Below are 144179 nucleotides of genomic sequence, written 5' to 3' on the forward strand. Positions count from 1 at the left end.
ATGAAGGACAAACGACAATATCTAAGAGCCAGGTGTCCTGGTGCAAACCTCTAATTCCTGCTCTGTGGGAAAGCTGAGGCTGTTGGATTACTTGGGCTCAGGAACTCTGAGTCGCAGTAAGGGTTAAAGTTCATTGGGTATCCATACTAAATCTGGAACCAATATGGTGAGTCCTCAGGGGTAGAAGGCCACTAGGCTGCTTAAGAATGGGCAAACCAGGCCTGGTTTAAAAAAAAACACCAAAAAATAGAGCGAGGCAAAGCTTCTATGACAATGAGTACAGCTTACTTTTGTTCTTTAGTCCTTTCTCAGTCATGTCTGACTCTTTGTGACCCATTTGTGGTTTTCTTGGCAAAGATACTGGAGTGGTTTGCCATTTCCTTCTCCAGCTCAATTTACAGATGAGGAAACTGAGGCAAACAGGGTTAAGAGACTTGGTCAGGGTCACACAGCTAACAAGTGTCTGAGGTCAGATTTGAACTCAGGATGAGTTCAAACTAACTCCAGGCCCAGTGCTCTATCCACTACGCCAAATTAACACATTGGGCATGTCTGAAAATGTGGTTTATTTGGTATCCAGGGACAAAAAGGAAAAGAAAGGGAATAAGTATTTATTAAGTACCTATGTGACAGACACTATGCTAAATGCTTTATAAATATTATCTCATTCGATCCTCTAGAAGCATCTTGAGATAACCACAACTCTGCCTACTGGAGGGTGGCATGCTTCACACAGAATTCACTGAAGTCATGATTAGTATTGATTAAGTCCTGAGGTCCTTCAGTGGTATTTTTTTTTTACGGTATTGTGGCTATCATGTCAATTTTTCTGAATCTGCTCACTTGGGAGGGACTTTAGAGAACGTATATTCTAGCTAACATGTGAACAAGAATCAACACATACAACAAGACACCCTTCAAGGGGAACTCATTACCTCCTAAGGTGCCAGGCAGGATCATTTCACTTTTGGATAGTTCCAATTGTTAAGAAAATTTTCTTATGTCAAACTTAAATTTCCCTCTTTTCAGTTCTCCAACTTTACTCATAGTTCTGTTAGTAGGTCTCCCAATTCACAACAGAAACATCCTACACCTATTTCCTTCAGGTCCTCTTCCCCTCCCCCATTATCTCTACCCATTTCACTCGAGTTTCACCTGTCAATCATGAAAATAGGATTTCTAACTCATCCCTTTAAAGCTGATCTTTTTTATTTTTAACTTATAGAGAAAGGACTGATCATAGGGTATATAATAGAAACTGAAGAAAGTATGATTGTTTATTTACTAAGTTTATTTCACAATCTGGGCAAAAAATTAAAATGGCAGAGTAAAATTCTCTCTTTTAATTAATAACCTAGCCTATATATTTTTCCCTCAAAGAAATTTCTGGAAAGAGGTAATTAATTAAGTGATAATAGCTGAAATGCCTAGTTTGACTGTTCATGTACCATCATGAAGGGGAAAGATCAGAATTTGGAAAACTAAGAATGACAAATATGATGGGAACCCAACAGACTTAAATCCAACTCCTGTGAGGCACCCATATTGTCCCTGGAGCACCCATGTCACATCCTAGTGTTTGTTTCTTCCTCCATAAGTTATGGGTAATTATCTACTATATGATGACGGAGAAAGATTTAAAGATCTCTCCTCGAAATATCACCATGTTTTCTTAGAATATTTCAACTCACAAATTTGATGTAATTTATTTAATGTTTTCCTTTTAATGCAATGCTCTGATGATCTTTACCCAAAAGAGCCTATGATATGAATGCCAGTTGCCTTCTATCCATAAGCAAGATGGAATATGTTTATGCATGTAAATATGGAATATCATTTACTTATTCTTTTTTAATATCAATATTTACAGAAATGTAAATAATACCAAATTAATCTGTTCTGCTTGTTTGTATGCAATCATGGGAATAATTCTTGATTTCTAGATAATTTTCTAAAGTATATCTTTATCTATCTCTACATATACACATATATGTGTTTATGCACATACACACCCACATAGGATATACATCTGTGTATGTACATATAAACGAATATATGTATGCCCATATGTGTGTACACATTCGCCCACTTATATATGTATATTCATGTGTGAGTGTGTATATATATATATTCATGTGTGTGTGTGTGTATATATATGTATACATTTTGATGGAAACTTTTTGGTTTATACTGATGGATCAACTTTAGTTTCTCTATTCAACTGCATAACATATTCTGAAAAACAAGCATTTTTATCCACTTACTTTTTTGCTAACTGGATAGCTAAGCTGAATTCCTTTGAGTAACTGTGGATCTTAATTAGGTACCACTGAAATGTTCCAGGGCTTGTTCCAGGGCATTTAACAAAATGTCATTTACAAACTCCGGTGGATCTTCCCATTCTTAAAGAATCCCTTTTCTTCTTGGACTCTCCACTGGGCATTCTTTGTGACAATACATAGGTACTGGACAGACATTGTGGATGGATAATGAATTGAGCCCAAATTTCATAGCAGAACGAGAATGAGTTGGATTAACTTTGATTGTAGTACCTTGAATTTTTGTAGTGTCCTTCCCTCTAAGGCTCACATATCATTTAAATATATACTGTCTTTGGTCAACTTGTGAGGCCTGCTGGGTTCTTTTCCTCTCTTCTAAAACCTGATTACTTTTCCAATTGCTCAGCCATTTAAGAACTCTTCTTCTTGCCTCATTAAAATATTATAAAATAAACAAGTCTAACTACATGTCTTTTCCCTGGGCTATTTATAGTGAATTAATAACCTATTAATAATGTGTAATGGGAATTAGTGTGGAAATAAAAAGCCCCACATTAGGTTGACAAATTACCCTTCAGACTGATAAGGCTTAACTAATTATCTTCCTACAACAAATAGCAATCTGATAAGTAAGCATATGCTTTCCTGATAAGTCTTCAATACTATTTGTTGTTGACTCAAGTCCCACTTTTTGTGACCCTACTTGGGGTTTTCTTGGCAAAGATACTAGAACGGTTTATTTCCTTCTCTTTTACAGATGAGGACACTGAGGCAAAGAGGGTTAAGTGACTCACCCTGAGTAACACAGCTAGTAAGTGTCTGAGGCCAGATCTGAACTCAGATGAGTCTTTTTGACTCTAGGCCTGGCACTCTATCCATTTACCACCTTAGCTGCCCCCGTGGTACTACTAAAGATCCCTAATTTCATCATGGTGGCTATTCCTTCCACCTGTAGCTCTAAGGCCCTACATGCTCTTGAAGCCAGTTTTATCAGTTACCTCAAATGAAAAAAAATTGTCATTTGGTGGCCAATCTTTTGGTAATGTGCCTCTCCTACATTAAATAAACTGATCATCTTCCTAGGGAGATATACATCTGGGCTACAATTAAAGCCTTTGAAACTTAATTTTTTAAACTTCACTCTCACTTCCCTAGACTTGCTCCCTTCCTCTAATAGCTTGCCCCATTTTTACAAAGAAGAGTTAATCAAAGTAATATAACTTCTTGTCCATGTCTGACAATGTATGCCTCATTCTATACCCTACCAAGAAGAATGAGGTATATTTCACCATCAGTCCTCTGGAATCAATATTGGCCTTTTCTTTGATCAGAATCCTAATTTCTTTGAATGTTGTTCTCCTTTAAAGAATTATGGTTATTGTGTACATTGCTTTTGAATCTACTTATTTCACTCTGTAAATTTCCCTCAATTCTTCATATTTGACATTTATCACAGTGCCATAAATATCCTTTTGCATGCAATGGAGTCAGTAGTAAATGAGGGGGCAGCTGGAAGGCTCAGTTGCAAAGATACTTGAGCGATTTGCCATTTTCCACTCCAGAGTGTCCCCATTTTACAAATGAGGAACTGAGGCAAATAAGGGCCAGGTGACTTGTCTAGGGTCACACAGCCAGCAAGTATCTGAGGCTGGACCTTAACTCAGATTCTCCTGACTCCAGCATCTACCGTACCACCAAGCTGCCCTTATCTAGATATATTTATCCTGGTCTTAGTGATGGTGCTTACTTATGTCTGATGAAAATGAACATTCCTAAATCAAAGTTACCTGATATATTAATCTTATAGCACAAATTGACAACTTCTACAAAAAGTTTTATTTGACCAAAAATAATTTTTTATGCCAAGTTCATTTTCTTCTGAGACAATACTAGCATGCATGAAATATTCAGAGCCTCGTGGAATTGATTTGGATTTATTCGAGCTTAGGATAACAGAATTGGAAAGGACCTAAGGTTTGTCCTCCATTGTGACCCCCTCATTTTAAAGGTGATCAGTCTAAAAGCCAAAGAAGTGACACACTTCCTAAGGTTACATAGGCAGCGAAAGGGTCAGGACTAGAACCGAAATCTCCTGCCTCTGATTGTTGTAGTTCTTGAAGAGGACCAATGACAACAGGAAGTGTTGTCTTGACTTGCAAGTGAACTGGATTTAAGTGAGGCAGAATTGTGCAAAGACATCAGCCTCACTCTTTTCTCCAGAGTCATTGGAGTCCAAAGGCAAAACACAGGTCAAGACGACTGGCAATGGCCCTGGATGTAGTGGGAGACCTTGGCCTTTCTAAGCTAATGAGGCAACACCCATTCGGTAATGAAAGGTTAGGTAAGAATTGAGGCAAAACATGGCCTGAAGACTCTCAGAGTTAAAACAATTGCTACTTACACTCAATCAAAACTCAATGAGCAACTGAGGCTTGGGCTGGAATCTATTTTTGGCCAATCAGTGAGAGCCAGAGTGATTTGGGTTTAAAGACTTGATTAAGTAGCTCCATTTGAATCCCAGTGGGCTTTATCAAAGCCTGATTTTTCAAAGCTAGATTTCAAGAAATTATAAATGAAAACTACATGGGACAAAAGAATTAATTGTCCCAGTTTTTTTTTTTGTAAGGAAAAAAAAACACTGGTAGAATAAACAAGTAGGGGAAAAAATCTAGCTCCCAAAACTCACGATACCTTGCAAAGTATAAGTGATCAAAGTTTATATTCCTTTTGGACAGAGCTCCCACATGTAAGGGTATGACTCCTCACATGGACAGACACAAACGATAATATAAAAACAAGGAGAGGTGATGTAGTATATTGGATATAGCACTGGCCTCAGAGTCAGGAAGACCTGAGTTCAAAGTCTATTTCTGACACATACTGGCTGTCAGACCCTGGCAGATCATTGGACCCCCTCTTGTCCCCAAAACAAATTTCTAGGACAGGAGTCCTTTAACTGGAATAAGAATTGCTTTCCATTTTCCTCATCACTGTTGCCCCTATCAGGACAGCTAGCAAAGAGCTGACATCTGGATGGTATGGTGAGTAGAACTCTGGACCTGGAGTCAGGAAGACATGAACTCATATCTAGCTTCAGACATTTCTTAGCTGTGTGACCTTGGGAAAGTCACTTAACCTCTGCCTCAGCTTCCTCATCTGTAAAAAAGGTGAAAATAATAGCACCTATCTCCCAGGGTTGTTGCGAGGATCGAATGAGATAATATTTATAAAGTGCTTTGCAAATCTTAAAGCGCTATAAAAATGGTACTATTATTATATAATGTTCTTACTACCAAGAGGTCATTATTTTTTAAACTTCAATGAATTAGAGACCTCCAGGAATGTTTTACTCTTTACAATCCTTTTAGTTTCTAGCAGGGTGCCTCCTCACACACATTAGGTGTTCAATGAATGAATGAATTGGACTGAAATAACATATTTGCAATTATCTTTGTTAGGAAGGAAGGATTTTATTGGCTGAGAATATTTAGAGGATTCCTCTAGGGAGGACCCCTATCAAGATCTCTGTAATCCTTCTGTATAAGCTCTTTATGGTGAAAAAAAGATACCGTGACTCTCTAGCCATGCATTTCAGTCTCCCTGCACACAGAGAGGGCTCCTAGTTCTTATCACAAAGGTAATAATCATTCTCCTTAAACATTTGAACAAACCAAGGTAGAAAATTACTGAATCCTTCCAAGTGCCTCTCCAAGCCCACAGGCTTGAGAATATGAATCAGATGCACCGATCTAAATTTTGAATCTTTAATATTTCCTACCAAAGAAATGCCCTGAGGTAACTCTTAGCATACTGACATCCATTTGTGTAGTGAATTAATCATCATCATTGTCCTTAACATGGAACATTAAGGTAGAATTTGTACTGAATAGCATCAAATAAGGAAGCCCTTTTGCTAATGGGAATGGGTTCACTTAGGACATTAGACTTTTACTGTATTTTTGAATCTCTGCAGACTAAAATCTAAAATACAGCCCCAGGCTCCAGCCTCATAACCTGTCATGAAGGGGGGAAAAAGTTAAAAAGGGTTGCCAAGAGAATTTCTAGGAATTTTGCTTCATATTTCATTTACCTATCCTTTGTACTAAAGTTCTTCTGATGAGAAACTCATCTGAAGCTGTAATAACAATAATAATAACAAGAACAAGAACAATAACAATAATAATAATAGTTTCTAGGTGGTGCTGCGGATAGTGCCGGGGCTAGAGTCAGGAAGAGTCATCTTCCTGAGTTCAAAACCAGCCTCAGACACTTACTAGTTTTGTGACCCTGGGCAAGTCACTTAACCCTGTTTGCCTCAGTTTCCTTCTCTGTAAAATGAGCTGGAGAAGGAAATGGCAAACCATTCCAGTATTTTTTCCAAGAAAACCCCAAAAGGGAGTTATGAAGAGTCAAACACAACTGAACAACAACAAAATGATAATGATAATAACAACAACAATAAAAATGGCTCATATTCATATAGCACTTCACAGTTTCCAGCAACCCCTTGAGGTAGACAGTATAAGTATTATCACCCCCATTTCACAGATGAGAAAATTGAGGCTCAGCCAGTCACTTAGCTCAAAAGCAGGAACTTCAATTAGTTCTTCTACTAAGCTATGATTTGTGCATATCCTGAAGGACTTTTTTTTTTTTTTATCAACATAGGTCATCAGGAATGGGTTGAGGGCAGAGGGGTGTTGAAGCTAGATGGAAGCGAGATGGAAGAACTGACTTAAATTTTCAGTGTGAACATAATTTATACCTTGGAAATTGGCAAACAATACAAATCAGGGTTGGATTTATTATTTCACTGATTGTCTAGACTTAACAAAGTGATGGAGAAAATGTTAAAAAAGTACAGATTAAACTTAAAAATGTGTCTGTCCTGTGTATTTTTTTTTCGGAGAGCCTATTGGTTAACACTTACCAGCACACCCCTGGTTGAAGGTGTTTGTTTTGGTCAATGAAGAGCCATTTGAAGTTACATTGATATTTTGTGATATATATTCTGCTTAAATTGGTAATACTGAACAAATCTGGAGAAGAGAAATACCAATGGCCCTAGTGATGAGTTTAAATGCCCAGGGTCCCATTAGTCATCGTATCACATTTTTTAGGGATTTTAAACTCATCTGATGATTGGACTACATGGAATTGATTTCTCCTTGGACATTATAGTTTATTTCACGAGAAAATTACAGGAATAGTCACTTTTTCCAAGAGTCATAGGATTTGAGTTAGAAGGGGTCTCAGAGATCATCTAATCCAACACTTTCATTTTATGGATGAGACTGAGGCCCACAAAGATTAAATGTCTCGGTCACAGAACAAGAAAATGGCAGGCCTTAGGCTTGAGGCCAGGTTTTCTGACTCCAATACCAGTGTTCTTTTTATGATTACATACTGCCATCCCCATCCCCCAAATCCCTTTTACGCCTTCACAATCTGATAGGGCAATAAGGAATATATTCAAAGGACAGTCTTGCATTTTGGAGTTAAAAGGGGGAAGTGCATACACCTGAAGTCAGTATTCCTTCCCATCACTGAGAAAGTCCTCTCCTGTATGAAGCTGGTCCTGCCAGGAAATTTTCAATGCTTATCTCAGCCATTTGGAGGGCAGATACCCTTCCTGAAGTAATGGCCAGTTGTTGTTGCTGGGTTTTGTGGTTACGAAAAACTAGAATCAAAGTAGATTGCAGTGACTGTGTAATGGCTAGACAAATTGTGGTACCTGAATGTAGTAGAATATTACAGCACTTTTTGAATGAAAGGCTGAATGTGAAAAATTCAGAGAAGCATGGTAACACTTAGAGGAATTGATGAAGTAAGCAGAATCAGGAATATATATATATATATATATACATATATACATATGTATTTATTATATATATAGTCTATGTAGTCTAGGAAATGCATATATGTAGTCTATATATATATGTGTGTGTGTGTATGTGTATAATATATACTACAATAATGTAAATGGAAAGACCAAGAATGAAAATGAAGCTGAACCCTTTGTAATTATAATGACCAAGAAATTAATCCTGAGGAACAGATGGGAAAATGGACCTTCATTCCTTCTTTGCAGAGGTATGGAATTTAGCATATGTCTCAGTTGATGTACTAACTGGTTTTGTTAAACTGCTTTTTTTCCTTTTTCTTAACTTTTTCTTACACTGACTAGGGAATAGGGGAAGGATATATTCAGAAATGAAGGTGATATAAAAACAAAAGATAGCAATAAAAATAAAATAAAAACTTATATGCTGCTTCAACTAAAACACTGCAAAACACCTAATACCTCTGTTGTAAGGAAAATATTTTTCAAAAAGGCAAAAATGGACATGTTGGCCAATTAAATAGTTTATTCCAGGCCATAGAAGTCAGCTTAACATATTTTCATGTCTTACTCTCCATGCATTTCAGGGCCTGGACACAATTTCTTTTTTGAACAGAGCACTGCTTATCAACAGCCTAAAGCTAAGGTAATGCTATCAAGCTAGCACAAGGTGACATATAATCAAAGGCTTTTTCTGTTAATTTTGCTACCTTAAATGATGAACACATTGGTGCTGGCCCATCACTATTTCCTCCTCCATCTATATTTTTATCATCTATATATGTATCTATGTCAATATCCACATTATCCATATATCCATCTATCTATCTATCTCATCTATCTGAATATCTGTATACCCATTTATCTATCTATCTGAATATCTATATCTATCTGTCTATTCTTCTCTCTCTCTCTCTCTCCCATTATATGTATATACATACACACACACACACATATATATATATATACATACACACACACACACATATATATGTATGGGCTAGTTTACTTTAAGAGACAGAGGGTAACCTAAAGGAACTGAGTTTAATTGTTCTCTCTATCATAGAATCATAGTGTGAACATAGGCAAGTCATTTAATCTTTCAGTGGTCTAAGAAGCTCTCTTAGACTAGTCACCAGTTTGAAGATCTGCTTTAGTAGAGGAAATTTCCATATGGGGAGATCTCCACATCAATTAAATTTTACATTGGAACCAACTATATACTGACACACACATACAAACATATGTATGTATTTGTACATATGTATATATATGTATATATATATATGATCCTATCCATAATATAAGTAAAGTGCTTTACATTTTAAGATTTAAAACACCTCATAAATGATAGCTACTATTATTGGTTTTATTATACCATCTTCAACTTTTCAGTCAGTTCTCTCATCATTCTGAACATCTAAAACCAAGATAAGGTCAAAGACACACCCATGGAATGACTAAAATGAATTCTGTGCAACTCAGCTTTATTAGATTTAGAAAGGCAAAGCAAATACGTAAATGAAAACTGGTGACTCCGTTAAGCTCATGGGTGAGCTTCAATGGGACTGATGAAAGTAGGAAACAAGAGGGCAGAAGAGACACTGAAAGGAATCCCAGAGAATAAGTAAAAAGGTGCCTTGGAATGGATGCCCATCAATAGACTATGCTGGCAAATTGCAAGCAACACATGAGGGTAGAAGCTGAACAAAAATCGCAAGAAGGGCAGGTTCCAGCTCTTTCCCATAAGGGCTATAGGGGTAGAGAAGACTCCTAGTAACCTCAGGAGAGGCTGTGTGTTACAATGCAAAGTCGGTTGGACTTGGGAATCAAGAGATCTGTATTGGTCTGGCTCCATCATGACATCATTGCTACATGACATCTTGACTGTCTGATTTTGGGCCATCTAGCTTCCCTGAGCCTCAATATCCTTATATATAAAATGGGCATAATAGTAATTTTATTACCTAACTCAAAAGGCTATGAGGATCAAATGAGATGATGTATGTTACATATTTTATAGTTTCAAAGCATTATATAAATGGAAGCTATTATTATGCCTTTTTTCTATCACACTTGTACATATAAACAAGTGTCAACACTGTCACTTGTATCATCTGACTTGAGAGGATAGGATATGTGCTATCATTTTAAACTCATTCAGGGAATAAAAATTAATATTCTCATTATATGTCACATAAATGTTGAATACCGCGTAACTATTAAGCAGGAAATCCTAATGAATTGCACAATGGAAGTATAAAAATGTAATTTATTGTGGTTCTAGATTATGATCCCCTTTTGATTAATCCTTCCTGATCTATTGCATATCAATAATTAAATACCTTCTCAAAATGTCAATGCTTATCAGAAAACTATCTACTTAGAAATACATTATCTATATTACTTACCCAATATTTATCTTTAGTATCTGAACTTATGAACCTATTTCTTGTCAAGATCTGCAGGCAATTACTATCTACAGTGTGAGTTACCTACCTATGAAAATTCTTTATGCTCGATATCAGGCCAGAGGTGATATATTATGATCTGTCATCTCATAACCATTGAAAATAGAAAATTTCTTAAGTCATAAATCCATAGATGTCTTTAAATTGTTATACATATTGCATGATAGCTCAAATATTACTTTTCCTTTCTATAGGAACTCATTGTTTAGGAGAGAGTGGTAAGGTGGTCTATACCAATATAGCATTATGAACGTTTATGGCTGCCATGCAAATTAGAACTGGCCTGTAGTGCTAAAAATGTTAAGGCAACCATTCAGGAAATCCTATTCTAACTTCATGATCAAAGGTAGGTCGCTTAACCTCTATGAGATTCTTCTTTCTCATCTGAAAAACAAGGGGATTAGACTAGATAATCTTGAGCCCTTAAAATTCTGTGGTTCTATGATTATAAGTAAGAGTGAACATTCAGAAATTTGCAACAACAAGCTTTGGTTACATACCTAATGTATGCAAGGCACCACCCTAGGTACTGGAATAACAAGCACAAAATAAAAAAAAGAAGCACTACTTGTCTTCAAGGTGTTTGCATTCTACTGGGGAGGGGAAGGGCTACCATAAAACAAAGTGATAAATGTAACATAATTTGAGGAGGGAGAGAGCACTAACAGGGAGGGCAGGAAGATTTACCATCGGAGGTGGCACCTAAACCTTGAATTGAAGAAAGTTATGATTGTAAAGAGACAGCAGTTAGGAGGCAATGTATACCAGGTATAGCAGACAGCCCGGGCAAAGCCTGGGAGATAGAATGGTGAAGTTGGGTGACAACAGATAGGCGACAATAGAAGGAGCAAAGGGTGTGTGAAGAGAAGTAATGGGAAATAAGTCTGGAAAATGAGGCAAATGACAATGAGATGATTAAAGAGTCAAAAGAGAAGGAGAAAAGAGTGTGGAAAGAGTCTTCAATGCTGGGGGTGGGGAATCCACGCAAATATGGACAAAGTGGAATGAAATGTGGACCTTGTGTTCCTGAGAGCAGTCTGTGTGGTCAGGGAGAGTGAAATAAGACTGAAGAAAGTAGGGGAAGGGGAAAAGAATGAAAATGTTATTGTGTCTTGTAAGAAACCAAGGCATGACTAATACAGCTTGTGGAAATTGTTGCATTTTCCCCCTCCCTTTGGTTTGATAGTTGGTTAGGGAAGAATTATAATTATGTAACATATCATTTATAATTTAAAAGTCTCGTGAAGAGCCTCTAGAGCCACATATGTGAGGCTTGGGGGTTGACTTGCAAGTTCCTGTAAAACACAGAAGGTGGCCTGCTATCTGTGGCCTGGTGGCCTTCTCAGTGAGGATGCTCTATCTTACTAGCTTTGCTGTTTCCATCCTTGCTACCTGATTGGGCTTTCTTACTCCTCAGCTTCCTCCATTTTTGTATTTTTCATCCTGGCTTAGAACCTGACCTGCCTAAGGTTTTGGACAAGGACCCCTATCATTGTGATCCTGATAGGTAACAGTATAACTGATAAGGTTATAATGGGTAGTTAGGTGGCACAGTGGATAGAGCCATTGGGCCTGGAGTTAAGAAGATTCATCTTTCTGAGTTCAAATCCAGCCTCAGATGTTTACCAGCTGTGTGACCCTGGGCAAGTCACTTACCCCTGTTTGCCTCAGTTTCCTCATTTGTAATATGAGCTAGAGAAGGAAATGGCAAACCACTCCAGTGTCTCTGCCAAGAAAACCATAAACAGGGTCATAGTCAGACATGACCAAAATGACTCAACAACAAAAACTGATATACTCAGTAAATAAAATACATTTTTAACTGAAATGTAAAAATGCGTAGTCTAGCAGATGTGAAAAATCATTCTAAAATATAAAAATCCATGTGTTAACAAAAAATTTCAATTTCAATTTAAAGTTTTTTTCCCCTTTTAGGTACTGTGCAAATGGCAACACCAATTCACTTACTTTTTAATATTATACTAGGCAAAGAGAAAAGGAGGCAGCTAGGTTTGGATCCTGGCTCAGATGTTCACTCTCTGTCTTAGGCTTTATTCATTTATGTCCAGAGTCAAATGTCTCTTTCTACTGTGTTTCAGACTAATTACTGAATCCTTACAAACATGCCGTTTCTAGGGCTAAAAAGCATTTTTAGGGCACTGAAGGAAATATAGGAATGCCCTGTCTGATAGTATTATAGCAATGAAAAGAAGAAACAAATGACTTTTCTTCCCTTGGTCTTTCTACTTGAGTAGGTATTGGCTTTAATACAGAGCCGGCTGGTGTCAGCTTTACCATATGTAGTATCCTAATTACCTTCTGCTCTGTTCTTTTTTGGGGGCAAAAAAAAAAGAATCTGAAAACCTGAAGCATATGATCTAACTAGAAACAAAAATAAAATTCAGAGTTTTCTTTTCACCACTGATCTTGGCTGGTGTTTTAAACTGGCTCTGAAACCAATGAGCTGCCCCTGGTTCCTGTACAAAATTCCCATCATGCAATATACAAAAGGATGACTGTGCATAGACCAAAGGAAATTAAGAAAAGAAGGAAAAAAAAAACCCACCACAACAAAACAGTCCCTGCTCCCACACACATACAAAAGATAAAACCTAAGGAACTGAGTTATTTTCTTGAGATTTTAAAAAACCTAATAGAATCATGTAAAATTAGGTGTATGTGATACGTGGAAGACCTCAGAAAAATCACATCAAAGAATTGCCTTATCCATAGCCAGCATACAATCTCTGGGGTTGTATGCTTAATCCAACATCTGTCACTTCCAAAATGAAAAGAAGATAGGAACTTCTAATATTTTTGGATTTAGCTGATTTCTAAATCCCTGGCTATTCAGTTTAGATTTCCAAACACAAGAGGAAGAAAAAGGCAACTATTATTATTATTATTATTTTTGTGGTGTGAGGGGAAAAAAAGGAGGCGGAAATCTTATCATTGTAAAGTTCCCCTACCCTCTTTTAATTTATGTGAGGCCAAAGAGGAACAAGGAAAAAGATAGACAATTGTTTTCTTGGAAACTCTTTAATAGTTGAAGAAGAAAAGGTTACTATGTGGTAGGGGCTGATGATTTAGCACCTAGAAGGTTCTGGATGCTTGAATAATTCCATACATTTTAGATATGAAAAGGGTCATCTGCTTAATCTTCATTTGACAGATGAGGAAACTTAAGACCTAAAATAGTAAAGTCACCTGGCCAGGGTCACAAAGTACCAGTACTAGAATTCAAATCCAGTTCATCTACTGCCAAATCCAACCCTTGTTCTACTACATCAATGTTTCCCAGATTTGTGGTTACTGATTTGAGTTACCTTCACTCAGTAGTGTGACTGGTTAAACCTGTGAAACAAAATACACAAAGCTACCAGTAATGGGGAAACCACTGTTGGCTCTGGGAAGAGGCCATTCTTCAAAGTGCAGAGAATCCCAGAATCCAGGTACATGAGCTGGAAGACCATCTGGTCCTTCTGTGTTGTTGTTTGTCCTTTGTTCTTGAAGAGGACCATGACATCATGGCGGTAATGCCATGACATGAAAGTGAATTAGATGTAAGTGAGGCAGAGAAGTATAAAGTCACCAGCCTCATTTATTCCTTGTGCACAATAGGAGCTTAATGAATGTTTCTCTAATTGAATTGTTGTTTGAGGCCCTCAGCCCATATCTGCTAATTGTGAGGAAAGGTAGGTGGCAGAGGAAAACTGTCCTAGGCTGAAAAATGTTGTCTTCCTACAGATAATTTAGAGTGGACTATGTTTAACATTTTCCCCTCATAAAACACAAAATATTGTCAGAATGATTTTATTTTATTTTGTTTATTTAAGCTTTACATAGTATTTTGTTTTTTCCAATTACATGTAAAGATAGTTTTCAACATTTTTTTCTGTGGGATTTTGAATTTCAAATTTTTTCTCCCTCCTTCCCTCCCTTCCCCCCTCAGGTTGACTTTAAAGAAAGAATCTCAGTTGGGTTGATTGTGAACTTTTCTGTGTTCTATTATTTCACATACAGGACTAACTAGCAGGCCAGGGACCCATTTTATCTAAACTCTATAATTTCCTGTAGTGATTATCACTGCTCTACTCATAGTAGATACTTAATACAAGTCTGTTGTTTTGTATATATAACAATAGACTGTTATTTAATCCTTTTGATGAAACCCCCCCCCAAAACAAAAGTCACCAGCCTCATTTTCTCCTCCAGAGCCATCTGGGTCCAGTGGCAAGATACAGATGAGGATGACTGGAGATGGCAGAGGATGCAGTGGGAGAGCTTGGCCTTTTTAAGCTAAGGTCTTTCTCAGGTCTCAGTTTGTCTGAGGTAATGCCCATTCAGTAATGAAAGACTAGGTAATAACTGAGGTGAATGATGGCCTAGTTTGCCTTCACAAAAGAATCAGTCTTGGGAGGGGGAGACTCTACAAAGTATCTAACAAACGTCCATCCAGTTTTTGCTTGAAGACCTCCAGTAATAATGGACCTTGAAATACTTTTCAAGGCTGCCTATTTCCACTTTTGGCATAGCACTAAATATTATACCATTTTCCCTTACATTAAGGCCAAATTACTTTTTCTTCCTCCTTCACTCACTATTCCTACTTCAGCCCTCTAAGGCCAAACAGAATAAATCTAATCCCTCTTCCACATGGAACTATTGCCTCCTCTTCAGACAGGTTTTTGGACTCCTTTTGGTTATCCCTAAAATGCAGGTATTAGACTACATTATCTATAAAGTCCTTTCTAGGTTTCATGGAAAGAGTCTGTAGTCCCACCACCTGGATTCAATCTTCACCTCTGCTACTGCCTGCATGACCTTAAGCAAGTCACTTAAACTTTCTTGGCTTCAATTTCCTCATTTGTAAAATGTGGGATTGGAATGGATGACCTCTGAGAGCCCTTCTAGCTATGAACCTCGATTTCATGAAGGTCATTTAGATACTTAAAGGCAGCAATCAGAAAAAGCATTGGATACTGGGTGAATGGTTGTGCCACTGACAGAGAACGTAAGGCTGATCTGCAGCTTCCAGGCTCATCAGCTGCTGAGAGGTTCTACCTAGAGTTTGATGCTAAATAAGGTTCCCTATGGGGACATTCTAGAGACAGGGAAAGAAGGACTAGGATAGTACCTTGGAGCACCTGCCCACCACCACATACTTCATCTGGCCCCTGTATGCTGAACAAGGCTTGGAACTTTTCTTCCATTTTAAAATGCATTTCTCCCCCCAATACATCATATTTATTAATAAGTTGACTTTGTAATGTTCTCCCCCTGCAGAGAAAAAGGAAACATGTTCATCTCCACATTCTTGCCTGCTTCCTTTCCCTTTCCCCCTTGCTTTAATTAACAACTGCTTGGTGCCCTGAGGGCTGTCATTAATTAAAAGATTTTTTTAAAGTCCTTCAGGAATACCTAGAGCAGAAGAATTTCTCTTTTTAAGCCTGAATATGGTTTGTGGGGGGTTGTTTTTTTTTCTTTTTTGGTCTGCTCTCTGTGATTTAATTTCTTTCTGAAGATTTCAACTGATGATTTTATGCAAATGTGAGGTTGGGTTATGTTGTGTGTTTTTTAATATCAGAAACAAAATCTGTTGATGTTTTATTAATATGCTATTTCCCTAGAGTTTGCTAAAAGAGGCTTTGCTACATGGTAATAAGGCTTTAATAGAAAGAAACACAAACAGTGGCCCCTATAAACATGGGAAAATAGGAGTTAGGTTAAATTTCTTCTCCTCATTGTTTCAGTGAAGAAGGAGAGATGATTTTGGGGGTTAAAAGACTTCATTAATGAAGGAAGATGGGAAAGATAACCAGTTAGTACTCATGCTCACAAGCCATTAGGCTGTGACTTAGAATATGTAATTACTATTTTGACCACTGATGGAATTTTTTCCTCCCTAAAGTCTACGAAAAAATGGATTAAATAAGAGCCTATAAAGAGACTAAAGCGATTCCAAAGGTGGCTTTAATGAAAAAAGAATAAAATGTTCTGCAGTTTTATAGGAGGTTATAAACCTCATGAAGTGAACCAATTTCTGCTGATAAAATGCACGGAACGGGGAGGCAGGAGCACAAGAGACGCAGGAAAGGACTCTTTCTTTTGGCACCAAGGTCATCTGAAGAGGCCTAGAAAAATACTGTTTCCAGTTCCAATTCCTTTTGGTCCAGAGATTCAACTCTACTGCTCATACTGACTATTAAGTGTAAACTATGATAACGACTTAGGAAAGACCTCCTTGGATATGTTTGAGGGAAAATGATGAAAGCAAAGAGGCAAAGGACAGATATGGAGGTTAAGTGAATGGTCAAATTCAATGGCCTTTTGCCAGCCCTCATTCTCCTTGACCTCTCTATAGTATCATCCACTATTGCCTACATCCACCCTCTTGAAATTTTCTCTTTCCTTGGCTTCTTCTAGTCAGTCAGTCAATAAACATTTATTAAATACCTACTATATCCCAATCTTCATGTTTTTCTCCTACTCACTGAACCGCTCCTTCTCTGTACTTTTTCCTGGCTCTACTTTCCCCTCCTACTTCTGCAATGGAGGTTTATCCCAGTCTTAAGGACACTTTTCTTGTCTCTCTGCCTTATTTTCTTCAGAGATTCCATCTACTTAAATAGCTTTAAAATCATCTCTTAGAAATATCCTCATAGTGAAAGCTCTAGCTTTCTGACCTTTTTCTAGAGCTCCAGGCACGCAATGACATATTTTTAAAGCATTTATGTAGCATTATATGGTGTATATATATATATATATATATATAAAATCTCATTAAATGCTCACAACAACCCTGTAAAGTAAGTGCTATTATTATTTCCATTTTACAGATGGGAAACTGAGACAGGCACAGTTTAAGTGACTTGCGTAGGATCATCTGACTATTTATAAATCAGGGGTAAAATCTGAACTCAGATCTCAGACCCCAGACATCGGCAAGCTATCCACTATGCCATGTACTTGCCTTTACACATACAATTCCAACTACAATATCTTAGGTGACTTAAAACCGCTTCTGGCTCATCTGTCTTTCCCCAACAACAGCTGATCCACCTTGTTCATTATTGCTGCCAATTTGACTATTATTCTCCCAGTCAAATGCTTGACGCTTTGAGGTCAGACTCTGACCACCTCACTGCCACCGCATCCATGCAGTCATCAAGTCCACTCAAGGCAGGATAACACCACCTTCCTTTTCCATTTTCACTGGTACCACTCTGAGTCTTTTATCCAGTTTAGCCCCTCATTACATCCTGCTTAAACTATTAGACAATTTCATAATCAATCAATAGATGTTTATTAAGCACCTACTATGTGCCAGGCCAGGGGTGATGAACCTGCGGCCTTGAGGCCACATGTGGTCCTCTAGGTCCTCAAGTGAGGCCCTTTGATTGAATCCAAACTTCACAGAATAAATCCACTTAGCAAAAGGATTTGTTCTATAAAACTTGGACTCGGTCATAAGGTCACACCCAAGGACTTAGAAGGCCCCATCTCTGTACCAGGTACTGTGTTAGATGCTCAAAATCTTAAGAGTTAAAAGGTACCTCATAGGCTGTTTAACCTAATCAATAGATCTCTATAATATCCTTGATCTCTATAATATCCAGCCTCTGCTTTGATACATTTAGAAATGATGAACCCACTACCTCCTGAGGCAGTTTGGTGGCTCAATGGATATTGCACTGGGCCTGGAGAGAGGAAGACTTGAATTCACATCCATCTTCATACACTAAGGGTGTGTCCATGGCCAAATCACTTCATCATTGGCTGCCTCAGTTTCCCCATTTATAAAGTAGAAGTAACAACACCTAGCTCACAAGGTTGTTTTGAGGCTCAAATGAGATAATCGTAAAGCATTTAGCACACTGCTTGGCACATAGTAGGTGCTTAACAAATGTTTGGGTTTTTTTTCCCCTCTCCCTCTTCCAGAGGCAATCCACTTTTGCACAGTTCTAATTGTTAGGAAGAATTCAGACTTAGGCAGATTTCACCCATTGCTCCTAGTTATGCCTATATGACTATGTAGAATAAGCATAATCTTTCTTCTACATCAAAAGCTCTCCAAAAACTTGAAGCCAGTTACCACATTCCCCTATGTTCTCTAGACTAAACATCCTCTTTTCTCTCACTGATCCTTATATAGTATGGTCTCCAGGGCTCACCCCTTAGTCACTCTAGAACTAAATACAACATTCTGAATGTAGTCTGACCAGGGAAGAATGCAGTGAGACTGGCTATTACACTCCATGTTCTATATGCTCTATTGCTATTAATGCAACCTAAGACTGAAAGGCAGAAGGGCATGCTGGGTAGTCAGGAAGACCTAGGCTCAAGTCATGCCTCTGTGAGACACTGCTCAAGTCATTTATGTCTGGGTGTCCTCCAGCTATCTTCCAGTAATAACTAATGTCATAGAATTGGCTGATTGGCATTGGTAGAGGGGGTTTTCTTCTTGGGAATTCCTTATACCAATGAAATCATAGGTCTGGACAAAAATCAGACTGAATCAGTTTTTTTTTTTTTTTGGCTACGATGTCATCCTGTTGACTCATGGAGCTTGTAACACTTTAAAACTCTTCGGGAGGCAAGGCTTCCCCAAACTAATCTTGTGGAGCTGTCTAGAGACCATGCAATAAGTGGATCAGTTTTGTTCGGTTTGGCCACATAGAACTAGCAGGAGCAGATGAAAATTTCAGATGCACAGAATTTGGAAACACTTTCAGTTTTCTCATAGACCTCACTCTTGGAACTTGGAAGAGCCAGGATGCCCTTCTCCCTCCTTATCTTCTTTTAGGTTGCCTCTAAGATGGTTCATATTCTTCTTTGTCATTACAGATGAATCCTAGGTCTTCATTATTTCCATTTTCTTTTCAATTATGTTGCAAAGCTACTTTCTAAATTGTTATAAGACCAAAGTGACAAAAACAATCATCACTACTTCGCATTTTCACCAATTAATCTCTTTCCTGAAATAGATCAATCTGCATCAAATTCAAGTTACAGTTATCCTTTTCACCTGGCAACTTTCCCCATCACAGTTTCAATGTATCATAGGTTAGTATAAGAAATTAAATGGGAATTTTTGGGGAATTTTGGAGAAGCCGTAGATGACACATGAAAGCCAGCAAATGACACAGAAAAAGTTTAGAAACTCAGACATACATAAAATATATGTATAGTATTGTATAATATCTACCCAAATTTTATAATAAGGTACTGTAAAATCCCTATAAAAGAAAAAGAAAAAAACAGACTTCTTCTCTGGCACAAAGGGAGGGCCAAAATATTTTACGTGGATTTTCCAGAATGTGGGGGTGCCATGCTCCTAACTCTTACAATATGGAAGGAGTAACTATACTTACACTTGGTTTCGAAGTCCTTTACCAGTAATCACAGACAAAAACCCAAAAGAAGGGGCAAAAAGTATGATATCTAGAAATTGTTCTTTTATCAGAATATAGCATTGGCTCATTTGATATTTATGCAGATTTGAAAGATGTTAAAAAGGCAGGGTAAGTTAGTATGGTAATAAAAAGTAAAGATTATGAAAATTTTAGATTGGAATTTCATTTCCCCCCAGAGGATACTGAGCTTCAAATATGTGTATTTCATAGAAAAGTAAATACAGTACTCATCAGGCCTGACCCTCAATTCCATCTGATTATAGGGTTTCCTGGGTCTTGATTATTCTTAGCTACTAGGTTATAGAAGCTGCAAAATGCTAGGCAAGAAGCCTCATTTTTAAGCTTTATATTTTTTCAGTTCAGAGTTATTCTGACTGGCTTGGGGGTATAGTTTAGCCTGAGAAACCTTGTTCCTTAACTCATCTTTCATTGGTTTAACAATGGTTTGTCTGACCAACTTTCCACCTATGATGTGTGGAGATGTTTGTTTTCTATGAAATGTTTATTGCCCTCTTCAGTATTATAAAAGCTTGAGCCAAATCTCCATTTACCTTGGCAAATATTTACGGAGTTGCTATTATGTGCAAAGCTTTGTCCAGCGCCATCCACATTCAATAAGGAATACAGAACAGGACAGAGAGCAAAAAGCCTCTGTCCTCTGAGATCAAACCCTTCTCATCAATGCCATTTTTACTGGCCTTTTGACTTCTGGACTCTAGATGCCATCAGCTCTAGACCTATGTCACATGTCTGATTTTTCTTGCTTTACTAAGCAAAATTCTACGTAATCTGGTAGCTCACAAAAGCTCACTCCGTGTGCTCTACTGCCCAGCCAGCCTACATTCTGATTCCATTTGCTCATACTGTTCCCTTTACTTGGAACGTCCTTCCTCCTCTTATGTGTCTGTTAAATTAACCTCTGCTTTAAAGTCTGATTCAAATGTTATCTCACTTCAGAAGTCTTCTTGATCCCCTTGATTGATGACCTTCCCTTCACAAGTGTCATGTACCACCCACACCTCCTTAAGTGCTATAATATATTCTGCTGTCTCATACATATATATGTCTATATGACATTTATATATTGTATATAATATTACTGTTGTTTAGTAGTTTTTAATCATGTCTGACTCTTTGTGACTCCTTTTGGGGTTTTCTTGTCAAAGTAACTGGAATACTTTGCCATTTACTTCTCCAGCTCATTTTATGGAGGAGGAAACTGAGGCAAACAGGGTTAAGTGAATTGCCCAAGTTCCCATAGCTAGTAAGTGTCTGAGGTCAGATTTGAAATCAGGAAGATGAGTCTTCCTGACTCCAGGCCTGGCACTCTATCCACTATGCAACCTAGTATCAATTCGATATTTACATATTTTATCTCATTGTGTAATTATCAAATGCACTTAGAATATAATATATCTTATAATTATCTGAGTCATTGCTTTATTCCCTTACTAGAGGGCAGGGGATCATATCTAACTTGCCCATTGCCTAGCATAGTGCCCTGTACACAATAGGTATATTGGATTACATTAGATTATATAGTGGATAGAGCCCTGGATTTGGAGTAAGAGTACCTGTGTTCAAATCCTAACTCTGCTATTTATTTATTTTCTTTCCCAGGCCTCACATTTCTTAAAAGAATTGGTGTTTTGCAATTTGAATGACATCATCACCAGGACCTGAGTACGGCTTTTGGGAAACAGGGTTTTGGTACGAAAGCAACCACGGGCAGTTTTTACAAGGCCTGTGATATATTTGTTCTATGGAGGCATAGCCTAATATCCAGACCCAACAATCCATGAAAACTCTCCCCATGCTGGACACCACCTGTTAATTATATCCGCCTTCAAATAAGCCTGGAGAGGACTTGCTTACAACAACTCCAGCCAAAACATAAATACTCTCTATGCACAAATTACACAAGATAAATGACTATGGAGTACTTTGCACACAGAGAACGATTGAGTGGCATTCATTTGGCCATTTTATCTCAGGGATAAAACTGAAAAATGCACTCAAATGTGTGCCAATTAGTGATTATAGCAACAAAACCCAATCCCAAATTATGGGTTTCCTGAGAAAATGCATGGAAAAAACTGTACCAAATATAAACAAACACCCATTCTGCTGATGTTCCTGAGATACTTAGTCTGAGGTTGGCTCTGAATGTTCAGAGTAGAAATCTGTGTACTTAGCATGGCAGGTTTGGGAAACTAATCTGAAATTCATTTAAATACCAAATCATCTTTTAACGAGGCTGAAATTTATCAAGCACTCACAAAATTTCCAATACCGTCTGTCTCGGTAAGGCTTAAAATACCCCCAAAAGGAACTAGTATTCTTCTCTACCTCCTTTTTGAATGCACAATGTATTTATTTTAACACTCATGGTTGCAACTCCTGCCAGAATCCAGCTATGTGGGGGTAGGAATAGACAACCCCACTCTTTCTCTTCTCCATCCCTCCACTCTCCTGCTGCCCCAAATCACCACAGAAAGAAAATGTAAATTGTCAAAATATGACAAGTTTCTGGGGCCTAAGTGACTGATTATTTCCTCAAATGTCCAAAAGCACTTTGCGTGCGTATCTCTATCATTCTACATCTTAAAAAAATATGGATTACAATCAAAGAATACAGCTCCAAAAATTCTGGTCTAAAATATTCAGATGACACATGCTAAAAGCAAATGACTCCATTTCTCAACCCAGTAAAATAACTAACTCGATATATTTTTTGCCTTCCAAGAATTCAGAAGAGCCCACAAGGTTTGTTTGCTTGAACATATGTTTATATTTTATAGGCAATCTTAGCAGTGGCTTCCCAGTCAAAGCTTTCCTTGGATAAAACTTTTTAAATAGGAAAAAAATGATGAAGGCCCAGGTTTATTCCAAGGTATTTTTTTTGTCTCTAAACCTTACCATGGCTAGCATTAGATTTTACCAGTTGCTTAATAGGATTTTGGATCATTGAACAGGTTCACAAATTCAATAGTTAATATTTGAAGTGACTCACACTCCATCATGGCTGGAAACAACAAAAGCATTTAAAAGGTCTTTTGTATAACGTATTGCTGGTCGCCAGCTGTTTTTCTGATCTGTGTGGCAAATCCCACACGAAAGACGGCTGCCTAGAAGGCACGGACTGACATTGATTTGAATCTGCCCGTTCTCCCTGTAGATCAGATGGGCATCATACCCCCGGAATCAGTATCAGTATTGCTATCACATACTCATCTGGCCCCTCATGGGAATTGGGCTGTAAGAAGATATGAAGGAAGATAGCTTTTGTTAGTCTCTGGCTAGACATTTACTGCACTCATTTCCCTTAATTTTTTTTTAAAGCCACTACCCATAATGCATATGTTAACATGGGGGTAAAGTTTAAATCATGTATGACCTCTTTGTCATCAAAACATTAATAAGCTGACCACACAACAATATATATCCTCTTCCTGGCACTACTCTAGCCCTCCTGGTTGTAAAACTGACCAGGCTATAGAAAAATCTCATCTCCTTTTCTGTAAAACACCTGAAATAATACTTCACAACAAAGTGCATTCAAGAGCCAGTCTCTTTTTTACAAGAGCCTGTTATCCACACTTTTCTAACTCGGTCATCAGAAAAAAGAACACTTTTTACGTTAGCATAAAATAGTAAGGTCTGATTCTGCTGGCTTCCCTAAATTTTAATTCAAATGAAGATTTCCAGGATGTCACAGTTGCCTTTCAGAGGTGTGCATCCTTAAAGCGATATTTTACCATTGAAGGCAGGGTAGGGAAAGGTTTAAAGTTTGACTCATTAGGGCAAAAGATATGCTGGACAATAGAATTGGCAATCTAAAGAGGTAGGTAGCTGTTGCTGCTGTTGAATTGTTTCAGTTGTGTCTGACTCTTCATGATCCCAGTTATGGTTTTGTTGGCAAAAATACTTTGGAGTGCTTGCCATTTTCTTCTCCAGTTCATTTTACAGATGAGGAACTGAGGCAAACAGAGTTAAGTGACTTGCTCAGGGTCGCATAGCTAGTAAATGTCTGAGGCTGAATTTGAATCCAGGAAGACAAGTTTTCCTGATTCCAAGCCTAGTGCCATCCAACCACCCCTAGGTAACCATATTGTTGTGAGGTCAGCTTATTTTTCTATAAAATTCCTATTCTTCCATGGAGGGAAAAAGGGCAGGAACAAGTATTTATAAGCATCTACTATGTGCCAGTTGTTACTACTAAATGCTTTGCAAATTTTATCTCATTTTATCATCAAGTTCAGAGATGAAAAATAAAACAGCAACTAACCAAATGTGTGGCCTAAACCTTAGTTCAGAGAAATAGAATGAAACCAGACTTTAATTTTCTATTGCCCTAAAATGGCATTGAAGAAAATCTGTTATTTGGTTTAAAAAAAAAAAACACCTTTCCACCAATCAATTTTATCTTCTTTAAAATGCTTAATTTAATTCTGGGCTTTAATCAATAAATTCTCAGGCATGAAAATGTTCAGGCAAACAGGTTTCCATTTACCAAGATCATGTATATTTAAAGGAAAAAGATGATCTTTGCTTTTTGATGCATGGCTTATGAATCATCCCCAAACAGATATAACATGCTGTGGAAGAAATTCACGAGCAGGTTTGGTAAAGGATATTTATTGAAAGTGTCCACCATCACTTCCGCTCACATCCCCCTAAAAAAACACAAAACAAAAAAATGTCCTACATTTTACACTGGAGTTAATTAAACCATTATTTTAAATTGGCCAATGATTTTATTCAGAAAACAAAGAAAAATGAGTGATGTTATCTTGTTTTTTTTTTTTTTAAAGAAAGATCACATAAAAACTCAAATCCAGTTCAACAAAAATAAATTAGAGAGTGATAGCAGTAAAAAAAAATCTTCTTGGGAATAACAGGTCATTAGAAGCTTTTAAGGGTCTTATAACAGATGATGCTCCTTTAGGTCCTTTCCAATCCCCAATCTGCCATAATCACTCTCTTTCTTTAGGTATCTTCTTCTTCTTCTTTTTTAAAGTTGGTAGGCTGCTGCATAATACATCTTGACATTATAACCTAAAATATCAGATCAATCCAATTGTTATGCAAGCTATGTTGCTCTACAAATGACTGCTAGGAGATGTAATTTTACCAAGTGAGGAGGAAAATGTGTGCCACTTTTACTCTCGGATGCCTGTGGTTTAATCTGAAATAACATCTGGAAAGAAACATGTGACACTCGGGTCTGTACAATGCATTTGATGGAGAAAGTGTCTGTAATGAAATTTGGAGTAAAAGAGAATCAAGACACAATTGCTTCGTCTCCCGCCCATCTGATTCTCCCCCACTCCACATCCCTCAGAAAAAAATGGGGGTGGGGGTGGAGAAATCAACTACAGCTGTAAAAAACTGTCTCACATGATTCACCAAGATTAGAATGAAAGCAGCAGGGGTTGTTTTTCCCCAAAGAATAGAGCTTATCATTTGAAACACTCTTATGGTCTGCGGAGGGCTTACTAGAAAGAAAAAAAAAAGGTGCTTCATTGTGCTGTCATCATTCAGAAGGAGAGTCCATGGAAGAAATGGCATCTGGGAAACAGTCTAAAATACACCACATATACATGCATATATACAGATCATATAAATGTAAAGTATCAAACCTTTCCTACAAAATCCATTAAAGTACCAAATCTTTATCCTGTTTCTGTAATTTCAAAAACAGTGAATAAAGAGGCTTGCAAAGAATCATAGGATTTGCTGGGTAAATGATTCATGCTCAGGCACACAATCCAGATGAAAAAGTACTGGATGCAAATGTATTTCTCAGGTTCCTATGACCACGTAACATGATGCTTGTAAGACACAGCACACATTTTTACTTTCTACAGGAACATTCATGCTAACTTAGCTTAAAACAACAACATTATTGATCTTTGTCTTCATGAGGAGACCTGAGTTCATACCCAGCCTCAGTCAATTCCTAGCTGTGTCATCTCTGGCAAGTCATTTAATCTGTTTGTCTCAGTTGCCTCATCTGTAAAATGACGATAATTAAAAGCACTTACCTTCCAAGGCTGTCTTGAGGACAAAAACCAATAATGATTGTAAAGTGCTTAGCATAGTGCCTTGTACATAGTAGGCATTATATAAACGCTTGCTATCATTATCATTATTATTATTATTAGTAGTAGTATATCATCTTCATTTGCATAATGTAATACAGGGGGTCCCAAAAGTTTTAGTGCAATTTTAAGTTTTTATAGTTTATTTATTAAAGTTTAAAACTGCACTAGGATTTTCAGAACACTTTGTATACATGGGCATATGTATGTGTGTGTGCATATATGTGTGCATATATATATGTATATATGCAAGCACACTTACATATATATTCCTGTCCTTCTCCTACCCATATATTCCTATAACAAAATAAGAGAAAGAAAAATCATTTTGGCCAAGCTACCAGTGCATCTGTTGAGTCTGAGAGTACCCATACTGTTCTGTACCCATATTCCCTCACCTCTGCAAAGAAGAGAATGGAGCCCATTTACTCATCTTTCAACAGGGTCAAGTTTGCACAAATAATTATACAGCATTCATTTTTCCTCCATTTATGTTGTCATAGCCATTGCATATATCGTTTTTGTGCTTCTGCTTACTTTGCTTCGGGTCCTGTGTTTCCCCGGCTTCTTTGTACCTTCATATTCATAATTTCTTACTATACAGTAGGCCTGCACAACCTGCGGCCCAGCAAAGGATTTCCTCTACATACCAAAGAATGTTTTCCTCTACATTTTTCGACAGCTGCTTGGAAATCCTTTGGTGTGCCATAAGCAGCCCTTGGGCTGCAAGTTGTACAGGCCTGCTACATAGTAATTTCATGCTACATTCATGTATTACAACATTTTTCCATTCCCTAAATTATAAACATTGGTTGTTTCCATTTCTTTTTCCTACATGAGTACAGCTACAAATGCCAAACTTGGAATTTTAGTGACTGACTGAGCATAGAGCACACATTTTCAGAGAATTTCACTTCTGTATTTTGTGTCTTTGTTTTGCTCCATAGCACTCTTTGCAGGGGTAAGTCATGATGATATGTACTTATTTTTAACAATGGCGTTCACTATGAAGAGAAGAGAAATCAACAAAGACTCTTCAGTATTATTGCCTTAGAATTGGGGAGGCCACATGTTGAGGTAGAAAGAATGATGGATGTGGAATGAAAAGATCCTGGCTCTACCACAAGGTCACTTGGGTGACCTTGGCCACCTTGATTACTTCACCTTTCTTGGTCTTAATTTCTTCATTTGTAAAATTTGCACAGCTAGGTGGCACATTGGGTAGAATGCTGGGCTTAAAGTCAGGAAGGCTCATCTTTGTGAGCTCAAGTCCAGCCTTAGATACTTACCAGCTGTGTGACCCTGGGCAAGTCACTTAACCCTGTTTACTTCAATATCCTCATCTGTAAAATGAGCTGGAGAAGGAAATGGCAAACTACTTTAGTGTCTTTGCCAAGAAAACCTCAAATAGGTCACAAAGAGTTGGATGTGACTGCAAATGCCCGAATGACAACAACAAAAATAAAGGGGTTGCATCAAAGGTCTAAGTTTGATTCCAGCCCCAAACCTATGCTTCTACTGAGTAATCTTCAAATCAAAGTACAGTATTATGTAATCTCCAAGTCTTATGGTCACACCATAAAGGCTCAGAATAAAAGTAGGAGTTTTATTATTAATTATTATTATTATTTTGATTAGGCAATGGGGTTAAGTGACTTGCCTAGGGTCACACAGTTAGTAAGTGTCAAGTGTCTGAGGCCGGATTTGAATTCAGGTCCTCCTGACTTCAGGGCCAGTGCTCTACCCACTGTACCACCTAGCTGTCCCCAGGAGTTATTATTTTTGAAGAGAAAAAGAGCCTCAGAATGAACAAATTATGGAATTACTATCATTTGAAGGACCCAACATACCATTATCTGACTAAAGTATCACAGGAAAATGGCCATATTAGACAATGCTGAAAGGAATTCTAAAGAGGACATTAGACAGGTGGCACATGCCATTCCATGTCTCTGTGGCTGCCAAATCCCTTGAAATCCAGATCTGATATGGATTTTCATCAGGGGTTCCACATCTTGGGATAGGTACTAGAGTGACAAGACCAGAACTGGGTTACAGCTGTAATGATCCATTGGATTCCCCATCCCTGGGTCCTTTGATCCCTTAAAGCTGAGGTCACTGACCTCACACCTGCCTCCGGAGGTAATTACTAGAGGTCATCAAGCAAATACTGTAGGACAACTTGTTGGAAATGTTAGAGAGGGGACTTCTATTCAAGTACAGGTTGGACTAGATGGACTCTGGAATCTCTGTTACTTCTGAAGGTCTATTATCCTTATTTTAGCCTCTGATACTGGGGCTAATCCTGTCCCTAAACAGATACATAGGAAGACAAGGCTTATTAGTCTCTGATAAGTCCTTTACCCTTTGCAGCTTGGCCAGCTTTTAATCTTCTATACCTGGCCAATAACCTTGAGCTTGAGCCCTCAAGTTCTTTTAGGGCTGGGTCTTGCCTTCTCAGTAATTCTAGAAACTAAGAGTACAAATTTTCTTCCCGATTTCCAGGTCTGTGTGATTGTCTATTGGCTATAATACAACCTTCATATCTATCGGCTACCATATAATTTGCATGTTTGTTGGCTACCTGGCCCTGACCATCACTGGCTATCCAGCTACTTGGGCTTTTTCCTATACCTTGAAGTTGAGACTCTCTCAATTATCTGACTTGTCTTTGCTGGTCTCCATGTCCCTAGCAACATTGGTCTGGCCAATCCCATTGCTGAATGAGCTTCAGTTACAATAAGGGGAGCTGTTGGAAGCTTCAGAGGAGTCCTAGAGTTCTGCCAAACAAAGCAGTGGAGAAGAGAAGGATAATGGTAAGAAAGAAAATAAGTGAGTTAAGAAAATTAAAGACTAAGAGAAGAAAGAGGAAAAGGGATAACCAAAGAGGGAAAAACAAAAGAATGATCCATGTCATTTTCTTCTTTTCCAAGAGTTTTTAAATACAGGGAGGCAAACCTCAGCTCAAAATAAGAACTTTCTAACCATTAGAGCTATCCCAAACTGTAGTATGAGTCAATATTATTACTACTAATAACTTCCGTTTAAAATTCACTTTTGTAGTAATTATAGGTAGTATATCCCTCTTCATTGGAACTGGTCAAAGGCTGGATAACAATTTGTCAGGAATATTATAGAGGAGGTAGTGCTGGATTTGTATTCAAGAAGACATGAGTTCAAATCCTAACTCAGATGCTTATTAGCTGTATGGTCCTGGACAAGTCAGTTAATTTTTGTCTGTCTTGATGTCCTCAATTGTAAAATGTGGAAAATAACAACACCTACATTTCAAGGTTGTTGTGAGGATTAAATGAGATCTTTGTAAAGAACTTTGCAGACTTTAAAGCAGTATATACAACTATTCCTTCCACATCACAACTTTCCTCATCGTGGTTTCACTATATTGCTGGTCAGCATAAGAAATTAAATGGGAATTTTTTGGGAGTTCAGTGGAAGCCACAGGTGATATGCAATGAACAGTAGACAGCACAGAGATTATGACCATGTATTTAAACCAATGAGGTTTCGTAAATAACCCCCTAAGAAAAAAAGAAAAAAAATCAGACTTTTTCTATGGTACGAAGGAAGGGCCAAAAATTTTTATGCTGGTTTCCCAAATCCTGAGGGTGTTGCACCCCTAACCCCAGCGATGTGGAAGGGACAACTATAAATGCTAGTTAACTACTATACAAATCTAAGAATATCCTTCCATGACATGTATGTCATTTGATCTTCATGACAATCCTTTAGGCATATATTACCTCCATGAAGTCATCTTTTTGAGTTGCAATGGTATGTAACATGGATTCACTTTAACATATGTTGATTGTGTTTCAAAATAGTTTGACCCTTTAAAAATATCAGGTTGCTGTCTCCTTCAGAGGCAGCTTATAGATGGTAGACATGGTAGAGGGGAATATGTAGAAATAACTAAGGTACATAAAATGTCATTACAGGGCTCCATTTGGTGAAGATCAAAGTTGAACTACCAGATGTAAGTAATGAAGAGACAGAGTGCATCTTTATCACTTAATACCTTCTGTTATTGTGTTTTTTGCTCTATTTCTGGGTAGTGTTTTTTTTTAAGAGTTAATTTATTTTTAAAGAAACTGATACATTAAATTCATGTTTTCTTTTTCTCTGTTTCACATTATATAATGTGAATTTCTAAATAAATATGAAGGAGTAAAATAATGTGGAGAAAGGAAATACCCTTGAGAGTAGTTCTGAAAAACAAAAGAAAACAAAATAAAAAACCTATAGCCTTCCCGATGATCCCTCATGTTTGCTAGCTTTAGGATATTCAGGAACAAAATAAATAACTTCTGTAGAACATCTATACATTTGTACATACTTTAAATTTCTATTTACCAAATCTAAAGTCTTTAACTACCCTTATAATTTAAAATGAGTTTTTGTTTCCCTCGCAATCTCTTAAGTATTTTGTAATTTGTATAAATATTTTCTCTAAATATTTTTCTTTCAGTAAACTGATTTACAACCCTCTGATAGTATGTGGATTTTCAATTCATTCGTAGAATTTATTTTTGTTGACTACTAAAGCTCACTACTTATGCCCTTAACTTATATTTGCAAAATTAAACAATAAAGCTAGTCTGCACTCTAGAAGAAATAAATTACTAGTTGTTATGATAAGTCAACCACTATGGTTTGCTTCTTTGGGTAATCAAAACTCTTTTTGTTCACCTTACAATCCTCTCTACCTGGCTAGGAAAGGGCATTATGTCAACATTACTTTTATAGTTATTTCTTGTATAGCTAGGAGATGAAATTCAAAAAGTGCTTAGAAATTGAATAAAACTTAAACTTAAGTTTTGAAAAGCATAACCACTTGGTAGAATTACAATGCAAGATTTAAATCCTATGAATAACAATTGAAGTGATGATTTTTAAAATAAACTACTTATCATGACTTTACTTTTATGTATTTACAAGTCAAATTTTATCAGTGGAGAAAAAATTTAATTTTGCCAGGGTGGAATGGAACTGGGAAAAGACACAGTATCAAGTTAAGAGTTCACTGTACCCTTGTTTCATTTAAATTTTGGGCTTCTTAAATGTATGGAAACCTTTTTTTGGGGAAGCATTTTCTTTCATTCTTTATAAATGTTTCTTCTTGGCTTCACTAAATAAGTATTTTTCAAGCCTTGTTCTATCCCATGCAAGGCATTGCAAAGAATTGCTTTTTGTTTCTTTTCTTTAGTATAGGTGCCAAGGTTTATGGTTTATAGTTATGTCAGATAATACATCCCATCATATCTCCAGGTACTTGCTCTTAGCTTTTCTTGTCTTGAAGAAGTCTCAGAGAATCATTTCTTTCCCATACAACTTTATCTAGGGCATCCATAGACTTTGACACCTTTCCTAATTGCTCTGGACCTAGTACTGGCAAACTTTGTCATTTGTCCTCCTGTCCTAAAGTGAGACATACGTTTTCTCCTTTTGTAGGACATAACAAAATTTGTATAAATCTTTCTTGCTCCAGTACCTTAACTATTTAAAGGTCCATGGAGCCCCTGATTTGATTGTTTCTTCTCCTTCATTCTTTAGGTCATATTTTTTTTCTTGTCCTTTCCTTAAAAAGTAGTATGAATAAATCTATATTGGTGCAGAGGTATGATGTTTGCTGTATTACTATTTAACAAACTTGAAACAAACTTAAAGCCTACAGAGGCAAGGGCCAGGGAGACTGCCAACACCTGTCTTATGCTACATTTCCCCTGACTGCCTAAACAATTTTTTTTAAAGTTATAAACATTTAACTTCAGTTATAAAGATGTGTAAATATGGAGAAGCATATTCCTGAGTTTCTTAGCATTTCACCTAAATTTTCCAGGACTCAGCTCCTGTATCCCTTTCTGTCAGCATGGTGTTAAGAGTGCTGAACTGTTTAATTTGTGTATTTATAATAGCCAGAATGACTTAGTAGCTCAAAGTCTTTCTTATAACAATATTGCTGTTACTGTATACAGTTCTCTTGGCTCTGCTCACTTTGTTCTTCATCATTTCATGCAGCTCGATGAGCTCATCATTTCTTATATCCAGTAGTATTTTATCACAACCATACACCACAGCTTGTTCAGCCACTCCCCAATTGATTTTGTTGTGTATTTGGAGGGAATAGAAAATTGTATGTGGTAGATTTGGAGTTTTATGTGCAATCATCTTTTTTGTTTATTGTACCATATTATGGAAATGCTTGTTTTGTTCCCTGAAATGAAAATAAAATAAATTTAGCAAAAGAGTGCTGGACTCAAATCAGGAAGCCTTGGGTTCAGTTTTGCCTTTGACCCTGACTGTGTATGTGACTATGAAAAAAGAAATACATTCATTTAATTCTATCACTGCTTTCAAACTATCTTTCTATATCTCTACTCTTCTCTCTCAGCTACTACCAAAAAAGTCTAAACTCATTGCCTACACATTGTCTCCTCCCACTCAATTATCAAATCTTTGAAATATGGGTGAATCACAATTCAGCTGAAATTACTCCCTTCAAGGTAGACAATGATTTCTTTACTACTAACTTCAATGGCTTTTTCCCTGGTGCATTTGGCACTATTGACCATCCCTTCCTTTTGGATATTCATTTCTCCTTGGTTTTTAGTGATACTGTGTTCTCCTATTTCTCTTCTTACCTGACTTATCTTTTTCAGACTCCTTTGTAGAATCATCACTCTTGCTTTGCTCCCTACCCCCAAAGACCCTCTCCTGGATTCTCTCTCTAGATAGTGTCATCATCTTCCATGAATTTTTCTATCGTTTGGGGGCAGCTAACTCCTATATTGGCATATCTAGCCCTCATATTTCTCTTGAATTTGAATCCTGCTTTAATAATTCATCTTCAAATATATGTCTCATAGGCATATATTTCCCCCCCTTAATCCACACATCTTCCTAGATTCTATTTCTGTTGAGAGTTCCACCATCCTTCAAGCCCCACAAGTTCACAAACAAAAATGTCAATTTTTTGTCTATACCAGTCAATTGTCAAGTCATTGATTCTATTCTTATTGATTTTATTCTTATTGATTCTTTCTACTCATATAACTACTATCCTCATTACTCCATTACTCTTTCATCATCTCTCCTTGGATTTTGTAATAGCCTTTCCTAACTAATCTCCCTGACTAGTCTTTACCCACTCCAATCCATCATCCTATAGTTGCCAAATTGATATTCCTAAATTACAGGTATGACCACATAACTACGTTGATCATGAATATTCAATAGCTTCATACTGCCTCTAGGATAAAAATGTTTCTCTGTTTGACATTCAGTCAATCAACAAGCATTTATTCAAAATCTTTCATGATCTGCATCCAACTGATGTTTCGAGGCTATTATATATACCCATTTCCTTCAAGCATACTACATTTCAACCATACTGGTGCCCCTCTCGTGTAATATTCTATCTCATTTCTGTGTTTTTGAGTTGCCCCGATTGACTGAAATACTCTACCTCCTCACCTCTGCCTCTTCGCACTCCTCTCTCCTTTCAAGGTTCCACACCAAGCATCACCTTCTACAAGAAACCTTTACTGATTCATCTATTTGTCAGTATTCCCCTCAATTATTTTGGGTGTGTAAACAATTATGTGCATGTTGATCCCTCCAGTAGCATATAAGTTCCTTGATGTCAGAGACTTTATCGTTTTTTTGTCTTTGCCTCTCCAGTGCCTCCTAGCACAGTACCAGGAACATAGTAGGTACTTAGTAAATGATGATTTGAATTGGCTTATTATTATTACCACAAACAGTCACCACCTATTGTCAAAATTATTGGAAAAAAGAAATACAGAGCCCCTTTAAGAAGAAATACAGAGCTCCTTTAAGGCATGTCCTAAGTCCTCCATCCATTAAAAAAAAAAACTTGTTAAATGCCTACTTTGTTGAATACCTACTATGTGTAGGACACTGTAAGAGGAGGTAATACAAGGTAGGAGAAAGAATACTAGATTTTGATTCAGAAGACCTGGGCTGAAATCATGTTATGATAATCATGGCTGCTACTTACTATCTATGTGAAGTTGGGTAAATCACATCAACTCTCTAATATTCAGCTTCCTCACCTACAAACTGAAGATGCCAGATTAAATCTCTAAGGTCCCTACCCCCAACTGTAAAATTCCATTTTCCTATGGTCTTCGGTGATTGGGCAGATGTAATATTTTGTTAAGACTCAATCCATGCTCTCATGGAACTTAAAGTTTACTAGGAGGATGACACAAACCCACATAACTGTAAAATACTGTATTATATGAAAAGTATACTTGAGAGGTACAAAACAAATGTGAGGTCAGAGAGAGAGGAGTTGTTACTGACTGAGGGATCAAAGAAAACTTCACAGAAGAGATAATAGTAAGCATTTAAAAATGGCTAGAAATTCTACTTGTGAGGTGGAGAGGGATACTCCAGGCAGAAGAAACACAGTGAAAAAAGGTATGGGTAGTGTAAAAGCACAGAATTGGGTTTAAAGACAAAGAATTTAGCTCACTATAAAATATTGAGGAAAGAAGTAAGACTTGAAAGGTGAGGTAGGACTAGACTATAGAGGGCCTTGCATGCCAGAAAATGGAGGCTGAATTTTATTTAGATGACAACAGTCACCTAAAATTTTGGAGCATAGCAGTGATTTGGCCTAATTTATTTTATCCCTAAAAAATTATTCTGCCTACAGTATGATGAATGGATTACATTGAGAGGGATTAGCAGTGGGAAGACAGGTATGGACGTTATTATAGTAGCCCACATGGATTTTTATTTGAAATTGTAATAGTTTTTTTGTCATTTGGAAGAGAGAGGAGATGCTGGATGCATGAGTTTTGTAAGTAGCAGAGGCATGACCTGTTTAATATGAAGTGAGGGAAGCTCAATGGCAAAAGAAAAACCTTAAGGTTATGAAAATAGGAAATAATGTGATTACACAGATATAAATAGTGAAGCCAGAAGGTTGAAGAAGTTTTTTGGAGAAACATAGTAGACTTGATTCTTGGCTAAATCAAGGTTCAGGTGTTGATGGGCCATCCAGAGGCATATATCCAGTAAGTAGCTGGAGGTGTGGGCCCGGAATTGAGAAGTCAGAATTGGAGATAGTTTGGGGAGTCAAGAGAATTTCTGACCTTGAGGAATTGGGAGGGACTGAAATTAAGGACACACATAGAATAGCTTTAATGAGAAGTAGGGACATGTCTTTTTTTACGACCTGGAGAAGGAAGAAAAGATCATTCTAAACCCTTAACCTGTTCAAGAAACTTCAAAATTACAATTTTAAGTATTAAGAAGCAAAGGCTCAGAAGTGATGTAGCCTATCCCATTTCACAAAAGTTATAGAGTCTACTCTAGAATGTTGGTCATGTGACTCCTAGTCCAATAGTCTTTCTGCTAAACCATGTTGTCTCCATAAACATAATTCCTGTCCTGTCCTTCCCAATACCCAATTTACTTTATCTCTGTCATTGGAGGTGGGGCAGGTTTTTTACCCCACCTACATTATAGGTTTCTGAAAATGCTAGAACCAATGTTAAGAGATCATTGAGATAAAAATGGTTAGAGATACCTACAGTAGACAAGCTCTTATACCTGGGCTGTGTTTTCAGAGAACATCAAGTTTTCAGATTAAAATTCTTCCTGAATTTAAGAACACATTTGCAAAGGAATTGTGCATCACCTTTTTAGGTTGTCCAGTAATCTCTGCATCCAAGAAAAGACCTAGTAAATCACCTTGTCTGTCACCTCCTGAAACAATCATATGTCCATTCTTAAATTCTCTGCCCAATTTAGTTTTAATTCAGATGACTGACTTTTTTTTTGCTAATTCCTTTTTTGAATTGTGAGAGAATTGGAGGCTATTATATTAGAGACTAACATAATTACTTCATTGTCTGCTCTCCTTTGTCTAATTTTGTACCTTTGCACAGATATGCTCCTAGAACATTTCCCACTTGTAGGTGAAATTCCATTATAAGAAATACCTTAGGGCATCTAAATTCTTTCACAGCAGAGGAATTTTGTTAAAACAAGGTCAAGATTAGGTTGCCAAATCCAATCTTTTGCAGACATAACTTTGGCACTTTACAAACCTTGAAATCAGATCTTTAATTCTGACCTCTTTTGTGAGTTCTAGGCTCACATCTCTACCTGCCTACAGGACATCTCTACCTGGATGTACCACTGGCACCTCAAACTGAGTAATTCAAAACCAAGGACAGCATAGTGACAGGAGATATGTTTGGGATGAAACAGGCAATACTTGGTGACTGATTGAATGGCAGAGAGAAAAATTAAAGATAATGTCAAGATTACAAACATGGTAAATAGTGGTGCCATGAGCAAAATTAATAGTTTCCTTCAACCCCTCTCCATTCCTATTACCATCATTATAATATATGTCTTCATTATCCCCTGCCTGGACTATAGTGATATCTTCACTGCAAATCTTCCCACCTTCATCCTCTCTCCCTGATAAACCAATATTCCTAACACTGTCAGAATAATTTTTCTTATATAGAAATATAACAATGCTATTCCTATCCTCAAAAACCATTAATGGCTCCCAATTTCCTACTGAATAAAATTTAAACTCCTTTATCTGGAATAGAAGTCCTTCTCAATCTGGCACCACCAGTATTTCCAGCTTTATCTGGTACCACTCCCTTCCACACAGTTCACAAACTGTACCTCTCGGTTTATATCAAGCTACAATATCTTCATGCCTTTACTCACACAGAACCCAAAGCCTGGGATGCCCTCTCTTTCCCTCTTCACTTTTTGGTTTCCTACTAATACTTTACTACTGAACTCAATTACTAGCTCCTCCAGGAAACAATCTGTGTCCCCAGTCAATTACAACCCTCCTTCAGACTTCACATAATACCTTCTGTTATGATTCTGTAATATAATATCGTATATTTTAACTTTCTGTAGTGGTATCTTTCCCCTTGTTTGACCACAGGGTTCTTAAAGGCAGATATTATGACTTAGAATTTTTTTTTATCTTCCATGGCACCTACAATAGTAGAGCTAAGTGCTTAATAAATGCTTATTATCATTATGACTCCTTGACAACCTCTACCTTAGGCTACCTTGACCCCATTTTGCTTGGTCTAATATATCTGTCTGTCCATAATGCATGTCTGTCTTCTTTTTTGGCTCCTTAAATTCCTCCCATCCATCTAAATGGAGTGCCACACAAGGCTTCTACTCTCCTCTCTCTACACTCATTTCAACCCAACAGATCATCCACTCTCACAGATTCAATCAGCACTGCTATGCTGATTCCTCCCATACTGACTGTGGAAGGTTAGACATCACTTTGGTATTTTCCTATTGATTCCTGCTATTTGGATGTGTGTGTCAACTCAGTTTTTGCCTGTTCAAAGCCAAACTCATCCTCTTTGTCCTACTGACCTGCTAACAAATTGGCAGAAAACATTTCCCTTCTTTAATATAGTTAATTGATAGTTCTTCCAGATTCCTTTTTATAAAGCACTGATCTCTTAATGTCACTCCCCTGCCAGAGCATTTATAATTGTTCCTACTGTATACTCTTCTGCGTGGGTTTCAAAATCCTTCATAATCTCTATATTTCTCTATATTATCTAACAAGCACTCACTATATCAGTTGGGTCAGCCACTTCATTGTTCCCATAATACCAAATCCATTACGAATGAATGTGAATGAATGATAAAGTTTTTTGTAAGCCTTTACTATGTGCCAGGCATTCTGATAAGTGTTGGGGATACAAATAAACACATATAAGACACTCCCTGCCCTCAAGGTGCTTACATTCCAATGTGGGAAGATAATAAATTAAAGGTAGCTACAAGAGAGTAATGATTGCTATGCTGCATCATCTGGAAATAGCCAAGAAATAATGGAGTGGCCTGGTTCTAGGAAGCATGAGGTTAAAAATCATTGATCAAAGTGTAGGAACTCAGGGTCAGAGTGCAGGCAGTTCTGGTAGGAGAGGGTTGAGGAAGGTGGCCAGAATATCGTGACAATATAACTATCACTCTGCCCTCTTTCATGTGGCCTTCCCCATTAGAATGTGAGCTTCTTGAAGTCAGGGACTGTCTTTTACCTTTTTTTGTATCCCTAGTGTTTAGTACTGTGCTTGGTACAAAGAAGGTGCTTAATAAATATTTACTGACTTGCTGGCTATTGCCCCTTCTACCATTCCAACTGTGGTTACTCATCTCCCATGATCCAGCTAAAGTCTCAACTTCTGCGTGAAATCTTCCCCAACTATTTTAGCCAGCTCATAATTATACGTTTCTCCAAACTCCCAACACATTTCAAGAAAGTCCCACTCAACATTAACACAACTGTAGGATCTTAGAGCTACAAGATTAGAGATAACCTAGTCTAACTCTCTTCTATTATAGATGAAAACATTAACAACAGCAATTCATATTTATATAGCATTTTCAGTCTCAAAGTGTTTTCTTCATTGTGATCCAGTATCTACCCAGTAGTATAGGTATTATTGTCACCATTTTAAAGATGAAGAAACTGAGATCCAAAGAGATGAATGACTTGCCAAGATTGTACTGAAAAAGTAGAGTTAAGACAAAAACCCAGGTCTTCTAAATCACAGTCCAATCTTATATCTATGAGCTTTCTCCCCTCAATTTTTCTGTAATTCATAGGATCAAAGGTTCATAGACCTAGGGATGGAAGAGATCTCAGAGGCTTTCTAATCCAGCCCCCTGATTTTATAGTTGAGGAAACTGAAGCACAGAAAAGTGAAATGATCTGGCTGAGTTCATACAGTCAGTAAGTAGCTGAGCCATCATGTTAACCAAGGTCATCTTTCTCTAAATCCCAAGGTTTTTATACCATATGGCTAACTCCAGTAAGCTTTTAGCAAATGGCAACCAGATAAAAATTTTGAGGAAATGGCATTATGGTATTTAGAATGTCTTGCACTCACAAAAATTCTTAACAGGTCTTGTTTCTTCCGTGGGTATGTTTGGCGTAAGATTTATCCTGCATAGATGGTAAATTCTTTAAGGGAAGTGGTCATGTCTTAGATTTCTTTTGTATCTCAGATACATGTATCACAGTACTAGTACCATAGCAAAAAAGGTACCAGGTACTTGTCAATAAACAAATAACTGTTAATTAATGAGTCTTTATCTAAATCTATATAAATCATTTGTAGAGATAAAATAAAGCCTATATCCATTCTCCCCATATTGAATTTAGGGAAAGCTTCTGCGAAGCCAATGAGAGTTCAGGCCCATGATGTCACTTCTGAGATTTCCTCATCTAAGCCCTAACATCTTTTGTCTGTTAAAATCTCTTCTCCACTTTTATTCATGATGCAAAAATGAAAATTTTCTTTGTGTTGGGAAGGGTTTTTCCCTCTACTGTTTTATTTCCAATAGAGAATTTGTCACTTGATCAACCAAATACCATTATTATTATTCTTCAGAGATAAGGGCTGATTTTGTGTCTCCCACTATCCCCTGTAATTTCCTTCTACTCCCCAATATGAAACTTTCATTCCAGTCCAAGTAGTCAACTCTGTCACCCAGACATATTAAATACTTTCCTGTCCATAGACTTTCATTCAATATCCTCTTCATCCAGATGTTGCCAATCCCCACATCATCCTCAGCTCACCTGCAAGGTTCAGTACAAGTGTTATCTTCTCCATGGAGTCAGTGAAGTACATTGGAAAGAGAATTAGATTTGGAGTCAAGGTGAATCCTGAATTTGCCACTTAATTAGTTTGTTTACTTGGTCAAATCACTTCTCTGATATTCATTTTCCATATCTGCCAAATGGTATGTTCTCTTCCAAGTTGAAGTCTGTGATCTGTGATCTTATGAAGTTTAAATGATAATTTCAGCCTTCAGTAATCTATGGCCTGAATAGAATGGAGAATACAAAAGGAAGGCCAGGAGAAAAAAAAAAAAAGCACAGACAAGCAGGACAGCTATTAAAGCTACAGGTTGAACTTATATTATTTACGTAGCATGTCTCCCCCTCTGGCCCTACTATCTGAGCACCATTTCTGTTACCTTTATCCTGCACCCTAGGGTGCAGAAAATGGAAAAGGCTGCTCCCAACTATGTGTTGGGCTTATGAAGACTAGTTGCCAATTCTTCTGTCTCCCAGAAGCTGGTCCCAAGCATCTCCCAAGCACATGAGTGGCACTATTTTAGGTGACCTGTGTATGTTCCAAACCTTTGTTCTATATAGTTAAAAAGAAAAGCGAGCTGAACATAATTGAGATCTGCAGTTTCATGTACAATCTTCTTTTTTCTAATCTTTTGTGTATATGATAATAGCCATTTTATTTGTTATTCATTAAATTCAAGATAAAAATAGAATTAAAAAATAAATGACTCAATAACAAAATAAAACCTATTGCCTGTACTTTTGTTTATATCACTTAATTGCCAAGTATTATTTCCTTGTGATTGCTTTTGATTTTAAATTACCATCTGTGAATTCTGGGACTCCAACTAAATTTTACTTTCTTTGAGGGAAGGAATACATTTATACTTCTTTATATCTTGAGCACCACCTAGTACAGTACTAAATTCTTAGGAAACACTGAATTACTATGTGGTGAATAGAGTTTATCTTTCGATAGGTGAATCCCCAGCCAGGACAACCATTTCAAAAGGTACCCAGGAAATGCTTACTTCAGTCCTGGTTCCATTCTTCACTCTCCATACTTTGCCTTCTTGCCATCATCCTTTTCCCCGTTATCCTCTGCCCTCACACCTTTCCATCTCCCATTGTGTATTGTCTTTACAATTTAGAATGTAAGCTTCTTGAGGGCAGGGACCATCTTGTTTAAATTTGTAGCCTCTGAGCACTGAAGCAGGGTCTGACACATAGTAAGACTTAATAAATGCTTTAATCTATCTATCTACATATCTTTGGATTATAGTGGTATTTCTTATAAAAGGATCTCCTATGTTTTACTTATTCTTCTACAAGATTCTGTCACTATGATTCAGAGTTGTACAGCACACAAAGCCTCTCAAATGATGAAAATAAGGCAGAAAACACCCCGCTATATCCAGATTCTCTAATCAAGAAGGAATAAGTAATTTTAGGGAAAGGACCTAGCATCATAGATTGCTTGTACATATTCGATGTTTTCTAAATATAAAGAATGGAAAGAGTTTCAGCATGGAGAACACAACCTCTCTTCTGCCTCAGCTCATAGGAGGTAATCACCTCCTGAGATGGAACTGGGTGGGACTGAGTGCATCAGCAGCTATATCTTATTAAGTATACTGCCATGCCTTAGTCATGGACAAATCAGTCATTCCAACAAGATCTGTCCCCTACAAAGGAGCAGGACATAGGTCAAGTTCCCTATGGGGAGTGAGATTTTGATGCATAGCATTCCATTATGCTATGCATTTTATGAGTTGCCTTATTTTTCAAGTGATGGGAGTCCAAGAAAGTGTGAATTATATGCGCATGAGCCACAACACTGATCCTGCCCCACATATTTATGGGCCCTAGTGGGATGGAATCTAGATTCCGATATCATTACCTTTTCAACATGGCAAAGGTTAAAGTGATACACCTAATGTAACTTCTTGGTTTTATAGGGTGAAGTTGTTGGGTAAATGTTACTTAATGATTGTCCTTTGATTTAAAGGTACAAGCAGTTTGCTTAGGGCCCTCCTTTGGTCTATAGCAACAAAAACAACAACAGTAAAGAACTGACAATGATAGATGTTTATTAGTGCTGGAAATGTCCTAAAGGGCTGAAGCCAGCTCAGAAGGTCTACAAACTGCAGCAAGAGTCTGTGAATTCCAAAAATTTAGTGCATTTCATCACTGCAGCCAGAGGTTGGAGAGAAATTTCATATTTATTAATTACAAATTGTTCCTAAGAGTTAAAGTACATGCAAGTGAGCCAGTCAACCCTTAGATGGTTAAAGTATTACCTTAACTATATTGTCATGAGATGCAAGCTTCACTACAGAGGTCTCATTAGCAACACCAGGCAGGAGCTGCCAATGCCCTTTTTATTAATTGGCCATTAGTTCACTCAGTCACTGCTTTTTCACTTTTTTATGTTTCTTTGTTGCTATCACCAAAAGGGAATTGAACTCTCGAGTAAATGTAAAAACCAAGATTAAACCTTGAGAATAAATGATAAAACATACTTTTCTCCTCTAAAGAGAGATGTGGGGAACTATGGGGGCAGAATCTTGCATACATTGTCAGAAATAGTCACCAAGTTAGCAGTTTTTGCTTAACTATTTTTCTTTGTTACAATAGAGGGTTTAGATAAGGATTAGCATGGATAGTAGGGGAAGACTGGGTATAACTAGAAGTAATTGATGTAAAGACAGAAGATATTCATTTCATTTTTTGTTGTCATGATGCTGAAATGTAATTAGCAGCTTGCCAGTTTCTTTCTTAATCAATCTAAGCACATCATAGAAGGTTATTAGAGGGTGGCCACTAGTTATTTTTTTAAGAATTACCTCTACACAGATTGTCTTCCCTGCTTCCCCCCCCCCAATTTCTGGAATGTACCTGGTTCTCACCTCTACCTCTAGCCTGACTCAGCATATGGGCCACCTTCTCTGGGAAGTATTTCTTAGATCCCCCCCCTCTCTCCTCCCCCATCCCTGATTACCAATAATCTTACATCTTCCAGAAATCACATATTATACTTATTTGTTGATATGTTTTAAGTTCTCCTACAGGAAACATTTCCTGCTTCCTTGGTTGTTAATACCCACTCTGTCCCCAGATAAACATGTATATCATATGTTTATGCAAGTTTCTTGAGGGTGGAATATTATTTAATTTTTGTCTCTACCACTTAGCCGGTGCCTAATTAAAGTGTGTTGAATTAGATTGTGCAGAATAACAGGAAATGTGTGTTATTTCTAGATTTCTTAGGGCCGTGTGCCTTTAAACATATACAGATACCTGTTTGGACAATTAGTCAATAAACATTTATTAAGCACCTACAATGTGTCAGTCACTGTGCTAAGTGCTGGAAAAGAGACAAAGAACAGTCCTTGCCCTCAAGTACCTCATAGTATAATGAGGGAAACAATAAACAACAAACATGTATGTTGTTCCATCGTTTCAATTGTATCTGACTTTCCATGACCCCACTTGGGGTTTTCTTAGTAAAGATACTGGAGTGGTTTGCCATTTCCTTCTCCAACTCATTTTATAGCTGAGGAAACTGAGATAAATGGGGTTAAGGGACTTGCCCAGCTAGTAAGTGACTGAGGCTGAATTTGAACTCAGGAAGATAAGTCTTCCTGACTTCAGGCCTGATACTCTATTCATTTTGCAACCTAGCCCATACAAATATGAATAAACAAGTTATTTTAACCATAACTCAAGAAACTTTAAAAGAGTGCTACTTTGTCTTAAATCCTAAGTAGAAGAGAATTATAGGGAAAAAAAGAAGATATATTTCAATCTTGAAATAAAATGGTACCACAGGAGTCAAATGAATGCACACCCAGAGCAAGTACTTTCCAATTAACCTGTTTTCCCACCACTGGAAGGCAGGTAACATCTTTCAATACCAGAAGAGGTGCCAAGTGATTAATTAAAAAGGCCTCAGAGTCTCTTAGAGAAAAATGTCTAACAAAAGTACTTTAAATGTGCAAAGAAATAAGACTGGGCATGGTAGTGCCAATGTGCCTTGATCATTAAATGCTGTGCAGAGTGTGGAAAGAAATACAAAAAGATTATTAAGCCCCCAAATACACTGACTAACAGGAGGAACAACGCAAGAGGCAAACATAATGAATTTTAAAAATATTTTACATGTATTTTATTTTATTTTAATTTTTAGGCTAGGAGGGGACTGTATTTACTTTATAAAAGAAGATGCCCAAGCAAAGGAATATACATCTTTAATGTCTAAATATCAAAGAATGTTGGTTCTAGGTCTTTACAGGCAGTCTGGTGGCAGATTTCTCATTTTACAGGTGAGCAAACTGAGGACCTGAGAGGTAGTTATTCGCCTAATGTTACATAGCTAGTTTTTCATAGAGTTGGAACTGGAACCCAAGTCTCCTGATTCTTATAACTGAGAAGTCAGAAAAGTCACGATGAAAAAATTATGCAAATATTTCTCTATAAAGTTTAATGCCAGTTTCAGTGAAAACATTAACAACATCTGTAAAAACAAATACATCTCCTGGGTCACATCTATAGGGAAACCATTTTCCTAAGTGTAAGTTGGGCAATTTGCAAGGGGCATTAACTTTCACTAAAGAACCTATCCCACTATCTAAAACGTCTCCTCGGAGGCCCCAATGAGTTAATGTGTTTCCACCTGTGGCTGCCTCTTGTCTAGTATTCAACCAGACAAGATAGAAAATACACTTGTCTATTTGGCGTCTTCAAGTCCAGGAATGCAACATCTGGCCCTAACTATACCTCTGCTGCATTCCCAGATATTCTGGGCTCTGTGAGTGATTTGAATAGAAGGTAGGGCTACGTAGCCACAGCTGCCCTGTGTCCCCAGACTGGGAAGCTGACCTTAGGACCAACAAACCCAGCTGAACAAAGAGTACACTTACCATCCTCCATGGAGAGGGTGCTAGAGGCAGGGAGGGGCTGGAAAGGGTCCGTGTTTGGGGCAGGACAAAGTGAAATCTGGCAACTCTATTTCCAGTGGACCGAATTTACAGCAAGGAAGGAGATGTGCACTTCCTCCCAGAATCAGTGGTGTGGCTAGCTATGCAGTGTTTTAGCAGGTCAGAATAACACATACACTCTCTCCAGAGGCTTACTGATATCTCTGAGATCAAATAGCAATTCCTTTTTTTTTTTTTTTTTTGGCATTCAGAGCTTTACCACAAGCTAGTGCCTTCCTATTTCTCTGGCCTTTTTACATGTTCCTCATTACCATACCTTCTACTTATCAGCCATACTGTCCTGCTTGTCATTCTTCATATATAGGGTACCATCTCTCATTTCTATGCCTTTACATCAGCAACCCCTCTTGTCTGAAATGCTCTTCTTGCTTACCTCTGCCTTTTAGAAGTCCCGTCCTACATCAAGGCTCAGCCACACGCCATGTTCTAGAGAGGCCTATTCTTGGTCCACCTAGTTACAAGTACATCTCGCATATGCCTATTTATATAAAGATTGTCTTCCTCGTTAGATCGCAAGATCCTTGAGGGCTCTGCGCATCTCTTTTTCTTTGTATTCTCAGCTCTTCGCACAGTTTGACACATAATAAATTTTTTTGGTTGAATAGATTATTTAATATGATGTAGAATGATGTCATGGTCACCTCATTTCATTGTCACATTTTTCTTTAAATTAGAACCTGGAAAGAGAAATAAATGTGTTGATAACAAGATGATAAACTCTTTTTGAATTAATGAATATATATGTGCTTCGGGAATGAAAAATATAATTTTAGGTTTGAACAGTATACTAGAATTGGATTTCCAAAACAAAATGGAAGATAAAAGAATTCAGTCTAAAACCCTGCAAGCTTTAACTCTTATCTGACAGTTTCATTTTTGAAGTATCTTAAAGAAACTTGTTACATCAAAGGTTCACTTATAAGATGATTCCACAGACTGACCTTACAAGAAAAGCATTGCAATGGGGCACCAATGAAGAAAAATAAACAGATTTCTTGAGGTGCTAGATTTGGAGTCAGGGGATCTGGGTTGGAACCCTGGTTCTCCTCCATATTGTGTGATGCTGGGCAAATACATAACTTCTCTGGGCCTCAGTTTCTTTACCTATAACAATGAAGCTAGCTGATCTATAAGGTCAGACTCATGTGTGAGCCTACTTATAGAGACTGACCTGATTAATGTGGCAGATCCATCTTTTACCCTGAAATGGGGCCAATACTGAGTTTCAGCCTATGGGAGAAGACCCAACTGCACACAGGTCATCACATTGTTCAAAATGAGATGATAGTTTTATTGGCCAACTTCTCTACTTAGAATGATAAGTTTTCATATTATTTGTCCATTCCATCATTCTTTGGTCACAATACAGGAACCATATATACCAGAGATATTTAGCTGCAGGCTGAGCAAATACATACTGTTGTCTCCCCCACCCCCCCAATTAAATATTCACTATGTGGGGTTGGAGGGATAGAAGGACTGCTATTGGTACATTTAGACATATAATTATTTTTCCTCCCTTTTTTGGGTTGGCCAGCTAAAACAATCAAAGATGCTCTTTTCTTTCCAGCTTAACCATATTATACATTTTATCACCCAGTGGCTTAGGCAATAAATGTTACTGAAAGGACTAATTTAGGATCTGAATTTATTTTAATTAGTCTTTGTAATACTGCAGCAGATGTTAGCCTGCTTAAAAGCAACCTGCACTTGCTAAGAATCTCAATGAAGCCCCCAACATTTTCAATTCATACATGTGGCATTTTTAGCATAGTGTGGAAGGGAGCGAGGAGGGAGACTTAAAAAAAAAAGGGTGTGGGAAGGACAGAACGGTCTTATTTTGTTATAAGCATGTCGCAGTATCAGCCGAGGCACTAGAAAGGTGAGGTCACAGTGCAGTATTAATAACTGACAGTTGTTGTTAACTACTATGGAACACTAGATAACCTTCCCCAGAATCTATACCCTGATCTTCAGCAGCAGAGTAATGAGTCCCCGTGGAATGAAAGTTCTGGCCTCCTTTGTTGTAACTATCGATCTCCTGGAGAATTCTGATGTGATTTAGATGAGGGAGGAAGAGATAATGGCATTGATTATTCTATTTAGGAAGCAGACTGAGACGAAACTCAGGTACAATACGCAAGCGGGGGAGAAAAAACACCCACTCAATCATGCCTTGTCTTTTCTTTGCAGTTCAAGGCAACACAGGGTGGCAGAGGTGACAGGGGAATATATCTTGATAAACATGTGGTTTCAGATGCCAGGGACACTTTGATATAACAAGACTGTAACATGCTACTTGTGGGTTTGCTTTTTTAATGAGCATATATTACATCCCCTAAAACAAAGTAGGAAGCAGTTGTGTAAGATAGGGGTCATTCAGAGATGAGACCCCATCCTGAATTGTGGAATATTCTTGCTTAACTTAATTTGTCATCTCTAGCTCTGTTAGTAAATGTATTTAAAGGAACTCATGGCTTTGTCATCTTCACTTTAAATATACCTCATAAGAGGGACTAGACTGGTGATTACACTGATGTAGAAGGATTCACATGCAGAAACTCCCTTTCCCAATGCTGATCTGCACCTTGTCTGCTTTTTAAAGTCTTAGAGAGTTGACTAGAGCTCCAAGAGATTAAGTAATTTCCCTAAGGTAGCACTGACAATATATGTCAGGAGTGGGACTTGAACCCAGGTCTTTCTGGCTTCAAAGCCAGCTCTCTAGACCCTATTTCACTCTATACGCTATGCTATATTATGTAAGTCTAAGGTCTGAAAGGGCAGGTCCACTGCATTTTGGCTCAACTCATGTTTATGCAGAATCTGATTCTCCCTTCTCTGACTATCATTACTCTCTTTATGTTGTCTCTTCTCATTAAAATGCAAGCTCATTAATGGAAAGGAGTGTTTCACTTCTATATTTGTATCCCCAGCATCTAACACATTGTCTTAAATGTAGCAGTCACTTAATAAACACTGTTTCTTTCTTTCATTCATTCGTTCCTAGGAGATTTATGATGAATGCAAGGTAAAGTATGCAATCAGGTTTGCCTAGAGCTTCCATGACAGTATACTTCAAAAGAAAAGCTTGAGGAAATGTCTTCATTTAAGTTTATCCCCAGAAAGCTGCTTAAGTTGCTTAGTTGGCCCTGGGATGATATCCTAGGGGGGGAACTGGAAGGTAAAGATCCATTGCTGGATTGTTTTACTAACAGGTCTCTGCAGACTCCTATATACTGACAAGCAGCTTTACAAAGGATGCCTAGGACTCTTGTCCACTTTAAAGCTGTTCAAACTATAGTAAATCACAGCTCAGGGTTGGGGCTGACTGCAGCAGCTGCTGCTCGGCTGAGAAAATTAAGAGTTGGGCTAATGGCCATGACCTTGGCTGGGTTAATGTTTGGGGCTTCAATAAAATGCAATAACTAAACTACTGTAGGTTTAGGATGTCTTTCCTGGGGCAAGTTGAGATGTGTGTGTGTGTGTGTGTGTGTGTGTGTGTGTGTGTGTGTGTTGAGGAGGGGGATTGGAAAAGATAGAAGGGAAATTGTAGAGTCATAGAATTTGAGTTGGAAGGGACCTTGAGGGTTATCTACTCAATTTTAAATGAGTCAGTTGAGGTCCAGAGAGAGGATGTAATTTGCTCAACCAGCTAGGTGCACAGTGGTTAAAGTCCTTGACCTGGAGTTAGGAACACCTGAGCTCAAATCTGACCTCAGACACTTACTTTCTGTGTGACCCAGGGCAAGTCACCTAACCTCTGTCTGATTCAGTTTCCTTGACTGTAAAGTGGGAATAATATAATAGCTCTTAACTCACACAGTTCTTCTGAGACATAATATTTTTAAAGCACTTATCACAATGCCTGGTATATGTAGGTACTCGATAAATGCTTGTTCCCTTCCAAGCCAGTTAGTGGCAGGTGATATTATATTATCATCTGTAAAGTTGGGATAATATAATAGCACCTACCTTACAGGGTTGTTGTAAGGAATAAATGAGTTAACATATCTATAGTATTTTGCAAACTTTATACACACATGCTAGATTGTTGTTGTTATCTGCCTTATTTGGACTAGTTCATTTGCATAATAAAACAAGTGACAGGAACTGGAATTCCTCAATTCCCTTTTTACAGATGAGGAAACTGAGCCCAAAAGAAAGGAAATAATTTGCCCACTGTACCACAAGAAACAAGGACTAGAGTCAGGATTTGAACAGAGGTCCTCTGACACCAAATGTAGTATTCTTCCTACCACTCCCCTTTCCAGGGCTTTCTCACTATCCCAGTGAGTAGCAAGGTTGTCTAGGAAAGATCTTAAGCAACTACAACTACATCCTTGTTAGTATCTGTCTATTGTAATGTTTTATTCACAGAGGCTTCCCTTGGTCTTGAGATTATTCTTTCAGGTTCAGCCCCAGCTGAAGTGACTCCCACAAAATTCCATTGCCACCTTGTCACCCATGAAGCTTCAGATGAACTAAGTAATGTATGAACAGAACCTTTACTGTCTGGTGTTAGAAGAAAGATCCAGATAATGCCGTTAGCAGCTTTTAAGAATCAACTCTAAGGCTACCTTAAAGCCTATGCTTTCTTCCACAGGTTAGTCCATACTACACATTAAGCATGTATCTTTGTTTGTGTAACATTACAAATAGTCCTGCAGCTTCTAAATGTACATTGTACTGAAAGGCACAACTTGGCAGAAGCATAACTAAGGAAAGAACAATCACACCTGCAAAATCTCAAATTATCAAGCATAGGTAGTGCTTTCAGGACCTACTTTGGTACTTTGGTTAACCTGAAAAGTCACAAGAATTCTATCTGAAGAACATAGTGATAACTGCCCAAGATGCATGAAGAATGGTTCATTTCTTTTCTTTGTCATCAAAATATTAAATATTTGTTACAGATATCTACTATGAATTTAATATTGGAATTTGAATTCCAATTGCCTGCATCAATAAGTAAAAATAAGAAGTCAGTTTTGGGGAGTCAATTGTTTCCTGTGTAGGGGTGGAAAAAGAATTTTCTCTATTCCTTCCTTTTCTTAACACCTTCATGATATGGTTTCATTGATTCTACTATTACATCTTTTCCTTAAGACAGGGAGGAAACCCTTCAGTTCTTTCAATATATTGTCAGGCCTCTGTGGTAATATTCACAACTACTACTTTGACATAGGCAGCAAGGCCTAGGGGTTAGAGCTATGGTCTGAACTCCAGGAGGTGTTTGTCTTTTAATTTTGATTTCCACCACTGGATTGCTGAGTGACTGAAGAAAAAAAATTCATAACTTTTCCTCAAAAAAAATTGGGTGGCTAAAAATACAGTATCCCATATTATATCTCCTTCCTGCTCCTCATAGACTCCAGTGACAAGAACATCTCTGAAAATTTTACTTTATCTTCATAGTAATAATCCAGAAAACCTCAAAAAAGGTATGAAACTACAATTTTTTAAAACAACAAACATCATATGAAAGAACTTTCTCTTTCTATATAGATCAATGGTAGATCAATAGATCTGCGCAGATACTATGCACAAAGAAACCTGGAACTAACTGAAATGCAACATGAGTTTTTCAAATATCATTTTAAACTTTGCATTTCTGCTGACATCCATGCTTCTTGACGAAGTCATTTTTAATGATAATTTTATCGCTTATGGGCATTTAAACCATGAATTTTAAGTTTAACGTGGAAAGTTGAGTGGGGGTGGTGGCGAATCTTATGTTCAGATAGCTGTATAGGCAAGCAAATCATCATATGAACTACAGCCCTCACTGATGATAAATAACTTTAATCCCATTCAAATATATTCTTGCTCCAAGGCTGCTTATAATGGAGTTTTTACTCCATCATCAATTCTATTCATATGGCGTGCCAAAGTTACCTGAATCATTCTCCCTACCTCTCGACAATTTATCAGAATATAATGAATAACGGCTTGGTTTGGGTGGACTTGAGTTACACTCAGAATGGAGTTCACTCAAAAATGGTACCAACTAGTTAAAGTAAAGAGACTGACATAGCAGAATGCAGATTCTATACCATGACTTTGAGTTCAACCAGGAATGTAAATTACTAATAGGCAGCTAGGTGAGGTAGTGGCTAAAGTGCTAGAATTCAAATGCTACTTCAGACACTGACTAGCTGTGTGACCCTGGACAACTCATTTAATTGCTCTCAGCCTAGTTACCCCATCTGTGAAGTTGGGATAATATAATAGCACCTGCTTTACAGGGTTGTTGTAAGGAATAAATGAGTTAACATATGTTTAGTGTTTTGCAAACTTTATACACACCTGCTAGATTGTTGTTGTTGTTATCTGCCTTATTTGGACTAGTTCATTTACGTAATAAAACAAGTGACAGGAACTGGAAACACTCATTTTGTAGCATTAGGGCAGTTGTCCTCCAGTAAAGTTCTATCCTGTTCTCTCCTTATTACATGGAAGTTGCCCTGGGTTTTGGTAGGCTCTGCCAATGGAAGCACAAAACCTGACAGAGATATCACTTGGATGGGCATCTAGTCATAGCACATGTATATTCTATTGTAGGATCAGCCTTGCTAAGTTGGAAGAAGCTCTTTCATAGAGGACTGGCCAGCAGGTGGTGAATTAATTTTGATTCTAGCAAGTCACAAAGACTGTGTATGATGACATGGCAAGGCTCTGAAGTGTATTAGTGAGAGGAGTAAATAGACTGATAAATCAATCAACATGCATTTATTAAGCATCTTGGTGCTCTATGACAGTACACCATGTACACTATCATAGGCACGAAGAATGTAAATATAAAGGAAGAAACAATTTCTACTCTCAAGGAGTTTACACTTTAATGGAGGAGATTATTTTATATGTGGATACATTACATGTACATATACATGCATCTGGAGGCAGTGAGGTGGCTCAGTGGATAAAGCAATGGGCCTGGAGTTAGGAAGACCTGAGTTCAAATCTGACCTCAGACACTTACTAGCTGTGTGATTCTGGGCAAGTCACTTTACCTCTGTTTGCCGTAATCCACTATAGAAGGAAATGGCAAATCATTTCAGTATCTTTGCCAAGAAAACCTCACAGACATTATTGCTGTCTGTGGAGTCACAAAGAGTCAGACACAACTGAACAACTGAACAGTAATTCATGCATCTACAGAATAAAATATAAGGAAATAAATATGATTAAGTTGTATGGGAGAGAGGACACTATCATATGGGGGAATCAGGAAAAGTTTCATGTAGGAGGTATTGTCTGAGATGTACCTTAAAGGAAAAAAGGGATTCTGTGAGGCAGAGATAAAGAGGAAGTACATTCCAACCATGGGGGATGGCCAATGAAAAGGCACAAGTATGAAGGCCAGAGATGAAGTGCTATGCATGAAGAATAGAGAGCCCATGTTTGAAGTTGATTTAATAGGGCAGTGATATAGACAAATCTACTTATAAGGAAATCTCTTCCCCCCCTCCAAAAAAAGAAGTCTATTTAATTTTATTTTGAGGTCAGCTTACAAGGAAACTACTATATCAGATGAAGCAAGTTCTCTGAACAGACAGCTATAGTATTGATAAAAACAAAAACAAAAACAAACAAACAAAAACTAACAGTACAGTGCTTAGCAATGGAAAATGCACATTTTCTCTCTTGAAACAGGGGATGTAAAACAAGAAAACACTTCAACAGTAGATTGAGAGAGTCTTTCTACAAATATAATACATGTATTTCTAACTTCACAAAAAAGTCAGTAGGTACAATGGAAAGAATTATTTTTGAATACCAAGGCTTTTCTTTTTCTCTATCCCCAAAGGGGAAATTAAAAAAATTTCTTATAAAAATACACAATGGTCAGTGGGGATTTCCAAACTGTGCTAAATTAACATCACTTTAATCTGTGCATCCTCAAAAGTCACAGGACTCATTCATCAGCTTTGGAAATAGGTACAGTGTGTCCTCTCCATTTCCTGGATCCCTAGGTGCTTCCTTCAGACTTTAGTCAGATGGCACAAAAATTTCCAGGTCATTATGTCTGTGCTTCAGCTCATTACAGGAATTAGTGTGAAGAGCTATGGAGGCTTTCTTAGAACAGAATCTCAACATCCTGGTGATCTAGTTTATTACCAGCTCTAAGCATGACATTTACTTCAACATCACATTTATGGATTAACGTTCTGATTTTCCTTACTTCTTTTACAATCAGGATGGCACAGTGGAAAGGGTGCTTAAATTCAAGTCAATGGAACTGGGTGTGACTAATTCTACCATTTATTGTTTGTGACCTTGGGGAAGTCAAGTCTCTGGGTCTCAGTTTTTTTTTTTAATCTGTAGTGAGGAGGTTTGATTTCATAGGTTCCTCAAGGCTCTAAATCTATGACCTCAGTAGATATCTAAATCATATTCTGATAACTCTGATGCTCAACTACTACAAACTATTACTTGTTCTTCTCTCTACCTCTGGAAGTCCACTTAAAGAAGAATAAAATTGCACCTTCCATGTTGTTCTTGGAACCATTTTTCTAAATAAGTAATTGAAGGGATTTCTCTCATTAGCATATTTTCCTCTTGTTACTTAATAGACTGTTCATCAAAATTCACAACTTTCAGAAAACCAGAATTTCACTCTAGCTGATGAGTCTGAAAGATCTCAGAGGCTAATTGGATAACCGTGACAGGCTTTGCATGAATAAACAGAAAAGTATTTCTGAGAAAAGTGGTACATAAATCTTTCCGTAAACAGACGACATCACCACATTGGAGTTTCCGCTTTCCCTTTTTCTTAATTGCCTCTTCTTCTTTGAACAGGCTCAATCTGCCAGTCACAGTTGCCAAAATACACACATGCAGAGTGAGACAGATAATAATGTTTTCTGACTTAGTATCATTTTTAATTCTCTTAAGTTTTTCTTGCTTAGGATCGTCTAAGAGAAAAGATGTAGGTACGTACTTGTTGTTGGGGTTTTGCTTGTATTTAGTAAAATTTTTCTCTTCGGTTTTAGAAAACAATATGGTATCTTTCATTCATTGTATTTCCTTTGGCCTCTTTGTCAAATGTCCCAATAAAGTACAGACAAAACTGCAAATGAAATCCCAAGTATCTTTCTTATTCTTGAAACTATAATTTCCTATACCTAGGAGACTGTAAAAGTTTCTATTGCTATTATCAAGTTGATTTCTTGGATTCCTCAGGCTGTAATATTCTATACTATATTTAAATATCTCTTTGAAAGGTATCCAAAGCTGACTTTGTACTAAAGAGCCCCTCTCTTTAAAGTGAAATGTGTGATCTCAAGTTTTTTTTTTTTAAAGAAATGCATGGCAACTTTTTCACCAGTTTAAATGATGTTTACAAAATTAACTATTTTAAGCCACAGAAACTTAACAAAAAGGAATGGAGAAATGACAAAACATTCCTAATAATGGAAATCTCCCATTTATATAGTGCTTTAATGTACACTTTCTCCATAACAACCATGTGAGGCTGGTATAGAAGAGTTGCTTCTCCAAACCTGGTTTAGCTTCTTACTCATTGAAATCCTTCTAGACTTTACCCTCTTGGGAGTAGCCCCATATCTTGTTTTTTTAGCTCTTCTTTATGTGTTATCTTCCCCTATGTAAGCTCCTTGAGGGCAAGAACTATATAGCATTTTGCTTGTATATATATTGCTTAGCAAGATTCTCATTCTCATTCTCTCTCTCTCTCTCTCTCTCTCTCTCTCTCTCTCTCTCTGTCTCTCTTATTTTAGAAATAAGTAAACTGAGGTTTGGAGAGGTGAAAAATAGAAAAGCCTGACAGATTCATAGAGGAAGAGATTACTTTTAGCTGCTGGAACCAGGAGAGACATCATGTAGGAAAGGCTGAATAATATTTTTTTCTGGAATGTTCTGATCTTTCATTCCCGGAATTTTATTAGCAGAAATTGGTTCATCTCATGTAGTTTATTACTTTCTATAAAAATTCAGAATGTTTTATCCTTCCCTGCCCCAGCCCTCCCCTCCCCCCAGTAAACACCACTTATGTGCTTTTCTATGTTCCAGTCATGTAGTCCCTGTGATGAGCCCTAAAGGAAAGGAAAGCTGCAATGGAGTGTGGGAAGGAGCCCTTTACAGAGATGGGGAACAGAATGTACAAAGGTATTGAAGCAAGAGAGACCAGAATGAGATCAGCAGAGCAAGTAGCTTAATTGAAACATTGGGTTCAGGCTGAAATAAAGGTTGTGGAAAAGGGAGTATTCTCATTTAAGGCTGAAGAAATAGGTTGGGGACAGCTGGTGGCAGGGCAAGGAGCTTGTATTTTGTTTAGCCATGAGGAGTCACTGTAGTGTTTTGAGCAGAGCAGTAATGTGGTCTGCACTGAACAGTTGGAAGGTTACCTTGTAAATGGTACAAAGGACGTGTCAGAGAGGGAAAAACCTTGAGGCAAAGAGATAGATCAGTGAGGATTCTCAAAAAATAGAAGCTCTGGATAAGGCAGCTGTATAGGTTAAGAGATAGTTTGTCAATTAGAGTGGTGAAACTGAATTGGGTTGCAATCCTCTATTAGTGAATATTCATTAAAAAAGAGCATGTACACATCAAACATTGCTATGGACTCAGAAACTCCGGTGAGCCTTCATTGCCCTCCCAGCTCTTTTCCTGGCTCCTGGCATTCCAGATTGTCTCATCCTGGAAACTCTCTCAGCATCTGTAGCCTCTTTGCCCCTGACCATCCAATTACCTCTGGGGCTATCTCAGACTGGAACATCCTTCTGTAAGGCTCATCCCTTCTTTCATTGATGAATTCCTCCTGAAGCCTCTGTTATGTTAAGGCGACCAGGCAAACCTTCACTCCCTTCCCAACCTTTTCTTGGCTTTCAGAATTCAAAACCATGCCTCATACAGGATGTTTTCCCCCTCCTCCCTCATGCCTTCCCTTTTCAGCTCCATTTTGTGTGCTATCTTTCCCCAATAGAATGAAAGGTCTTCGAGTGTAGGGACAGCCTTTCTTTTTGCTTGTATTTGCATCAATGTGGGGATGCCCATTGCTGCACTGCCAATTAGGGAAGTAGGTGGCACAGCAGATGAAGCTCTGGGCTAGGAGTCAGGAATGCATGAATTCAAATCCAGCCTCAGATAATAATAGTTGCATGACCTTGAGCAGGTCATTAAACTCTGTTTGTCTCAGTTTCCTCAAATGTAAAATGGAGATAATAATAGCACCAGACTCCCAGGGTTGTTATTGGGATCAAATCAGATCACATTTATAAAGTGCTTAGCATAACACCTGACCTAAGCACTTCCTTCCTTCCTTCCTTCCTTCCTTCCTTCCTTCCTTCCTACCTCCCTTCCTTCCTTCCATTTCTCCTTTCTTCCTTTTTTCCATTTATCCAGACTAGTTGAAGAATATGACAATATGGTTAATTGAACACCTCTTTAAATGAGTTACCAAATGAATCAAAAAAGGTTAAACTTTTCCAAAGTATTAACATAAAATAAAATACAATTAGCTCTAAAGGCACTTAGGCCATTGCAGTATTTCAAAGCATCACAATCATTCATCATCACTGAATAGAAATGTGAAAACATTCTAGTTATTAGAGCATTTTGATGCATTGAATTCTGGATGAATGAAACTTAACTGTACAATGTCTTTGCAACAACATAAACCAAAGCACAAATTATACTACATTGGCTTCATACTGAGAGGAGTAGAAGGGAAACATGTACTATTGATGAAACAAAGATAGACAAACAAAACATTTTAAAAGTAATTCAGCAGTTTAAAAATATATTTAAGCACAGGAACACATACACTTATATGTTAATTATATATGCATATGATTTCTTGTTGTTGTTGTTCAGTCACGTCTGAGTTTTTGTGAATCCATATCAGATTTTCTTGGCAATGATACTGGAGTGATTTGCCATTTCCTTCTCCAGCTCATTTTATAGATGAGGAAACTGAGGCAAACAGGGTTAAATGAGTTGTCCAGGGTCACATAGCTGGAAAGTGCCTGAGGCTGGATATGAACTCTTGAACCTGATTCTTCTTGATTCCAAGCCCAGTGCTCTAGTATGAATACAATGTCTTATTTGTTGTGGCAAGGCACTATGCTAGGCAGATAGCATAACATGAAGATGAATCTGACATGACTCCTTGCCTTCATGGAGCCTGTAAGTTTATAGATTAAGAGATGATTCATGTATACAGATGAATGTAACAGAAGTTAGAATATGAAAGTGCAGTAAGATGGTACAATGAAAGTCTTATTTACATTAAGAGCTATTCCAGTGAGAAAAGAGGCTTTATGAAGGACACAGCATTTAAGCTGGCCTCAAAGAATGGGTAGCAATACAGGGGCAGCTAGGTGGTGCAGTGAATAGAGCTCTGACCTTGGAGTCAGGAGCTCCTGAGTTTAGATCTAGCCTCAGACCCTTAACACTTACTAGCTGTGTGACCCTGGGCAAATCACTTAACCCCAATTGCCTAAGCAAAAAAAAAAAAAAAAAAAAAAAAAAAAAAAAAAAAAAAAAAAAAAGAATGGGTAGCAATAGGACAGGTGAAAGAAAGGGTAACATGACAGGTGGGCAGACTAGCCTGAGTTAAGACAAGGAAATATTTAAGGAACAATTATAAAAATATTATATTATATCATATTATAATATATCATATCATATCATACCATATTATATCATATCATATTATAACATAATATAATGTATTATATTATATCATTTTAGCAGAAGCGTGTGAGAAATAAGAAGTGTGAGTAAAGGGAATTAATGAAGGAGATGACTAGAACAGTAAATTGAATCAGGAAGGGCTTACAGAATGAAAATTAGGAGTTTGGATTTTTTTTAAAGGAAATGATGAAGATTACCGAGCATAGGACTGAAATAATCAGAAATGAACTTTAAAAGTAATAAGTGACTGGAGGTAGGAACTCCAGTGAAGAAGGAAGCAGAGAAGTCTATAGAAAGAAGGCTCAGAGGGAGGTGGCAGGACAATTGTCTTCTGAGATTGGACCCATTATACGTAGTGCCAAATGACAGAGCTATGACTCATAAATAAAAATTTCAGAGAAGCACATTTCAGCTTTAAATGAGGAAGAACTTTCTAATAATTAGAATCACCTGAAAATGAGATGACTAGATAGGCTTCTGAGGTTCTTTGCCACTGGAAGGATTCAGGCAGAGGCTGGATGACCATTTGTTAGGGACACCACTGAGGGGATTCTTTTATGGGGTAAGATGTTAGAGAAGGTGACATCCAAAGTCTTCTCTATTTCTAGAAACAAATAGAATGAGCTACTCTTTGAAATAGTGATCTTCCTGTTATTTGAAGTATTTGAACCGAGGTTGGATATCTACTTGTTGGGGGTGTTAAAAAAAAAAGGGGGATTCCTGAACAGGAATGTTGGAACAAATAACTCCTAAAGACCCTTCTGATTCTACAAGTCTTTTCATTGTATGAGTCAAAGATTACACTAACGTTTCAAGACTAGGCGAAAGGGAGGATGATGGTTCCATTTTCAGAAACAAGAAAGTCAAGAGAAAGAGTAGATCTTGGAGGAAAGATGACAAGTTCAGTTAAGGATACAATGAGTTGGAGGTGTAGGTAGAACATCTAGATAGGTATGTCCAGTAGGTAGTTAAAAATGTTGATATCATGGTTAGGCCTCGAGATAGAGATTTGGAAATCTGAATGAATGGTGCAATGGGATGCACGCTAGATCTGGAGTCAGAGGACTTGGGTTTGAATTCTGACTCTTCCACTTATTTAATATACTGTAAAAACTTATTTTCTCAATAGCAGTGGATCATATATCTCTATTAAAATGCCTAATTTCCCTTGCCTCAAAACAAAAATTACTACTCTACTTGTTAGCAGAGTGACAAATAATAAAACAAAGTCATAAATTATTATTTATCATTTTTCAGCTATGAGAAGGATTGCAGCCAGAGTCACTATCATAACTACTCTTGATTTCTTTTCATTTCTGAAGGACAGTCCACCATTCTGGTGTTTTTTTTCCCCAAGATAACACTCAATATCTTTCAAGAATTTTCTTTATAATGTTTCTTTGAAAGATAAAAGTTAAAACAATTCTCTCAGGAAAGATGTTATCTTCATCTTTTTTTCTGCCTGTATCTTATTTGTTCTCTTTTTGGCCATGGTAAGTAATTTCCTCTTAAGAACAATAATCAAACTACCAGACACACAATGTCAGACACACTATGCCCTGTTAAAGAAAGACTAACAGTATATATTACAACTTTCTGAAGCTTGGCAAAAGGGCAATAATAGATTACATTTTGAAATTGATTTACATATATTATTTATCTTTATTTTCACAACAACCCTTTGAAGTTAGTATTATAATCATCATGCTTCCCATTTTACAAATAAGGAAACTGAGGCTCAGAGAGATTGAATGACTTATCTGTGATTATAGATCTAGGAACTGTCAGAGGCAGGATTTGTGCCTGGATCTTATTGACACTAAACCCAGAAATCTTTCAAAAATACATGAACACTTTTTGTTTTAAAATCATAGTCATTTCTGGATATACCCTTTCTACTTCTGCTTCCTCTAGTGAGCCTTCCCTGGCACAAAGAAAAACCATTTAAGCAAACCCAATCAACACAGCAATTTAATCTGACGATGCATATAGCTTTCCACAGCCCTAGTCTCCTTCCTCTCCAGTGAAAGAAGTGAGGTGTATTTCTTTATATCTTCTTTTTTTTCTCTTTATATCTTCTTAAGGCAAAATCAGTCATTATAATTATATTGTTAGACTTTGTTTTAGTGTTTTCATTTATATTACTGTAATATTGTGCATATTGCTTGCCTGGTTCTGTTAATTTCAAAATGCATCAATTCATGTGTCAATCAACAAGTAGTTATTAGGTACTTTTCTGAATTCCTCATATTCAGTGTTTCTTATGGTACTGTATCCCATAGTGGATAAAGAGTTGGCCTTGAAGCTAAGAAGACCTGAGCTCAGGAATCACCTATGACACATACTGACTGTATGACCCTGGGCAAATCATTTAATCTCTCACTGAGCTAGGCAACTCTACAAGACCACAAATTTCAGAGAAGGAGCTGAGAGTATTGCCAGAGGAAGTTCCTTTCACCCACTTCTCTATAACAATAGAATCACAGGTCTAGTCCACAACCCCACCTTTTTCCTCTACTTTATGGTAGAATAACATTCCATTCTATGAACATACCACAATTTAAGCCAGCCTCCTGGTGGTCTTTCTACTATGCCATATTCCAAGTAGTCTGAATGATTTCAGAGATTTTAAGATAGAAAATAATTTTCTATAGCTTCTGAAAGAAAAGCTCACATAATTTTTTTTGTCAACCAATGATAGTGGGCTCAAAATCCATCAATAAAATGTTATGTCTCCCTTTTCCTTTCATTATAGAGGTGACAGACCATGTGTATGAAATATGGCAGGTACTGGCAGATATGGGTAGTAGTTGGTTTTACCGAACTTAATTTTTTTTTCTTTGTTATAGGAGGTTGTGTGTATATGTGGGGAAGGATCTATTTGAAACTGAAGGTGATCCAAAAACAAAAGCCACCAATATAAAAGAGAAATGCTATGCTAGGCACCATTTTCAAAACCATCCCTGCACACATAAACAGGTATTTTTTTTAATGCCTCAAGGTTCTTTGATTTCTTTGGTGTGAGTGATCACTCCAGCAACAAAGATCATAAATCTTCCTTGCCTTTATAGAAGGTCTTGGTAAGTCGCTATAGTTGAAAAAAATCATTTGGGAGCCAGTTGCCTAGCATTTCATCTCTTCAAATTTAGGGAGGTTGGTATTTGGATGACAGACGTACAATACTCCCACACTTTCTAACTTGTCAAAACCTAGCAAATGTGCTAGTCCACTAATTCTAGAACACAGAATCACATCCACACCTGGATATGGCATCAAAATAGCACTTTATGACTTCAGTGAAAGGACCTCTCTCTCTCTCTCTCTCTCTCTCTCTCTCTCTCTCTCTCTCTCCCTGCTCTTTTCTCTTCTTATAAATATCCCAGCCAGTGAAATATTGACCCTTGGGGGAAAACATACCTAGCAGTAACATTCTTGGTTCACTCACGCACAAAGCCATGATGAACTAGATATACCAATCAACTCACAAAGTAATCTCACAAAATCAACTCACACACACACAACTACTAAGGAGTGGCAAGAGGTTTAAAGGAAAGAAAAAACAAAAAAGTAGGCTATATTTCATATAACTGACCTTTTAACAAATAATAGCCTTTTACATTTGCATGTTTCTTTGTATTTGTCAATGGGTTTCCTATCTCACTTTCTCTTCACAACCTCATAAAATGTGTATAACAGTTCTTATTATTATCTCCATTTAAGAGATGAGTAAACACACTAAGCTGTTCGGGTAACTTGCACAAGGTCATACAACAAATTAGAGATAGGGCTCCAATTAAAGGCTAACACTTCAGTTTGGGGATTAATCTCCATTACTTCAGATTCTAATGATGTGATTACTATGATTGATTAAAAGCGATAAAGGGATACTCTGCTGTATGCATGATTACAATGCAAGAAAATAGTAAATCCTGTCATCAACATCTACTATATAGAAAGAGATGAGCATATATACTTCTGTACAGGACTTAAGCAATACATCATCTTCCCTGTCATTGAGGGGTTTGCATTCTAGTGTGTGGGGAGAAGTACCTAATAAGGAAACTTAAGGTTCAACATATTGAGCCTCTAAATGAAATGCAATGAATTCCCATCTCATAAGCATTTATTATGCACCTAGTATTTACAAGGCATTATGCTATGCACAGGGACAAACACAAGGTGAAAAACCAGCTTTTCCCTCAAGGAGTTTATATTCTAATAAACTACCATGAGATCCCAGAAGTTAAAGAAAAAAATCAATCATAAAAGTTTCCAGGCCCAGTTCTGTGGAGATGTATGATCTAAAATAAGTCACTTAACCTCTGTGAGACAGTTTCCTCATCTATAACTTGTGAGCCAACCAGATGATTTATAAGGTCCCTTCCATTTCTAACATTCCTTGAGGCCACGAGGGAGCTATCTTGATGTCACTAAGTGTTTAAGAAGTTATAGAAAAACAGAAAACTTCAGACCATAAAGACATGAAGTATGACAGAAGTTTGTTTGTTAGTTTTCATAACTATGGAAGTTAGTTTATTTTTGACTTGATGGTGACAGTTTCCACTGTAGGGACCCATTCTCCAAAAAATACCTCAAAAGAGATAGATACATGTCATTCTTTTTAAAGGCAGAATATATTACTTATGATTTGAACTGAGAATATAGCCATGAGACCTGCCTTCTTGTAAGTTTCATAGTCACCCTCCCTAGAGGCTATTAGGTGCTAGATCCAGAGGTCAACATCAGTTGTGAAACATTGGAAGAGTGTGTGTCAGCCTGGAACCACAGCAGCCTCCCTGGGCCTGCATTCGTCATCTGAATATGAGACATATGCAGCACTTGAACCCAGGGCTGAGAAAATACTTTGTGGTACAAACGCTGCCTGGTCTGCATTGAGCTCAAGTCAAGTCCCCTTGGCATATGACCTTTCATCTAATGTGCTGATCTTAGCCATAATCACTCCCTTACTCTCTCTCTGTCTTCTCTCTACACAGAGTGGGTACTTAATGCCAACAGAAGTCACAACCTATGTTAATTAGATTCCTGGCACCCACCATTACATCTACCAATTTAGGAGGTGGATGCTGCACTATGTGCACACTAATTTTATGTTCCACTTGTCAGACCACAGGAAGACATTGAACTCAATAGTTCCTACCAAGAAGTAGGTCTTATTTTTCCTACCACAGTTCTTCTGACTTTTGCCTTCCATCCCCTGGAAATTTTTAAGCAACCTAAGTGCATCCTATTAATTTTTATCATGCTACAATTTGATCCAATATACCTGGCAAGATTATGTGCTGGAGAAACACAAATGATTGTTGTTTTTCGGTCACTCCAGTCATGTCTGAGTCTTCATGACCTAATTTTCTCAGGAAAGATACTGGAGTGGTTTGCCGTTTTCCTTCTCCAGCTCATTTCATAGATGAGGAACTGAGGCAAACGGGGTGAAGTTACTTGGTCAGGTTCACATAGCTAGTGAATGTCTAAGGCTAGATTTGAACTGAGGAAGATGAATTTCCCCTACTCCAGGCCCAACACTATATCTACTGTTACAAGAGCTTTCCTTGCCTCATTGGTGCTACTTGATGTAAAAAGTTCTGATAGCAATCCCATTTACTTCAAACTTCAAACTAATTGGGATGTCGATAGGAAGAAAATCAAAGTAATACTCAGACCAAATAGTCAGAGTTTTATAGCATTAGTGTGTCAATTAATCAAGATTCCCCCATAATCAATGTGGTATTTGTTTTTTTGACAGCTCAGAACTGGTCAGAAATCATTTTATATTCTATTGAAGTTCCTGTTATTGTGGCCAGGCGTTTGACACTGTTTCATGATATCTGTGTGAACAAGATAAATTGAATACAGACAAGATGATAGCACTATTGATTAGTTTTTCAACAAATTGGTTAATTCAATTAAATTGAAAAAACATTATTAAGGGCCTACAATGTGAAAGACACTGTGCCAGGCTATGGGATGGTATCTAGGTGACACAGTAGACAAAATGCTGGACTTGGAGTCAGGAAGACCTGAGTTCAAATCTAGCCCCAGACACCAGCTGTGTGACCCTGGGCAAATTACTTCTTAGCTTCTATCTACGTTAATTTCCTCAATTGTAAAATGGGAATAATAATGGCATCTACCTCATAGGGTTTTGAGGATCAAATGAGATAATATCTGTAAAGAGCTTAGCACAGCATGTGACACATAGTAGGTACTTAATAAATACTTGTTTTCTTTCCCCTTTGACTACCTAAAAAGCACTTAACGTAGACCTTGAGTGAGGTTGTTACTAGAATTATATGAGACTCTGTCCTTGTGTCTGTTCTGTTCAATAATTAAAACAGATTTATCATCTCTTTGAACTGGAAAGATCATCACTTCATCTAATTATATTTAATGTCTTTGGACCTCAGTTTTCTTATCAGTAAAATAAGAGGACTGAACTATGTAACATCTTAGGTGCTTTCCAACTTGAAATTTATGTTCCTATGAAATTCACCCCCTTTTTAGGTAGGAAACTGAGACCAGAGTTTGTTGGTGTTGTTCAGTCATGCAGTTGTTTCCAACTCTATGTGACCCCATGTATTTTTCCCATAAGGTTTTCTTGGCAAAGATACTGGAGTGGTTTTTCATTTCCCTCTCCCATTTGAACAAATGAGGAACAGAGGCAAATAGGGGTTAAGTGACTTGCCCCGGCTCACACAGTTAGTAAGTATCTGAGGCTGGATTTGAAACTCAGATCTTCCTAACTCAAGACCCAGAGCTACACACCTAATAAAAGGTATTTTATTATCCCCAAATTGGGACTCAACTGGGACCCAAAGTTAGGTCTTCTGGGGGAATATGTGGACTCATTGCATTTTAATATCTTTGATGAATAAAATAGAGAATGTTTATCAAAATTTCATTTGACACAAAGTCTGGAGGGACAAATGACATAGATAACAGAGTCAGGTTTCAAAATGATCTCAACTGAGAGGAAACATGGCTCAAAACCTACTGGGGCAGTTCTAAAGTGATACCCTTTGCTTCAAAAATTGAATTTCATAAGAATAGGATGGAGAAGACTTTAATTTGACTGCAATTCATCGTAAATGTTGTTGATCTTAACATAAGCTAATGTAGTTTGTTGAAAACAAGGACATCAACCACATTCTTAAGGCAATGAAATATAATGTCCAGAATAAGGGAGATAACAATTCTGTTATATTTTGCCCTGATCAGACAACACTTGGAATATTATATTTAATACTAGACACCATATTTAAGAAGGACTTTGCTAAATTAGAGATGATTCAATAAATGGCAACTAGGATGGTAAAGGGTTTGAAAAACATAAGATCGAATTTGTTCTGTTTTACTCCATCAGGTAAACTATTGGTGGAATTTGTGATAAGGAAGACTTTGACTCAATAGAAGATGGATTATAGTTAGATCTATCTGAAGATAGAATGGATGCCTCATGAGATAGTGAACTCCCTCTCATAAGAGGTATTCAAAGAGAGTCCAAGTGATAGTCTCTCAAGGATACAGAATAAACGATTTCTGTACTGGGTAGAAAAGTAAATTTTTGTCAGGTTTCTTCAACTCTAAGTTCCATGATTCTATGAAATATTTTCCTACAAGTTTAAGCATATGCCTAGAGAAATATTTCTAAGAAATATAAAGAGGAGAATACATTCCTCATCTAGCTAAATTATTCTTTCTAATATTATCTGGTTCATGGTAGTCTATCCAACCAGAAGAGGTATATGGTGGATGTGAACAGGCTGCAATATATTGCAAATGAGTAATTCTGCAGGAGAAGCACTATAAATATTATCGGCGGAGAAACATATAGCCAGAAAAAAAGATTGGAATTAACAAGGGTAAGAAATAACTGACAGACTGCCCAATGGCTCCATTTACAAGTATTAAAAGTCAAGAGGCCTCCAGCATTTTAAGTAGACCTTCTGTTACAAATATATGCATATATATGTATGTGTATATATATATATTATGTATGTGTATACATACATATGTATGTGTATATAGTATATACATACACATACATACATACATATACACACTAAAAAGTAGCTTGGAATTCTGTCCTGGTCAAACTATATTTGGAGTATTGTACTTAGGACAAATAATTATAAGCTGAAAGAGTGTCCAGATGATAGCAACCAGGATGATGAAAGGCCTGTCTTCCTGCCATATAAGAAGCAGTAGAGGGAATGGCAAATCTTTATCTTGGAGAGGAATAAAAAGTAGATAGATAGATAGATAGATATGTGTGTATATGCATATACACACACTAAACATAATACTCCTGATACAGAAGATATATATAGATATAGATATATAATGTATAATATATATACATATGGATATATAATGTAGTACATTATAGTATGTATATAGTATAATATATAAATGTATATATGTAACATGTATATATACTATGATATATATATATTTAGTGTGTACATGTGTATTTGCATATGTGCGTGTGATACAAATACACATGTACACACTAAATATATACCTTTATCTCTATAGATATGTCTATTACTTATCTAATCTATGTGTCTATCTATCCATTGAATTTCTTTGTGGTTGTCTCTCTTATTAGAATACACACTTCCTCTGAGTAGAGATTATTTCAATGACTGTATTTGTATCCCTAGCACCTAGGCACAGTACCTTTTGGGCACCTAGTAGGTACTCAATAAATACTTGTTGATTGGTTTTGAGATAATGGAACCTTTCATTGTATTAGATTTCTTAGATGCCATATCAAACTTTGAAGTAGTATTAAGCTCGTAGAAATTTTTTCACACAATCTTTGGTTAAGTCATGCTTCTTCTGTGTTGTATTTGTAAAGAGGATTGTTTGAACCCAAGAATATGATTTTAAATTTATCCCTGTTAAATACTGTCTTATTCAATTCATACCAATGTCCAAGCCTATCAAAATCTTGAAAAAAATTACTGGTTCTGCATGTAGTATTTTACCTACTTTACCAGGTTTGCGTCCTCTGAAAATTTGATAAGCATGTCATCTATGCTTTTATTCAAATCATCTGTAAAAAATGTTGAACATTACAGGACTAAAGACAGATCCCTGGGGTACTCCACTGGTGACCTCCTTCCAAGCCGATATTGAACCATTATTGACGATTCTTTGGGTCCATTTATTCAACCAGTTCTGAATTTAATTAATTGTCATCTATCTCTTAGTCATCTAGTCCAAATCCCTTTTCCAAAAATGACTTTTTCAAAAGCTTTGCTAAAAGCAAAAATGTATTTATATATCATACTTTTCCTTTCTAATAAGAGGAATAAAACTTGTCAGGTGCTCAGATGATTCTAAATAATTTAATTTAGAAAATCATAGGATCATAGATTTAGGGTTAGATGGGATTTGAGAGGCCAACCAATTCAATTGCAACACACGACAAATGAAAAAAACTGAGATCCAAAGAGATGTAATGATTTACCCAGTGTCACTCAGGTCAAAAGCAGGATTTTAACTCAGATCCTCTGACTCAAAATGAGCTGCTCTTTCTACTGTACCATGCTGTAATGTTGTGTTTTATACATAAAGTATATTCTTATAGAACTTAGTTGAAAGCTAGATTCAGAAAGGAGAAAATTTAGTTATCAAAGACAAAGTTAATTCATTTATAGCTATTTCAGTAGTGGTCTTCACAATAAATACAAGTGTGATTTTCACAAAACACATGTAAGAATAAATATGTCAGATTTGGTAAATATACACACATTCGCAATTTCAAACAACTACAAAATGAAGGATAAAGTTACCCCAGCATTGGTTTCTCAAAACAGATTTGATAATAGATAAGATGATATAGAGATTCAGAATAAATCATAAAATTAATATTAATTTGTAATTTATGCTATACCATCATAGTTTCAAATTAAATCTATTACTATCCATAAGCTACTACTAATGGTTATAGCGGCAGCTAGGAGATACAGTGTGCCAGGCCTGAAGTCCGGATGACTCATCTTTCTGAGATCAAATCTGGCCTCAGGCATTTACTAGCTGTGTGACCCTGGGTAAGTCACTTAACCCTGTTTGCCTCAGTTTCCTCATCTGAAAAGTGAGCTGGAGAAGGAAATGGCTTGGCTGAGTATCTTGGCTAAGAAAATCCCAAATGGGGTCACAAAGAATTAGACACAAAAGAAATGCCTGAACAAGTATCTATATTTTGGACTCTGGTATGACAGTCCCTTTTTTAAAAATTAGGACAATTCAAAAAGATATGACAGAATTCCAAAGAAGACATAGGTTATCTACCTCTTTCAATGATATTCCTTTATTTGATAAGCATTTATTAAGCACCTATAATGTATCAGTTATGCTAGGCATGGGGGACACAAGGGTAAAAATGAAACATTCTATTAATTGCTACCATTGATATTTCCTATAAGAGTATTTGCAAATGTCTCTATTTACAATCCTGTTCCCTAGCCTGCTCACTAGCCAGACTTTGGCACAGAACATCTCGAAACATCTTGTTTCCAAAAAATATTCTAATGCTACAAAAGCCTGTTTACTCAGTATGTTCTATACTGAACCATGAAATATAGGGACAATAAAGACATAGTGACAGGGCCTGGGATTCATGAGTATAAGGAACTCTAAGATGAGGAAACCCTTGCTATTGATGCAGGTTACAACTTTCTCTGCAACTTAACAGCCCTCAAGATTTACCTAGAACACTGAGATGCCGCAATTTGCCCAAGTGCATACATGTAGAATGTATCAGAAGTGGGCTTAAACTTGGGCCTGCCTAGTTCCAACATCAACTCTTTAACAACAATGCCATATCGTCTCTTATACAGAAAGTATGATAGAGACACAAGTTTGAATCTGGAGATGTGGTTTCTGTTTCCACCCTTGTTACTGACCTCGGTGAAATTATAGCACCTCTCAAGATCTTAGTTCCCATCTCTGTAAAATGTTGGATTAAATTTTCTCAAAGATAATTCTTCCCAATTCAAGGAGTCTTTGCTCTGTAATTTTTGGACAAATGAATCAACAACATAGAAAAAAATTTCTCTATGTTACTGAGGCTGACCTAATTCCAACAGCAAGACCTGACAAAGCATCTAGCTTTATCTTAGGCTAGGGACGAAGCACATCCCAAAATGTTCTCAACATAATTCCTCACAACTACCTCACTGAGTAGTTTCTTTCATATTTCATTATTTTGTTGCAAACCCAATATGGTTAGGAAGAAGATGTGCATAAGTGAAGCATAATAATATTGACTTGTGTTCAGCTGATAAAGATTTATATATCCTCAAGTTCTAATAATGGCCCAGATTTGGCCTCGATCAATAACTCTTGAACCAATAAATCTTGATATTGGCAGCAAAAGTCAATTTCTACTTAAACATTTTTCAAAGTGTTGTTACATAATATGCTGATGGTATAAAACATGTGGACATAAGGAAATAATGCCTCTGGTGCTTTATGAGGCCCTGAACTCATTTGTAGTTGACAAGAGTTAAAATTCTGAAATCCAGGGACTGGGAGAAAGGATTATCTGGCCAACTAAAAGTGAAAGGATGAATAGACATGCTTTGATATACAGCTAATAACGAGTATAATAAGTTTCATAGGTATATACAGCAGGCTCCATGAGGTTTTGAAGCAGTGTGTACCAGCAAGATCTATTTCTAAGACCACGCAAGACAGAGACTGAACCAGAAGGTAATAACTCTTTAAAAGTGCCAAATCCTAAGAAAATGGGGGTATTTCATAGAACATTTTCATAGCACATTTTCTCCAAAGTTTAGGCTTTCTAAAAGTAATTTGAAATTTTTGAATCCATTCTAATCACCCCTGCCCCTACCTCCCAAACACCTTACTCCCTTATTCACAACAAATAACTTCTAGGAACTAAAAGTTACACATACTAACTCACCAGAGTGGCATAATAGATAAGAGAATTGGCCTTGGGATCAAGATAACCTAAGTTTATGTGTTGTTTCCAAAAAATACCAGCACTTCTCAGTGTCCCAGATAACCGTCTCAGTTAGAGATGAGTTGCTCATCTTCACTGGAGGTAATCCATATGGGAAGTTCTCTGCATTGATGATACTATAGGTTCATCCAGATCAAAAGTGAAAAAAAAAAAAGAATTCACCAGGAATGGGAATAAGATGGGGGGAAAACCATAAGAAGGACAAGTAGAAAGCAATAAACCACAACTTCAGAAAGAAATAGCAAAATGTTAAGCATTTATTTTCCAAAGTCACTTGGGATATGCTAATAGGGCCGTGAGAGTTTCTTTGGTTAAGCAATCAGTATTTAACTTTTAGATGTAGTATCTGTATTTAGAATGCAATGAGCACCACTTAATGTGTCTCATATTGCCCTGTGCCACCAAGATAGATAGGTTATTGAGAATGATAAAAATCTAAGGGACTGTTGTGATGAACATGGGTTATTCAGTGAAATACATGAAGATTCCTCTGATAAAAGTGCAAAGGGAATGGAGAAGGTCCCAGAGCTTTTCCCTCAGGAAAATAGTGCCTTCCTACATTATCTTGGTTTATTTGTTCAAGAGAAGAATCCCTTAGAAGCATGGGAAGGTTGTCAGCTAGAAAAGGCAGTTTAAAAAAATGGTTGGCTCCTCCAGCCTCTATACAATGTGAAGCAACAAAGCTATTCTGAAGTTTGAACTCCATCTTTGGATTTCAGTTTTTTCATGCTGAATTAGTAAGCACAAAAATACACCATGTGCCTGGTCTCACACTCATGCATTTAAAATAAGAGGTCTTATTCACAAGAGATTTCTTTGTGATAGTTTTTCTGCATCTACTCTCATCCACATTTACAAAGTCTTTGTAAAGTACTATTTGCATTTTTTATGAAAAAGATAATGGACTTAAACATGTGAATGAATAAATGCCATAGAAAAACCCACCAAAGATATCCCAGGACAGCTAATGATTTAACTGTGTCCTAGTTACGCTGCACACCCCCATCTAGAGAGGAAAGTCAATGTCTTGATGGATCACTCATGGAAAACTGAAGTAATTACCATCATTCTAATATTCCTATTTAAATGCATGAAAAACTGATTAGCTGAAGGCAGCTCTATATATAGCATAAATGGCATCTGCTTCATATTTATGCTAATGTAAAAGACATTTTACACAAAAGGTTAGAGGTGACGCATGGGTAAGAAATGATCTTTACATACACAACTGATTTCCTTACAATAATAATACATGAATACAACTGCTTGAGGTAGATTTTATAGGATAAATAAGAATGGGTGTCTTACACATACAGTATTCCCACCCATAAATTAATCCTAGCTGTTATTTACTATATGCTTGACCTTGGACAAGTCATTTAACACCTCTGGGCTTCTGTTCCCTTATCTATAAAATGAGAGTGTTGGACTGGGCTTTTGGGATTTAAAGCAGGAAGGGACATTTGGTCCAACAACTCATTTTATTGATAACCAAACGGAGGTCTAAGAGGTTAAATGTTTCATCCAAAGTCATACAGGTAATAATAATAATTAATAATAATAATAACCACCATTTATATATCACTTTAGAGTTTTGCAGAGCACTGTTACATATGTTATCTCAGTAAGTAGCAGAGCTAGGATTCTAAACCAAGTCTTCAAATTTAGTACTTTTTCCTCAACACTATATAGTATACAAAGATCTGTCCAGTTCTAAATCCTGTGATCCTGGTCCAACACTCCTGTTTTACAGATGAAGAAATGGAAGTCCAAAGAATTTAAATTATTTGTCCATGGTCTGGCAGGTTGTTAGTAGCAAAGCTGGGATTCAGGTATGTGTGGAGACGTGTGAGACCCTCACTCTTGTTTGTTATGCACCTTATGAACACATACCTCTCTCCAGATTTATCAAAATAATGGCCATAATAATCAACTATTCATAAAGTACTATAAGATTTGCAAGGCATTATATGTTCCTTGTATTGCTTCTTCTGCAAACAGCTCCAAGAGGTAAAGACTAAGCATGTTATAGGCAGCTAGCTGGCCTAGTTGATAGAGTGAGTGATTTGGAGTCAGAAAGACTTGAATTCAAATCCTACCCTAGGCATTTACTAGCTTTGTGGCTCTGGGAAAGTCACTTAACCTCTTAACCTTAGTTTCCTCATCTGTAAACTGGGGGTAATGATAACATCTTCCTTATAAGCTTGCTGTGATGGTTAAGTGAGATGATATTTTGTAATGTACTTTGCCAACACTATGGTACTTTATATTAAATGCTTGCTATTATTATAAATGCTTGCTATTATTATTGGAAGGAAGAAAGATAGAGAGGAAAGATAGCTGAACTTAGATTCAGGGGTCTAAGATTTGGATCAAAACTCTGCCACTTTCCTGGGTGACATTTGGGCAAGTCATTCTGAGCATCTCTTCCCTCAACTCTAAGAAGAGCCAGTTAGAATAGATAATCTCTGACATCCTTTCCAACTCTCAATCTATGCTTCCATGTCTCCCATTTTACAGATGAGGAAATTGGAGATAAATAAAGTTGTTATTTGCCCAGGGGCACATGAGAGCTATCCTTCATAGGTACTACTTTTTCAGATGTTTCATCTTCCTCTTAACCTAAAATAGTCACATTTTCTGAGTCCAAAGAAAACTTTATGGAATATTAGGTAAATCCAATTATTTGGCTAATTTTGATCCCTGCATTCATGGTATGTAAGGGGATTATTAAGAGAAGAAAGAAAAATTCACTTTCAAGGTCAGGTTTGGAAGAGTGGCTACTGTTTTATGGGTACATGAAGAAGTCACTTAAAGAGGTCTGGCTTAATAACCCTGTTGAGTTTTTTCACTGCTAAAAGAGAAAAACTACAGATACTGCTTAGCTCCACCTTTATCAGCATGCATCAAGGTGAATTAAACACTAAGAAGGTATATAGCAATAAATATCTCACCAAAGTGTGGCAAGAAGAAGAAATAAAATGTAAAATTGCATGTGAATTTGAGAATCAAATAAGCAAGTCAACTAGAAATGGATTACAGTCAATAGCAGATTTCAAATACGTCTGTGATTTTGCAAGAAGGGAAATTCTCACTTTGATGAGTGCAATCAAATGTCTTTTTAAAATGTTTCTGACCTATTTCTGATCAATCAAATGGAAAAAATTATGCTAATGCGACATCAGCAATAAATTGCTAACTGCACAAAAGTCTGAGGATGGAAAACAGATTTATCAGCCCAATTGTAACTTAAAGCTTTTCACTAAAGTGTGGTCAATAGACAGGTAACCAATGAGTTTTTACTGAGTCTGTAAAGAAAAATGTTTTGAATGTCAACATCACCAAGGAAGAAGAAGCTACAGAATTAGGAACTGTTCTTTATTTTCATAATGAAAACTGATCTATACGCAGAGTGTCCCAAAAGTCTGAGAGCAATAAACATTTATAGCTTAAACCTGACTGCAGCCTTTCGGGATGCCCTGTATAAGTACTCCATGGTTTCCAAAGTACTTTTCATACTCATCTGATCTTTACAACAACTCTGTAAAGTATGTATTATAGGTAACATTATTCCCATTTTGGAGATGAGGGAAGTGAGGATCAGAGTCAGCAGCTTTAAGATGATTATCAGAAAGTAAGAGTTTGAAGAATGATTTCAACTCAGGACTACTGACTTCAGGTCAAATTCCTTCCACTGTAATCATACTTTCCTCCATCTCCTCTTTGCCTGTCATGGAGCCAATTCCAACTATGCTGTAGACATGACAAAAAGACAAGCTTGATTTTTAGATTTTATAATACAATGTACATACCAAGTGAGGCTCCAGAGAAGAACTGAAGATTACGTGAAAAACAATAAACAATTTGTTCTTATCCTTTCAATAAAGCACACTTGATAATAATTAATGTAGCATAGTATAGTAGAATACTAGGCTTGGAGTTAGGAATTCAATTCAATTCTATAATTCAATTCAATTCTATAATTTAATTCAAATAAAGCATACTTGATAATAATTAAGGTGGCATAGTATAGCAGAATACTAGGCTTGGAGTTAGGAATTCAATTCAATTCTATAATTCAATTGAACTAGAGGCTGGAGATATAGGGACAAAAATAAGAGTTCCTGTCCTCAAGGAGTTTATATTCTATTGGGAGGAAACAATATGTATGCAGAAAAATGCAAAACCTATTCAAAATAAATATTAGGCAATTTTTTTGGAGGGAAAAGTAGTCACTAGGAAAAATCAAGGAGGGACTCTTGTAGGAAACAGCACTTTAATGAAGTCTTGAAGGGAGCTGGAAGTTCCAATCATTGGAGGTGAGGAATAAATGAATGAATAAAGCACCTATTAAGTGCTTACTAAGTGGAAACACACTGTGCTAACCTCTAGGTATACAAATAGAAAAGGAAGGCAATCCTTGTTTTCAAGAAACTCACATGACAATACAACACATATGGAAAGTTTCAGCTACAAGTCAGATGGTCCTTGGGGTGCAGGGGCAGAGCAGATACTAATGTATCTTCTTTCATGATATTTCCATGGATAAAATCCCATTCTTTTCTAATAGTGAACCATTTGGCAGAGCCAAAGACTTTGATGGATGGGAGTATATTCCATGCATAGGGGACAGCCTACACAAAGACATGGAGACAAGAGGTGGAACGTCACATACAGGCATAGGGAAATAAGCCGGTTGAGTTATAAGACAAGTTCAATTTCTGCAACTAATACTTAGAGTTTTGTGACCCTGAGCAAGTCATTTAACCTCTAGGTACCTTAGGCAACTCCCCTAGGACTTATTTATTAAGCCATAGACAGTTGCTTTCTACGTGGGTAGAAGAAGTTTTGAAAACTGATAAAATAATAGATCCTCCACATATTCTTCACTCAAAGAATATTTTCTGTTAATTTTTCTTTCATCCATTACCTAATGACTAGCTCTGACTAGGTGCCCCTTGGTCCAGATGGCTCACATAATACGTTTTGGCACTTAATTATATTCAATGTAGTACTTTAATGGACACTAGCTTATATTGATTTTTGTCTCACAGCTAATTCTTTTCTATGTATAAGTCTTGCCTCCCCACAAACACTGTAATTCATTGAAACTAAGGTACACGGTCACAATTCTATATTCTAAATAAAAGTTATTTTAAAAAAAATGAGTTTAATTATATTGATGAAAAGAAGGCAAAAACAATGTTAGTTTTTAAACATAGAAGACTTACAGGTAACCTGGAAGGGTAGCAACAAAATACTCTTTCAAAGAGACCTTGTATTTAGAAATAGAGTTAGTAAAAATGAGTGTTAGAGTGTGGACGTGAATCTTATAATGATATTCCTTTGTATTGTTCTTATTATTTTGCTGTGTGCTGTATTTAAAAAAATACCACAAGATCAAACAATTTCAGCTGAAAATGGAGCAAATTTCATATCAATGTATCAATATACACAGGGTAAAAAGTTGAATTTTGACTCTCAGACTATTCTTATGTTTTATTTTAGTTTAAACCAAAAGTATATCAGCTTGGCCCCATAACTGCACTGGGACACAGGAACAGTGTCTCTCTGAGAATCGGGGACCTTCCATAGAAACCTCCCTCTACTAGGAACTTGCATCTTGATATTCCCCATAACTACCTCTCAAAACATATTAGGATAAAATTTCTGCACATGTTTTATGTTAACCTGACTTATTCAGACTCTTTACAATGCCCAGGGCAGGTAGGTTCATCAGGTTGTTTTCTTGGTTGTTAGGTCTCGATTGATCTGGTTTAGGCCAACATATGATGGTGGGATTATAAGAGAATAGGTAGAAAAAAGGAATATATTTTATCAGGTAATTGCTATAAATATAATAAAGATGATTCTCTGATCTTTAGTACCCTGAACATTCAAAGCTATAACTAGGATGTTTTTCTCTCTGAGGTGAATACCTCAAAACACATCTAGGAAAATTGATATTCCTTCAACTGAGGATAGGGGTGACAGGTTGGGATAAAGAGAACCATGATGAAGTCCTTCATTTGGTAGCTTTCTGCTGTAATTAATCATTATTGCTAACTACGTATTAAGTGCTATTGTTGCTATTCTGTTCAATGACTATAATTTAAGTATCACCTAAATTTGGTACCCTAGGGCCAAAACCCCAGTTACCTCACCTTAGTTATGGCTTTGACCCTATCAAACATTTGCCTGATACTTTGATTAGGCACCTGGGGAAATTAGCCTTTGTCCTTTTTATCCCTAATCCCTTTTCCTTCCAACACCAACCATTTCTACCATAGAATACTGCTGAAAGATTTTTAATATCTCAAAATATATCTTTGAAAAGGTGGGTTGATTTTTTTTACTTTGTCAGGGTTATTTTTTGTGATTAGACCCACAACATAAGAGGTTCTAGTATCAGTTCTATGTATATATGCATTAAGTTAACAGGAAAGTGAAGACTTTCGTGCTGAAATCCATAGGAGGATTATCATTTCCTTCTGGCTATAATGGGCTCCCCTTTTCCCATACCTATCAAACTGCTTGAAGTTTCACTTCATTGAAAAAAAAAATCAGTATAATGTGATTTAAGCACAATGTGCTGAAGGGCTACTTACATTAATGGAGCAAATAGTTGTTTAAATTGAACTTAAAAGTAGTTCAGATGAACATGAGAATTAGTGATGGGGTTAGGAACTAAACCCTTTGAGCTTGAACCTGACTAAAGTGGAAAATACTGGGAGGGCAGGCTCAATCCTCCAGTGCCCTACCCTAGCCCAGATATCCACCTCACTTATGTCCTTGTCTATGCAAAAGGGACACTATTTTGAGTACAAATATGCCCTTACCTCTATAACCTGCCTGTTCCCTACCTTTTTCTTCCTTAGATCTTACTTCCTTCCACATACTCTATGATCCAGCTACCTTGGCCTACTTGGATTTCTCAAACACAATGCTCCATCTGCTTTATCCCTGGAGTACTACGCCCCTCCACTCTTTCTCTGCTTTACCCTGGCTTTCTTCAAGACTTAGCTCAGGTCCTACTTCCTGTTGAAGGCTTTCCTAGTGCTGCTGTTTTGCAGTCTTTTTTAGTTATGTCTGATTTTTTGTGACTCCATTTGGGGTTTTCTTGGCAAAGATACTGGAGTGATTTGTCATTTCCTTCTCCAGATCATTTTACAGATAAGGAATTGAGGCAAATAGGGTAAAGTGATTTTCACAAGTTCACATAGCTAGTAAGTGTTTGAGGCCAGATTTAAGCTCAAGGAAGATGAATCTTCCTGACTTCACCTGGCACTTGCCATGTAGCTGCCCCTTCCCCTAGCAGCCTCCCCTTTATTATTCCAAGTATCTCAGGTTGCCTTCATCTCTCTCTCCCTCCCCCCAACTCTCTCTGTCTCTCTCTCTCTCTGTCTCTCTCTCTCTCTGTCTCTCTCTCTATATATATGTATGTGTGTATGTTAGATCTTTATGTATCGTATGTATATGTATTATGTAGTAGTTATGTATTTATATATAAATATATGTCTGTATGTATTAAGTGTGTAAAATTATTTATTTTTATTTAACTTCCCACTATGTCAGGCCCTGGTGCTAGGCACTGAGCATATTACTACAATTACTACTTACTATTACTACTACTACTACTACTGCTACTGCTGCTGCTGCTACTACTATTACTACTGCTGCTGCTGCTGCTGCTACTGCTACTATTACTACTATTACTACTACTACCACCACTACCATTAGTAGTAGTAGTTTTTTTATAGTATTTTATAGTGTTTGAATGCTTGCAACATACTTTATAAACATTATCTCATTTGATCCTCACAAAAATCCCATGAGGCAGGTGTTATTATTCTCACCCCCATTTTAAAGATGAGGAATTGAGGCATACACGTTTAAGTGACCTGCTCAGGTTCACACAGCTAGAAAGTATCTGAGGCTAGATTTGAACTAAAGTCTTCCTGACTCCAATTCCAACACTCTCCCCACTGCCTTTGGGGAAATCTGGTAAGGAACCCACCAAGACTGATTGAGCAGACACACTTTCTTAAGGGCAGTGTCTTCTATTTTTGAAGACAGAAAAAGCCTTCTTAAAGAACTTTCATATACACTTTCCTTATTTGTACCAAGACATTGATATAAAATTGGGGAGGGGAACATAATTTTCTAGCCACTGATTGGACTGCCTTTTTTTTTTAGCTGAATATACAGATTGCTGACATAATTATGGCACATGGCCTTTTCCCAAACTCTTGTAATATGTGAGTCCAAAACACTCATTATAAGCAGACATCTTGTCCAATTCTGGTCAACACCTCTAATAAAAACACCTCAGTGATATTAATATTAATGACTTAATTAATGAGTAGAGTGCCTTGTTTACTTGTGCTTGGAACCAGAATCCAAGTAGCCATTTTTAAAGGGCATTAGAGAAATGCTTTCAATTAGAAAAAGCAAACAATGGTAGACCAAGTTCTATTTTTGTGATGCCAAACCCTGCAGAGTCATAGGAGGACTTTGGGAGGCAGAAGTTGAGGTCCATCAGAGTGGGCAACGGACTTAGAGTCAAGGAGAAACTGGGATTTGAATCTTGCCTTTGTTAACACTCTATGTGGGAAAGCACAGAGACTCATAACTTGATTAGTCGTGATCGACTCTTCATGATTCCATTTGGGGTCTTCTTTGCAAAGATGCTGGAATGGTTTGCAATTTCTTCTCCAACTCATTTGACAGATGAGGAAACTGAGGCAAACAGGGTTAAGTGACTTGCCCAGGGTCATACAGCTAGTAAGTGTCTGAGGCAAGATTTAAACTTGGGTCTTCTTGACGCCAGGGCCAACACTCTATCCACTGCCCCACCACCACCTAGGTGCCTCAGTTGTCATTGTTGTTGTTCATCATTTTTGGAGAGGACCAATGACATGGTGCTGGGGGGGGGAGGGTAGAATACACATACACAGATGTCTCTTATGGAAACTGGCCTAGCTAAGGCCTCTGAACAGAGAGGTTCACTACTAGGTTAGCCAAAGCATGATAGATGTTTTCAGCCACAGTTGAAACCAGTTACTCAGTCAAAAGGAGCTGTGATATCCATTGATAGACAAAGTACCCATACTACTTCTCTCTCTGTCTGTCTGTCTGTCTGTCTGTCTGTCTCTCTCTCTCTCTCTCTCTCTCTTTTTTTTTTTTGCTTTTTGGTGAGACAATTGGGGTTAAGTGACTTGACCAGGGTCACATAGCTAGTGAGCATCATATGTCTGAGGCCAGATTTGAACTCAGGTCCTCTTGACTCCAGGGCCGATATTCTATCCGCTGCACCAGCTAGCTGCCCCAAATATATAGCATTTTAATGATAGCAACACCTCCCTTTTATTACTTAGGAGTTTTCAAATCTGCCTCAATTACAACCTTACTGAACCTTAATTTTCTCATCTGGAAAATGTCAACAATAACTGTCCTGCTTACATCAGACAATTGTTGTTAAGAAGATACTATGTAAACCTTCAAGTGTCACCTAAATGTTAGCTATTATTTATGATAATAGATCATGATGCTAGAGATGTGAGACTTTGCAAATTAAAATAAAATATTAACTAGAAGGAGAAAAATCTTCAGCCTAGTGCTTTGGTAGGCTCAAAAAGTTATTGGGGCATATACTTGACTTTCTTTTTACATTTGATATTACAAGTAAATCTCATGACTTCTATACTGGAAACTGGTATATTTTTTGTGACAGATGTAAAAATATTTGATATATGCCAGAACAAAGATAATAAATGAATATTTTATTTGCACCAAGTTGGAAAGGATGTAAGAGGCAACCTAGCCCAACTCATACCTAAGTGAGAATCCCCTCATCATCAGGCCATGTAGCTTTTGTTTAAAGACATAATATGGTGAAAGCCTTACCTCAACCTAACTTGCTTTGCACTCCCTGTTGTAACCTCTGCGATCTGAACAACCTAGCCTTCTCCAAAAGTGCTGCTCCATCATCCCCCATAACCATGCCTCTGCCCTAGTTGTCCCTCATTTCTGGAAGTCACTCCTTCTTCATTCCTGCCTCACAAAATTCTTCTCCTTCTCCAAGACACAAATTAAGCACCACCTTCTATGGGAAGCCCTTTCTGATCCCTTCAGTGGCTAGTGCCCTCCCTCTCAATCTACCTTGTATTTATTTGTATTTGTTCTCTTTATATTTATCCCTCATACACATATCCTTGTTGGCTCCCCCATTATAATATAATGCTTATGAGTAGGGAATATTTCATTTATTCCATTTGAATCTCCGTCACCCAACACAGTGCCTGCCATATATTAGGATCTTAATAAATACCTGTTGATTACAGTATGGTATGTATTGTAATACATACTATATAACCATATACATGTATATATTTGTATATATGTGTATATATAAATATATTCACATACATATACTATATACACATATCATAAATACACTATGTGCCTATATTGATTGAAACGCCCTACCTCCTGAGGCAACCCATTCAACTCTTAGCTCTAATTGTTAGAATTTTGCCCTTAAATCAATACATTTTCTTGTAGAGCAAAAATAATTCAAGCTGAAATAAACTCATCCATTCTCAGTCCTCTGACTACCTCCCACAACAGAACATTGATTTCGGTCTCATGATAAGGTAATCACAAGGTTTATATGGAAGATTTGGATTTCAGAATTAATAGAACTTTTTCTCTGTCCTAAACTCCACAGGGACCATTTAGTGAAACACTATTTCATCACTTCATTCAGATGTGAGAAAGTGTTTATGGATTCATCGCTGACAATCACTAGTCCTATAGGTATTCATTCATTCACTTAGCAAATATTTAATAAGTTCATGCAAATACTGTGCTCAGCACTAGAGATATAAATATAAAAACAAGGTAGTCCCTGACTTCATAATGCTTTTATTTTTTGTAATGCTTAATTTTTCGTAATGCTTTTGTTTTTCAAGAATGATCACAAAGAAACTGTCAGGGGGTCTTTCACATTTGGCAGATCACCTGAAACAAATATAAAGTCAATTTTCAAGTGTACCACTATCCTTCCAGTTAGCAGTGTCAGCCTTAATTCCTGGCTTCCACTCTAATCCAATCTGTGGCCAAGTATTATTATTTTTGACTTCACAGTTTCTATCCTATACTTCCCCTTTTGCCACTCACACAGATGATACCTTTTATCATCTCATGCCTGGACTATTTCAAGAGCCTTTTAACCATCTCCTTTCCTAAAGTTTCTCCCAACAAATGTCCATCCTCTACTCAGGGGCTAAAGTGATTTTCCTGAAGTGTAAGGTCTGACCATGTCAAACCCAATACTTCCACTCAGTAAACTCCATTAGCTCCGATTACCTCTAGGATGAAATATGAAATCATCTATTTGGCTTTTAAAGCCCACAACCAGGGCTTTAAAAATAGGACTCTTCCTGTTTTTCCAGTCTTAAAATTTTACAATTTATGCTATGAACCTAAGTTCACAAAACACTGGCCTTTTTAACATGTTAGATATGACATTCCATCTCTAGACTCTGCCTTTTTATGGATTGTCCCCTATGCTTAGAATGAAACCTCTCCTCACTTCTACTTTCTACATTCCTCGGCATCTTGCAAGACAATACAATTCTGGAAGAGACCTTTCCCACTCCCATCTCTGCTATTGCCTTTTCTCTGACAGTATCTCCCACTGACATTGTATACATTGTGTGTGTATGTATGTAGTTGTTTTCTTATTGTCTCCTCCATTTGCATGTGGGCTACCAGGAAGGCAGGGATCACATTTTAGCATTTCTTTGTATCCACAATACTTAATATAGTGCCTGGTACACAATAAGCACTTAATAAATGTTTGTTGTTGTTGATGATGATGATGATGATAATGATGGGACACTGTACGGTGTTCTTCAGAAGACTAATTAGAAAGGATACTTCTTAGTTATAATGTATATGGTCCTAGGAAATTGACAAGATGAATCAGTCAACCAGTATTTATTAAGAACATATTATATGGGACAGCTAGGTGGCACAGTGGATAGTGCTCTGGCCTTGGAGTCAGGATGACCTGAGTTCAAATTTGGCCTCAGAAACTTGACACTTACTAGCTGTGTTACCCTGGGCAAGTCACTTAACCCTGGTTGCCTCACTAAAAAGCAAGAAAAAATAAAAAGCACATACTATGTACCAGGTATTGTGCTAGGTGCTGATAATAACAAATGCAAAAGTAAGATGGTCCCTGTCCTTAAGTACTTTATATTCTAATAGGCATACAGAATATATACACTAACAAATATATACATAAGACAAGTAAATACATATAAGATAGGTAAATATAAGGTAGTTAGGGGGAAAGAGCATTATTGGTTGTAGGGATCAGGAAAGGCTTACTTAGGGGCTGGTGCCTAAGCAGAATCTTGAAGGAAAGGAGGAAATCTAGGAGGTGGGGGTGAGGGAAGACTGTCTTCCAGGTATGGGAGACAACCAGTGCAAAGTCATGGAGATGTAAGATGGAAGATTATGTGTAATAAGGCCAATTTGTCTGGATTGTAGGGTGCAAGAAGGAGAATTATATATAATGAGGCTGGAAAGATAGGTTGGGACCATATTGTGAGGGCCTTTAAAAGCTAAACAGTGAAGTTTACATTTTAACCTAGAGGCAATAGGGAACCACTTAATTTTATCAAGTAGGGAAGTGACATGGTTAGATTTTTTTGTTTAAGAAAAATCACCTTAAAAAGTGTCTAGAATGTCTAAGGAGAAACATTAAACATGGAAACAAATCAGATTTTTTGGAAGCAGAAATGGCAAAAATTGGCAATGGATCATATATTGTGCTAAGAGAAAATAAGGAGTTGATAATGCTGAGACTACAAATATGGGAGAATGGAAGAATGATGATGCCTTCTACAGAAACAGGGCATTTTGGAAGGGGGTGCTTTGTGAGGAGGGATTTAAGAGTTTTGTTCTTGGTATCCTGAATTGTAGATGTCTCTGGGATATCTAGTTTAAAAGGTCCAATAGACAACTGATCATGTGGGACTAAAGCTTAAGGGAATGATGGACTGAATATTTAGATTTGTGAATCATCTGCAAAGAGATGACAAGTGAACTTATGGGCACCAGTGAGGTTATTAGAAAGAATGTGAAGAGAAAAGAGAAGAGGACATAGGACAGTGCCTTGTTAAATACTTACCATTAGGGTGTGGGTGATATGTATAATGAGTAAGCAAAGGAAACTGAAAAGGAATGGTCAGATAGGTAGGAGGAAAACTAAGCAGGAGCAGTGTCACAAAAACTCTCTTCCCAGGGAGGAAAGAATATCCAGGAGGAGTGGGTAGTCAACAGTGTCAAATGCTGCAGAGATCAAGAAGGATGACAACTGAGAAAAGATTTTCAGATTGGGCAAGCAAGAGATCACTGGCATGATCAAAAACCAGAACAGTCAGTGCTTGGGGGGCTGTGGAAAGAAAGGCATACTAATGCACTGGTGGTGGAGTTGTGAATTAGAATGATTCTGGAAAGCATGTTGGAATTATGCAAATAAAAATGACTAAAAAGCTCCCTTCCTCTGAGCAGAGACAATGATCTTGATGAGTACAGAGAAGCATGGAAAGACTTATATGAACTGAAGCAAAGTGAAATAAATGAAGGCAGGAAAACACAATGACTATAATGATGTAAATATAAAAAATAATAACCACAACAACTTGAAGATGAATGTTGAGAAATTATAAAGAACAGCCTCATACTAGAAGAAGAGACACAAGAAGATAACACCTCATCCTCGTACTTTGTAGAGGTTAGAGTATCCAGGTGTGGAATATGGCATTTAACATCAGATTTTTTTTTCAATGTGTTAGTTTTACTGATTTTTTTCCTTCTTCCTCTTGAAAAAAATTTTTCTTATAAGAAATGGCTCTCAGTGGGGTGGAGGGAATGAAAGTTACAAGAAAAAATTTAGGCAATGTGAAACAAATGATATAAAAGTTGTTTTTTTTAAAGAAAAAAGATCATTAGTAACTTTGGAGATAGAAATTTCAGCTGAGTGTTGAAGTCAAAAGCCAGACTGAAAAAGTTTGAGGAGTGAGCAGGGAGGAAATCCCATGTAGATAGCTTGGAAAACTAAAAATTGTGTGATAAATTTTAAATTATAAATATTGTAAGTCACCAAAGGGCAATGGGTGACACCTCCCAAATGTAAAAATGGTTTAGCAGGTGATAGTTTACACAAAGAAATAAATTTGCTGATGATGTTTTTATATGAAGAATATTTTCTGCTAATAACTTTCTTATCTTCCAATTCCCAACTCTGGAAAATAACAGTAATAGATCACATTTCTAGCTAAAAAACACCTTACATGCATTTTCAATTAAGCCTCATAACAATCCTATGACATGGGTGAGGCAAATGTTATTGCCCCCAATTCACAGATGAGGAAGTTGAAGCTTCTACAGGGGAAGTGGCTTGGCCACAGTCACACAGCTGGCAAGCTGTGATCTGAATCCAGGTTTTTGGACTCCAAGTCCAAATACTCCTAGTATTTCTTATTACCCTATTCTACCTTTTAAACCAAATAACTAGTGATGACAATCTGAAAATTCTCTGGCTGAGAACTACAAGGATCAACCTAACTTTAATGAGGTTATTTATTCAGAAAAAAATGGAAATTTACTTTTAGAGGACTTACATGTGCTCATAGAGGTATTACTTGGTATATTTTCATTAAGATTTCTCATCTGCTACTTCCAGAAAGATTTGAGGAGACTTATATATTAAAACACAGTGAAAAATAAGACAGAAACAGCAAAGAGATTATTTGACTCAAACAAAAGGATTAGATGCTTTCAGCCATCTGAGTTGAGCAGATCACACTAGGCGAGGCAGCTAGGTTGCACAATGGATAGACCACTGACACTGGAGTTGGGAAGAGCCAAGTTCAAATTCAGCCTCAGACAATTAATGGCTGTGTAAACTAGGACAGGTTACTTAATTTCTGCTTGCCTCAGTTTCCTCCCTTGTAAAAAGGGGATAATAATAGCATCTACTTCTCAGGGTTGTTGTGAAGATCAAATGAAATAATGTTTGTAAAACCCTTATCCCATTGCCCAGCACAATAGTAGGTACTATAGCACAGCACCTAAGCACCTAAAAGGTACTTAATAAATGTTATTTAATGACTGACTAATAAATTTCCCTCTAAGTTTTCTAGTGGCTAAGAAAAGGAGGTTACATAGTTCTGGCTTTTGGAACAACAGAGAACACATTCATTCATTTACAGAAACATTTATTTGTTACTCCTCATCTAAGCTAGAATAGAAATTTATCTCATGGGCTCTTCTTTAAAAAACATTGAATGAAATCCCTCAATGCAAGTGGTAAAATCCTTGTATCTAAACATTAGACAATACCTTCAATCAAGGTTGTATAAAGGGCACACACTCAGAGTAGATGGTTCTCATGGTGACGTCTCAACAATTACAATAGACATGGAATCATTTGTTATGTTTATTTAAGCTAATTCATGGAAAATATATTTTTGAAATAAAAAAACCCAAATTTGCCCTTTTCATTTTTATTTCTTTTTTTAAAAATTCTGCTCCCTAAGTATGCAAATCAATAATGCAAAATAAATGCCCTATCCATAAGCAAATTGGGCTGGTAACAGGGCTAAGTTCTAATAATGGGGAAATACTGTGTCTTTCAAAAAAAATGAATAGTAGAAAAGATTTGGTTTAAATTCTCACTGACAGCTATCTGATGGTAAAGGAATAGTAACAGAAAGGGAGGGTCCAGGATGCAACTCACTTGCTGAGCTGAGCCTTAGGCACTGGTTCATCACAGATGACCTGACTGGTGTTATAGTGCCAGAACTCTCCCTCTCAAGTGCTGTCATGCATATAGCAGATATGCCCCTAGGGAACACACATGTGGCATGCTATGGTGGTTGCCCTTCCTGGGCTCAGGAGATATATTTCAGCAGAGCATGAATACACATCACACAAATCTAATGACCTCACTGCCCTATGGTATCAATGGTCCTGCCTTTTTCTTTCTCTTTCCTCCTTGGCACTCATTTGATATCTGATGACAGTTAAGGTCAGATTGGGACTGAGCTAAAAGTTAGTATTTATTGCTTTATTGCTTTCATGTGCTGGCTCTAGGCAGCCCCAGTGTAGGAGATAGTCTACTGTCTTCTTTTCAGACAATTGAGTTGAACCGTCTTGCCTTCTGTGCTAATATTCATGTTCTATGAAGACTATAGCCTTCATTTAACCTTATATAATATTTCTCCTTATTGTTTTAAAATCCTTAGAAGGTAAGAATAACACAACTGTTACTTAGGTAGAGAACTTCAACTTCTTTCCCAAGACTGCAAGTGCCCAAGCTGAAAATCATGACTCTTAAGAACTTTTGGCAACCTTGGAAACAAGTACTTTGGCAAGCATGAATGAGTAGTAATGTGAAATCAGTAATTGTTTCAAGACTGGAATATGTTCAAGACTGGAAAATAAGGGCAATGAGTTTACAGAAAAAAAATTCCAGTACTTCTGTCCCACTATGCCACACTGGATAGAGATAAGCACTGCCAAATTCCTTGAAATTTAATTCAATTTTGTATATGCTAAGATTAGTCAGAACTCAGGTACTAAGAGAAGAGCAAAATACTGAATATTAAATGTTGGCTAATTTCCCCTTCATATACTCCATACAAATGGCTTGCTTGGTACTCTCTGCACATGACTTTCTATCTCCTGAATCTGCATTTGCACAGGCTATCCACCATGCCCGGAATGCTATCCTATTATACCTTTACCTCTTGGAATCCTTCAATCCTTTCAATGCTTTGCTTATGAATTATCTCATCAATGAGACTTTTCTTCATCGTCCAAGTTGCCAAAGTTCTCATTTGAAATGACTTTACATTTATTTTTTTTATATGTGGTATTTGCTTATCTGTGTACCTGTTGTTTCCTCCCAATATTATTTATGCTCCTTGAGGTCAGGGAATGTTTTGTTCTTGTCTTTGTATGCTCAGTACTAAGCAGTGTTTGGCATACAGTAAGAACTTAATAAATGTTTGTGGAACTGTTGCAAAGTGACACACAATCATCAGAGTAAACACATGACTTCTACCCTTTTGGTTGAAAAAACTTGTTGAAAAAACAAGTGTTATATAAGCCCAAATTATGGAAATAATTTTCCCACTGATTTATGAGCAAAATATAATCTCCTCCTGATTTGTTTCATAAAATCAGATTTGCATATATTAGCCTTTCTTAAATTAAGGTGCACCCATACTGTAAAGTGGTTCTTTACTCCCTTCAGTGAACACTTTAATTAGAGTAGAATTAGCTGGTTACTTCTCATGGGAGGATGCTATAGTAAAAGACTCATGACACCATTATACTATGTGTGTTAAACAAAAGCGCTATTTTGAAGGGACTTTGTCCACGGAGGCTACTTGATCAAGTACCTGATTTTTATTTGTGGGTACTGATGAAAGGCATGCTAGTAAGATAATTACCTGTCTCCAAATGAAAGAAAGAGCCACCAGAAATTTTACCAAGATCTGTGCTTTTCTTAATCATAATGTCTTTGGAGGGAAGATATAAAAAAGAATCAATATATAAGCCTATATGTACATGTTGGGGATGAGAAGGTAGCTTTTACAGTATAAGAAATGCTTACCTGTGGGATCTGAACCCTTAATATTGTAGAGGGCAGAGGGTATTTTTGTCTTTTTAATTTATATTTCTTTAAGAATGATGTACAGGTTTTCTTTTTCAGTATGTTTTTCTGAAAGGCCTGCATTTTGTGCCTAACATTATATAGTAGCTTACAGCTTAAAAAAAAAGGGCTATATACATAACTCATTTGATTCTCACAACACTATGAGGCAGGGGCTATTATTATCCCATTTTACATATGAGAAATCTGAGACTGAGAGTCTTTAAGTGAATTGTCTATATTCAAACAGCTAATGTTGGAGTCAAGATTTCAGCTCAGATCTTTTGGACTCTAGCACTTTATTTGCTATTCCAAAACAGTAGATGCTTAATAAATGTTCAAAGATTGGTTGATTAATCTAGCCTAACTTCCATTGTTTCATTTTAATTCAATTTAATAAACATTTATTATGTGCCTTTATGTGAATGATACTACACTAGGCAGGGAGAATACAGGGAAAAAATGTGAAATCATCCCTGCCCTAGAGGAATATACATTACACTGGTAGTTAAGGGAGAGGTGAAATGATCAGTTATGTCAAGGTTACACATTTGTTTGGAACTCAAGCCCAGATTTTTTAGACTACATAATCTAAACCTATCCTCCATATGATATACATTTTGAGAGTATAGTAATAGTGTTGGTTGCCTCATGTGGGGATCTTAAAGGACTGAATTTAAAAAAAAAACATTTGAACACATAAAGAAAATAAGTCAATTAACTGTGGAATAGTACCGATATGAAAAAAAGGACATCTATCCTTGAGAGATGAATTTTTTGCATTGTATGCTGATCACAATCACATAATGTATAATGATTTGCAGCACAATTTTTGCAAACAGGCTTTGTGCATTGGATTGTTCTAATAGATCATGTTTTTAAGTGACTTCTGAATCTTTAATAATAATAATAATAATAATTTCACATGTGAACCTGGAGATTACTATCTTGCCATAAAACAAGGTGATTTCACTTGGTTAAAATGAATTATATTCTATAATCCATTGTAGAGATAAGTGAGGCACTGTGCCTATCGATCCTTTGCCTTTATATACTTTTGCCCCTCTCTACTATAAGTCACTGCTCAAAGGGAATTTCCCTGTGCATATAAACTGACTGGTGCCACAGATGTATTTGCCATCACTTTTGTAAAAAGACTACAGCTTTCACCCATGACAAGAGAGCAGCTGGCTGATTCAGAGTGCTTGCTGAACATTTGAGGGAACATAATCATTTGATTTTCCACTGGAACATTTAGGATCCATGCTGAATATGAATAATTGTAAATCTAAGAATTGTACAGATGTGTTTTTTTAGGTGGGGAGAGTGTCAAGATGTTTTCTAAGGAGATGAACAGCAATTGCCTTCATGGATGGATGATATTTTGGTACAAAACATTTTAGAAATGTTAATTTTTTCAAAGAATGAATTAAGATTTATATAAATTAGTACACAGGAATTTTAATTTTTAAGCACACAATTTTACCATAAAGGATTTCTGATAAGACACACTTGGTACATTTTCATTAGCATTTTAAATTGCTATATTAGCCCAATAATTACCAGTATTGACAAAAACATACCGAATTTCTAAGATTACCCCCATTGTACAATGAGCATTATGTAGAATTTCACTGTTATGAAATTGATGAACCAATGACTGATATCAGCATTCTACCAGGAAATTTAGACTTACAGAATTTCTGGCATTGTCAAAGGTAAGAAATTGATCTGTTTCTCCTTTTTGGAAAAATAAGTCAACTGACAAACATTTTTCACAATCAATCAACAAAATTTCAGGAACTATGCTAAATACTAGAGATCCAATTATAAAGAATGAAACACCATGTTACACATAGTTCTAAAAAGCTTGGTTATTTGTATTTCAAACCCACAACAAACTACTAGTCACAAACTAAAAGTAGGTGACAGAAGGAGAGAGAGGGCTAAGACTAGATACACTGACATCAGGAAGAAACAACATCTAACATGACAGCAAGGGAGGAGACAGAAAAACTTCTAGTTTTTAACAAACAAAGCATTCTAGGGTCATTTCACTTAGGGTAGGAACAAACAGAATAGCCACAGACACCTCAAAAGCCCCAGATGGCATCATGGTATAGTATATAATGCTTATAATAACAATGTTCATAAGAACAGGATGTTCATTGTTTTCTGTTTTAGAAGGCAGGAAAGTACAAAATATATGTTAAATAGATTTATCTCCCAAAAGGTTAAAATAAAATCTGAATGCTTAAAAGAGAGGCTTCCAGTTATCTTTAAAATTCAGTTATGTGTTACAACTAATTCCTTGTCGTTGTTAGCCAAGTGAAGTGTTGGTCTTTATTGTTAAGTCCTAAATTATGTGGCCCAGAAGGAATTTGGAGAAGAGGCAAATCAATGAGGATGAGACTTGCCAAGGAAAGTTTCATGGAAAAGATTTGATTTGAATGGGGTTGGAGGATCCTTAAGAATTTTGGAGCATTAAAGGAGAAAAAGGAAATTTTTGATGTCAAGGGAAGAGTATGAACAAAAAGCACAGAGGCAGATGTAGCCGGTTCCAGGGCATTCTTAGGGGTTTGTGGACAATTTTTTCTTTATTGCCATTGGCTGTGTTTCTCTTATTGTTAAGGGCCTTTGATTAATGCCCTAGTGCCATTTAACCACTTAACATCAATTAATATACACAACAGGATATTTATTTCAAAGAAGAACTAGAATAAGCATAGAATAAGCACCCCCCCCCAATAACCTGGGGCCCTACTTTCCCCTACATCACCTTGGTTTCAGAGGAATAGGCTTAAAATTTAGCTCAGTTTTTACATAGAATTAATCCCACCAAGTTCATGTCTGTTGTGGCATGACTGTTGGATGATCCCACATCTTGGCTACCTGGGTTAGGGTTGCAAAGGTCACTCCCAAAGGTTGCTTCTTGTTTCTTAGGGCATCAATGTGCTGGCTGTGAAACTCAGTCAGGACTTTGGTTCCTGTATTCCTTATGGCTCACTCTCCTGACCTTTAGAATCCCCTGAGGTTGGCATGGTCCTTCACCAGACACTGTGAGCTAAGGAATAACCAAATGAAGTCAAACAAGGTGACAGATCTTTCTGAGTACTTCTACAGCCAATCAACAAGCCTTCTCTTCAACATATAATTAGCTGACATGAACCAATTAGAGAATGTCTACTTATGCTCCAGAACCTCTCCAGGGCACCCTAATGCATGTTCATGATTGCTCCAAAAACAGACTTCCTATATTCTCCTTGAGGAGAAATGCCTTCCCAGGTGCTCTGTTCGCACATTGGGCTGCCTTTACACAGGAATGAATATGGCAAGTTCAAGGGCCACAAAGAAGATATTCTTAATTATAGTACAGGATACATACTGAGGAGTAGTAGATATAATTTGGATAGGCAAGAATGCAGAAGGCCTTAAGAGAAAGGCAGAATACTTTAGAAATAATATGGTAGGAAGTAGAGAGCCTTTGAAGATTTTGGAGCTTGAAAATGAAAGCAATATTTAAGAGATATTAGAGTGGCAGCAGTATTCAGGCTATATTAGAAGAGGCTGAGTTTAGATTTAGAGAGATTTGCTATTACAGTAATCCAAGTGTAAGGAAAGACAGGCATAAACAGAAGGAATGGAGACAGAGACAATGGAGATGAAGGGATAGACGCAAGAAGTATTTTGAATAGGCCTTAGGGACTAATTGGCTGGGGAAGGGGGATAAAGGAAAGGGATGAGTTAAATGACTCCAAGGTTTTGAGGAGGGCCTAAAAATGGTGGTGGATAGGGTCAAGGAAGGCAGGAAAGGAAACTGAATTTGGTGAAGAAGTTGAGTTCAGTTTTAGACAGCGGGCCAAGATAAAGAATATAAATAGTATAGGTATGTGGCCATTGAGAAAGGATCTGTTCCTATGTCACTAAGAAGATTAAATTCATCTTTCTCATCTTGGTTTCTATCTTCACCCTTCCCCATCTCCCAAGTATTGCCCATATAGAAAATGTGCATGTAGAGGGTGTACCAAAAGTCTTAGTGCAGTTTTAATCTTACTAAGCTTAAGTTTAAAACTACACACAACTTTTGGGACACCCTGCACAGGTGCAATTATCTGGATAATGTGCATCATCAAATTTATCTGCTCCTTATATAATTATATCGTTGGGTATTTATTGAAATAGTCACACAATCTAATGAACTTCTCCCATTAAATTTTTTTTTGGTATACAACCTCAGGTGGCCCTCACTGTTGCTTGACAGTTCTTTCTCTTCTTCTGAAGTCTACATTTATTCTTAACCTACTACTTCCTTGAAGAGATTGAGGACATTCAAAGAGAGCACTCTCAATTCTCTCCATTGCTAAATGCTACTCTGCATTGTCACTTTGACAGTAGGTCACAGAACACATCATTACTAACGTTCATCACTAAGACTAATTTGTATATATATTTACCTTTAATCTTATTGCCTGTAATTTCCTCTAGGACATTACTCTAGCAATCACTGTACTCTACCCCAACCTAGTGCCCCTCCCCCGAAAAAAAACCTGTCAAACTCTCTCCTGTTACTAGTTCCTTCCCATCTGGCTTCAAAAATGGTGAAGTCTCTCCAATGAAAAAACAAGTCTTCCACTTTACTCCAAATGCCACCTCATTTCTCTTTCTTTCACTGCTAAAATTTTTTTTAAGAAGTTGTCTACATTATAAGCCACACTAATCACTTTCTTTTCAACTCATTGTTGCTCTTCTAAAATTGTTTTCTGAAAGGTCAACCATAAGCCCCTAATCTCACCATAGCTTTTTTCACTTTCCCATACTCTTTGACTTCACTACAGCTTTGACACTATTGAGTGTCGATACTGGATATTCATTCCTCCTTTGGCCCTTAAGTTACCATATTTGCTTTGTTTTCCTCCTACTTCTCTAATAGGTTTGTTTCTTTCTTCTTTGCTGAATTCTTGTCATTTTCCAGGTGTTTTAAGGTGAGGTCTCCTCAAGTTTCTGTTTGTGACCATCTTGTCTTCTTTCTTTACCTACTCTCCATTGGCAACACCATTCTCTTCCATGCTATCTCCTACCAGTTCTATCCAGATATCGTAAATCTATATGTGTAGCTCTGACTTTTTTCCAGCTACAGAAGCATCTCATCTACTTCCTGCAATATATTTCTAATTGGATATCCAAATGGCACCTCAAACTCAATCCAATCAGTTAACAAATCATGGTGACTCCAACTCCCAAACATTCCTCTTTACCTACTGAATTCCTACTGAACTTTTAACATATAACTCATATACTACTTCCTCAATGATGCTTTCTCTGATCTTCATCTCTCTTATCCCCAAAGCAGTGATAACATCTTCCCCCATCATCTCACATAGCATCTTTGTTTTGTTTTGTTTTCTGATATAGGCAAAACATTCTCTCATAATTTCCTCATAAGGCAACTAGGTGGTGCAGAGGATTGAGTGGCAGGCCTTGAGTCAGGAAGATCTGACTTAAATCTGGCCTCAGACACTTGCTAGCTATGCAACCCTGGGCAAGTCACTTAACATCTGCATGCCTCAGTTTTCTCAATTGTAAAATGGGGACAATAATAATACCTATGTCCCAGGGTTGTTGCGAGGATCTATTGAGATAATATTTGTAAAGTGCTTAGCACGGTACCTGGCTCCTATGTAGTAGGAAGTTAATAAATGTTTTCCCTCTTTTCTCCTTTATGCAATTATCATATAATACTGTGAATTGTAGCCATTTGTATACATGTCTTGTCCTCCTATTGGACTCTAGGTTCCATGAGGGGTAGTACAGTATCATGTTGAGATTAAATAGCTTGTCCTTGAGTCTAGTAGAGTGTTCTGCCCATAGAAGACACTTAACAAATGTTTGCTGAATAGGATATTGGCCAACTGATTTAAAATACCTTTAATTTACAAAGAAAGTTCTTGTAAAAATTAAATTAAATCATTATCATGATTATTTAAACTGTAAAATATATAAGATTTCACTTTACTGAAAACATGTATTCAAACATTAGTGTTAGAACAAGGTATTCATGTATCCTTAAGATTGAATTGCATAGTGGAAAAAGCATTGGACCGGGAGTTAGAAGACATGGTTTGTAGACCTGGCTCTCCCACCCCGGGCAAGTTATTTTCCTTCTCTGGGGCAGTAGTCAGACAACTTGGATTCAAATCCTGCTTTGCCTTAGGTAGAAATATTGGAGAAATCAGTTCCTTCACCTGTAAAAGTGAAGAGAATGGGAAATATGATCTCTAAGGTTCCTCCCAGTTAAATTTTCTAAAGTGTGATTCTATGAAATTGGGTGCATTTCTAATGACTAGAAACACTATTTAAGCCAGTAACATAAGACCATGTTTATTTGAGTCTCTGATGATCATCTATTCCCCAAAATGCATGGCACCATCTCAATGGAAAAAAATCTAGATTTCTTAAATATAATTATGCAGATTCAATGTGGAATGCATATACCAAATCATTTAAATACCTAATTGTATTTTACAATATGCAAATGCTGCTATTTCAAGTTTTCAAATTTCCTCTGATAGTATTGGTGCTGAGAACTTTTGAATTCTTGCTATGTTTTTTCTCCTCTAATTATGTGGGAAGTCCTTCCTATTTTGGTTACATGATTCCTTCTGAATATCAAAATTGCTGTGGTTGGCAGTGACTAATTCAACAGGCAAATTCCACAATTCTATTTGGAGCATATTCAACACTGGAAAACTACTTGCTCTATAATAATCACATTTCATAACATGTCTTTAAAAATAATTCAGTGAAATAAGGCAGAAGGCAATGTGTTGTTATAATGCATCCCCCTACTCAAAGCTATGATGGTGTTTCTTATAATAGGCTCTCAAGATCTTTTCATGTTTTAGTAATTATTAAGAGGAAATTGGCACATCTGACATCAATTTTTCAACATTATTTGATTGTGTATTAGACTTCTTCATTAGGCAATACCGTCTGGTGTCCCACTTGAATACAGCATAACCATAATCAATTCTATCAGTTAGGATTATATAATGATACATGTGGTTGGCTTGCAGATTTTGTAGATCCCATTGGGGATGGAAAACTTTTTACCACTATAGCTCTGGCAGCCTAAAACCTATCTGGGAGGGCCAGGAGATCCAACCTACTGCTATAACCTAAAGACCCTTGGGCCTTTTCACTGACCTCACAGTCATACTCGTAGGACTGCTGGCTCTTTTCATCTGTCCTAAAGCTGAATTTTCTTATCACTTCAATTAAAGTATGAGCTCCTTGACAACAGGGGCTGTCTTGCTTTTTTGATTTGTATCCTCAGCACTTAGTATCCTGCAAGTACTTGAAGACTTTTTCATTTGTCGAATCATAAATCTGTAGCTGATAGGGACCACAGAAGTCTTCTAGTTAGACCTCCTCATTTTACAGATGAAGAAACTGAGATTTATGCAGGTCAATGGACTTACCCAAGGTCACACAGGTAGTATCAGAGATGAGATATTAAACAAGGTTCTTTGATCCCAGAACTAATATTTATTCCATTGTATAACACTGATGTATTAATTATCTCCCAATCATATACTTATTTATCCTTTAATGGGGTAGCTAAATATTTAACTACTAAGATAAAATATCTAGGACTCCAGTCCTAGGTACTTTTCATAGAAATCTACCATGAGTTCTCCCAGAATGTTTGCAGTTATAAGAGCTTAAAACTACAAAGAGGTTTTTGGTAGCGGTATAACCAGAGCACTCATCTCCATAGTCTGTATATTGTTTTGTAGTTGTTACTGAGATTAGTAAAAAAAAAAAAAAAGCCAAATAGTTCCTAAGATTGTGAATGCTTAGCAAGCATCTTTCGCTCCTTTTTCTTCTTTATATTAGTAACAACAATGAAGAAAAGACTGGCAACTGTCTGGTTAAAGGTGTCATGTGTTCAGTATTTATATATCTTGTATATTGTATTCATTTATACATAATGCATACAAGCTACTCTGTTATTTAATATATTTATATGCAGCCCAATGTCTTACAAAAAGTAGGCACTTAATAACTTTGAATTGAATTGAATTTGTCGAATTGAGCATAAGTGAGTGTACAACAGTAAAATGCTAAGACTGTTGGATCACTTCGCATTTACTTTTCTATCCTTTCCTTTATTATACCTCTGCTCCAAAATACTATTGTCTCACTCATAGAGTCTATAGAAAACATCATCGCCATGTTTAAGGATGAAGGAAAATACCAATTACACATTTTCTTTTTGCTTTGAGACAGTGAACAGAAGAAAATATGCAAAAGAATTTTTGTGACAGTTTATATTCTAGCAAATAATCGTGTTTTATCCTCCTAATGGGTTGAAAGCACACTCCCAATACAGATTATACACTTTACCCATTTAATTATAATCACACTCTCCACTCATCTGATATGAATATCTTCAATTTAGAATATCTGTTTAATTTATACTTATCATTTTAATAATCATACTATGATCTAGACAAATTACATCAATTATTTTCTATAAAACTCCAGTTGTTAGAAGAATATCTAGTAGGAAAATGCTTAAATCCTAACATAAAAATATCTGTGATAAAACCGGGAGCTCTGAATTTCATGGTCCTTTAATATTGCCTTTGAAGTAATGAAAAAGCCATTTTCTACCACTTGCTTCAAGGACTCTACTAATAAGATCTTCCACAAAGGACTCATCTTTTTTTTTTTAAAGTAAGATATTGTGAAGTAATTCTAAAGCATTTAAAATTCTTTAACAAACTCATCGGAATTTCCTAATCTATTTTTTTAATTCTTTTTAATGAAAAACGTATTAACCAGTTAACTTAATCCAAACCTTATCCTAACCTCTGACAACAGAACATTTTCTTTAGTTCTCAGAACAAAGTATGTTAGCAAGTTAAGGAAAAGAGAGTTTTAAGCGGGGCCCTAGGCCAGTGAATAAACTTCTCACTTCTGGAGACTTGGCTTCAGAGCTATTGCTGGTCACAGATGAACATGATTTATTTGATGGTCTCACACCAGTCCCTGGTGGACACTTGGCCTCATCACAAAGCCTCTAGTTTGGTGTGCCTGTCTGTCTATTTAGAAAAGACCTGGCATGGATAGAACTCACAGGAGCTGGAAAGAGGTCAAGTGACTTGGCTGAGTTATTTGCAGAAGCCTGTATGAATTCTACAAGACTTTTTACATGCACACTAGAAAAAAATCAATCCCACAAAGAAGTAGCACATCCTTCATAGACCAGTCCTGTGGGGGCTAGCTTGGGAAGGCTTCATAAAAGGTTCAATAATAAATTTACTTAGTAGTCTAGCAAGGTAGATATAATGCTAGTCTCTACTTTAACCTTAGAGGAGATCTGGGCAGTGGCTACTCATAAGAGGGGAGAAGCAGGTGGCATCATGAGGGAAATTAGTACAGGAAGTACACATAGGAAGAAAGTGAGGAGATGACAGATTCAGACACAACAGGGTGTTCTAGAAGGCTCTGATAAAAGGCATCATTAGGCCATGGTGGCTTAGTGAGACTGCTTTGGTCCCATGCTTCTTGGATACCAAGCAGGCTCTCAGGGCAGCTGCCTCCTACCATCAGCAAAGCAAACAGGTTTATTTACCACTGCTTTGTCCCTCCACCTTTCAGAACACATGGTGCTATTTTGTAGCTCCATTTTCTTTTCTAAGGTTTTCTTGATGTTTCAACTTCATAAAAATTTGGGGTGAAAGTGCCACATCATCTTATTTACCTTAGGATCTACATGAACTCTTAAGGATAGCCCCCATGGATTTTGATAGATCACATTCACCTCACTAAATCAGCAGAGAATGGAAAGGGCACTGGATTGAGAGTTAGAAGACTAACATTCCACTTCTGTTTTTGACCCAACACAGTTTTGACCCAGTGATGCCAGGTGCATTCCAGGTATGAGGAATGCTTTATACAAACGCATGGAGGCAGGAGATGAAATACAGAGTTTGGGGAAAAAAAAAAACAAGGGCTGGAATCTTGACCTTATGAAGGAAAATAAGGAAAATTATGTGAAACAAGGCTGCAAAGGTATGGGAAACTTTAAAAGCTGGCCAAGGAATTTTTATTTTATCTCAGAGACTAAAAGGATTCATTTCATTTTCATGCTACCGAAATAGGTTGGCTTGATTATATGTATCTCTCTTGATAGGAATATTAAAAAAAAGCCTACTGTCTTGATTACTATTATTTACTCAGAGGCAGCTGTGGTACATAATTGCACAGACCACTGAATTTGGAGTTAGAGCAAAAATAGCTGATATTTCCATAAACCTTTAAGGTTTGAAATGTGCTTTCCCAAAAGAAACCCGTAACACAGACAAACCTGGGAGATAGGCAGTAGAGGTGTTAGTATACCCACTTTATGGATGAACACATTGAGGCACAAAGAGATTGTTATCAAAAGAGATGATATTTAATTCTAGTCATCTGATTTCAGAAACATCATTTTTCCTCATTTACACTATTGTGTAGGAGGCCTGCCTTTAAGTACTAACTCCAGAAATTACTAGTTCTGCAACCCTGGATAGATCATCCATCCTTTAAGTTTTAGTTTCTTCTCTATGTAATTTAGATAATAATCCTTGTTCATCCTTTTTCATAGGGTTGTTGTGAGGATCAAATGAGATGACATAAAGGAGGAAAAAAGGAATAAAAGGAGAGACAGTAGAAAGAAAGAAGGAGGGAGGAAGGAAGGGAAGAAGAAAGAGAGGGAGGAAAGAAGATAGGAAGGGAGGGAGGGAGGGAGAGAAAAGGAAGGAAGGAAAGAAGGAAGAAAAGAAAGAAAGAAGAAGGAAGGAAGAGAGGAAGGAAGGAAGAGGAAGGAGGGAGACAGGCAGGGAGGAAGAGGAAGGGAGGGAGGAAGGAAGAGAAGGAATAAGGAAAGAAGGAAGGGAGGGAGAGAGGAAGGAAGGTTAAGGGACTTTGCTGAGGTCACTACATGTCTGAGGCTAGATTTGAACTCAGCTTTTCCTGACTCTGGGTCCAGGAATCCACTGTACTACTTAGGTGCATTTCTCAAGTTTTTTTGGAAATAACTCATAATTCAGATGAGGAAACAGGTTTAGGGACAGGAAGTGACTTTGCCTTTCCAGTGGCAGGTTACACTGTTAGTGCCAGGATGACAATTCAGATCTCCTTATTCCTAATTTAATTCCCTTTCCTCTTTCTGGGTGTCATTTTAGTTCATGTAATTCTTAGAAAACATAATATTGGGAGCAGTAGAAGATTAATTCCTGCTTGATCAGACTGCAAGTATCTCTCTGATGAAGGTAAACAGGATTTTTCATTTGCTATCAACTCTGTAGCTCACAAGTTACCTGGGGAAATGGGGAAGAATTCTAGGGAAAATTTGTTGACAACTCCCTGCCTTCATTCTAACCTTATTCTTTAAAATGTGCATGATCTTTAAATGCTTATGGCACGATCCAAGGCATATATTCTCAATGGCAAGAATGTTTACAGTCCAAAGCCTATATTCCCAAACCTCAGCTGGACTCAAATCGAAGAAGGAAGTTAAATGATATTGGGAAAGCATTGGCTACCTTGGCTTTGTTTAGGAGCCTGGTGAAAACAACTCATCAAGGGAGAACTAGTAAGGCAAATGTCTGCCCCATTATCTGATGTTCTGTAAGGTAAGGAGTTTCATTCACAAAGAGAAATGCTGAGTGGGATCTCATTTCTTCCCTAACACTTCCATTTCTAAGTTTGGGTGCAGGAGGAGTGGAGAAAGAGCAGTGATTAGATATGAATCTAGAGTAGGAAGGGAACCCAGTGGCTATCCTTCTGCAGATGAAGAAATTGAGTCCCACCCAGAGAAGTTGTGACTCGCCCAATGTTATACAAGGAGTGTTAAAGACCAAAGTCTTCTGCCCCTAGAGTCAGCGCTTTTTCCACAGGACCATTTGTACCTTCCACACATGTAGGGGGTGGGTCAGCATAAAGGAAAGGGACATCACAAATACGCTAATTAACTCAGAGGAGATTTTGAACTAGAAAGGACCTTAAAGGTCACCTAACTTAATCCCTCTCATTTTACACCTGGGAAAACTGAGGTCTAATGAGGCTAAGTGCCTTGCCTAGGTAATAGAATTAGTATATAAAAATGCCCAATTTAAGAGGCTTTCTATATTTTTTCACCTCTAAGACTTTGTGTATTGGGAGGGAGGGGGACAATGCAATTTGGTGAGCTCCTGTACTCTGATTCCATTGGATCAAGACTTATGAATACAGGAGACAATCAATGAAAACCTTTGGCACTGAATACTGGCCTAGAATGTGATGACAAGAAAATCCAGACAAAACCAAGCTGTAAAGCATGAACCAATATCAAGGTGCTGACTACTGTTTTACATAATCAGTGCTGAGTTTCACACAGGAGATTCCATTAGCCAGAATGTTGCATGGGAATTTAGCTTCATTAAAGTCAGAGGGGGTTGTCTGGCTAAATCCCTAGGCAGCTCTGAGAATTTAGGGGGAATGTCAAGAAGTCATATCTTTGTGGTCAACTCTGTATTTGTGGGTGATTTATATCCCTCGCTTTCATGAAGTTCCAGTGGGAGTCCTACCCATTTATTTCTTGCATGTTCAGCAGCAAATATCTCAGTGTATAGATTAATGGAAAAATCTTAGCTACACTCAAGGAAGGTTTTTAATATTTGTTAACAACATTGTGTAGGAATTTCTAAATCCCACACTTGGCTTCAAAAATAATTTCCAAAACTATTAAGGGCCTGAAGGTATGCACAAGACTCAAATCTTTTTTCATTTGCTACCAGATAGAAAAGATCTTACATTTAATCTGCTTTGGAGCTCATAGGAGTCAGAATGATTTCACATTAGAGCTGAAAGACTGAAAAGATCATCTTGCTCAATCCCCCAATTTACATTTGAGGAAACTGAGCCTCAGAGCAGCTATAATGACTTGCCTAAGGTTACACAATTAAGAAGATAAAGACAATGTTTACTATGCAAAATATAGCTTATTCATTACTTTAAAACACAAATTTAGTTTATCAAGAGCTAAGTACTTGCAATCATTTAAAGACGTTTAAAAAATGGACGTAAGTACCTAGCTCTTGAAGTATTTCTCATAAACAGCAATATTTTTCAAAGAACAACTGTGAACAACTAGGCTATTCTGAGTATTATAAATATTCAAATCTATAACAAAGGACCTATGAAGGAAGATGCCATCCACCTCCAGAGAAAGAACTGATAAGTACAATTATGCATAGTATAGTTTTACATACACACACACATATATGTGTATGTATGTATGTATGTGTGTATCAAATGGTGGCCTTCTCTAGTTGGGGTGGAGGGGGAGGGAGACGTTTAGAACTTAAAATGTAGCAAAAATTAAATTAAATTAAATAGAAAGAAAGAAATATTTCACTTGTAACAATAACTATTATCAAGCTACATAAGGTCCTAGAATAGATGGAGACCATGATGTTTGTTAGATTGAATCAAAGAAACAGACAAGCAAAAAAAAGAAAATCAATGTGGTGGTTTTGGGGGAAGCTTCTTATGAGGAATAACTATGGTACATCATTTACTCAGCCTAAAGATGCAAACAATAATAGAAAAAAAATAACATTCTCTAGTAGTTTGTGTTAAAATTTCTTATTTTTCAGCTGAGGAAAGCAAAAAGCTATCACTAGAAATTCTGGTGCCCTGGAAAGTTGATTAGGAGAGAGTATGGTGTGTTTCAGGGATGGGGGACGTACCAAGGATAGCCTATCCTTTATTGGGTGAGGCTGGACCAGAGGTAGCACCCTTTGCTATGGACCCAGACCCTGTGGCTACTGACAAGGAGTTAGAGGAATGGTAAGTGTGGGGAGAGTTTAAGCAGTGATAAGGAAGAGTAGACCCTGGGGGGGGTATGATTGTCAAGGATGATAAGGACAGTGTAGGCAAGAACCACCACCTGAATGGTGGCATTCAAGGATCACCTCACTCTAGTCACAGTTCTGAGAAGGAACACAAAATCTTTTATTATAGGATGCTGAGGTTGCGAAAGTCATTCCAAAAATGCTTTACAATTAAATATTTTCAGAGACTGAGATACCATGGGATTTTTAAGAGATACCATGAACTTTTCCTCTCTAGAAGACATTGAATAGGAAATCTGAAATTGTTTTAGTGTACTCCTGCTACCTTCTGAGATTACTCTTCAAGGCCCCTATAAATAGCTTATAATCTCTGAATTAGGCTGTAATATTAATACAAAAAAATCTTATGATAACTAAGGAGTACATTTAAAAATTTTAAAAGAATTAATCATCATTATCGCTTGGTTTAAGAAGTCCTTTTCCCATTTGATCATCTGCTTTGCATTGTTGGGTGAAAGGAATGAACCATTTATAGAGGGGGAAATTGAGGCACAAAGCCAGTAAGTGAAAATAATAACCTGCATTTAAGAATCTTAAGGTTTAAAAAGCATTTTTCTCAAAAAAGTCTTATGAAGTACATAGGGCTAAGTCTATTAACTCCCTCCTCTCCTCGTCACCATTTTGCAGATGAAGAAATGAAAGCTCAGAAGAGTTGAGTGGTTTGCCTAGGGTTCCATGAATGATAAGTCAGAACCAGAGCTCAAACTCATGTCCTACTGAGTCCAATCCAGTGCTCCCTTCATACACTGCCATTCTGTCTCAGGATTTTAAGTGACTTGCAAAAGAACATACCAATCAATGGCAGATACAACATTAGAAGGGTATCTTGTTTGCTGGTCCAGCATTCTTTCCACAGCAAAAAAAGCTACCATATCCTGTAAAACTCAAAGGTGCTTTATGTTGAAATACACAATTAATATGTATACATGGGTCTATGTGTTTACATGTATGCATATATATACATACTTATAAATCCATAAATTTATATAGAAGATGTATATATACAAAGAATTGTGTTACATATCAATTTGTATCAAAATAGGTATGTATATCCATATGTATGTATACAGATATGTATATGTCAACACACAATATACACATGTACATATGCATGTGTATTTGCAGTATATATGCATGCATATATGCATATATACATACATCCATTATATCATATCATATATATGTCTGTGTGTCTATATGTGAGCCCCTCTGTTTCTATCTCCTAAAGGTATGAATCATTCCAACAATTGTATCTTTTCTCCTAAAAGGTTTAGTGTCCATTTCATTTGCTTTCCCCACTCATCTTCCATCTTCTTCTTCTCCCAACATCTTTTCTCTTTTGTTTTTATATGTCACTAAAATGTCTTCTACATTCCTACACTTAGGATTGTAACTGTTCTGCAGTTTCCAAAGAACTGGGGCAAATAATTCTATAGCTCAGAAAAATACAGTGGCTTGCAGATGGTGATTCAAAAAGAAAAAAAATAAAAACATATCATTTTATAAATAACATAGTAAGTGTCCTAGAAAAAAATGTTCAGAAGTTTCCTTATCTGGAAAAATGAGCTGGAGGAGGAAATGGCAAACTACCCCAGTATCATTGCCAAGAAAATCCCAAATGGGGCCACAAGGAGTCAAACATGACTGAAAAATGACTCAACAATATTACCATGTATCATGATATTTTTCTGAAAATATCACCTTCATTTCTGAATATACTCTTTAAAAAATGAAGAGGGAAAAAGCAGTTCAGCAAAACTAGCCAATTCACCAACAATGTTTGAGACTATGTACAGTATTCCAAACTTTCAGTCCCTCATCTCTGCAAAGAAGGGAGACCAGTCCATTGATTCAACTTTTCTTCAGGGCCAAGCTTGGCCATTAGAATTACCAAGAATTTGGGGTTTTTTAAATTGTCCTGTCCACTTACATCATGTAACCATCCTAAACATTATCTTCCTTGCTCTTCTTACTTCGTTTTGCATCAGTTCATATAAGTTCCCATACTTCTAAGAATTCTTCATATTCATCATTTCTTATGGCACAGTTATATTCTTTTACATTCATATACCACAATATATTAAGCCATTCTCCAAATTTTGTTTCCAATTCTTTGAAAGATATGGTGCTGAACAAGCACTTATTAAATGTCTCCTATGTGCCAGGCATTATACTAAGTGCTTCAAATATGTTATCTAATTTGATCTCCTTAATAACAGAAAATGTGCTGATGTGAATATGTTGTTGAATATGGGACATTTCTTTTTTGTTACTCACCTCTTTATGGTCACCTAGTACTGGGATTTCTGGGTCAAAGAGTACAGGCATTTTAGTCACTTTTTAAAAGCATAATTCCAAACTGCTAAGCAACTGAGATACTTGTTCTTAAGTTCTAAATTAGCTGACTATCTGTTCTGGATGGAAGGGAGTTTCATATAAGGAGTGCCCTATACAGATGAAATCACAGGTCAAGACATTAGAAAACAACAATAGTAAATGAAATACTGCCTCATGGAGTCATCATGAGGAAAATGCTTTCCAAGCTGTACAGTGCTATATAAATATGAACTAGTGTCATTTATCCAGGTACCTTGGATGTCCCTCCCCCTCTAAACCTTTCTTGATTATATCTGAGGCAAGAATTGAGCCTAGTTAGTCTGACTCCAAGGCTCTATTTACTACAACATTCTGACTATCAGTTTTATTTCACAGATGAGGAAACTAAGCCTCAAAGAGTTTCAGTAGTTTAACTTGTTCACGGACACACAGGCAAAGGTGACATTTGAATACAAGTGTTCCAGCTCCATTTTCTCCCATAATCATAGAATTTCAGAGTTGGAAGTGATGTTAGTGGTCATCTACTCCAAACTATCCCTAAAAAAGAATCCCAAGTATAGCATACCTGATCCATGGTCCTATATTCTTTACTTTTAGACTTCCATTGAGGGGTAAATCCACCATATCCTACAACAACCAATTTCTTTTGAGTAGCTTTAACTGTTAGGAAGTTTTTCCTTATACTGAGCCAAGATTCTCCTCCTTCTAACTTCCATAGGTTGCCTCTCCATCTGCTTTCTAGCACAAAACAGAATTAGCCTAATCTCTCTTCTAGATGATAGCCCTTCGGATACTTGAAAACTACTACTATGTCCTTGCTAAGTCTTCTTATCTCCCAGCTAAAGATCTCCAGTTCCTCCTAGAGGTCCTTAAGCTCATGGCCCTTCACCATGCTTGTGGTGCTCCTCTGGATGCTTTCCAGTTGTCAATGTCTTTCCTAAAACCCTTAGAGTCTTCTAGTAAACCATGATACCTCCTATTTTGTGTGTAAATTAAAAATATTAACGTGCATCCAAACCCATCTATAACTTGTCAGCAGTTTCATCTCTTTGGAATATATGGCACTGCCTGAAAGCTGAGATGACAGGAACTTACAAATAGAATTGATATGAATGAGCTTTAATTCCTAGCCAATGAAATTGAATAAAAACACTACTGGCAGATGCTAGTTTACAAAAGAAAGCACATATGCTCAAAATACCTTTGGATTCATGGCAGGGAAGTATCTAGGTGAGAAGAGTGAGTATTTCCAATATGTCTGTACTATGTAGCCTTCTGCCCTTTGGCCAAGCCTCTTCACAAAGAAGTGCAATTCTGTCCAATGTAATCATTAAGAGCAGGTGCAAGAAGGCTTGGAGATTGAGCCCTGGGATAGTACAAGATCTAATGAACAGAAAGCTCACACTGTCATTAAATGAAAAACAAATTACAAACCGTGCTGTGCGGCCAGGCCTTAGTTTACTTTATAAGATCAATACCTCCATGTTGTCTGCTAGAAATCATATCATTGGATTCTCAGGTGACCAAACCCTTGAAGAATTAGTGTCGAAGAAGCTGTAACCCTTGCTAATTTACATTAATGACTTAGAGACTCATGGTGAATTACCATTAGTGTGTGGACACATACACCAGAATCACTTGGGGTGCTGACAGCAGAAAAAAATAGCCATTCCTTTATTCTGACATCGCCACTAAGTTCTAATTACCATGATAATGCCAGAGACAGTATTAGTAAACACCCTATAGTTGGGCCTTGTCAGATTAATGAGATGTCAGTAATTTGAAACTTTACAATTATCTTCTGGTATTAAATATTTGCTGAGAAGTAAGGAGAGATGACTAAACATTTTGTGAGTAGTCTTAATAGTAGAAAATACAAATCTGTCATTATCATTTTTATTGTTGTGGTGGCAGTGTGTGTGTGTGTGTGTTTGAGGGGATGAAACTGTCTAAACAAAATAATATGTCTAACACATTCTCACTAGAAACATTGGATTAACTCAATATTTCATATTAAAAAAAGTTATCACTGATAAGGTTCATAAGAATTAATAAGAAGCTAATGTCAAATCCCTGCATTATTTTAATTTAAAGCTAATAAGCATACACAAATTGAATAAAGACTTTCTTAATCCTAGACCCTCATCAGATACATGAAGTGGAAATGGCTCGTTATTCTCCAGTATCTATTTCAACCAGCAGAATCAGAATTTTCCTCCAATTACATTTCCTACTCCATTATATTCTTACTCTCAGTTTTCTATGTTTAACATGATGTCACATCTCATACTTAAGTGCTGTCTGAACTTTGCCCTAATTAATTTTCATGTCATTGGCATGTCAGGTGCTTATCCCAAATGCGGGCTGGTGGTGATGATGATCATTCATAATTTTTATGCCTTTTCCTTTTTCAGAATACATCAATTGAAGACAAATTGATAGATCCATGTCTAGTACCAGTCAATGCTGGTACTCCTTCCAGTGGGGGCAGTTCCCAAGACATCCACACATTATCATTCTGTTCCATTTTTGTCCATAGCAAGAGACAGAAGAACGAGGAAAGAGCTAAAGTAGGAAGTAGAATCTATGCTGTGCTTTAAAGAAATCTAGGCATTCTATTACACAGAAGTGAGGAGGGTCTGAATTCCATACGTGTGTGGGGAGCACAGTCTGTGTTCTACTCTTGTTCAGATGGCTGAAGGGAGGATAGTGATAAGATACTGAATTTCTAGGTTGTCTCTTATGACTTCCAGGGAATTGTAGAGAAGGAAGACAAACTTCAACCCGAAAGTTGGGAGTGGTGGTGAACGGGGAAGGGGTTTTGCTTTGATAGGGCTGGAAAAAGACTAGAACACTACCTTCTTTAAAACACGTGTCCAACTAATGCTTCTTGATTTTACCACAATTTTACTGTTCTAATTAAACTGTTTAGTTAACTATGAACCCCAGGTCTGGGTAAATTGTATGTACTAGAGGAAATTGATTAGTGGTAACACATGCCAAAGAATGATAAGTAATAACATAGACAGAGCTTGGAATATAACAATCTTACCCACAAAGTACCTTGAACCTGGAATAGTCTTCCAGGGTCACATTAGCTTAGCCACATTAGTCACACCAGCATTTATATGTATGGTATATATATATACACACACACATATATATACACACATACACACATATACACACACACACACATATACCTATATATATACCTATATATGTATATATATACACACATATACACACACACATATATATACATGCATACACACATATATATGTAAAATACATATTCATATGTATATTTATATGTATCTATTACCTCTGAGAAATAGTAAGATATCTATAATGTGTACATGTTGTGAGTTCAACCAGAATGCAAGCTCCATAAAGGCAGGTAGTATTTCATGATCTGGGCAGCTAGCACAGTGCCTTGTACATAAGGCTTAATAAATGTTTAAAGGATTGAATTGCAGTGATAGAACTAAGTGTCCCCAAAAAAGTGAATGAGAAAATCTTGGGTTAGATGCATCTGGGATTTTATTGGTAAAGTATATACAGATCTAGGTTCATACTTCTTAGTAGAGGTATTTCTGAGTTTATTCTAGGGGAGATATGGATAGTTCTCTCAAGGGAGAAGATCCCCTCAAGGGAGAAAAAGGGAGCATTTATCTTCCAGAGTAGGCAGTGTTAGCTATCTTTTCTTTACTTCATTCTATCTTTAATGTTCCTGTTCAGTCATTTCAGTTGTGTCCAACTCTTTGTGATCCCTTTTGGAGTTTTCTTGGCAAAGACCCTGCAGTGGTTTGCCATTTCCTTCTCCAGCTCATTTCACAGATGAGGAAACAGGCAAACAGGATTAAGTGACTTGCCCAGGGTCACATAGCTGTTAAATGTCTGAGGCCCCATTTGAACTCAGGAAGATGAGTCCTTCCTGACTTCAGGCTCAGCACTCTATTCACTGCACCATCTAGTTGCCCTATTCTCTTATAACACTATTTTAGCTACCAGAAATCATGTCATTTCCTCTTATATGCAACAGAATGTGACTAGTAAGCTCCATGAGAAGATTGGTAAAAATATCAAAGACTGATGTTTAGGGCCTCATGGATTTCTAGTATGTAACCTTATACCTGAAGAAATGCCAAATGATGAGAGAAACAATATTTGTAGAGATTCACACTGATATCAAGTCAAGAGAATTGCAGAATTTTAGAGTTAGAAGAGACTTTAGGGCCATCCAGTCTATGCAATACCTGGTAAGAAGTCATCCAGTCTACACTAGAAGATACCCAATTCAAGGTAACCCATAGATTATTAGAAGTTTTTGGCGACATTAAGCTATAATTTGCCTCTCTGCAATTCACACCCATTGTTCCTGGTTCAAACAGGACAAGCCAAATCCGTCTTCCAGATTACGGTCCTTCAAATATGTAAACACAGCTATAAAACCTCTGTACTCCCAACCCCTCACCCAAATCTTCTCTTCTGCAGATTAAATATCCCCAGTTCTTCCAATCTATTCCCCTATGTCATGTATTCACTGACCTTCGCTATCCTGGATGTTTTTTCTTGGAATGCTTGGAATTCCTTCTTAAACTGTGGTGATTAGAATTGAACACAATATTCTAGATGTGATTGGCCAGCTCTGCCTCTCTTAACACAACCCAAGATGGCATTAGCATTTTTTTTTTTGTTTGTTTGTTTGGCTGCCACATTATTCTACTGACTCATATTGACCTTACAGTTTATCACCTCCAGGTCTTTTTCACACCAACTACTGTCTATGTCCCCCACATTTTGTACTTCTGAGTGTGATTTTTTTTGAACCCAAGAGCAATATTTTACATTTATCTCTGCTAAATTTTATTCTGTTTAATTCAGTCTGATGCTCTTGCCATTTTTTACTACAGTACATTGGCTATTGCTTCTAGCTTTTGTCATGTGCAAATCTGAGAACACAGAAAGTCTTCTTGGACAGTATGGAAATTAACAGACCTATCTATGCAGGCTTTCTAGTCATAGGAAGCATTTTTTTGCCTGTATCTCTTGTCCTGCCACCCTAATATAAATTATACTGCCCGGGAAAACTCAAACTATTACAGAAACTTAAAAAATAGGTAGAATTGCCATGAACAGGATGTAAGTTCCATTGAGTTCTTCTGCATAACTAATAAAACAAATATTAAAGGTTAATATTGAGTCATTGAGGACATTCCTTCCCAACCACATTAAGAGATGCAGTACATTAGCACCTGAAAGCTATACTTAACATTTTCATCCATAAAGCAGTTAAAAAGAAAGGATACTTGTAGCATATAAAGGTGATATATAGGCAGGAACACCTGCTATGAACCATCCCCAAAATAATTTCATCACTAGTCAATGAATCATGGAAGACCTAATAAAAATCGGAGGCCAGAATATAGGAGAATTTTTCTGGATAAGTGCTCATGACATGGTTAACCCTATTAGGCCTTTTACCATAAAATTTTAACCCCCAAACTCCTTATGGACAACACCTCCATACCATACTCTCATCATCTGATGCGAAAAGTGAGAAATAAAGAGTTATAATTATTTTCTTATGTATGTTAAGAAGGACTGACATTTGGGGAAATGAGAAAAAAGTCTTTTGCTTTTCAAGGAGGAAGCATGCATTATGTTTGAATTTGGAGTGGATCCTAAATAGATCTTTAGTAAATGGTAAAATGTGAATATCAATTGACAATGTGTCTTGAAATACCAGATATCTACTAGTTGGTAAGAGAAATGGATAACCTCAGTCTCTAAGATGGAAAGAAAAAACAGAGAGGGAAAGCCTATTACCTCAACTAAATGATTTTAAGCACATAGATTGATAGACTAAGCTGGCATGAAGCTAGGATTGTTTCACAAGGACTTGTCCTTGTGAAATAATCATAAACGTCTAGACTTGTAGCAATGACTTTTTTTTTTACAATGACAACAGATCTGCAACATTTATGGAAAAACAACTTCCTGATAGAGGATTAGAGAACATTGAAAATTAGACATTTATCAGAGTCTGGGGACCACATGGACTTCAGTTTTTAAAATTTTCACATACATGTTTAATTCAAGTTGACTGTTTGGGTGCTGGTTATACATTTCCACTAACTGCATCATCTTCATCAGTGCCCTTGGCTAGGCTTGGACAATGCCAGCACAGTAACTGATGTTCTCGTGGGCATCTCATATTAGGAAACGTTTACTAGGCAAGGTTGATATTCTTAAGAACCATGAAAGAAGCACCTCTCTGATACTGAAGTTCCACCAGCATGGTTGGGGATATAGCTACTAAGGGCAAATTTTGCAAGGTAATAGGATCACAGACCATAAGGACATAGCTTTGAGCTGAAGAGCTCTTGGAGGTCATGCAGTTCAAATGCCTCATTTTACAGATGAGGAAACTCAGGCCAACAGGGTTAAGTGATTTGTCTAAAGTCATACAGTTGGCTCTAGAGGTCACAGATATAGAATTGGAAGGGATCACAGAGCCTACCTAATCCAATCCCTTCATTTTCCAGATGAAGAAACTGAAGTCCAGAGATTTTAAGTGATTTTCCCAAGGCTATGAAGGTAGTAAGGTGCAATGGTGGGATTTGAACCCAGACTCCTTACTCCAGAGCCAGGACTCTTTCCTTTGTACCACACTGTTTTACAGTCTGCTTTTGTAGAATATTTTAGCCTTTGAATTAATTTACATTAATTATTTTTTCTCATGAGGTCTTTAACTATTTTTATTCCCATCTTCTATATGTGACATGGACACAGGGAAAGTAGTATCTAGTCCAAATTCACAAGCTTGTTATTGACAGAGACAGGACTCCAGGTTTCTGAATTCTAGGTTTATGCCCATCCAGCAATCCAAAACAATCCAGTAAACACTGATTAAGCACCTGCCATGTGCAAGGTATTGAGCTACCACAGGAAGTGATGAGAATACAAAGACAAAATAAACATGTTCCCTTATCCTCAAGGAGCTTATATTCTACTTGGAAGATATCAATATGCACACAGACATGAACACACAGGATAACTGAAGGAATAAGAAAGCACTAAGGATGAGGAAGATCAAAAAATACTTAAGGAAGAACTCTTTTCACAGGAGCATTCTGCTTCAGGGAATCACAGAATAGTCATTCTTGAGAACAAGGATCAGCCTACTTGTTCCTTCTTCCTTCCCCCTTTTTTGCTTTCCTTCCTTCCTCTGTCCATTCTTTCCTTCCCTATCCCACTTCTTCCTTCCTTCTTTCCTTCCTTCCCTCTCTCCATCCTTCCCTCCTTCCTTCCATTCCCTCCTTCCCTCTCTCCTTCCTTCTTTTCATCTCTTCCTCTTTTTCCCCTCTCTCCCTCTTCCCTCTCTTCCTTTCCTCCTCTTTCCTCATTCTCTCTTTCCGTCCTTCCTTCCCCCCTCCTTCCCAGCCTTTCTCTCTCTCTCTCTCTCTCTCTCTCTCTCATTACCCCCACTCCCCAATATCTAGCACAACACTGGACTCAGCAGGTATTGAAGCTATGTTAAGTAATGGAAATAATAATACTTCATACTTGTAGTTTATACAATAATACATTACATTCACAATTGACAAACGTGTATATGTTTATACACACACATGTTTATATACATATATGTGAATATAAAATGTACACATTTATGTATGTGTGTATTTGTCTATCTATGTATCCATCCTTAGATGCTTACTTGCTGTACCACTCTGGGCAAGTCACTTAACTTCTTTCTATCTTAATTTCTTCATGTATAAAATGGAAACAATAGCATTAATCTCATAGGGTTGTGTGAGCATCAAATGAGATAACGTGGAAAGTGCTTTGCAAACCTTAAAATGATATTAACTCTCCTGACTCTAGGAATCCAGAGACATAGATGGAACAGGTATTATTATTCTCTTTTTACAGATAGGGAAACTGAGGCTAGGAGAAGTTAAGTAGGATGACCAAATTTCACCCAACCAGAAAGTGACCAAGGTGGCATTAGAATCCAGTCTTTATGCTATCTTGTGTTTTATCCATTGTCCTAGGCTGCTCCTCTTTTGATTCTGTACTACCCACCCACAAGGTGGCTGAGAAATGAGTCTGCCTCACAATTATGTGATTTACCTAATTAGAAATGGGAAGCAAACCCCAACACAATCATCTGAAAACAGAGGGTGCTGTAACAATGGTACCTGAGAGAGATTTATCTATATAATGAGATTCTTTAACTTGCCTTGTCTATCAGTTTTAAATATGCATGTCACTGGTCACTGTTTCCTTGGAATATTAATAATAGCTAATATTTCTATAGCACTTTAAGGTTTGCATTTATATATGCACACACACACACATATATGTATATAAAACATTTTACATATATAACCTCATTTGATTCCCAGTGAAATCCTCTGAAGTAGGTGCTCTTTGTATCACCATTTTATAGATGAAGAAAGCCTCTGACAGAAGCTGAGGGATTCATGCAGGATGGGCTAGCTAGTAAGAATCTGAGGCAGGATTTGAATTCAGGATTACCTGATGCCAAGTCCAGGATTCTATCCACTCCACTACCTACCAGGCAGTTGCCAGGCTACACAGGATATCAGAATCAGGATTATGAGCCCCTGTCTGGTGAGTAAAAGAGTATGGACCTTCTTTATTACAAAAGTATTCCATTTATTTTTATTATAGAGGGGATTGTAATTCAAATACAGGTTTGACTAGATGACCTCTAAAATCCCTCCCATCCCTGAGATCCAGTAATAATAAAAAGTCTTTTTTGATGACCAAAAATGGTTTACCCAATTATTTCATTTAGCTCACATAATAATACTGCCAGTGTGAATGTAGTGGAAAAAATTATTTCCATTTTATAGATAAAGAAACTGAGGCTCAAAGGAGGGAAATAATATCCTTGATGTAACACAGCTAGTAAATGTCAGAGTTGGACTAGTTTATGGTGTGGTGTCCAGCAGTCAGTAGATACTGAGTGAATGCCTCAGAAGGCAATAAGAATTTCCCAGCTATCACTACACGATTCTCGGGAATAACTCTAACAAACTAAACCCAAGAAGGTCAGAAAATACTGTAACCTTGTTTCAGAGGAAAAATAAACATGCCAATTTGTTAAAGTGAGGGAAGAAACTTCAAACAAACAGGCTGAATTCACTCCCTCAAAACACGTCATTAGAAGATGGTTTGTTGAAACTTCAGACAAGTTAAATATATGCTACAATTTGAGTGAAAGAATTAGCTTTCTAGGGTTGCAATTACAATCCTACTTAGTTGTCATGGTGATCAGGCAGCATATAGATTTTGTCAGATAAAGACATCAAGGGTGGTAAGGAGGGACAGCTTAGTTTTTGAATTACCACATGCCAAGTATCAACTCTCATCAACCATCTCTATGTTTTAAAAAAAAGAAATCTGGATTTTTTTTTGGTGTCTCTGTGGGGAGATGTGGAAATGAGGAGAAGGGGAAAAGGAAGGAGAAGGAATTAGTTTTGGTTTAAGGAAATTACAGGAAAAAAATCATCATGATGTTAGAATAGTACAATAAAATGAATAGTTGGATCTGGGAGTTTAGGAGCTGAATGATATCAACACAACAATAGCTATATATTTATATCTTTCTCTAAGATTTGCAAAGCATTTTATATACACATCATTTCATTTTATCTTCACAGTAACCCTGTGAGATAGGTGATATTATTATATCCTTTTTTATTTTTTTATTCTTCGATATTATAACCATTTTAAAGGGAAAAAAACTGGAACTGAGATTAGGTTACTTGAACATGGTCACACATTGTGGGTGCGAGGGACAGAATTTGAAACCAGGCCTTCCTCATCCCTTTCTTGGCTATGCTTCTGAATTTCTAGACTTTGCAACCATGTTGCAGCTACTGTCTCATTCTGGAACTTCCCTCAGAACCTGGAGACTCCTCACCCTAGAACATTAATCTACCTTGAAGCCTTCTCACCTTAGACCATCCTTCTACCATACTGACTCCCTTCTCTCATTGATGAATTTTTCCTAGGGGCCTCCATTTTGAGGATAGAATCAGGTCAACTTTTGTGTGTTATCCTCCCCCCATTAGAATGTAAGCTTCTTGAGGGTAGGAAATACTTATTTGCTTGTGTTTGTATCCTCAAAGTTTTGTACACTGCCTGGTAAATAATAAGCACCTAATAAATTCTTCTCGCCTTTCCTTTCCTTGCTATTTCTTGTCTATCACTTTATCCTCTATACCAGGGGTGGAGAATCTGGAGCCTCAAGGCCACATATGGTCCTCTAGGTCATCAAGTGCAGCCCTTTGACTGAATCCAAACTTCACAGAACAAATCCCCTTAATAAGAGGATTTGTCCTGTAAAACTTGGACTCAGTCAAAAAGCCGCACCCAAGCACCTAGAAGGCCACGTGTGGCCTCAAGGTTGGAGGTTCCCCACCCTTCTCTATACCATGTTGCCTTGCTATGTTGGTGGCATCATCTGTCTAACAAGTATGTTTTAATAAAAAGATAGCCATTTTATCAGAGATCCCCTTCTTATATCTCATTGTTTCTTCTCTGGTTTGCATCAGTCTTGCATCTTTAATGCTATTTTGCTACTGAATTGCATATATCTGTAAGGTTATATTCCTAATGCTCTTCTTCTGTTCTCATATCCTCTTCTTTATCAAATAAAATATTGGATAAATAACAAAAGTGCCACTATGCTGAAGATATCTCATTGTCCCAATGATAGTAAATGCTCTTTCGAAAAATAAATTTTTCAAGGAACAAAAATCTATTATTGCTCCTTCCCATCCATCCTACCACTCCACTGGAAAAAGGAAAAAGAAAAACAAAATCCTTGTAACAAATATGCATAATTAAGCAAAACAAATTTCCACATTTCCAGGTCCCAAACCACCATATTTCTTACTCTGCACCCTGAGTCCATCATCTCTCTGTCAATAGGTGAGTAGCATGTTTCATTGCTGTTTTTTTCCCCTGGAATTTAATGGATCATTGTGTTCTTTGGTTTTTAAGTCTTTAAAAATTTTTAGTCTTTACAATGTTGTTATTATATAAACTGTCCTCTTGAGTCTGTTCACTTCACTCTGAATCATTTCATAAAAGTCTTCAGTTTTCTCTAAAAGCATTCCTTTAATTGTTTTTCATTGACACAAAAATATTCATTGCATTCATAAATCATAATTTGTTCCATAATTCCACAATTGATGAATACTCCCTGAGTTTCTAGTTCTTTGCCAGAACAAAAAAAAATGTTGCTATAAATATTTTTGCACATATGGATCTTTTTCCTTTTTAATCACTTTGGCGTATAGGTCAAGTAGTGTTATCATTTGGAAACCATTGGTAACTATTACAACATAGATTCAAATTGCTTTTTCAGAATGGCTGGACCAAATTCCACCAAGAATGCATTAATGTGATGTAACCTTGCCAACAGTTGTCATTTTCCTTTTTTGTCAACTTTGTCATTCTGGTGGGTATAAAGTAGAATCTCAGTTGTTTTAATTTGCATTTCTCTATTATTTATTTGGAGCATTTTAATATAGCTATTGATAGGCTTGATTTCTTCCTTAGAAAACTGCCTATTCAAATCAATTTGACCAGTGATTAATTGAGGAATGGCTCTTGTTCTTGTAAACATAATCAGTTCTTTATATATCATATAAATAAGTCCCTTATCAGAGAAACTTGCTGCAAAGATTTTTTTTCTAGTTATCCTTCTAATTTTCCTTCTAATTTTACCTGTATTGTTTTTGTTTTGCCAAAACTTTTTAATGTCACGTAATAAAAGTTTCCATTATATTCTGTTAACTTCTTTATCACTTATTTGATCATGATATGTTCCCTTATTCATATAAATGAAAGGGAATTTTTTTTCCCTTGCCCCTCTAATCTGTTTATCATGTGACTTTTTATATATAGGCCACGTATCCATTTGGGGCTTCTCTTGGAATGTGGTGTGAAATGTTCGTTTGGACCTAATATCTGCCCAACTACTTTCTATTTTCCCATTAGTTTTTGTTGAACAGTGAGTTCTTACCCCCATAGTGGGGGTTTGGGGGTTCAACAAACCCTAGGCTACTGTGTTCATTTATTTCTGTATATTGTCTACCCAATCTGTTTCATTGTTCTACCTCTTTATTTCTTAACCTGTACCAAATAATTTTGGTGATTATTGCCTCACAGTTTTGTATCTGCTACTACTAGGACTCCTTTTTTCCCCTCCCCCTCCCATTTTTTTTTTTTTGCAAATGCTCTTAAACATCATTTCAACTTCTAATAGGCAAAGCTTACTAAAAAACCTATTCATATGGTCCAGTCTCAGTTTGTTCATTTAGTGGTTGCTTTCATTCTTCATGCAGATGTAATACTTTACTAATGACTGTATCAGTTCTGTCACCATTGGAGTGACACTGAAAGTCTCTGCTTAGCTTTGATTTATCCCCAACTCCCAGTCATGTCTTTAATACTTCACTTCAACACATAGTATTTCTTTTTACTACTAGACATGTTTTTGAGTTCCATTAAACATATTTATAAGGGAAGAAGAATAACTCCTTTAAAATGATAGTTTTATGGTTATTAAAATAGCTACCATATAGATGATAAAAATCATATTTTAAATAATTAATATATCCAGTAGTGAATTCTTAGCAGCATATTTCAAATGAGACCCTACTGAAATGGGGTAATGGGTGATATTCACTGCTTACAAATGTTAGCACCATGAAATATATGTGCCTTTTCAGAAAATAAGTCAAAAAAGCAAAAAAAAAAAAAAAAGAGGGGGTCAGCATGAACTAAATGGCTGAACACTTCTGTTTTAGTTTCCAGATTTCTCATGTGTCAAATGGAGATAAAAATACATGAATTACCTATTCCCTTTCACTCAGAGTTGTGAGGCTCAAATGAACAAATGAGAGGCAATGTATTGTAGTGGAAAGAATGCTGGGTTTGGAGCTAGACAACCTGCTTTTGAATTCCTAATTTCTTGCTTATTACCTGGATGACCCTGAGCAAACCACTTCCTTTGCTTCAATTTCCTGATCTTTAAAATGAGGAGGCTGGATTACATGATCTCTAAGTGCTTTTTTAAACATTTAAGACATATAACTATGAGTTATCCAGCTTTTGATTAGATTTGATTGCATGGAAATCTGCTCCCTGTTTCTTCTATGATAATGTTTTGGGTCCTTAAACATTAGCTCTTAGAATAGTATTGAGTGTGTTCTAGAAGCAGAGACTGAGATTATGTAAGGAGTTTGAGGCTATATCTTTGCAATCACACAATTGACAGAAAGATGCAGGCCCCCCCTGTTGTTATGGTTTGTTTGTGTAAATATAGTAAATATTGTAAATATTATAAATATTTAAATATTGTAAATATTTGTTTGTTTGTGTAAATATTTGAGTAAATACAGCATATCATCACTCTCTTCCACTCAGTTATCTCCCATTGATACATCAAAATTATTTAAGATTCTTTGGAGATATGAAACTGAAATAATCTTGTTTGATAGCTCTCTGATCATTAATAATAATAAATGAATGTTTTGGCCAAAGTTGTTTGCCATGTCATGCAGAAGATATAATATAAAGGTTAAGTGGAAGAAGAATGCTGTATTGATTGTGAGGTTTTCAAGACACTTCCATTTATGAATGGCATCAAACTGATTGCAGCTAACCCCTAAACATCAAAGAGCCTCCTGAAAGAGAATTTTTACCACTCAGAAACTTCTGAGGTAAGTAGTACAAGTATTATTTTTCTCAGAGTCCTATGACCTCTGATTACAAATGTTCTTCAAGCTGATATAGACTTGCCCTTGAGTAATGTTCAAGTTTTGTTAAGGACACAATTATTGTTGACTTTATGATACAGAGTCATCTTATCACAGGAAATCCAAAGTGTTTCTATGTCCAAGACCTCAGGCAGTTTTCAGCATAGCCTAGAGCAAAATATTCCTCAGTTATACACAATATTAACACAGAGGAATACACATGCATAGAGAAAGCCACTCAGAAAACACCAGAATGCTGGAACCAGCATGTTCCTGGGGGGGAGGCAAGGACTAGAGGGAGATAACCTTTGAATTTTTTGCTCATCCTTCTACAGTGGTTCAGCTCTGACACTGCTAAATAATAGATCAACTTAATATATCAGTCCAGAGACCCCTTTCCTTTACTTTTTAAAATCTACTACTTGCAGCATCATGGTGGGAAAGAGGCTTTTGTTAGGACTACTGGCAGCAAATGTTGTCTTCCTGCCCCATATATCAACTGCCTGACCTCCCTGACAATAGCAATAATTATCTTCTTCTTGTAGATGAGGATTCTGCGATGGAGAGCTTAAGTGCCTTTCTAACATCACATTAGTTATGAGTGGTAGATTCAAACCCAAGCCTTTTCAACTCTACACCTCATTTTCTTTCCACTAAAACAAAGTCTAAAATAGATGTAACTAAAATTTTATTGGTATGAATTTTTAGATAACAAACCACTAATATATGATTTTTAGTGTTACAAAAAAACCCCTCACAAATAGCATCAAATTGTAAATATTGGGAGAAATATGCTTTCTGAGTGGAGAAAGCTCAGTTCCTTTTCTGGAGTTCTTTCCCTCAGGAGTTAATAACTGTTTCAAGCCTGATTCAGTCTTCTAATCCTCCCCACCCTACCCTCCACACTCAACCAAAAATAAAATAAAACCCAGGCACTAGGAGCAGCAATTGTCCAGTATACAGATGTCTACTTGGAGCTGGGCTGAGATCAACATTTAATTTAATACGGGTCACTGAACAACCATTAAAAAGCAAGGTCTTTTGACTGCTACCAGTCTATACTGGATGAAAACCAATGATCTAGAGGTGAAAGGCTCCATACACCATTACCTGATCCAAGAGACACTCAGCACTCTGGCTATTCTTCAACTCTGAATTACATGGCACCGTATTTTCTGAAGGTCATCTTCATCAGACACTACACTGCTCAGTCTGATCCTGGATGGGAATTTATGACACTTGGTTTGGGGAGGAGGTTAATTGAAATGTACTTTGGGTTACAAGAGGTAGATCTGATGAAAACCTGTACAATTAAAATGAATTTCCTCTACTTAAAAAGGGTTCCATGATTATTTCACTGTCTATGTGGTCAACAGTGCTCTTCCATTACTATGCTCAGGGAATTGGAAGCAGCCATCATTTTACCCTACAAAATACTAATTTGTCTCTCTACTCTTGCTAGAACAACTTACTTTTGATCAAGACATAATGCTACGAAATCTTAGTTCTGCAATGAATTTATTACTAGAATCTCAGCTATGTATCTGGGAAATGTCATCTTCTCCAGTTGCTTCATTTTAGGAAAGTGAGGGAAAGAGAGAACAAACATTTTGTGCCAGGCACTGTGCTGTGTTGTTGTTTTTACAAATATTGTCTAATTTGATCCTCATGACAATCCTATAAGTCGGGCACTATTATTAACCCCATTTATAATTAAGGAAACTGAGACAAAAGAAGGGAAGTCACTTGCCTGAAGTCATTCAGGGAGTAAACAGCAGAGCTGGAATTTGAACTCAAGTCATCTGATTCCAGACTCAGGGCTCATGGTGCAACTAGTAATAACAGATTTCTCAGCCAGCTCAGCTGGAATTACAACAGAAAGCAGAGAGATGAGTTTTGTTCCCTCCTTATTTAGACAGCTTCCTTAGGAATGCTGCCTTGTGTTTCCTCATTGTCTCCAGGGTTGCAGAGTACACTATACACACCTCATGCACTGCTTGTGAATTTCTTAGCATCAAACATGACTCAAACTCACATTGTGCTATTCTTCTGAAACCTGATGCCTGACTTCTTGCAGCTCCTGATTTAAAAATTTTCTTGTCAATTTACTCTGCTTTAGCCTCATTTTCTTACAGACATGTTCCACAATACTCATGTCACCACAGGATTTCAGGAGCTGGAAGCCTCAAGAGCTTGCTAAGTCCCTCTGCAAAGCAAAGTGCTTTGTTTCTTAATGACACCGAGGTAAAGAGGAGGCTTAGCAAATGGCATGCAGGTAATATTTTTGCAGATATATCCAGAAAAATAATGGAACCCAACAAGACCCCAATTTTGCCCCTTCCTTGCTGATTCCCTGTCATTGATGGAAGCTGAGGCTGAGCCAGAAGTATATGACAGTGCTTAGGGGAGTACTGGGTAATCAAATTTTGATTTCTATTCAGGTGGAATTAAAAATGAGCTCCCAGATTTCGGTTGCAACAAAATGTTTTCTGGTCAATATCACTACCTTCTAGGTTAATCCTAAGACTACAAGAAAATAAACCATAGGTTGGTTTTCAAAAACAGACTTTCTCAAAATAATTATGAGATTCTAGAGGCAAAGAACCAAGTGAAATTAATGCTTGAAAGCAACATCCTTCATGAAGTCTTTACTGATTCCTGGCCCCTTCACCCTATTAGTGTTCTTCCATGCCCCTCCAAATTATTTTTTATTTACTCAAAATATATCTTGTATTTACTTTTCTATATGGATGTTGTACCTGGACTCCTCCTTAGAATGTAATCTCCTTGAAGGCAAAGACCCTTTCATTTTAAATTTTGCACCCCCAGTGTATAACATGAGCTCAGGAACATAGTGGGCACTTTATGATTATAGCATCAAGGTGCTTTGTTTTCTTTTGCCAATAGTATAGTAATAAGCATTTCTAGGACTTGGGTCAGGGGTTATTATTAACTAGGATTGGGTTATAGAAACATATTACCCACTGAACATCACTATCCATCCATTACCTGATTTCTTTCATTCTTTGGAATGAGATATAAAGGTGAAGAGAATGCACCAATATACTTAGAAAATATTATGATATTAGCATTAATGAACTGATGGAACCCAGGGCATTGTTAGCACTTTGTTCTCTCAGTGGTGACATGATATTTCATTACCGATCACTCGTTCAGTCCTATGACCCATAACAGCAACTATACTCAGAAACTGGGCTTAGGGCTTGATAATATAAATGCCATCACTGTTCTTGCTGTCACTCTGGGGATAATTTGACTGGGCACATAATAAAGATGACCTTCAGATGGAGGTATTCACTTCCAATTCCTAGAGGTACACAGTGAAATTAATCTTCAAATATAGAGTGAAAATGTATCTCACTCCAGTGGAGAAAGTGCTGGACGTAGGTGTGAATTTCAGCTCTTCAGCTTGATACCTGTAGGACCTTGAGGAAATAACTTCATCTCTGTTCCTCAGTTTCTCATCCATAAAGTGAGGGAATTAGATGTCCACTTCTATGTCTTTGACCACTTGATTCTTTGCTCACGACATTCCCGTGTTTTGAATAGACTGTTTTCTTTCCTTTTCCTTCTGCCACCAGGCCCAATGAAGTGTGTCTGTTGAAGCCCCTCCCTGCTGCCATCAATATCAGTAAAGTACTTAGCACAGTGCCTGGCACATAGTAGGTGCTTAATAAATGCTTCTTCCATTCCCCTTTTCCCCTTCCATGCTATCTATTTCATGAAACCTTCTGTGAGCCACTCCCTGAAAGTGAAAGTAATCTCACTCACATAAACTGTCTCCTAGAAATTTGCCTCTAATAGTTATTTCATTCTGTTCTTTTTTGAGTACACACCATTCTCTCTCCTCTACTCTAAACACTGGACTGTAAGGTCATTCAGGACAGAGACAGTCATTTACCATCTCCGTATCCCGGGCCTCCAACCACAATGCCTTGAACATTCTAGCTACTTAATAAATATTGGTTGGGTTGAATTGGATTGAATAACTAGGAAAATTTGACACTGCTTTCCCTACCCAAATACCAAATGTTCAAAAAAGTTTCAAAACTATGAAATACATGCAAAGGAAATTCTGTAACATGTGACCCAGAAGAAGCTACAATGATCACAGGCACATATACAAAAAGGAGCAGAAACTGCTGTTTTCAGTTCTGCTTAGGCAGCCCAGGACATTTGCTCAAAACTCAGACATTCAGTCTGGGCTATTTAAATTAAGGTCTTTAAGAAGGATGGACTATAATCTGGAGAGCAGCCTAGCTAAATGTGGAAGGGCTCATCTCCACAAAGTTTAGTCACTTTGTGGGACAAGGTAATTGATGAAACTTTCTGCTATGGCATAGAAGGGATTTCCATGTGGAACAGCACAGGGCTGCAGTAGATGGAGGAAATCAGAGATCTTCTGAAACAATGAAATAAAATCTCAGTCATTAGTTTTGCGTGTGTGTGTGTGTGTGTGTGTGTGTGTGTGTGTGTATGAGAGAGAGAGAGACAGAGACAGAGAGAGACAGAGAGAGAGAGAGAGAAAGAGAGAGAGACAGAGAGAGAGAGAGAGAGAGAGAGGGGAAGGAATAGAATGGGGGAGGAGAGGGGGCAGGGAAAAAGAGGTGAGAGAGAGGAGGGGGAAGGGTTCAGGGGACAAGTTTGCACCTATTTTTTTTTAAAGGGCTATCCTACAGAATTATAAAACCAAGTTTTATTTTTACATATGGAAACATAATTAGATAATTCTTTAGATCAATGGCTTCTGAGGTCTCTGCTAGTTCTATATCTATGATCCCAAGATTTGTGCACCTGAATTTATGGCTTCCTAGGAATTTCATTCTGCTCTCATTAAGATCTCATGCTAGAGAGATGGTCTTTATGCTTCCCGCTTCCCCATTCCTAATTTTCACACAGAGGCTGACTGACCAGGTCAGACCAGCTGACTGACATGGAGATGGGGGCATAACATCTGATGGAAAGACTAATGACAGCACAGGAGATGCTTATGAAAATGAAAGCATTATTTGTGGTTTCTAAGATCTGAACTGTTGGGGATCTCAACTTTCTTAAGATTCTTAAACACTTGCTCCCAGCCTATTTTCCCCCATCCCCCACTCCCAGTCACACAAATCCTATTACCTTAATCTACTTTCCCTTTATTTCAATGATAAGCATCACAGATTGGGATAATAGGGTCATAGATTTTAGAACTGGGAGGACCCATGGAGTCCTAGGTTCTAGAAATATGATGAAACTTATCTCTTTTAGTAGTCTCTTATCTTTGTTCCATATGGGATCCAAATTGAGTATAATTTTTAAATGCACAAAAAATCATTGAAAGTGGCTCTATATAGCTGATGGGAGGCTGCTCCTCTGAGTTATTCACAGCCTCTCACTATCAAGTGTAGAGGACATAGACAAGGTTAGTCAGTCCTGGCATGAGTATATGCTCTTATCAATGATCTGTATGATTGAAGAGATAGATCACGTGCTCATTACACAACCATTGGGACAGGAAGAATTGTATATAATGGAAAAAACATTAGATTTGGACTCAAAGAATCTGAGTTCAATGTCTGACTCTGCTGTGTAACCTTGGACAAATCACCTAACCTCTCTAGGCCTCACTTTCCTAATCCTTAACTTGAGGATGTTAGACTCAATAATCTCTTACATCCTTTCCAAAGACAAATCTGTCCTTGCCAAATAGAAGAGATGGTCAGAAAAAAACACTCAATAAATCTGAAAACAGGTTTAGTAAAGTATATTACAAGTACATTGGACAGCATGGTGTTGTGTGTATCTAACGACTCAGGACGATCTAATTTCAAATACTGTCTCAGGCACTTAGTAGTTATTTTACCCTAAGCAAGTCACATAACATCTCTGTGCCTCAATTTCCTCATCTGTAAAATAGAGATGAAAATGATCTCTCCTTCACAGGGCTGTTTTGAGGGTCAAGTAAAATTACATATGAAAAATACTTTGCAAACCTTAAAGTGCTATATAAATATCACCTATTACAAAATGAAAAATACTTAGCTGTCTAGATGCAGGGACAATGATGAAAGACCTGTCATATGAGAGACCTAGAGGTAGCTACGTGGCTCAGTGGTGGATACAGAGCTGGACCTGGCGTCAAGAAGACCTGAGTTCAAATGTGACCTCAGACACATATTATCTATGTGACCTTGGACAAGTCACTTAACCTCTGTTTGCCTAGGATGCAGCTAGGTGACTTGGATAGAGTGCTGGACCTGCAGTCAGGAAGACCCAAATTTAAATCCAGTCTCAGACACTTACTAGCTGTGTGACCCTGGACAAGCCACTTAACCCTGTTTGTCTCAGTTTCCTCATCTGTAAAATGAGCTGGAGAATGGCAAATACTCCAGTATCTTTGCCAAGAAAGCCCCAGATGGGGTCACAAATAGTTTGATACAACTGAACAACTGAACAATAGTGTGATGTAGCAGAAAGAACCCTAATTTAGAAGCATTAGTAAGAGACCTAGATTGTTGTTTTAGCTCTGTGTGACACTGGGGGATGGCTGAGGGGGGCAGGGATTGCTTCCTCTCTTCAAGTTTCAGCTACTTTGTAAAATGAGGCATTGGACTGGATAAAGTGGACAGACCTTTTAGCTCTGCAGTCCTACAGCTCTGTGTTCATAGGTAATTGACGTGATCGGCAGTGGAGCCAGCAGCATCCCCCCTTCTGAAGGTAGGGAAGCAGGACAGAGTACAAAGCAAGATAATAGATAAGAATAACAACAATAATAGTAAAAGCTGATATTCCTATAACCCCAGAAGGTTTACAAAGCACTTTACATACATAAACACATAAACAAATATATATACACATACATTTGCATACAATAATAATGTAGATAATTCTTTGCTCATACGTAACATTAAAGAGTGCCTAGCACAGTGCCCGGCATACAGTAAGTGCTTAATGAATATTTGTTGGTTGATTTATTGAGATCTTGTATGTATGTAGTGCTGGGCTGAAATGTTCTTTGGAACAATAGATTTGAGTAAAGGGTTCGATAGGGTATGTAGCAGAATGATAGCAGGTGGAATCATAAATGCTAGAAATGATAGGGACCTGAGATATCTCCTAGACCAATGGTTCTCAAGCTTTTGGGTCTCAGGATCCTTTCGTACCTTTAAAATTACTAAGGATCCCCAAAGAACTTTTATTTAGATGGGTTACATCTACCTATATTTACTGTATTGGGCATTAAAATATCTTAGTGTTATCATGAGGATAGTTTTCACCTCACACATCCCCTGGAAGGATCTCAGGAACCCCCAAGGGTCCCACAAGGGATACACAGTCCACACTTTGAGAACTATTGATCTAGTCATGAGGTGCAGAAGCTGCAGCCTCAAGGCCATAATTGTCCCTCTAGGTCCTCAAGTGCAGCCCTTTGACTGAACCCAAACTTCACAGAACAAATCCTCTTAATAAGAGTATTTGTTCTATAAAACTTGGACTGTCAGAAGTACCCAAGGACTTAGAAGGTCACATGTGGCCTTGAGGCTGCAGGCTCCCCACCCCTGATCTAGCCCAACCCCCTGATATTGCAGCCTGGGAAACAGAATCTTTTATCTAACACTACACAGCTAATGATAACATGATATTTTAGGATTTACCTACATGTTCGCATTGATCCTGAAAAGAAATAGGTAATATGGACATTATTAACCCCAATTTACAGATGACAAAACTGAAACTCAGAGAGATCAACAAACTTGCCCAGGTTAACACCATTAGGGAGGACAGGACCTGGGAAGGGATTCAAATCCTTATCCCTTCGGATGTCCTCTGCCAGTCCAGTGCTTCATGCCACAATTTCTCCACATGTAGCCAGTAACTACCTCTACATAGACTGTGGGAGCTTTCAGGGTACTGGTATGCTAATACTTTGTGGTTGTTCAGTTGTTTTTCAGTCATGTCTGACTCTTTGTGACCCCATCTGGCTATTTTCTCAGCAAATATGCTGGAGTGATTTGCCGTTTCCTTCTCCAGCTCATTTTACAGATGAAGAAACTGAGGCAAAAAGGGTTAAATGACTTGTTCAGGGTCACACAGGTAGATCTGAACTCAAAAAGAGGAGTCTGGTGCATTTATCCACTGCACTACCTAGCTGCACCCAGATCTCTCACATCATAGGTCTTTCATTGTTGTCCCTGCACCTAGACAGCCAAGTATTTTGAGTTTTGTAATAATGCTAATACCAGTATATTGTTATACATTATATTGGTATAGGGGTAGGGCTAAAGATGGTAAAATGATGGAACTACAGAGGATATTGCAGAGACAAAGAGCAAAGTAATGAAGCTGATCAGTTTTTAGTTTGAATTTGGTCTTGGGTGGGATCATAGACACGCTATGCCTTCATTTTTTTTTCTATTCTGACAGACCTTCAACTTGTCCACTTTTGCCCTTTGTCTTCAAGAGTCTCCCCTTCTGTTCCACTAGCAATCAGAGCCTGCTTCTCAATTGCTTTCTCTCCTGCTGCATTTTATTTCCCAAGGTTCTCCTGAGGATTCGATTTGATCTGTTTCAGGTGTCCAGACCATTTAAGGACTGAGCGCTTTATCTGCTGCAGAACTCCCAAAGCACGAGGGGAGATCAAATCGAAAAATGAAACAGTCAGATAAGGGAAACACAACACCCAAGATAGCCCAGAGGAACCTTATGCCCTCAACTTGAATCTTTCTCTGAGAGCAGCCAGAATTCTAAAGCACAAAGTGCATTCTTCTCATCTCCTTCGAGCATCAACATTTGCTCTATAACAGGAGCTAAAATTTCTATCACCCACCTGCACAGCAAAAGCATCTACTCCCCTGATAGGGTACCATGAAAGAGAAAATGATTTTCAGTCCTTATTGGAAAGTTTATGAAAAACCAAAGTTTTTTCCTTTTCTCTTCCCTATCTCCCATACCCCTCCCCTTTTATTTTTAAAGGCATTTCTAGAATCGATGTTAAAATTATACTGCATTTCAATCCATTTCTCAAAACACATCTCTTGGACCTATTCAAAATGAGGTGAATGAATGATAAACATTGTATATGCTAATCTCTAGAGCATTTTATTCCATTAAAAGGATTTATCTAACTCTGAACTAAAAAAAAATGGGCACTTACGCTGGTGAAGTATATAGCATTTGAAAAATGCTCTCAAAAGTGATATTTCTTGTTTGGCAGATTACTTACAAACACTGCTGCATCTCCACTGCTCTGGCATATGATTCATGAGGCCAGTGTAGGAACAACATATCATCTAGGGTTTATAACTTCCTCTCAATGCCTCACTTGTCCATGGAACACAATTAGTGGAATTTAATAAATTCACAGTGAAGAAAGTAATAATAATGACAATATCAGACATTTGCATAGTGCTTCAGGGTCTTCAAAGTACTCATAAAATAAATACTATTTAACATAACAATCCTGTGAGGAAAGCGCTACAGGTATTGTCATCTCTTGTTTTATAGATAAGGGAATGCAGATCAGAAAAATTGTGACTTGCCTGTGCTTACATAGCTAGTCATCGGCAGAGGTAGGCTATGAACCCAAGTCTTCCTGACATAGTCCAATGCTTTACCCATAATGCTGTGGGAAAGGTTTATGCCTCAAAAATGGTGATAGTGAAATTTACGTAACTTGGGAATTTCCAGCAGAGCATGAATATTGTTTTAGAGAAGGGCTTCTTAAACTTTTTCCACTCGCAAGTCCTTTTCATGTTTCAGCAGCATTCATTGGCCATTGAATGATGTTATGACATGCTCAGTGCAAAGTGTGCATGATTTGTATTCAGAACCAAGGTTGCAGTGAAATTGCTCAATGCAACATGGGCAAGTGCTGCCAGAAACACCTTGGACTCTTTATGCTTTGATTTTTAATTAATTTTTGGTCATTGCATGTTCAGAAACCTTTTACTGTTGCCAAATATTTTGCCCACAGTTTAAGAAGGATTGTAAATTCTTTAGATGCTTTGTTTTAAAATAAAAACTTGATCTCTTTAGACCTGAATTCATATCCGAAGGAAATGTTACTTAATAACTGAGTCCCAACAACACCATTCATGCTGTATTGATCAACTCTGGAGGAAAATATCCTCATAGGTCAAAGTCTCTTAAGCTATGTTTGATCATGAGTTAAGAGGCAAATACCAAGAAGGAATAGTAATATAATCAAGGAGGCACAGCAATGATTGTTATCTTATCCTCCCTCTTCACTGTATTCATTAAGGTTGAATGGGGATGGTGATGAAGAATGACAATATTTTGAGCTTCCCTAGAATAACTGAATGTTGCTATGTTTGTAGAATGTTAAAGCTGAAAGGGTCCTTGGAGATCATTTAAAGGCTTCCACAAAGTCACATAAATAGTTTGTGAAAGTTAGGACCAAAATTCAGGTCTCCTGTCTCCTAATTCAGTTCTCTTTCCAGTAGACCACACTGATTTTTCAAAAAGGTGTTATTTTATATCTTATTTGTTTTTGATACTGAGGTGATTGTAGAATTGGGGCACGTTGGTGGTAGGTACAGGGATATAAAAGAAAAACAATTCTTCCAACTTCAGTCTATACTTAGACATAGTCATGTGGTGTTTTCTTAAGAACAACAGTGTCTTTAAAAAATCAATGCCAGATATATAAAAATGGTCAAAATTCTGCATATACTTTAAAGTGGTAATTTTATTTTACTGATGATGCACCTAAGTGCCATACAATTATTCCTTCCCCATCGTGGTTTTGATATATCGCAGGTTGGCATAAGAAATTAAATGAGAATTTTGGGGAAGTTTTGTACAAACCACACATGACACACAAAGGCCAGCAGATGACACAGAAAAAATTTTAGAAACTCAGAAATGCATAAAATATATGTATAGTATTGTATAAAATCAACCTAAATTTTACAATAAGGTACTGTAAACATTCCATAAAAGAAAAAGGAAATATTCAGACCTCTCTGGTATGAAGGGAGGGCCAAAAAATTTATGTGTATTTTCCAGATTATGGGGGTGCTGTACCCCTAACCCACATGATGTGGAAGGGATAACTGTATTGGATGGAGCTCTAAACCTGGAGAGAGGAAGACCTGAGTTCAAATCCAGCCTCAGATATTTACTAGCTATGTGATCCTGGGCAAGTTACTCAGTCTTTGTCTGCCTCAATTTGCTCATTTGTAAAATAGGGATAATAGAATCTATCTCACAGGCTTGTTGTGAAAGCCAAATGAGATAACTTATGTAAAGGGCTCTGCAAATCTTAAAACACTATCTAATTGCTAACTAGGCCTTTGTGTTACCCCAGGCAACTCTGTAACACTCAGTTTTCTCATCTGTAAAAATGGGCCCAATAACAGACTCTTCCTTAAAACTCCATTGTGATAATCAATTAAGATGATATATGTAAAGCACTTTGCAAATCTCAAAGCACTATGTGATTTTTAGGGACAGGGACTGGGAACTTCTATCTGAGGAGACTTTCTACCAGTGGAGGCTGGCACCTTCTCAGCAACCTACGGTATTAAAAATGTCTAAATCACTGAAAAGTTAAATGACTTGCCTAGTGCCAAGCAACTGATATGTGTCAGAGGTCAGACCTGAACTTAAGTCTTCCTAGCTCTAAGGCCAACTTTCTATCCATTAAGTTAAATTGCTTCTGATACATAAACTTTATGAAAGTTAGCTATTATCACCATACCAGGAGGTTATCAACAGCACTGAAAGTGAAATCCACATACAAGTATTCAAGATCCTTCATAAAATCAGAGTTAAAAATACTAGTTTGGCCTAATGCAGGAAAAATCTTCATCCTTCTTTATTCTCAAACAATTGTGTTGAAAATTTGCAAAACAGATTATTTTCAGAGTTGGAAAGGACCTTCAACTTCCTCTAGGCTGATTGCTTCATCTTACAAAGAAATTGAGATGCAAGGAGGCAAGGAAGGAAGAAAAGAGGCGTATTTAGTACCTACTATGTGTCAAGCAATGAGGTTTTTGTTGTTCAGTCATTTCGTTTGTGTCCAACTCTGTGACCCCATTTAGGGTTTTCGTGGTAGAGAGGCTGCAGTGGTTTGCCTTTTCCTTCTCCAGCACATTTTACAGATGAGGAAACTAATGCAAACAGGGTTAAGTGACTTGCCCAAGGTCACACAGTCGGTAAGTATCTGAGGCCAGATTTGAATTCAGGAAGATGAGTCTTCCTGACTCCAGTCCTGGTACTCTATCCATTCTGTTACCTAGCTGCCCCAGGCACTGTAATAGGTACTACACAAATACTATCTCACTATTGTGATCATCACAATAACCTTGGTTAAGGTAAGTGCTATTATTATCCTAATTTTATAGTTGGGGGAACTGAGGCAGACAGAGGTTGAGTGACTTATCCAGGGTGACAACACTAGCAAATGTTTGAGGCCAGATTTGAACATATATCTTCCAGACTTTAGGCAAAGAACTCCATCCACAATGTTACCTAGCTGCCTCTAGGTTAAATAATTTGTCTTTAGTCACACAGTTAGCAAGTTAATAGTGGAGCTACTCTTAGAATCTGACACCCTATTTCTCTTTCACAGTTATTTTTTTGAAGTATTTTCTTTTTTTTCTTTTTTTTTTTGGGCTAGGCAATGGGGTTAAATGACTTACCCAGGGTCACACAGCTAGTAAATGTCGCGTGTCTGAGGCCAGATTTGAACTCAGGTCCTTCTGACTTTAGGGCCGGTGCTCTATCCACTGCACCACCTAGTTGCCCCTTAAAGTATTTTCTTGATATGTTTTATTTTTCATCCCCAATCACTTCTCAATCACCCCTCCAAAGTATCTTTCTGTCTCTCTCTCTCTCTGTATATGCACATACACACAAACACACACACATATATACAAGTGTAAGTATATTAAATATATATATATATATATATGTGTGTGTGTGTGTATTAATCTTCAGTACTAGGTTACCGAGAGAAAGGAAATATATTCCTGTATCATTCCTCTGGAACTCATTTTGAATTTAATTTTATAGCAATAATTTTAATTGTATACTAGGCAAAAAAAGAATCAAATAGTAAACAAACATCATTCTAACCAGTTATGTCAGCAAATAAAAGGTTTTAGAATTAGTAAAATAATTCCATTCAACTTCTTTCTTCACTATCATTAACAAATAATGTCAAAATGATAATGACAACGGATACTAGTAATAATCAATACTAATTAAAGTTGTGATGTTGTTGAAAGAGCACCAGATGTGGACTCAGATTCCGAGAGTTCAAATCATGGCCATGTCACTTACTTTGGGCAAATCACTTATTCTCTCTGCCTCAGTTTCTGCATCTGTAAAATGAGGATTATAATACTTCCTTATCTATCTCACAGACTGTTGTTAGGATCAAGTGAGATAATATGTGTAAATCATTTTGGAAGCCATATAGCATTATGTAAATGTCAGCTATTAGTTTTACCATCAAAAAAATGTCAACAGCGACTACTCCAGCAAGGATAATGTGGCCCTGAAATGGGCCCTGCGTAATGGAGCAAAAATCTTCCTTCATGCATCAGTCAGAGGACATTAATTTCATGTTTTAAAGACTGTGTAAAGAAGGGTTTAGACACGAGTAAGGCCTGATTTGCTCATGAAGGCTGTTTCAATATGTGGCAATATTGAGGGAGAGATTTAATTACTGGTCTTCATGCTGAAGAGTTTGGATGGTGATCCAAAAGATTAAGATGTAAATCTCAGGATGTATGAACAAGCAATATGACTTTCACATCTTTATAGTACATTGAAAAGTCAACAATATTCAAATAATCAATGGACTAGCATGCTTCTAGAGTTAGTAAGGCATAATAAAAGGGAAAGGGGACCTGGAAAAACTGAGTTAAAGTCCCAGCTCTTTAACTTACTAGCTGTGTGACCGTGAGCAATTCTTTTAATATCTCAGACTCAGTTTTCCTGATATGCAAAACAGGAGTCTACTTTGTTTTAAAGATCAAATTATATGATATATTTCAATAATTTTTACAAAGATTAAAGCATTACATCAATGAATTATTTTATTAGTCAGGCTGTGTGATTTTATCACGGTGAAGAATTCCCTTTGTAGAAACTCTCTGCACTGATCTACAGTGGCAACTCATTTGTAACTTACAACCCAAGAGAGTGACTTGGGGCACTGAGTGTGTAAGTGACTTGAAGTTTAGTGATCAATCTATCTTCCAATCTACCTACCTATCTATCATCTCCCACTCTATCATCTAACAATTACCTATCTATCTAATCTATCATTTCTCTATCTTCCTACATATCATCATCTATCACTCTATCAGTCATCTATGTATCTATATCATTTCTATTAGCTATTATAATCTATCTTCACCATCATCATCATTAGTGTTGATGTTTATTGTTATTATCTAATTCTTCTCATTTTGTTTAATAGAGTTCAGATAGAAATGGTCATGAGACAAGTCTCCATCCTGCTAATCTTTTATATTTAAGGTTCTTCAGACTATTATTGCACAAGTGAATAAAGTAACATTTTTGGAGTTGAATAAAATCCTTAGAATGTAAGACGCTCATCTTCTGTAGGCTCAGTGAGAGTACAACTCCAGTAGCAGAAATGATGACAGGAATGATGTTTACCTAATGCTGTTCCTACATGATTTGATTTCTTCTAAGAAGTCTCAATAATTTGCAAGCTTTTCACTTCAAAAAACTTGGAGATCATGACTATTTGTTACGGTTGTATCAATAAAAAACATGATTCTTAAGTTTTTATGTATCAATGTGTAATACTTGGGAAATTGTGGGCAATACTTTGGTCTGCAATGATACTCTGGTTCTACCATAGTTTATTGGTTGAGTTCTCAAAGGAATTCCAAGGTCTTTGTGGTCTAGGGAATGTTATCTGTTAATTCATGAAAGATAGTGAGTATATGGTGTAGAATTCTAGTCACCTTTCCAGGTAGATGACAATTTTTGGAGGCTATAGTGGCACAATTTCTATAATTTTCTGGAATAATCTACATTAATTAATAAGCCCCAGCTCCTAAGACATAAACCTTCTGTAATTTATGGTGGTGATAACCTGGTTCTGAATTGCCAACACAAAAAAACTCTCCATTTCCATAAATGAATCCACATTCCATGGTCGTTTGTTTAATTCTTCTTTGCTGACTTATTTTTGGCTGAGATCATACAGATATTACCAATGAAGGGCCTTTTGATTCCACTTTTGAATCTTGGTTATCTCATACATATTATCTGAAGGTAAACATCTTTCGGTTTCATTTGACAAATCCAGCAGTGTGTATCTGATATATTAGACTTTACTTTTATTGCTTGGAGAAATGACATCTACTTATTCCAAAAGCATTTCTATATATTTTGACAATTTACTATGTATGCTGATAGTATTTATCAATTGTTTTCCTCTTTCTTTCTTTCTTTCTTCCTCCCTTCCTTCCTTTCGTAATGATGTAATAATCTTTCTAAAGTTTCCTTAGAGTGAGAAGCTCTATGAAAAGTTCAATGAGATGAAGGAGTTGTTTAATGGATTGTTAAATGGAGTCATATGACTTGATGTCATCTAGCTACATCAAATAATTAATGAGATATTTTGGTTTGATTTTCTCTTTAATTTGGATCCCATACTTAGTCCTATTTAGGAAAAATAAAAATGGATTTAAAACTAGGTATGGCCATAATGAGTTTAAACTGCATCCCTAAAAAAAGAAGTCATTTTCTATCAATTTTTCTTGACATTTTGCTGGTGGTGATGTATTTTGAGTAGAGAACAGTTTTATTATTGTCATTGTTATTAGCCCAACCCATTATTTGATTGACAAAGGGAATTCCCTATTGAAAATTCCTTCTACCAATCAGATTGCTAACTTTTCCACAACTTACATTTTAGAGAATTGTACAGCTACAAAATTAACCTAAATGGATACCAATACAGCAGAAACAAAAGAAAAATCTGCACAATGAATAAATCATGGAAAGAACTCCTAGGGCCATACAAAAAATAATACTATCAACAACATGAAAACAACCATAACAAAAAGCTTAATTCACTGCTGTGCTTAATTCAATGACCAATAAAGAATGTGACATTCCAGTGCCCAAAGCAACTCTCAGTTGCTATTAAGTCACACAGTGAAAACCTGAGAAATGCCACATCTATACTTCCAGACACTCCACTCAAGTATTTAATTGGATTTGTGGGTACTCACTGATATAGGTGTTCCAACAATATAGGTTGCAACTCATCCATGCTTCCCCATCCTGTGCAATTCTTGTTAATGTTTCACATAAATTCATTACAGTGGGTTTACCAATGTTCAAGGGCCTTCATCACCTTCCCTTAACATAAGGATACTAATGAAACATGCAAAATGTAGTGTCCACTAGTTATCTTTTGCTTTCATCATATTTCCTGCCCATCTTTTTCACTCATAAATAGGATAATAGATGATTGAGTCACAGTACCATAGATTTGAGTTAAAAGGGACCTCGGGGTCATGGAGATCAATTCTGTCACTTCATAGGTAAGGAAACAAGTCCAGAGAAAAAATAAAATGCAGGTAAATACAATTCTCCAGGAAAATAAAACTTTTGCTTTTATTATTGGTTACTAAAAGCACTGAAGAAAATGACCTCTGTGAAATCCTGATGGGAAAAAGAAAACTCCAAACCAACCAATGAATATGCAAATTAGATAAATCTCTTGTGGCAAAATCTAAATCTTGTGGTCTGTCTTCAAGTCAGGCCTGCTTCTGGCTCACAGCATTCAAATTCCCTAATGAAAGACATTTGACTATGCAAAATATTTTCCTAAAATAGGGGACAATCTGGGTTTGATTGTAGTTAATGTGTAGAAAGGCCCATATTTCTACATAAATAGGCATTCCTGTACAGGTTTATGCCTTGGATCAATGAAGAGGAGGCAGCTGAAATTCAGAGGTAACTTCTGAGCATTTTCTAGGATTGGTTTTCAATATAGTCAGCATGCTTCATTCACTAATTAGATGCATCCAGAGATCAGATGATCCCACTTAAAAAAAAATCACACAGTTAAGAATAAGAATAAATTGAAACATATAACAAACTAATCAGCAATCTTGTTCTTATCAGGTGGGGTGGTGGTGCTGATTTTAGGGAAACAAAAAAATGATAATGAGATTCTTTGCTCAGGCAGATGCTTTAGTTTTCCTTAGTAATCTATCCAGAAGCTACATGATCAACAACTAATGGGGTGCCAAATAGAGCTTTCCAGTGACTTATTCCAAACATACTGGGATGCCATAATGTTCCTGAAATGATAGCATGCTCAAAAGGCAACAGAAGCAAATTGAAATGAAGTGATTATTTGGACTACTTCCCTTAGGCCAGTAATCCTCATATCAAACACTTCTCATATTATGTATATTTAAAATTCAATACTAAAAATATCCATGTACAAGGTTACTTTCAAAGTCAATATGTGTTACTGGTAGAAGTTTGCATCCTAGAAATACCAGACCCTTTTATGATGACAAAGGCAAAATGCTTTTCTGGTGTCTACAACTTGGTCAGTGCATCTTTGTGAGCCTTTTGTGTTAAGCATTTCTTTTTATATGGAGGAAATAAATAGGTGCCCTATATGTATTTACATTGTTTATTGAGTACTTTTCTTCTCCTCCCCACTCCCACTTCTACCTTTTGAGAAGACCCTAGACATGAGCTAAATTTAAACTTTAAGTGATAAGGTATAGGGAATTGAGGTGTTATAACGAGCCACCCCATATAACAAATAGAATTTTTTAAAAGAAAAAAGAAAAACAAATCAGCATAGCTAATCAGCTTAATTATTTATGTATGTTTTGTCGTTCACTTGTGTCTGACTCTTTGTGACAGCATTGAGGGTTTTCTTGGCAAAAATACTGGAGAACTTTGCTATTTTCTTCCCCAACTCATTTTACAGATGAGGAACTGAGACAAACAGAGTTAAGTGATTTACCCAGGGTCACACAGCTAGTAAGTGTCTGAGGCCAGATTTGAACTCAGGAAGATGAATCTTCCTGACTCCAGGCTCAGTGCTCTATCTGCTGCATCACTTTGTTGCCCTTTAACTTAATTGACAGAGTTTAAAAAGATGTGCAATGTATAATATTTGTGGACCAGCACACTCTAGAAAGAGGTAGAGTAGGAACTTCTTCTCATATCTCTTTTTTTAAACTATGCTTCTTCTTTGAAATTTTGGAACATTCATGTGTGTGTGTGTGTGTGTGTGTGTGTGTGTGTGTGTGTGTGTGTGTGTGTGGTTATTCTTTTCATTTATATTGTTGTAGTCCATTTTATATTTTTTTTTGGCCCAGCTTGCTTTACTCTGTATCAGTTGATATAGATCTTTCCATGTTTCCATGTATTCATCACATACATAAGTTCTTAAAGCACAATAGTATTTCATTATACTCATGTACCACAATTTGTTCAGTCATACCTCAATCAATGGGCACTACTATTTTTTCATTTCATTTCTTTCTTTTCTTTTAGCTCACATTTGGGGCAGCCAAGATGGCAGAGAAAAAGCAGTGATTTACTTGAGCTCTCCCCTAAACCCCTCCAAATACCTATTAAAAATGGCTCTAAACAAATTCTAGAGCAGCAGAACTGACAAAAAGAGAGAATGGAACAAACCTCCAGCCCAAGACAACCTGGATGGTTGATTGGAAAGGTCTATTGTGCCAGGCTGGGAAAGGAGTGCAGTTCAGCGTGGACCCCACAGGCTGTGCAGGAAAAGACCAGGCCTCAGTGGAGCAGGTCTCAGGGGACTGAATCACAGGCAGCTGTGGTGGTTTCCAGACTTCTCAACTCGCAAAAGCCAAAAACAGCTTAGAAGGTCAGTAGGAAAGGTCTATGACTGTGGTGAGAGAGAGGCTTGGTCCCAGCCCTAGTCTCAATGCAGCCCCAGAGAGGCAGCTGCTCCCAGAGCTTCTGGTCCACAGACTGAGGGGGAACTGAGTGGCTGATCAGAAAGGGATTGCTTGAATCTCTTTATTGGTGCTGAGGCAGGAATATCTTGCTTTGCTCATGCTTGAATCTGGGTCACAGTTCTGTGTGGAGTCCTGGGGTGAGGAGGAGTGCTGGTGTGGTAGAGTTTATAGTGACAGTGGAGAGGGCATCCTCCTCACAGTTCCAAGACAGAAAATAGTGCTTGTGGTCACTCATAGACCGGAGTATAGTCCAGAAAAGGAGTAAACACCTCGCCCTTGACCATACCACCTTGGAAGAACTGAAAATTGACAGGTCCCTAGAAGTATCTCTGAAAACATCTGCACAAAACCCCCGAAGCTTGGGACAGTACATTCTCCACACTGGAAGCAGACCCCTACCTTAACAAAGAGTTTAAAACTCATGTAATTGGCTGGGAACATGAGCAAACTGGGTAAAAAATGTCAGACCATAGAATCTTTCTTTGGTGACAAAGAAGATCAAAACATACAACCAGAAGAAGACAACAAAGTCAAAGTTCCAACATCCAAAGCCTCCATGAAAAATATGAATTGGTCCTAGGCCATGGAAGAGCTCAAAAAAGATTTTGAGAAGCAAGTAAGAGAAGTAGAGAAAAACTGGGAAGAGAAATGAGAGTGATGCAAGAAAGTCATAAAAAAAATAAACAAACAAACAAAAAAGTCAACAGCTTGGTAAAGGAGACCCAAAAAAGTACTGAAGAAAATAACACCTTAAAAATAGCTTAACTGAAATGGCAAAAGAGGTCCAAAAAGTCAATGAGGAGAAGAATGCCTTAAAAAGCAGAATTGGCCAGATGGAAAAGGAAGTCCAAAAGCTCACTGAAGAAAACACTTCCTTAAAAATCAGAATGGAGCAAATGTAAGCTAGTGACTTTATGAGAAATCAAGACATTGTAAAACAAAACCAAAAGAATGACACAATAGAAGACAATGTGAAATATCTCATTGGAAAAAGAACTGACCTGGAAAATAGATCCAGGAGAGATAATTTTAAAATTATTAGACTATCTGAAAGACATGATCAAAAAAAAGAGCCTAAGGGGCAGCTAGGTGGCACAGTGGATAGAGCTCTGGCCTCAGAGTCAGGAGGACCTGAGTTCAAATTCGGTTTCAGACACTTGACATTTAATAGCTGTGAGACCCTGGGAAAGTCACTTAACCCTGATTGCCTCACCAAAAAAAAAAAAAAAAAGAAAAAGAAAAAGAAAAAAAAAAGAGCCTGGACACCATCTTTCAAGAAACCATTAAGGAAAACTGCCCTGATATTCCAGAACCAGTGGGCAAAATAGAAATTGAAAGAATCCACCAATCACCTCCTGAAAGAGATTCTCAGAGGAAAACTCCTAGGAATACTGTAGCCAAATCCCAGGGTTCCCAGGTCAAGGAGAAAATATTGCAAGCAACCAGAAAGAAAAAATTCAAGTATTGTGGAAATACAATCAGGATAACACAAGATATAGCAGCTTCTACATTAAGAGACCCCAGAGGGCAAAGGAGATAGGATTACAGACAAGAATCACCTAATCAGCAAAACTGAGTATAATCCTTAAGGGGGAAAATGGATATTCAGTGAAATAGAGAACTTTCAAGTATTCTTGATGAAAGGACCAGGGCTGAATAGAAAATTTGACTTTCAAATACAAGACTCAAGAGAAGCATGAAGAGGTAAACAGGAAAGAGAAATCATAAGGGACTTATTGAGGTTGAACTGTTTACATTCCTGCATGGAAAGATGATATTTGTAACTCATGAGACCTTTGTCAGTATTAGGGTAGTTGGAGGGAAAAAAATAGAGATAGATAGATAGATAGATAGATAGATAGATAGATAGATAGATAGATAGATAGATAGAGGGTACAGGGTGAGTTGAAGATGAAGGGGTGATATCTGGAGAATAAAATTAAGGGGTGAGAGAGGATTACACTGGGAGAAGGAGAAAGGGAGAGGTAGAATGGGGTAAATTATCTTACATAAAACAGACAAGAAAAGGCTTTTACAGTGGAGGGGAAGTGGGGGAAGGTGAGAGGGAATGAGTGAACTCATTGGATTTGGCTTAAGGAGGGAATAACATACACACTCAATTGGGTATGGAAATTTATCTTACCTTACAAGAAAATGGGGGGGGGACAGAGTAGGGGGATGATAGAAGGGAGAGCAGATTGGGAGAGGGGAAAATCAGAAGCAAGTACTTCTGAGAAGGGACAGGGTTAAAAGAGAGAATAGAATAAATGGGGAGCAGTGGGATAGGATGAAGGGAAATATAGTTAGTTTTTCACATCATGACTACTATGGAAGTGTTTTGCATGACTACACATGTATAACCTATATCGAGTCACTTGCCTTCTCAATGAGGCTGGGTAGGGAGGGAGGAAGGGAGAAAATTTGGATCCCAAAGTTTTAAAAACAAATGTTAAAAATTGTTTTTACATGCAACTGGGAGATAGGTATACAAGCAATGGGGTATAGAAATCTATCCTGTCCTATAGGAAAATAGAAGGGGAATGGGATAAGAGAAGAAGGGGAAGATAGAAAGGAGGGCAGATTAGGGGAAGGAGTATTCAGAATGCAAGCCATCTTAGGGTGGGGGGAGGGACAAAATGGGGAGAAAATTTGGAACTCAAAATCTTGTGAAAGTGAATGTTGAAAACTAAAAGTAAATAAATTAATAAAAAAGAAGAAAGAACTGAATTATTGATTCATTGGCCAGGTGAGTGGTGGTGAGAAAACTTGTTCCTTTGTTTACCATTGTAGACATAGCAAGACCAGGATGTTTAAACTTCATTTTAGGTACCAAGGTTAGTGAGAGTATCATTGTCTCAATTTCATCATTAAGTTGGCCATGTGAAAGGAACAAAAAAAAACTCTCGCCTTTCACCTTACTGTGCTCCTCTTCTTACCTCTCCACTTATCTCATGAAGGAATTTATATTGTACAGAAAATTTTGTTTTATTTCCACACCAAAAAATATTAAGGATGGGTCACAATAGCCCTATATTCCAGAAGCATCTACAGGGGAATCAAATATCATAGATATTTAGGTAGAAAACACCACAATAAGTTCAACCCTCCCTCAATTTACAGATGAAGAAATTGAGTCCCAGGGAAATTGTGAGTTTCCCAAAGTCCTACAGTATTAAGCATTACACAAGAGAATTCAACACCAGTCTTCTGATTTTGAAGGGAGTGTTCTTTGGCATCAACATTCAATATTATCACCTTATCAAGTAAAGATATTTCTTAAAGTAGATATTCTTCCTCCTAAGTCAGTCTAGATGAGCATGATGTGATTATCCAAGTATAGTCTTAAAATATCCAAGTAGTCCTTGTGGAACCAATAACAGAGCTATAATTCTGACGCTGAAAGATGAAAATTCAGTCTTGGTTTTGTTTCTTGGCATAGCTACACATCCAAAGTGTTTAAAAGCCCTTAGGCCTATCATGAAATCTTTTAAACATAGAAATTTTCCAATTCTATTTTGATGTTTTTATGCCTAAGGAGTACTGTATGTTAGGCTAAATAATAGGGATAGATACTTAACATTATTTGAAAAATTCTCCTCTATAAAATGTTGAGTTTTAAAAAAAAGATATTTGTAAAACCATTTCCATATCTTTGCTTCTGTGGCAGGAAGGAGAGAAAGGATCACTTTCAAGACCCAGGTAAACAACCTTCTTCCCAGGTAACTATGTTATTTTTCATCAAAAACTGAGTAGAGATAACTCTTCTTCCCCATATTATTACTAAGTCATCAATCCTTCAGGAATGCTTTAGAAGTAAATTGTTTTATGTTAAATACAAATATGTTTTTAATTTTTTGGTTGAGCCATAAAATGTCAACTTTCCAACTGGACACTATTTAATCCTCTCTTTTTACAGTATTCAAATAGGAGTATGATATAAAACTTGAAACAAAAATAATGTCATATATGATTGACAATATTGTAAAAGAAATGATTTAAAAGTATTTGTGAAACACTAGTTCAATTGATCATAAATAATTTCTTTTGTTTATTCTTGTTGTCAGGCACCAAGACACAGAAGAAATGTAGATCATGGCTGAAAAGTAGTCATTAAATAGAATCATACACTTGAAAATTCCTTTCTCCTCACCACTTCTTTGCATAAATAGATTCATCATCAAATGCACCAAACATCAAGCTTAAACACAAGTTTTACTTTGTTTTCTTCAGAGAAATATAACTCACTTGAAATTGAAATGTATTCTACATAAACCTTTCATTTTTTGATATGCAGATAATTCTGAATGTGCTATATTTTATTTTAACATACACTACTACAAACAGCTGCTAAGAGATTTCAGTTAAGCTTTGACAATTCTACATCATTCACAGTGGCAAGAAAAAAGGTTCATGTGCATAAGATCTACAGGTTTTGGTAGGCTTCAAGCTCAACATAAGGCAGCAATGTAATATGGTAGTCCAATCAGGTATGCCCTCAAGGAGTGCATTAATGGAAACATAATATCTAGCACCAAAGGTGTTTGAAAGTGTCATGGAGGCTATCCGGCATAATAGAGTCAAAAATGAAGAGATACTCCCTGTAGATCAACAGATCAATCAATCACTTAATCAATTAAAATGTATTAAGTGTCTACTATGAACCAGGCATGGTCCTATGCACTGGGGATACAAAGACAAAAGTGAAATAATACTTACCTTCAAGGAGCTTACATTCTAGAGGGATACAAGAACTATGGAGAGTGCAAGTTAGGGAAAGGAACTTTGTTCCAGGGAGGCACAGAGATTATGAGTAGAGACATAGGATTTCTGCATAGATTCTGGTAGCAACAGTAACATTGAGTTCATAATTGTTTCAACTTTAAGTTGAAAATGAATGAGTACTATGGAGAACACAAGAGGTAGGATTAGTGAATCAGGAAGGGGTTTGACCAGACGACATATAAAGTTCATTCTATGATTCTCTTATTCTAAGTCCTGTCAAGAGAAATTCAAAGCAACTGGTGATAAAGACACACTTTCTGTTACCATTTTGAATAACTGAAAGATTGATTCAAAAATTTTTATAGTTGAATGAGATCTTGGAGGTTATGTAATTTAGCTCCTTCCTTTCATAGATAAAGAACCTGAGAGCCATTCATTGAGTTAGTGGTAAAGCTCAGCTCAAGAAGTCAGGTACCCTACCTCCTTGTTCACTGTTACTGTTATTCCTTTCCTTTCCCTTCCCTCCCCTCCCCTTCTCTCCTCTTCCCTTCTCTTTTCCCTTCCTTTTTCTCTTCCCTCTTCTCCCCTCTCTTCACATTTTAAAGTGTCTACTCTATAAAAGGTACCTACTAGGCAATGTTGGTAATACAAAGACAAAACCAAAATAATTTCTACTCCTCAAAGAGTTTACAGTTTACTTTCCCCTGTATTCTTTCCAATGCATTATGTTGTCTCCCAAGTAAGACAACTTATTTCTAAAATGCTTATGGGAAATTTAAAGATGAGGAGCACACTATCGGGTTCTTTGGTAGCCCATGGCAATAAGGATCTTGAAAATAATGACTAAAACCAACTGTAATGTACACACACACACACACACACACACACACACACACACACACAGAGGACAGAAATCTGGAAACATCACTTTTTTTTCAATCGCTGATTGTGTTTTCTAAATGTTCTGCCTGCTGAGCATTTGTCGCATTATTAGCATGCTAATGTCATCCACACAGCCCTTTAAATGTATCCACCTCTCCATTTTCATCTAGGGTGGCAGGTGTGGTTCCAAATTCCATGACCTCAGGAGATTGAGGCATGCTATGATTTTATAGGCTGAAGTTCCCTGCCTTTCCCTTTTTATAATGAGCTTACTCCTCCAGGGGTTGGCACTTAGGGGATTCCCGAAATATTTGCAAACATTTCTGTCAAATCATATCATGGCCACCACATGATTTAAACAAACATGCATTTATCACACTTAAGCCAGATGTCATCCAAGTGGATGATGGATGAATCATTTGTTACTGACAGCTTGCTTAGCCCTGGCAAAACATTTCAACAGGGTTGTCTAAATATGTCACGTGTTTTCCTCCATCTCAAGAAACAGGAATGCAAGCTCAAAGATGAATGGAAAAACCATTCTTACCTTGCTACAGTGTTTCTTACACTAATCTGCCTCCCATCTGCCTTTGGGGATGACAACAAACTATAAAATGGGGTTCTTATCTATGGGAGCTGTCCTGGGGGCTAAACAGGAGAAAGAAAGGTAGAAAGACCACTGGAGGAGGAGTTAGGAGACCTAAATTCTGGGGCTGGCTTTGCTGCTAACTCACTGTTTGGCACTAGGCAAGTTGTTGCTGCTTGGTGGGACTGAGTTGGACCTCATCTGTAAATTAGGAATTTGAACTAAATGATCCTTTTCGTTCTTTTCAATTTTAGCATTCTTTCTTTTTTATTTCAGTGCCATTGTTGTGATATTTCTGATAGATGTAAAAATGAAGCATAATATTTGATATAAGAAATCTCATTCCATTTCTAACCTCCACTTTGAAACCAGAAATGAGGTGAACTTACCTTTAAACAAAAATTCAATATTCAAGAAATTTGTATTGAATACTCTACTAGGAATGGTGGGGGATATAAAGAACAAGAAGAATTCCTTGAGGAATTTACCATCTGGTAAACTAGATAAGATATAAAATGTGTATAGATTACCTTAAAATAAAGTAGACCATCAAGGTGCAATAAGAGGTTTAGCATGTTATATTAAACTAATTGGAAGACATCAGGAAGGAATCAGAAAAGGCCTCATACAACATATCTCTAGTGTGCCTTTTTATTGTTTTTACTTTCATAAGCAATTAAGCAAATTTTCAAAACCCCTGTAGATAGAGGCAGCATGATGCCCTGAATCTCAGTTCAGTTATTTCTGGGCTATGTGACTTTAGGCAAGTCATTTCACTTTTCTGGGACAGCTTTCACACCCGTAAATTGAGAGAGGTAGACCAGATGATCTCTAAGGCCCCTTCTCTCTCTAACAATCTGCAACTCCATAATTCTGAGATGGTGAGAAAATATTTGTAAATTTCACATTGGGAGCAAGATAGACTAAGTGGATAGAAGTAGATTAGGGATTAAGTGCCTAGATATGTCAGTGAGAATTATCATTTAATTTAGAGGCAATGGAGCATCCTAAAATAATGCCTTTTTTTGTAATGAAAGTAAGGAAATATAAGCAGGTGAAGGTTGGATCAGTGATAAGATCTAACATATGAATGTATATATAAATACTATAAATATACATATATACATACACATACATGAATACATACACATATGTATATATCTCTGTCAATCATCTCTTTTGTAATAAATTTTCTGTGTTCAGTTTAGCTATCCTGGACAAGAGGTCATTGTTAAAGATTTTGGGACAAAAAGGGATTTCAATAGCTATTTGATTTTACTCACTGATTTTACAGATGGAGAAAATGAGCCTAAGAGAGGTGAAGTGACTAACCCAAGGTCACAAAAGTAGTAAAAGGCACTACCACAATTATTAATATTGTCATTGCCTGTCTTTCTGTCTTTGTCTCTGTTTCTATGTCTTTTTGTCTTTGTCTCTCACTGTCTCTCTCCATTGCTACCTCTCTCTCTCTCTCTCTCTCTCTCACACACACACACACACACACACACACACACACACTTCCTCTCTCCTTACAATATATTTTTAAATGAGGATGCAATACTAAAATAGTGACTGAAAAGAAAGTGATTCATGCTATGTGCACAATTTCTGTTTTTCATTTCATTTTCTTTTTTATGTTAAGGAAAAGGAAATGAAAGAGGTAGAGAATAAGACCTATCCCAAAACATGCCAGAAAGTGAATAGTCCTTCCAAGGGCTTCT

The 144179-nt window shown here is 37.1% G+C and overlaps 1 pseudogene; it reads right to left on the reverse strand.

Annotated features, from left to right (window-relative positions):
- Positions 1-31170: 31170 nt before the first annotated feature.
- On the reverse strand, positions 31171-32874 carry LOC114040021 (annotated as a pseudogene).
- Between the last annotated feature and the right edge of the window lie 111305 nt (positions 32875-144179).

This window comes from Vombatus ursinus, unplaced genomic scaffold, assembly GCF_900497805.2.
Source record: "Vombatus ursinus unplaced genomic scaffold, bare-nosed wombat genome assembly UNPS02012602.1, whole genome shotgun sequence".
NCBI classification, from domain to species: Eukaryota; Metazoa; Chordata; class Mammalia; order Diprotodontia; family Vombatidae; genus Vombatus; species Vombatus ursinus.